Source organism: Ricinus communis, chromosome 7, assembly GCF_019578655.1.
Source record: "Ricinus communis isolate WT05 ecotype wild-type chromosome 7, ASM1957865v1, whole genome shotgun sequence".
Classification (NCBI taxonomy): domain Eukaryota; kingdom Viridiplantae; phylum Streptophyta; class Magnoliopsida; order Malpighiales; family Euphorbiaceae; genus Ricinus; species Ricinus communis.
The window spans coordinates 26,973,413-27,076,071 of record NC_063262.1 but is presented as its reverse complement, the minus strand read 5'-3'; the positions used below and the strand labels follow the sequence as shown (position 1 = coordinate 27,076,071).

Here is a 102,659-nt window from a genome sequence, read left to right as displayed (position 1 = left end):
TATATATTTAATAAATGAGTTTTTATTTAGATTAATTTAACTTTATTTTTATTTGGTTTAATTTGAAATGATTTAATAGAAATTTTAATATTAGTCAATTAAATGAATTATTTTTCTATACCCAATTAGTTTGAAATTTTAAGAATTAATTAAGTAAATTATTTGAAGGGTAGAATATATTTTTTGTTATTCTAATTTTTACCCAATGTATATGTATATGTATAAATAAAATTATATATATTGAAAAATTTTGCAAGAAATTGTAAAGGATGTTTTTATAAAAGAATTTTGGGGAAATTGGTATTTTAATTAACTAGTGGTATTAAAATTTAAGTTGAAAAATAATTAGTAAATTGATTATTTAATTTAATTCTGTGTTAGGACTAAATTGGAAATTTATTTTGGAATAAGGATTAGAAGTATAATTTTATTTTTATGGGGTTCTAATGGAAATTTGTGAGTTTGGTATTTTCGTAAATAAATATGTCAGTCAGGGGTATATGTGTAATTGTGTATTTTCAATAATTCTAATTTGGCCCAAATTAATTAGTTAGGGGTTTAATTGAAAGGCTAAAAGAAAGTTTATGGGTTAAATTGAAATTCTGCAGGATGAAATTGTAAGTAATTAAGGAAGTTGAGGGAGCAAATTGTAATAAGAAAAAGTTCAGGGGTCAAATGTCGATATTGAAGGGAAAGAAAAATCAAGAAGGAAAAGAAGAGAGAGAGAGAGAGAGAGAGAGAAAGAGAGAGAGAGAGAGAAAAGGGAAGGCGGCGTCTCGGGTTGGTCAGTCAAGGCGGGCGCGGCCGCGAGAACGGCGTCTGGCAATGGAATCGCGCGGAGGCGGCCCGGAGGCTCCTACCGCTTCCGGCCCTGGCAAGCGGCTCTTCGGCGGCGACGCCTCGGGTGGTCGGAGTTGCAAGATCCGACAAAGTGAAATTTAGAGTGGCGGCGTTTTTCGACTTTTCCGGCGAGCTCCGGCCGGAGGATGGACGACCGGGAGGACGTATCCCGACTCTCCTAAGCTCAAGCTTCGCATTGGCACCGGTTTCGTGGCGATCGGGCTCCGTTTGCAAATCGACGGCCGAGATCGTCCGCAAATCTCTCCGGACGATCGGTGTCGATCGAAATCGGGCGAGATCGCCATCGCCGTTGTGAGTCCGATGGTAGAGTCGGCCGGCGATCGAGCGTCTCGGTAATTTTCTCTGGCCCGTTGATCTTGGAAATCCTTTGATTTTAAATTTGTGTCTATTGGTTTATGTTGAGTATTGGATGATATTTGTGAGTCAAAAATAATTGTATGTCAGTTTGTCTGCCTTGTGTTTTGTGCTGTGTGGCGGAGTCGGGAAATAATGAAGTTTGGGGACCCGTCGCCCGTTGTTTGGATTGTTGAATATTTGTAGTATTTTTCTGGCAGGTCCTGGACCCGTTTTTACGGGGGATAATGTTCGTGTTGTAGGGGAGGTTCTGCCGGATTTTTGGTAGAATTCTCCCGAGTCGAGATTCTTAGACAGTCAGTCCTAGGAGTCTAAACCTAGGATTAATGATCAATTGTTTCAGCGTTTTGATAAATTGTTTTCCGTGACTAGATTATCCGTTTGTTCGACTCGCTCCAACCGAGGCACCGGAGCAGAGCTAGGAGGTCGCCCAAAACCTGTGAGTTAAAGTCATTTAATCATTGCACTATTGCTAAGTCTGGTTTTAATATGCTATTTTAAAATTTATGCTTAATATAATTATTAGTATCGTAAAATAAATAATTTCACTTGATTATTAATTATTAAAAATAATATAAATATTATTATTAGTAACGTATATTATTTTTTCGATACGAATTGCACGTTGCCTTATCCTAAATTTTTAATTTTTATTTCGATATGTGTTGAATGATTTCATTAGACAATGATATTTATTAAATGTGATGATTGCGTTTTGGGAAATGTGGCTTTCGTAGAACATGCCACCGGTGGGTTACATCAGGTAATGATCATAGATATAAGATTATTATGGATTTGTTTGCCCTGATCGAGCATTGCTCTCTAGGCTGAGTTCAGTTGATTGCCAGAGTTAAGGTCCCTGATCGAGCAATGCTCTCTGGGCGCCGGCTTATTTGGAATTCAAGTGTTCAGGCTGGAGGTAAGGACCCTGATCGAGCTTGCTCTCTGGGCACCAGACCTGTTGGATTAAGAGAGTCGAAAGGCTATTAGAATTTGGGGTTAGGGTTCTACTGAGCCACTCGTCCTGTAAAAGTAAAAATATATTTTATTTATTTATTTATTTATTTATTTATTATGGTATGATTATAATATGAGTTGTATTTACGTACATGGTTTGATATATTGATTTGAATAATTAATATTTTCTGTGAAGAAAGCAATAGTCTCTAGATTATTTGATTTTAATTCACTCTCGAGACTGACAATCTCAATTTACTGTTTTTCAGATTTGTGACTGTTAGTCTTCCCGCGACTCTTACTCAGTAACCCGACATCTTCATCATCAGGTGGTGTTTGATTGGTATGTCAAATTGTAAAACTCTTAGATTCTCTGCAGTAGTAATAGTAGGGATATCAGTGGTAATTTTCTGTAGTTTCGGGTCTCGCTCAATTCTTCGGGCAGACCGATTTAATTGTGTAAAATTTAATGTACTGTAAATTGTGATATTAATAATAATAAAATTTGAGTTGAGATTTGATTGAGTTAGTGAGTGTCAGGTCATGGGCCTGGGTGGGGTATGTGACAAAACTATACATCATTTTTATTTTATTCATAACAAATTCATTATTCTTTTTCAAATCTCACTCACACCAATTAGTCTTTGTGCAACCTTTGTCCCGGTATGTAAATCTCCAAAATCTCTCATTAATTCTTCTTACTTCCTGTATTTGTTCATATGATTTTAATTATCACATGACTTTTTTGGAATAGTATATCTTGAATGTTGTGATTAGCAAACTAATAATTAACTTCTCTTCATAAATTTAAGATTTTAACAAATAATAGTATATTACATGTCCTAACGTTAATGATTTTGATTATCAACAAATAAAAGCCAGTATGTGGGATAGAATAATTCATAATTTACTATATTAATCATTGTTGTTATTTGTTTATTCTTTGATATGTTAGATATATATATTTGCTTTCCCTGCCATTTTTATGAATTAAATAGACATGTTTGCAACATAGCATCAATCATTCTTATAAATGAAGCAAATGGTTTTAGATTTTTGGTAATAATTAATTATTTATTGATAAATAATTTATGAATCACAATTTATATTTTAATTATTTTTTTATATCTTTTTATATAAGATAAAATATATTATAATTTAGATAAAAGTTATATTTAAAGTGGTCATTTTATAAACTAATAATAACAAAATATAAATATTTATATCAATCAGTTATTACCCAGTGATCGCGGGATTGCTAATTATCCTACAATCACTTTACATTGTCATGGATAGTTTAAGTATTAACACAAGAAAACAGCTAAAGTTCTGCTGGTTTCTTTAACTCATACCGAACCCCAAAACAGAAAACCGCAGTCTTTTTTTTATTTATATATGTTTTTTTCTTTTGACTTCTACTAAACGCTCGTGACAAAGAGATCAAACTGCTAACGCAACTATTGTTTCTTCTCTCTTACAGATCCAATATCTAATACCCTATTCGGTCCCACCCACGTATGTAAATGGAAACATCTTAAACTTCAACATGTCTTTTCTCCATATTTCGTGCTTCTTTTCTCTTTCTTTTGTGTTTTCTTGGTATGCAAACGAAGCCCCCTTAATTCCTTTCACTGCATAAACCGCGTCACAGTCAACCCTTTTAAATGATCGATCATATCCAGTATCCACAATCTTGCAATTTGCAACACCATTTTGTCTTTTGTTCTGTTTGGTTTCAAGAAAACAGAGAGAAAAAATGCATCCTTTTTCTGGTTTTGTGACCTTTCTTGTTTCTTGTTTATGTTTCTTGGTAAAATTTTCTGTTTCTGATCCAAGAGCTACCCAGGCAGCTTTAATATGCACAAACAGGACAGCCATAACGCAAGAAAGACAAACTTTTATAACAAATTTCTTAGCTACACTGGATGCAGTAACTCCATTGGTTGCTAGACAACAGTATGGAGCTGTAATTAATGGTACAGGTAACACCACTGTGTACACTTATGGTGAGTGTATGAAAGATCTTGATCAAACAGATTGCAATCTTTGTTTTGCTCAATGCAAGACTCAGATTTTAAGATGTCTTCCTTTCCAATTAGCTACTCGTGGAGGCAGACTTTTCTATGATGGATGTTATTTAAGGTATGATGATTATTATTTTTTTAATGAATCATTGGATTCACAGGATAGGACTGTATGTGCTAGTGAAGATTTTAATGGTGGGAATAAGACTCTTTATAGTGATAATGCAATGGAATTGATGAGGAATTTGAGTGTTCTAACTCCAAAGAATGATGGGTTCTTTGTTGGGTCAGTGAATAAAGGGAATATTTCTGTTTATGGATTGGCTCAGTGTTGGGAATTGGTGAATACAAGTGCTTGTGAAACTTGTCTAGCAGATGCTGTATCAAAAATTACTAATTGTACTCCAAAGGAAGAAGGAAGGGTTTTGAATTCTGGTTGTTACTTGAGATACTCTACTCAGAAATTCTACAATAATTCTGGACCTGCAAATGCAGATAATGGAGGTCAGTTTAGTATTCTTGAATCTTGATACTCATTGTTGGTTTCTCAAGTAATAGTAGCCTGTGAATATTTAGTTGTATCAATTTTTTTTGCGTGTACCTATAAATTGAAAATCTTTGATTTGGTGATTCAATTTCAAATCTTTGAGCCTGAAAATTGGATAGGCTAGTCTATTATTTCAATTCAATAGAGTTTAGTTGAAATCAGTTTTTGCAGAGAAAAGGATCCTTGTTTATACCACTTTAAGCAAGTTTGTTCATCCATTTTGACATGATATTTGACTTAATAGTTGTGGCTAGCAGGAAGCAGCCACTTGGCAGTTATTCTGGCTGCGGCATCTTCCTCTGTGGCTGTTGTATTGCTTGTTGCAACAGCTGTGTTCTTTATGAAGAAGAGAGTTGCAGAAAAGAGGAGACGTAAGTATATATGGTTAATTAGAAACTTTCAGTTTTTTTTTTTCTTTCAATTTCAGGACTCAATATAAGCTTTGATGTGCTAATACGATCTGGAATTTACTTCAGAAAGAAAGGAACTTGGTGCTTTATTAATCGCTGTGAATAATTCCAAGCTCAATTTCACATATGAATCTCTTGAAAAGGCGACAAATTACTTTCACCTTTCCAATAAACTGGGTCAAGGAGGATCTGGTTCAGTTTACAAGGTAATCTCTGTTATGAATATTTGTCTGCTTTTCGAAGGAACCATGTAATTAGTCAGGAAATATTGTTTGATCAGGGAATATTGCCAGATGGGAAAGCTGTTGCTATAAAGAGACTTTTGTTTAATACAAGACAATGGGTAGATCATTTTTTTAATGAAGTCAACTTGATTAGTAACATACAACACAAGAATCTTGTGAAGTTGCTAGGATGCAGCATCACAGGACCAGAAAGCCTTCTTGTTTATGAATATGTACCAAATCAAAGCCTTCATGATTATCTTTTTGGTAATTACCTGTATCTCTGAATCTCTAATCATATGTTTCTGATGTTTAATCATATGTTCTGCCATTGATGAATTTCTATTAATTTCATTCAGTTGCAAAGAATGTTCAGCCACTAACATGGGAGATGAGGTATAAGATCATATTAGGCACAGCTGAGGGCTTGGCCTATCTTCATGAGGAAACTGAGTTAAGAATAATTCACAGAGACGTTAAATTAAGCAATGTTCTACTCGATGAGGACTTTTTGCCAAAGATTGCTGATTTCGGACTTGCAAGACTATTTCCTGAAGATAAGACTCACATCAGCACTGCCATTGCTGGCACATTGTAAGTTCAAGCTGACGCTTGATCATGTTTGTTATTCTTCTTTTATATCTATTGATTTTTCTAATTGTTTTCACTTTGGCTGAACAATTTATTGGTATGTTTCCCCTTATCTATTCACTTAATTTGCTTCTGTAGAGGTTACATGGCTCCAGAATATATTGTTCGTGGCAAACTGACAGAGAAGGCAGATGTTTACAGTTTTGGAGTTCTTCTGATCGAAGTTGTTAGTGGAAAGAGGAACAATTCCTTTGTTCAAGATTCAGGTTCTATCCTGCAAATGGTATTTCCTTTTTGCCTTAAATTGTGAGTAGCATTCACTTCTTTATTCAGAGAATTACTCTGTCTTTACTGTTCTGTTTATGTTCTTGGAGAAAAGGTATGGAACCTGTATGGAACTGGTAGGCTGTGGGAAGCTGTTGATCCAGTCTTAGCTGGTAATTTTCAAGAAGAGGAAGCATCTCGCCTGCTTCAAGTAGGCCTGCTTTGTGTGCAAGCTTCTGCTGAACTGCGTCCGGCAATGTCAGTTGCTGTCAAAATGCTTTCTGGAATTCATGAACTTTCTCAGCCAACACAACCGCCATTTCTCAATCCTAGTACTAGTTCAGAAATCAGCCCGTTTATGCGACCGGCTACTTCCAGTTCACAGCCTGATTCTCGCACCCAGTCTTCAGGAAATAGCATGACACAGAGCTGGATTGAACCTAGATAAACTCATTGCACTGACTTGGGCTACTTTCACTTGCTAGAATCTTGTTTCTAGCTTGAGACTTGTTGAGATGAAGAGCCTTTCTATCACTTGAGAGACTGGATTACGCAATGAGCTATTTCAGATTTTGATCGACTGGATTAGCTGTTTATAATGACCCTTTCCCTTTGTTGATACTACAATGATACAAAAGAGCATAACAATTTCATCTGCTGCTGATATATAGTCTTGATTCTTGTAATATAACAGAACAGAGCTCATGTTTCTTGTAACCTGAATGTAAATATGCTTCATATTGTTTACAGAATGTAGTTATATCCAACACCTCAGCTCTTGCAATACAATAGGAAAACTCAATTCAAGATATCAAGATTTTTGTGAATCTGATTATTTTAACCAATAACTTGAAAGCTTTCTTAATGATAGTTTCTTGAACTGGGCAAGACCTGTCAGTCCTTCACTAATTCAATGGTATTAGAATTCCCAAAATTCTACTCATTGTTTTATTTTATTGTTTTGAAGATCATTGGATTTGTTAGCAACCTAGGAAAATGCCTTTGCTTTTAATGAAAGAGTGTTTTCTAGTGGGGATTACACGTTATTGTACACATCATTAGAAAGAAAAAAGACCCAAGAATTGTGGTCAACAGAAATGTTCAATATACTTGCATGATTGAGATCTGAGATAGAAATTGTTGGGCTCAAGTCAGAGCAGGTACAAAAGGAACATTTTCATATATCTTAATTTGAAGTTTGCACGTCAAACACTTATACTATATTTGGTATGATCTAATAAAATATGTAATAGAACAACTATTATATTATATATCTTATTATTGTTTGGTTATTATTATTTTTTTTAATATAATGTTACGACAAAAACATCATATAATCAATTATTTTTAATTTAATATAATACTCAATTTACACAAAATTTATATAATTATAATTAATTACAACATATTATTTTTATTTTATTTTTTATTTATTTTATCAATATAATTTAAACACTTTCAACTACCACCGTAACTTTTTCCTTTTGTGGCATCAATTTCAGCTGATATTGGACACTTGATTCAATGGAAAACCTCTCGCTGGAAATTGGGAGGATGTTACAGTCGAGCACATGAAGAGGTCGTCCTAACAAAATATGATTAGAAAAAAATAAAATAAAAGCTCATTTGTCCCGTATGAGAGCCTAGACAAGAAGAGTCTCTTGAAAAACAAAATTTTGGGTATTGTTGTGGGATTATTGTTGGGACATTTGTAAGTTTTGACTTGTTTAGAAAAGACGATATAATTATAATAATTTAATTTAGGTTTCATATGAGTTTTGATAAAGCTGTAGTTTTCTGTTATTAGTTGTAACGTTAGTATTTAAATGAAAATAATACAAAATCTTTTTTGTATTTTGTTCTTATAAATTTTCTATCCTGATAATCACATAACATATGATTTTGCTTTATGTCCAATAATTTATCACTCAAGACCAGACTCTGTAATATTCTTCAAAACGGTGGTGTCTTATTACTACAAAATCATATAAACATTTATGTTTTTCTGAGGTCAACAGTGGTTAGGTACGTATGTTCTAAAAAGAAAAACAGAAAACAGATTCTAAAATGCATGTGATTATCAGGATAACACAGTGATAGTAGGTAATAGTTATGCCCTCAAATTGTCATCATTCTTTGCAATTGATCAAGTTCACTTCTACTTAATTATTTTAAATTCATTCAAAGAAAACAAAGGTATTCAATTTATAATGGTTAATTTACATACTTTATTTTATGTGATTTTTAATCCATAAAAGATTTAGTAAATCGAGAATATCCAATAGCATGAGGCAATAATTCACTGGTATGAATACGAGAATCTTATTTTTCATATTAAATTGTTATTACTGCTTGATTTAGATTTCTGTTAAATCTAAAAGAAAAGAATTAAGATCTTTTGCTTATTTTATTTTCATGAATGCTCATAGTCATCCCATTTAATATTTTTTTAAATAGTTTTAGGTGCAATTTAACTAAAAAAAGACAAGAAAAAAGAAAATATGGCAACTATTTAACTAAACTGTCTTATTTAATATATTTATTTATTTATTTCACTCACCAACCTTTGCGACTTTAGTTAATGTGGAAACATCATATTATACAATTGCTGATACAAATTACTTTTGAGCCTGTGAACTCTGATCTAACCTTTTCTTGATTCTGCAAGTTTCAGCTTTGTAACCGCGTTTTCCCATTTGGTTTTATTATAATGGATTTTGAAAGTGTTTTGGTCTTTGCCGTTCAATTCTTGTAATTTCAATATCCATTTTTTTCCAATTCCATCCTCACTTTTGACTTCTCCACCTTCTTTCCTTTCCACCCTTTGCTGTGAATCTTCAAAACCCTTTTCCTGACCTCTCTTCTGTATCCAACTCACTATCATAAATTAAACACTTCAACAATTTCTTCTTGCAGCTTCGTTATTGCCCTCTTCCCAAATGCACATAAAGGTACGGATTTTCAACTCTGATCTTGATTCTGCAAGTTTCGTTTTCTTGTTCTTGATTTTATAACAATTTCATTGAGTTTTCTTTCCTTTCTCATCTTTAATCTTCTTGGACTCTGTATTTGATCATCTGAATATTGTTTCTAAAAGATTCAGTACTCTCTTAGTTCCAAGAATTTAAGGTGATAACAAAAAATTTAGCAGTTCCAGGATTCCTTTACTTCTGTAATTCATTATTTCCTTACGTTTAAAAAACATAGGAAATTTCACAACAATCAAATAAGCTCTATAGGCTTTTCTAAGTTGGAAGTGCTGGAGTGTGGAGTCATACTCGAGCATGTAGGTTTCAGATGGAGTTCATTTACAAAATAACATACCTGTTCATGCCTGGGTACTTGCTCGGCCAATCCGAGTAGTCCGCTTGAAAATATTTGGTTGGCTTTGAATATAGATAATCAAATCAAGAACGAAGTAAATTTAGTCCCGTCCGTTTTTTTTTTCTTTAATAATTTGTACAGTAAAAATTGTACCGAACACGAGTAGGGAGCTTTCCAAATCAGGCCTGATTAGCCTGTCTGAACTCAGTTTGGCCCGCTTTCAACAGGTTTATGAAAATGATGTACAAAATTATGCATTGAATAGGGTCTTCCATACTATTCTATTCTTACAAGTACGTGGGCTCACATCTATCAAACAATTAATAATTCGTTAGTGCGCACAGATGGAGTAATTTTGAGATGGGTGGTCAGTGGTGGCTAGCGTGGGTCAGCGTGGCCTCCGCTGGTGCTGGTGCTGGTAGCCGCGGCGGGCCCCATATGAGTTTGGATAATAAAAGGAGGAGTGGGTTGTGGTGTGGTGGCGGACTTCTTGTGGTATGAGAGTGAGAGGAGGCTTTCCTTTTTCCATAACTTCACGAGTACCGACATCTCATTTCTAGAAATTCTTTGAAACGGCCCACTGAAAACATGGTGTTGTTGTTGTCTCTCTGTTGGACATTTTAATTCAATAGTTTTCGAAATGTCAATTTTTTGGGCTGCTTAGCTTTCCCATTTATTTTTCCAATTTCAAATACTGCTGGGCAGCATTCGCTGACAGAGTTTTCTTCTCAAAATCTTTTATCTAGCTGGCAACTTAGCTTGAGGCATATGAACAGAAATGCTGTTCTCGTTGGTGAGGAAACTGGTGTTTGTTTTAGCCTTTGTCTACACCAATGTCAGCTCAGTGTGAAAACGAAGAAACTCCTTTTTACTGTCATTGCAAGCCAAGTTTTGTCTTTTTGACTTGAGATTTGGAATATTAGCTAACTGCAATGATGGTTGCCAAAAGTTCAAAACTTGTACTCTCAATTTGAATATTGTTTTTCTTTTTCATTAAACAATAGTGTTTTGCTTGAATTTTTCATCTCATGTTCGTTAGTTGGTTAAAGACTTGGCACGAATGGCCGCTCAGCAATGGGCTGGAGAATACCCTTCTTTTCCATGAAACCGAGAAACCTTTCTTGCTTGCCAAGTAGTTGCAGAATGTTAATCAGTTAGCCCTCCCTATTGTTTCACTTTCAAATTATGTCTTTTTTATGTTATTATCTTTAGATTTCATGATTAATTACTTGTTTTTAACTAAATGAACAGGAAGCCTCTTACTAAAACAGCATATACTTGAGAAAATACAAGTCCACCAGAAATGAGGAAAGAAATCTCTATATTCTATTCATGCCTTTTCTTTTGCACTCTTGGATTTCTTTTAATGTGTGAAAGAGTGACGGGGGATCCCAGAGCACAAGAAGTGAATGTTACATGTGGACGCCAACTTGAGCATAATTCAACAATCTATGTACCAAATTTTGTTGCTACAATGGAGAACATCAGTGAGCAGATGCGCACTTCAGGATTTGGAGTAGCCGTCACAGGTTCAGGAGTTGATACTAACTATGGCCTTGCTCAATGTTATGGAGACCTCTCCTTGCTCGATTGTGTACTATGTTATGCTGAGGCACGTACAGTTCTACCACAATGCTACCCTTACAATGGGGGTCGCATTTTTCTTGATGGTTGCTTCATGAGAGCTGAAAACTATAGTTTCTTTGAGGAGTATAAAGGACCTGGAGATCATGCTGTGTGTGGAAATGCAACGAGGAAAAGTTCAATATTTGAGGAATCGGCTAAGCAAGCTCTATCAATTGTGCTTTCAAGTGCACCAAACAATAAAGGCTATGCACGGGGGAAAGTGGCAGTTCCAGGGACAAACGAATCAGCGTATGTGTTAGCAAATTGCTGGAGGACATTGAACGCAAGCTCTTGCAGATTGTGCTTGGAGAATGCTACTGCATCCATAGAGGGATGCTTGCCTTGGTCAGAGGGGAGGGCATTGAATACAGGGTGTTTCATGAGGTATTCAGATAGGGATTTTCTGAATGCAGAGCCAGGAAATGGGCGATCAAGAGGTAATGAATCGTACTTCCTCGTAATCAAGTATGGTCTAATATTGGGTACTTGAATTAACGTGAATCATTTGTTAGAGGGAGAAATACTTTATATCGATAAAAAACTGCCAAATTAGTTTATGTTGGTAGAAAAATTGGCCTGATTTAGAATAATGAAATGCAGGGAGCATTATAGTGATAGTGGTTTCAGGTGTTAGCTCTCTGGTGGTTTTAGCAGTTGGAGTAACTACAGGAGCTTATATCTGGAAGCACAGATATATACAGAAGAAAAGAAGAGGTACCAAATCTTGCGTTATTTGATCTGCCACTTTTAAACCTCCAGCATTGCTGACACTAAATGTACCACCGTGCAAGATAAAAGCTCTTACACATTTAAGTAGGATCACTTACGAGTTCTTCTTATGACCTGGAATGCTATTGTCTTGGTTATCCAGGTTCAAATGATGCACACAAGTTGGTCAAAACCCTTAACGACAGTAGCTTGAATTTCAAGTATTCTACACTTGAAAAGGCGACAGGATCTTTTGATGACGCCAACAAGCTTGGACAAGGAGGGTTTGGATCAGTATATAAGGTAGATTTTCCCCCTTTTGTGTTTTTTATTTCACCTTCTACTAGTTCGTGAATGATCAAACTTTACTTGCACTTTTTAGTCTGATGTATTGGATGTTCTCATTACAGGGTGTTTTGCCAGATGGAAGAGAGATTGCTGTAAAGAGGCTCTTTTTCAATAATAGACACAGAGCAGCAGATTTTTACAATGAAGTCAACATGATAAGTAGCGTGGAACACAGAAATCTGGTCAGGTTGTTGGGGTGCAGTTGTTCAGGACCTGAAAGCCTCCTCGTCTATGAATTCCTGCCTAACAAGAGTCTTGATCGTTTCCTCTTCGGTATAATACTAGATTTTTCACATTTTAAGCTTATCTGAGAATGCAAAACTTTTGCAAGACCATCACCCACTGTTTCATTACTGGGTCAACCTAAATTTCATGATGGTATGCACAATATCTAAATTTGACAGATCAAAACAAAGGCAAAGCATTGACTTGGGAGAAGAGATATGACATCATAATTGGCACGGCTGAAGGTTTGGTCTACTTGCATGAGAACTCCAACATCAGGATCATTCACAGGGACATCAAGGCCAGCAACATTTTATTGGATTCCAGATTTCGTGCTAAAATTGCTGATTTTGGCTTGGCCAGGTCTTTCCAAGAAGATAAGAGTCATATCAGCACAGCCATTGCAGGAACTCTGTGAGTATATGTTCTTCTTTTATCATGTATGAAATGATCAGGCGTCGAATATTTATCTTGCAGTATTGTACCCGAAATCCATGTATGAAACATGATAGCATCTGCATATAATCAAGCAATTAATGATTTCAATTTGTAAATCTGCAGCGGATATATGGCTCCGGAGTACCTTGCTCATGGACAATTAACTGAAAAGGCAGATGTTTACAGCTTTGGTGTACTTTTGTTGGAGATTGTCACAGGCAGGCAAAATAACAGGAGCAAAAGCTCAGAATACTCAGACAGCCTAGTCGCACTTGTAAGTTCCATGAAAGACAAATCTAACATAACCTAAACATCTTCTTTTTTTCTTTTTGGTTCTATTATTTTCAGGTTTAATCATCTTAAGAAAGCATCTAAGAATAGCTAGTTACTTCTATTTTCTTCTCTAAAAAACAGACATGGAAGAAATTTCAGGCAGGGATCGTGGAGGAGCTTTATGACCCAAATCTAATGTTGCACAGCCACCACAACAGCAATGTCAAGAATGATGTTTTCAGAATAGTGAATATAGGACTTCTGTGTACACAAGAAATACCATCACTTAGACCAACAATGGCAAAGGCGCTACAGATGATAACAACAGAGGAGCACCTCCCTGCACCAACTAATCCCCCTTTCATAGATGAAAAAACCATGGAACTTAATGATACATGTGAAGACCCTTGGTATCCCCTTAATGCTGGCCTTTCAGCATCAATAGCAACTGTACAACATAGTTCTTTCCATCCAAGATGACCGAAAGAGGGAGAGTTTTGATATCTAGTTCAAACCTCAAACAGATAAAGATCTCCAGTTTGCACCTAAAAATGAAGAAAACATTGCGGCATCTTCAGGAGACTGATGGGGGCGTTTGACCAGCCAGCAGTGAAATGCATATCAGCATCGGATGACGTGAGATATGAAATTGAGAATAGTCATGCCAATCTTTAATTTGTGTATCGTGAAATCACATGTAATGTTGATTTATCAAAGACAAGTTAATGAAACTCAGCTCTTCTCTTCCACTCATAGGAAAGAATGAAGAAAGATGATGGATGAGGCTAAAGAACTAAGTCGAAGAGTGCACAAGGGAACCCTGATTGGAATCAATTTATTATTCATGCAGCTAAAATTGTTTTATAACTGCAAAGCTGAAGAATATATAAATATGCATATGAAAATTTTTGGGGCCACAGTCAACATTCTAAATCTCAAGTTAAAACCCGTAATAGGTCCTTCGTCGCTAGAAAACTAAGAATGCATCCTGCAAATCTCAGCACTAGTCTTACCTAGCGTGTGGCTACAAGGTTCCCCATTAAGCCTCCACTGATCTCATAATGTCTGGCAGTAGAAAATCCTGCTTCTAAAGCAAGTTCCTCTAACTCTTTCCCTGTAAACACCAGCATTACCCATTCAATAAAAACAAGCTGCAAGAGTTGATAAACAATATAAACTTGATATAAATGTTTGAACATTGTGCAAGTTCACAAACAATACAAACTGGATATAAAGGTTTGGAAGACCACACTTAAACTTGACTCCTTTATGTATGACATAACAGACAAAAACAATTGCACTACATGCTCTGGCTATTGTTATCAAACAATCAGATAATGAGAATTCCTGGCAAATATTGCTTAAAGAAATGCCCTTGTGACGATAGGTACTTGATAGAGATGAGCAATTGAATGTACATTTTCCACAGGAAGGAGGTTTTATTAGTAATTTAGATTGTATTATTTTCCAATTATAACACCAGTCAAATGGAAAATAATAACACGAAAGAAACTATAGCAGCAGAGGAAAACCTGTTAAAAATTCTCTGATTGAGCTCTTCAAGTATTCGTAGTCTTTTGCAAGGCCATAACCAGATGCCACAGGAACGACAACATTGTCGATCATCCATTCCTTGTAACAAGAAATAGACTAAAGATTTAAATTGTCATGTTTTCAACCTGATACTTATTATTGAACTTTAAAGTTAAGCCTGCTGATGACAAAATCAGCTGACATTAAAATATGGTAATTTCAATAATATATTGGATAAATCCCATAAACTGAGGTTCACCAATAATCAATTTTAGAACATCATTCAAGCAAAAGAAAAAAGAAATTTTAAAAATCAGTGATAAGGCCAATTTTCATTTATTAGAGTAGAACTAAACACGTGATATGCGTAGAGTTTACATGTAAATAACGCAACAAAGAAACGTTTTTCAGTTTGTGACTGAATACCTGAAAGGACGCAACAAATGGCTGATTACTCTTGTTGAAGTCAAGAACAGATGCTTTGGCACCTGTATATCAAAGCAAGAATAAGAAAATTTGACCAAGCTATCACTTTCTTGGATTATTTCAAAGCTGAGGAAGTGAAATTCAGACCTGGTTTTAGGACACGAAACATCTCCTGCATGGCCTTACGCTTATCTATTACATTCCGTAGCCCGTAACCCATGGTAATAGCATCAAAGTGACAATCAAAAAATGGCAAGTCAGTTGCATCACCCTCAATCCACCTGTGATCAGTAACAAACTGATCAGGTTACCACACCATTCTCATTATTTGAAGCATAATATCAAATCTTTTTACACGGATTTTGTTTGTATTCTTTTGGCCCCAGCCCTTTCATCCTCCTAAAGCACTAAACAATGGAAGTCTACTCATTCACCAAATTGATATATACCAATGCTCACTCTATGTTCTTGTAGCAGTCCCTTGAAAGCAACTGTTGCCGAGATGAAGCAATCAATAGCTGCTCCTTTGAGAAATCAACACCAGTCACCTACAAATTATGGTAACAAGATTGAGACAAAGCTAGACTACATAAAAATATCACACATTCTTTCTACAATGCATGAAACAATTGAATAATGGCTAGAATTCAAAACCTACAAGTTCACATTGAATTTCATCACTTTGAGAGTAGCCTCCCTACTCATCATTAGAGTATGATTTCATGCCTTTTCAACTACAGTTATCATTACTGAACAAGAAAATGAAATACACAATTATTCATTTCGGAAGCTTTAGAAGAACCGGAATTATAACTTCCTTCTTAAAAAGAAATACTCCATGAAACAATTATTGCCCAAGAAACTAGTAACATATAAAAGTTCCAGTAAAGAAAAGACCTTTTACCTTGCCAATGGAGCCAACTTTCTCAGACAAAATAAATGCTAAATCCCCACTTCCACAACACAAATCCAACACGCTATCTCCCATTTTTGCCCTGTTATTCCAATTCTTTCAAATTGAATTACTTTTTAAAGAGAAATATTAGCATAAACATTGCCGAAAAAGAAAAATTATACTCAGTCCATGATACAGCCATTCTTTTCCAAATCCGATGCTGACCCAAACTCAACAAATCATTCAACTGTTTGTTTTATGTTTACCCGACCAAAAATTACAAAAAAAAATATATAAACAATTAGATGAATTTTATAAGAAATTAACAGGAAACAAAATATATAAGGACCCATAACAAGAAGATTACACACACATTATCATAAACAGGAGCAATGCGATTAAACAATGCCTGGCGTTCGTTACTGCATCGAACTGGTCTATATCTGAACCCAAACATCGATCTATAAGAGCAAAAGCTGAGCTGAAGTGAAGCCATGTCAATATTATTTATCCAAAAAAAAGTTTCCGGATATTGTGATGTCAAAAACAGAAAGGCGATATCCATACAATAACTAAAATTTTATGGATATGGGCTTCGTTAAGCCCAAATCAATTCTGTCAGACCCAGATTTTTAATGCTTGTAAAAAGTTAAAATCTATTTTGCTCGAACACTTCGTTTTATATTCTTTTTCTTTTTTAAGCTATAAAGATTCACAATTAACATAGATAGAGATAGAATACAAGTAAAACTTATTTAACTTAGATGTGGGATCTCGGCTAGTCAAAAAGACCGAATTTTTATTGACAAATTTTTTCTAAAATCATTTAGTTTAAAGGTCGGATCTCGGCTAGCTTAAAAGGTCGAACCTATGTCTCGTAAGTTCTCCTTTAATAATAATTTATATATCAATTATACTTCAAGAATAATCTATATGTTAAGTCTCCTTCAATAATAACCTATACGTTAGGTCTCCATTAAGGGTGATTTTTATATAAGGAGGTCTCCTTATACCTCAGAAGGTCTCTTTGTCTTCTTCAAAAATGACCTCTATTTCAGGAGGTCTACATTAAGGATTATCTTTATATCAAGAGTTCTCACTATTAAATGTAAGACCTTTACTTAAAAGTCCAAGCCTAATATTCTAAAATGATAATATTATAATTTCAATGAGAGGATATAAAATCCTAAAATATAAAATATATAGAGTATGTTTACTTGTAGATAATTTCTTTTCTATTTCCATTTTCTAATTTTGAAGGAAAGAAAATTTGTAAAACCTGTTTACTTTGTAAAAAAAGCTTTTTATTTTTTATTTAGGTAATATTTTAAGTATAAAGGGTAAACTTGAAATAAATATAAATAATGTGATAACTCCTCATTTTCATTTGAATGTGACTTTTTTATATAAAGGAAAATATAGAAAATATGTTAAATTTTATTTCAAATTTTTTTAAAAAAATTTAGTTATAATTTTGAAAATATAAAAATCTATTTTCTATTCTTATTTTAGAAAAAAATAGCACAAATAACCATAAAATTCTATTTTATGTTTTCATTTAAAATTATTTATAGAAAACTGATATAGTTTTCTACAAAAAAAACAGGTTCATAGTTTCTTCATCGTTCTCTATCGATCAAATTTAAGCATTGAAGTTAAATTATAGAAATTCGGTATATTCACTATTTTTTTCTTTATTTTACAAATTCTATAAATTAAGAGTCATAGAGCCCTCTCTCTCGTATTCTCCCGAAATTTATTGGATCCATTATTTGCATTGTCTGCCACTGCCACGATAAGTGACTTTTACTTATATTATATCATATAGTTTGGTAGATATAATTTCAATATAAATTTCCATTTGAGGTGTTTGATATGTGCAAAATAAAGATCATTGAAATTTTTATATTTTAATTTTATGTAATGATATTGATTATATTTGAGTTAAATTTTACTTAAGTTAATAAAAAATTTATAAATGAATATTAAAATAACAAATTTTATAGTTGGTGTTAAAATTTTAAATAAATTTATATATTCTTATCAAATAATGTTAAAAATATGAAAATTTATTTTCGAATTAAATGAATTTATTTATTTATTTCAAACATAATATAGAATAGTTATAGGTATATGTAAGAAGAAAAAGAGAAGTTGTGAATTGTTATAAGAAATTGAGTTTAAATACAAAAAAAAAAACACTCTTTTTAATTAAGCCTAATTTGATTTAATATTTTAATATTATTTATTGCTTTAAATACAAAGAGAAAATAACCCAACCTATAAGGAAGCTTTCAATTCAAAACCCAACTAGTATTTTCTTGCAATGTAAACCACAGAATCCCCAATAAGGAAAAAAAGAAAAAGAAAAAAGCATTGAAAAAGAGTAGAGTTAATTGCTCTCATATGATTTTTAAGAATAATAAATATTATTTATAAATTTATTAACAATTTTATATTGCTTTTTCATATTTTTTTTCCAAAGGAAGAATAATTGCTTATTCATAATATATTTGTAATCTATTGATCTAAAATTCTGAGTATGCTACTGAAAACATAAATTCTAAGACACATTAACGAAAGAGGAAAAAGAAATTACCATAAATACAATTATCTTTGAGATCTTCAGTGATGCAGCACAAATCACGATACCCACTTTAAAAATAAAGATTATATACTGAATAATATTTCTAACTTTATGGTTAGTTCAAATTAATCTTTTTTTATTTTTACGATTAATTAAAATTTTAAATTTTTTAAATAGGTATAGATTTGTTTTTTTTTAGCGACGGAATGCACTATAATAACAACATATAACAAAAAGTGTTAAATAGAGTAGAAGGATAAATTGAGAAGACAAATCGAATCTGAACAATAAATAAAAGAGTCAAATTAAAATTTATTATATTTCTAAATTAAAAAATAAAAATAATAAGTACCATTTCATAAAACCACCAAAAGCAACTCATAAAATCACCACTAATACTTTCCAACCCTTCAAAAATATAATCTCTTCATTGGCCTCCATATTATTATTTCCATCCATCGATTAAAAGAAAATAATATATGCATAATTACCATTGACCCTTCAAAAATACCTCAATCTATCGCTATGAAGGGAATGAATTAAATCTAAGAAAGTAAGGTTATTCCTAGTATCAACATCACACTCCCATCACATCACTATCAATATTTTTATTTGCAACTAATTAAGAATATGAGATATGTAAAAAAAAAAAAAAAAAAACTTTATATATATACAATCAACTAAATAACTAATTAAATTATTTTTAAAATAATCAAATTGAACCCACGCAAAAAAAAAAAAGACATATTGAGTGGCCAAATTAAAAAATAGTTAAATTAATTTGATAGAAACATCTAGAGATTAAAACGACAAAAAAAAGAAGTCAAATTAAGCATACATACAAAATTTGAGAATTAAATTGAATCTTATTTTCAATAAATTAAATAGTATACGATGATCGAGTAAGTAAAAAAAATAAATAGGAATGTTGTTCGGTTCATCAAAATTAATTAATTTTAATAGAGGATTTTTAACTCCACTTAGAAACTTTTTGTCTGCCAGAATGCCTTAAAAGTATTACTTTCTCTCCTCAGATTGCCTATAAAAGAAAACAGAATATTTTTCTATCTTTTGACCACAAACAAAAACACTATATTTTCTGGCTTTTCTTCTTGTGTTTCTAGCTGTCAATATTTTACCAATATATATAACGTACGGTTAACTCGACTTTTCTTTTTCTTAATAACAAAAATTAACACTACATTGATTTCGGGTTACATTTCTTCACATTTTATGATTTCAATCTCTCTTTTGCCTCCATTTATTTCAGCAACATTATTCGTTTTAATACATCTAGAAGAATTAGATCACATGAAAATATTTTTCTAATAGAAAAAAATGATGCCGTTCTTCAAAAATATAAAAATAGAAAAATGATGTTATTTTTAAGAAAATTTAACTTCTGGAAAGACATTTTCAGGACTATATATTATATGAAATTAATTTTATTTATTTAAAAATAATTAAATACAACTTATAAATATATTGACCTACATACTTTCTCTGATCTTCAACTACTATCGTTCACTTTTGTTTAGGATTAGTTACTAACCTTTCACTGAAAAAGATTTTAAATTGATATTATGCATGCTATATTCTGTATTTAACTATATAGATTTTACAAATCTTAAATATTTTAATAGTATATTCATTATAAAATAAAAATAAATGGAAGAATGTATGAAATTTGATTTTATCTTAATTTTAATAATTTATTAACATAATTAAAATAAAATTAATCAAGATCAATTAAATATATTATTTTTATTTATTAAATTTCTATTTATTTTTAAAATTTAAACAATAATACTTGACAATTATAATATTAATTTATATAATTTTATCTTATATAAATAATTAAAAATTATATACAAATTTATTAATAATCTGAATTAGCAAAATAACATATAAATCTATTAGGTTATTTAGAATAACATAGATTGATTCATAGTTAAAAAATAAATTTATAATGATAGAGTGCTACAATGATATTTTGGTAAAATCTAAAAGGATGATTTTTTAAAAAAAAAAACTGTTTCATATATTAATATTATATTTCAAATGATTTTTGTATGTAACCAAATAATAAGAGGGAAAAAAATAATTCTTCTACAGAATATACAAAGAAACAGAGCTGGTGAAAGTTTATGAGCTCAAGAAAAAATAAAATCAGTGTTTCATGTAATACTACTAATAATAATAATAATAATAATAATAATAATAATAAATTATTCGGATATATACATAACTATATAATTTATAAAAATTAATATTATTTTAATATTAATAGTTAATAATATAATTAAATACTAAATTAAAATATATATACATATTCAAATCGTTAAAGTGCAAAGTACAAGTCAAGTCAAAAAGTGCAAGTTCCATTCCTTCTTTGCTCGTGTTGCATTTATATAAAGTACCGATCTCATTTAAGAAAAACAAATTAATAACTATTAAACATTTTGGAACGAATTAATTACTAAGAAAATGACAATTTAAGGAGAACACATAGAATAGAATATTAAATAGTTTCGTGATTTGAATTCATTGGCCGATTTGGCTTTTATTTTCCTTCTTGAAATATACTTTTATCATATTTTTTTGTGAAAAAATAAAAGATATATACAAGTGTAAATCGATGATTTATGATCCACGAATAATAGGGAAAAAAATCTGGCGGCTTATTGGAGTGAACATGCATGTAAATAGCATAATATAATTATTTAACAATTAAGAAAGATAAAGTCGGACCAAAAATATATTTCAATTGGTATTGTAATTTTTCTCTAATATTTTTTCAGGCCAAAAGAAATTATTAATAAATTTGAGCAAAGAAAGATGAAGCATCTAATGATAGCGATTGTTATTGTTTTCAATTAATTTGTTTGCTGGCCAGCACATTAAATTATGTTAATCTAGTTGTTTAACATTCTAATTCAACACATTACGGCTATTATTATCTCTTTGAAACTTAACATTATTATTCTTTCATAAGGCATAACCTACGTATACTACATTTGGAAATAAAGAACATTTGGCCCATTAGACCTACAAAATACTACAATGCTAAATTTATCAAAATCTTATGCATTAATTATTTTGTATTACTTTTCAAAAATAAGAACCAGAAAGAGATTTTACAAGGTTTTTGCCATTTTCTTCTGAAAGATTTTAGAAGAGTGGGATTTGCTTCTTCAAGGAGGCTCTTATTATAAAAGTTGGCAATTACCCATTTTTTCACTTTTGATTCTTATGCACTTACTGAGACTATTAAAAAGTTAATATCAATTAAGAGTATGCACATTTTTATTTTTATTTTCTGTTCTTATTTTTCTTTATTAACTTAAGGGTAAGTAGTTTCAAGAATTGATTGAATCATGTGTAAAACTAAGCAAACTAAAGTATACTTCATGTGTTAAATCCTTCTTCTCATGCATTAGAAAATAGACACTTGACTATGCACTTATTAACCCAGATAAATGAATGTTGAAAATTAAAATAGATCTATGATATTTTAATCTAATAGTAAGATAAAATTATTTTAAAAATAAACATTAGAGTTCAAATCTCATCAATATTTTAAAAAAATAAAAATAATACTCATAGCTAATGAAATAAAAGAGAAAAAATAACAAATTTATATGTAAAATAATTGGTTATTAAATTAAAAAATTCAAATAAAAGATACTAATCTAAAGACTAAAACTTTCCAGACAATTACTATCATAAAAATTCAATCATTGTGCTAGAAAATAAAGTGAAGAGCAAAGGTCCTACAAACACTCAAAAAGTGAAATCTAACACTTTGATTCCTTTGACTACTCTTTAGATCAGAGGTCAACCTATTTCCTCCAATCAATCTCTGCCTCAACACCAAGAACATATGATCACATTTTGGACTGACTTAAAATAACTAAGAATACCATAAAGCTAAAAGACATGAATGCAATTATCGTCTTCTTATTGCTATGCTTTAATTAGACAAAGTTGTAAAGGAAGCCGAAAGCCTAAAAGACTAACTTTATTTAATTTAATTTAATTTAATTTCAAAATCAAGCAAATGGCTGTGCCTTAATTTGCATGTTGTCTGGATGATTATAGGACTTAACAAGCCAATTAGAGCTAAACATGTGAAATTATGGACCCAGAACATGCCTCAAAACATAAACATTTTGTCGGGTGAAAGCATCTTTAAATCTTGATGGATAGGTTAATTAATAATAAATTACAGTTACTTGGATGTTTCTGTAGTGTTAAAACGTGGCTTAAGGTTCATCGTGGTATGTGCTTAAGAAAGTCAATTAGTAAAAAAATTTATCTTAGCAAATAATAATCATAGGCTTCAAATGGGGTATCTCCTAATATGTGATTATGACATTTGGTCTTTTACTTTATAAATATTTCAAAACGTGAATATGTACCATGTATTATTGACTTACAATTGTTCTAAATGATAACAACTATAATTTTGCATCATTAATGTAAGGTTGTGGTCTGACGTCAACTTTTAAATTTATACTAATTAGATCTTAGAAAAAAGAAAATGCCTTTGCTTTGACTACTGAATAGTATAAAGATGATCACTAATTTTACTATATAATGATAATGATGGTTCATGTGCTTCCAATAATTAGGTGTTTCTACTCGACACATGTCGGCAATTCATTTACAAACCCATCGTCACTTGTGTTAATCACTTTATCTGGTGAGGTTCTTGTGTCTTCCTTGGAATAGGATGCATGAAAATTCAACTTACACGTGAAATTCTAATTTATATAATGTGTATATATATTACAAGGGTCATATGTATATTTTATATTTTAATATTAAATTATTAACATATATATTTAATTTTAAAATTAATAAATAATATTAATTTAATATATAAATAAGAATATTTATTTAGAATAGATAAAAGATTTCCTTATATTTTAGTAGTCGGATGTAAATATAGTTTAAAGAATTACGACTGCTAAGCCACATTGGAAGCAATTCTTTTTATGAAGATTATGAGGCAAATATCAGGACCCTTTTGCTGTGGGGTTGAATCCTGATTGTAGTGAAGCAGAAAGAAAGAACCATAATTTTTTGGGGGGGAATTTTTATTACACAAGACAGTCAGAGTCTCGATTCAGGACCACATTCTTCTTTGACGAGCAAGTATGAAATCCAATTACAACAGTTTATGAAAATTCTAAGGAAGACCAGTTGGGACATTACCACACGTGCATTCTTGATAAGAGAGGATAAATTTATTGAAAGAGGAAAAAAAAAAAAAGAATCCATCTCCTTCTTCAAAAGTGTTAAGTGAGTCATCACTCTATCAGTCTTTTGCTCTGATAATAAGAATAAATATAAATATACAATAGGGTCATAAGATCCTTGCTATTTTAATTCTTTTTGTTTTGATATACTGTTCTACAGTTTTTTATACTTGTATTAATTTGGTGATAGAAATAATAAATTAAGGTGTGGATATTGGCACTCCTAACAAAGTTTTTGTCATTTAAATTAATTTGATTTATCTATTAATTAATTACTCGAGTCTAGTTTAAATTGTAAGGCTATTTCATTCACAGAATGATAAACTTAAAAGTTCAAGTTTTCCTTCTTCAAACTAAATCTAAATGTATTATTATTTTATAATAAATGTGAAGAGATAATTATTTTTTATTATATAATCTGTCAATATTAGAGCATTTGTGATTTGTTTTTTTTTAGAAAATTATCTATCGATTTATTCTGAGAAAATATAGAGATTTTTAAAATACCACAAGTACCTTTTCATTGACTTGTGCAAGGAAAAGAATTTTGACAAAAGGAAATAAACTTTGACAATACTGTTGAACATGGATGCCTAATCCAGAGAGAACAGGCGAGGAGAAATTAAATAGAAAACTGAAGAATTTGAACCTAAGAAATGCCTAAGGAACTAAAGAAAAGCTTTGAGACCAATAATGGTATGTTGTCTATAATTAGCCCACCATAGGCAAATCCTCGACCTCAACATAAGAAGTGACCAATAAGACAGATGGAAGATCAACAGTGCCTTGCATTCCTACTACAATTCCAATACATCATTTTATTTTTTTCAGTATCTTTATGTGTTCACGCTAGTTATTATTACCGTATTCATCTGGAATACTTTAACAATAGCTTGTTTATATAATATTTTTGAGATTTATCTGCTTAATAAGAAAAGCAAAATTTGATTTGAATTGAATTGAAATCTAATGGTTTATATTTCTCTCAAGCAATAAGTTATTTGCCCCTTTTTCAAAAAAAAAAAAAAGCCATTTTTGAAGCCCTAAGAGTTCTATATGAATGTTTGAGTAGAACTAGAAACTCTTTTTTTTAATTCTCAATATCATAGTATTCATCTATAATTGTCAAAACTCATATCCTATAAATTAGGTTTGTGTATCTTAACATAGTTTCTTGCTCAGTATAAATTTTAAAATAAATTAAAAAAAAAAAACAATATTCTCATGAAATCTAAGTCTTTTTTTTAAATATTATTCTCAAATTCTACAAGTAAGAACTGAAAACAAAGAAACACAGATATTAGAAAGTAAAAGAGACGAAGCCTAAGCATCCCAGAGCATTGATTCCTAACGATAACATAATTAATGAATCAGTGCTCTATCAAGATTGGTTTTTCTTGTTTATTTCTATCTTGTTCGTTTTTGTTTCTAATCGAGTAAAAGCTTAAAAAGTCTACTAATGAAGGGAAACATTTCTCTAGTGAAAGGTATTCTGTGGGGATGGAAAGAGCTTTCTCTGATGGCAAAAAAGGAAAAAAAAAAACACTATATAAAGGGATACACACCATACCTTCAGAATTGCACCATGACTAAAGAATCCAAAAGGCTTTACGCAATTACTCTCTATCTCTCCTTCCTTAATTCTTTCCTTTCCTGTAGTCACCAAAATTGTTCCTACTTCTAAGCATAAACAAACTAAAAATACCCTACTTTTTGTTTTTGCTTATAAAAAAAATAATAAAAAAGAAAACAGAGATAGTATTAGTAGTTAATATATGAGATTAGATTCTTAATTAGAAGTGCTGATGAGGAAATATGAACATGAACAACCTGAACCTGTGTCATTCCAGACAGGGCTGATATTGATAGCCTGAAATTGTATCTTCTGGTTCTATATTTATAATCATGGGGCTCCTACTCATTATCAGCAACCTCAGCTTCATTGCCTATTGTCTCTCAGATTGACTCCTTAATTAAATACCAAATCTTCAGGTTAGTTCTTTACTTGTCTTGTCTTTCCATTTTTCTTAAGTTCTTTTGCTCCCTATTTGAGTCATGTTTATGCAATTTGCTCATTTAGAATGTATCCAACATATTAAGATTCTCTTCCATTAGGTAGATTTTTTTTTTTAATTAAAAATGAGTTACTATAAAATATCAGAAAATATAGCTACTTCTTTAGTTTTACAAGAAAGAGGGTCAGATGTTATATAAAAATATTTAAAAACAGTCTTATGTAATGATTGTTTTGAGGATTTTTAATAAAATATTTTTATTAAATTTACGAAATTCATCAAATTTTATTATTTAATTAAAAATAAAATTTATACTTTTTAATATAAAATTATAAAATAAAAAAAATATATTCTTTAGATGTTAAAAATAACTAGTATTATATGGGAAAATATAAAAAAAATAAATAGTAATTATCCTTCCAATGAATAAATAATTATTTCAGCTTAGTACTCATTTCACAAACAATTTTTATAATCTATTAATTTAACATACATACTAAATAAGAATATGAAAAATCTTATAAATTATAAAATTATAAAAATCTAAAATTTTATGACTTCAAAAATCTCATTTCAACTGTCAAAAAAACCTCATTTCAACCAAGACCTTAACCTTTTGGGTTGAATATTTCATTATTAATAGGGACCGTAGGATGGGTCTTGAAAAGCGTGCATCTATGAGATCCGGGAGAATCAAAAGGGCAGTGTTTGTCTTTTTGTTTTTTCTTTTTTAATATATTTTAATAGAAACTAGGGCGAGTGAAGCACAAGATTGGAAAAATTGCTGTAGTATTTAAAAATGACAGGAAGGCACATACCAGAGTTACTTTAGTTTGTCAGTTATTTGCCCGCCAAAATGACCCAAATTTTGATGTCAATCAATCAATCAATCATTTCTTGACATCAACCCAACAGTTGCTTCCTCCCTTTACTTGTTATTCCCCTATTGGTCAAGTAATTTCCTTTTTAGCAATGATTATTTCATTCCTTTTCATTTATAATTATATCAATTTATATTTATATTAACTGAAGTGTTTTTAAATGCTTCATTAAATTTAGTTATAGGTAAAAATTACACCTTCAATTAAGTCTGACTTTAAATTTAAACTTTGAATTTTAGAGTTAAGTCAAAATTGAGTTTAATAGTACTTTAACTGGACTCTGTTATATCATATGTTGATGTACTATACTTTAGTTTTTGGTTGATAAGCTATATACTTTTACATTTTAGTCCTTAAATTTTAAATTGAATGATTCATTTTAAAAATTATAACACTTTTTTCTTATAATGGATGATAGTACAATAATCAGAATCTTAAATTATAAAATAACATATATTAAATAAATTTCATCAAATAAAGTCGAGAGTTGTTCATTTCTATAATTTTCATACTGTAAGCTTGAGGCGGGATAAATCCTCAAATTAAGACAAAAAAAAGCCACTTTCTTAGCCATGGGTGTCCTTTATGCTAATTTTTTATTTAAAATTAAAAATAATTTTAGAAAAATATAAATTTAGTAGAAATAATATCATAACATAAAGATATTGTATTAATTTGTTATTCTTTGAAAGTTTTCACCTGAAGAATTAAAATTCTTAAAGATGATAAATTTCAGAGAATGAAAGATTTTTAAACTTTATGATTTATAGATAAATAAAAATTAGATTTAATATTGTGATTGATTGAAATTTAAAAAATTTATGTATTCATTTGTAAATCTAAACGTTACTTGCTTTAGATGAAATAAAAATTAATTTTAATTTAAAATTTTACATATTCAAATTTGTACAGAATTGATTATAATTAAAATAAATTCTGATAAAATAAATAGAATTTCCAAATGAATTCTTCATGAGTTTGTTAATACATTTCATAATATTAAAATATTTACTTAAATTTTATTATTTTGATTTTATTTGCTCTCTTACATATTTCTCTAAAATGAAATAAATTTTTAAGAAATTTCAATTAAACATAGGATAAACCTATAAACTTTATGAAATCATTTTATTTAAATCTCTAAATTAAATCCTCTTTTAATTTTCCTATTCAAATTGATGAACTCCTGGGTTAATTTATGTTGTACTTTAAAATTGAATAATTTTTATATATTTTTATATCTTTTCAATAAATATGCAAATTATAATAAAAAAGGTGAATTATTTAATAAGCAACTTTAAAATAATGAATTGTATTAAATGAAAATTGAGATTTTCCAAACCCCCCCGTAACAGCAAGGGACATATAAAATCCACTTGGCCATACAAGAAAGTGCAGCCCTCCTCCTATTATTTTTGGCATCTTACTAACAAGCGTACATCGATGGACCCATACTAGTCCCACACGTGATTTTGTCCTCCAATGCCTGTTTTGCCTTTGAGGTGGCGTCCCACACTAAAATAAATCACCACCCTCCGCACGATTCAATGATGGACGGATATGCATTTACCACGTGGTTGGGAACTGGCCTAATGGCTTGGTAGCAAGATAAATTGAATAGGTCGTCGGGCATCGTAACATTGCCTTCCATGTTAGTTAGCGATTCTGTTATTTATGAGGCGCGGAAACACCTATTCGGCGATTCAGATTAATTAAGTTTAGACAGTCGAATTTTAAGCAAGGTCCTCAAAGTTTATTAATTTGCATTTTGAGGTCGATCATATATATATACCATCTTAAAAGATAAAAGAATAATTACGGTTTAGTTCGAGTCAACTCTATATATAAAAAAACAAGTGATAGGTTTGGTCATGTTTAATATAGGATTTTTAAGTTAATGCCATTAATTTTATCACTAGTTTTTATAAAAAAATATAATTTTTAAATTATAAAAGTATAACAATTAGTTAATATGTGATAATATCTATATTAATCATTAAATGATGTATTTAATAATTACTTGTTAAATTAGGAAATATCCAATTTAATTAACAAAATAGTGGGTTGAATAAGAACATCAAATTGGGCTGTAATATTGTTTAGGCGTCCACAGAACAAAGTTAACTGCGGTAATAAAATTTTCAAGTTTATTTATATATTTTGTTTGTTTGGATGAAGAATAATAAAATCCGAGATGGTTTAGTAAACCGAAAGGGATTGAGTTGAGTGGAACAATGTCCGATGCTTACCATTTTTAGGTAAGACTTTTCCTTGACAAGTTGTGGTTCCCTTTCCTCATTTTTCAACAAAATCATACATATTTGCATATTCTCCTGTTGCAGTATATTATTATTTGTTTAAATTGTCTTTTCTTCTGCTTTATTTTTTTAGTGCCTTTATAGTTTTCTTTCCTCACATATTCTGTTTCTCTTTTTTTTTTTCTTTTTTCTTTTTTTTTTTTTAAATTAAGTAACTATTATTGGGCCTATTTTAGAAACCGACACATAAAAAGCAAACTTTTAAAAGATATACTAAAACTAACAAAATAATATCATTTTTTATTAGATAATAAAATCTTATGGTGTAGTCATTTTTTAATTTTTCATTATTTTTAGTTTTTTCAGTTATATTCTTTTATTACTTTTACATAAAAAGCTGAATAAAAATCAACTAAAATTATAAATTAAAAAAAATTAAAACCGTTCTTCATGATATTTTATAGTAAAAACTAAAAAAAGAAAAATATTGGAGGATGTAAAAATTATTACACATTGGATATATAAAAGAATATATGAAAAAAATTATAATATAAAAAGACAAATTCATTAATTTCATCTAAGTCATACTGATGGTCAGACCCAAAATAAAAATGATTTGTTCTTAACTCATTCATACAAAACTTGATCCAGTTTTTCTTTTTAAATTAAAATCATTTCCAACGTATTATTTTTAAGATAAAATTAAATAGTACTAAAATAGTTAAGTTTTAAAATCAAACTGTCAATTTTTAATTGTCCATAATCGTAATAAGTCTAATCATTATTAATCAGACTCGTAATCCTTATAATTTTGTCCCTTTTCCTTTAGCTCGTCGATACTATTAAATCCAAGCTCATATGATAATTACATATGTTATTTTACTTATTTTTATTCATTAAATATGTTTAGTAAGATTTTAAAAATAATATTATATTTTTAATACATACGTATATAAGATTATGTTGATTTTATTAAATAAATAATTATAGATTTCAGTTTATTTTATACTTAAATAATTAAAAAAAATTAAATATTTAATTCTATACTTATTAGTTATACTTGAAGCAAAGTTAAAATGACAAGAGTGTTTGTTCTTGAAATCTGAATCTTCTCGCTGAATTAGATGATAATTTTTCTATATTTATAATGTATATATAAAAAAATAACTATTTTTATTATACAGAATAAACTGTTTTTAATGGTAAATAAAAAGAAATATTTTAAAATATATAAATTGTCTGATAAAATATTAAAAAAATAAGGCTGTTAGACATTGCTTCTTACCTATTTTTCTACTTGCAAGTTGCAACTTTGGCTTCTAAATATATAATAGCATAATCTGTCATAATCATAATAAAGTTAAGGACATGATCATCCAATTTAATTCATCAAAAGTAGAGAATATGATTGTCCAATTTTAACTCCTTGAAGGGAATCAATCAACTTCATTTATTAGCCTTTTTTTTTTTAGTAGCTCCTTTTTTTTCTTTTCAAAGAATTTCATCGACAGTGAAAGAATCTCAATCTAACTCAAGAACAAATGAATTAAAAAATAAAAAATCTTAAATTTAAATTTTAAATATATAATTATATTAAAAATTTTAAAATAATATTTATTATCCATAAATATTTTTCTATTATATTTTAGATTAATCGAATGAGCTATTAATTCTAGATTAAAAAAATCACAATCTAGCTAGAAAGATAAAAAAAGATATTAGAATTTACAATAGAGTACAGTGAAAAATATTACAAGTTCTTCCTTTCTTTTCTTTAAGGGGCTGTTCTTTTATGGAAATTTAAATTTTTCAGAATTTGAAATTTTAAGAATCATAATTCTCAGATTTTATAATTTCTAAGAATTTAAAATTTAATTTTCTTAATAATTGAATTTAAAATTCTGTTTTTTATATTTAAAATTTCATTTTTTATTACATAAAAAATTTATAACAAATTAAATTAGTTTATATATTTAATATTATCAGACGTAAAAATATGATCTTAATCTTTAATTATTAATTTTTTTTAAAATAAATTAAAAAACTTAATACAGAAAAATAAGGAAATAGTTTTTAAAAATATAAAGATTTTATTACAAGGAAAAAATTAATTAAACTATGAATAGTAATTTAAGCATATACCACTTTAAATTTTATAATTTTAATTTAAAATAATATTTTAAAAGTTGAAAGCTAAGAAGTTTCTAGAATTTATCTATTTTACATAATTTAATTAACAATTTTTTACAACCTTGAATTTTATCTTTATATTCCCACTGAAAGTACAGATTTAAAAAAAAAAAAAAAACAGCTCTAACACATTGGAACGAGGTGAGAGAAACTGTGGGGCTATTTGTTTTTTCTTATAATACAATTCTTATTTATCTTAAAGTATATTTTCCTATATAATGGTAACTAAATATATTTATCTACGGAAAGAAATAAATATAATAAAATATAATAAAAATAGTATTTAGCGATAAAAATATAGATGCTTATTAAGATGGTAATATAAATATTTAATGTTAAATACGAGGGAATAAATAACATGTTTATATAAATTTATTGATTTTAAATAAAAATAATAATTACATAAGATGGAAGTATATGACCAAGCATTTAAATTTCTTTGTAATTGCATTCTGAACATGAACTCAGCACAGGTATCCATTTGCCCTTTTTTTTTTTCTTTTAAATAAGAAAAAAGCATATAACTTTGCTTAATGATAACTTCCAATATTACTTTTTATTTAATTATTTATTACAATTTTCTTATTCTTTTTTTCTGCTTACAATCTAGGCTTAATGTTGGATTGGGAATTATTAGATAATGCCACTAGACGTGAGGTCACAATTCAACCACCAAAACCCATTGACAAAAATAATTTCCAAAATTATACATGGAATAGTAAATTTCTTTTTAAAAGAATTTCCTAACCTAGTCGTCATTTTGAAGCCCAGATTAGTTTGTCATGTAAATACTATGAATTATTTTTCTTTTTATTTACATTTTGATAAAAAATTAATATGATAAGTTAACAAATTTAATTCATTGTGGGTAATAATCCCTATAATCGAATACAAAATGAACTTAAAATGACATGAAGAATGTGTACTAAATATTTAATGGGCAATGCAACTTAGTTATATGGCTATAACAATATTGAGTCTTGATTATTTTGGTTAAGTATTAGAATGCCTTCGAGGATAATCATATTATATATTTGTATGGTTGCTGAAATAAAATGTTAATTTTAGTTACATACTGTCTTTGAATTTTATGCTATAAAATATTTTAATCCTTTAAAATAATATACTTTTCTGAAGGAAATCATACATTTCTTTTTCAGAAATAATTATCTTAGAAAAAATTATAGACGAATTAATCTCGAAATCGAAAATATTAAAATGTATATATATTAATATTTTTAATTGGGTAAAGTATATTTTAAGTTTTAAAACGAAAATATAAAAAGAAAAAAAAAAGACGTGCAAATTTCAAAAGGATTGATTCTTTTATTTATTTATTTAAAATATTCTCCTTCAGGATTATAGAAAATTAAAACAAATGAAATACTCGTTGGCTATTTACTCCAAAATTCACAGGGCAGTAGAATGGCAGCTTTACTAGGCCAAGCCATGCTTCTTTCTTCGTTTTAAAAAAGTGCATATTCCAAGTTGACCTTTGTCATCATAATAATCATTTTGAGATAAAATCCTTCACCCAGAAAACCCAATTCATATTTGCAATGAAATCCCAAATTACCTTTGGAGAATATATCATAATTTTATTTTTATTAAAAATCATATAATCATTCTATTAGACAATTTACTTGAGAAAATATTTTGATTCAATAAAACTGCTACTTAAATATTGCTAAAAGATATAATACTTTTTATATATCTCTAATTATTAGACAACTAAGATCCCAAATTACCTTACCTTTTTATATATCTCTAATTACTAATTTTTTCAGTTTATTTTTTTAAAAATTTAACACTCCGAAACTCACAAATAAAAAAAACAATCAGGTAATTAATTTTAAAAGAGTTTAACTCAAAGCTTAAAGTATAAAACTAAATTAACTCAAGTACTTAAAATAAAATAAAAAATAAAATACGGGATGAAACTATATAAGATAAATAATAATAATTATATGATTGAAAAGACATGCATCTAACTTAAATAACTTGCGAACCAAACATTTTGAAAGGCAACAATAGAAAAAAGGAAAAGGTTTCCTCTTTAAGGAATAAGTTAGGTCAAAATTGCAATTCCTAGTAACAGGTTGTGTGCCAGTATTTATCCATGTCTGGTATCAGGTTCCTGTACAGTCAGTATTCATATTTTTTGGGGAGCAAAATTCCGAAAAATTCCATAAATCCAACCCAACCGATTTTGTTTGGTATAATTTCTTTTCCTTTTCATATATTAATTCAGTTTAAGTTTGGTAAACATTCAATTTACATTTGTTCGGTTTTATGCAAAAAAATTCAGTTCAATCCAATAAGTCGAAATAACATTTTTTTTGAATTATTTAGTAAATTTTTTATTCTAAAGTTTAATTTTTAAAATAATCTTAGATTCCATTTGTTTATTATAGTTTGCTATCTTATTCGATTCAGTCCGTTTATAATCACATATAATTTAATTATATATTTTGTTCTCACATACTTGCGTTATATAATAAAAAAACTATAAAATATACTAAAATCCTTTTATATTATTTTAGTTCATATAAGTTCTCTCTGTAATCAACTCTTATTTTTATTTTTGAAAAAAAATAATACTGATTATAATTTCAATTAATTCTATAGAAATTCATAACTCATTTTAAATAGTATATTAAGTTATTCTCTTTTAGAAAAAGGCAAATTAATAGTCAATATATTTTTAATTATAAATAAAAAAAATTTAAATTTAAAACCTTAATCAAATTGATATATAGACTTACTACTAGGATAAGCCTATAAGTGTACTGTAAATATATTATAACAATTTCTATTTTATTATTAACTTTTGTACTAATTTTTATTTCATAATATAAAATATTTATTATTAAATTCATTTGACTTGTGTGATTGTTATTTTATACTAAAAATAGTTTAGTTAGAAATATAAAATAAGAGCCTAAATTAAAAAGAAATGGCTATTTAATGATTTAGTTAATGCATGTCGTTTATAAGATAAGAAACAATAAATTCCCTCTTTAACAATAAAATTTATTGACAATATTTAAAATCCAAAATTAAATTATTTTATGTCCTTAAAAGTTGCATATTTTCACTAGTCAAGGATCAACTAATTAAACTATATATACATTAACTTGTAATCCACTGCTCATTGAACCTGAATGAGAAAAAAAATAGTATAATCGTAAAATTATAGTTTTCTTTTACAAAATAACACATACACACAAGACTAAAAATAGTGAAGGAGGAAAAGAAAATACTACACTAAGAATCTAAATTGTAAAATTAAATAAAAATTAAAAGAAATAGAGGGAGTTTCTCACTCCTCCTCAAAGCATAAACATCTGTGCTTTGCTTGTTTGCCAAAAGATCACACACCATAATGCCTCTTCTACTTCCTCTCTGCTACTCCAATTCCAGCACTTCTCACCACTAACTAGTCTTTCTTCTTCTTCTTCTTCTTCTTTTTTTTTTTTTTTTCTGAAAAGAAACAATTGATTTAACCTCTTTACTTCCAGTAAATAATTAAATACATATCATCGAGTCACTGGTTACTTTGTTTTGATAATTGTAGAAAAAAGAAGAAGAAAAGCAGTGACCTGTATAATATTATGGATGGAATGTACGGTCTACACTCGTCAACAACAACGGATTACTCAGACAAAACGGCAGCGTTGATGATGTCACCGGAGAATCTGATGTTTCCTTCTGACTATCATCATCATCAGATGATGAGTAGTTTCATAACTTCCGATGCTTTCCAAAATCGGATTAATCCACTTCTCGTATCGGACGACTTACTCTCTGCTGCTGCTTCTGCAATTTCGGAAACCACTGCTTCAATAGCTCCTCCTGAAATCCCGCGCGGACTGGATGAAGACAGTATGTCTACTTTGATCAAAGCTAAAATCGCTTCTCATCCTTCTTATCCTCGCTTGCTTCACGCTTACATCGATTGCCAGAAGGTGAATATAATAATTACATATAACTCAAAAACCACAATTATAATGCTTCAGTTTCTATTTTAGCAGGTATTTCCTGTTTCTTTTCTTTCTTTTCAATTATGGTGTTTTTGTGTGTCAGTACTAACTAGTACATGGAAGCTACAAGAGGAAAATTTTGCATCACTTTTTAGTTTTCTCTTAAATCTAACCTAAATAGAGAGATATGTAGAGAGGGACTACAGTTATATAGGCTCTTTACTCTTAAGCTTTTAAAGCCGCCGATTTTCTTTTTTTTCTCATCGGTTGTTACTTGATTTCGAAAATCGGATTCCATGAAAAACTGTTTTCCAAGTTTCTGAAATCAATTTTCTCGCATTAGGAACTCACCTTGTTTTGAAGAGTAATTTCTTCTTTCTTTTTGCTTGATGAAAAGTATAGTTTGCTTATTAAGGCCGTGTGTGTGACTTTTAGGTAGGAGCGCCACCGGAGATAGCGGGATTATTAGATGAAATCCGGAGAGAGAATGATATGTACAAAGGAGACGGTGGTGCTGCCTCTACGTGCGTTGGAGCTGATCCCGAGCTCGATGAGTTCATGGTGTTCCTTTCTCTCATAATCGATTTTTAGGCTTTTTTAGATTTTCTTTATGGTTCTTGGTATAGAAGCTGAACAGTCTTTTGTCTTTCGGTGAAGGAAACTTACTGTGATGTGTTGCTCAAGTATAAATCTGATCTTGAAAAGCCTTTTGACGAAGCAACGACTTTCTTGAACAAGATTGAAATGCAACTTCGAAATCTTTGCACTGGTGCTTCCGTTTCAACTCTCTCTGGTTAGTCTCTCATCTGTCTCTGTCGTAGAATTTTTGGATTTATTATTTTTTTTTTTAATATTTTCTTTGCTGGGATTCATTGATTTTTGTGATATACATTTTATATTTTCTTTCTTCTGCATCATCTGTGCCACTTACGCATATAAAGTAGTTAGGAAACATAAATATCCTTTAAGCCTTCCATTACAATCGCTGATACTGGCTCCAAAATGTTGTAGATTTTAATCATATGGTGCGATACGCACAAAACCCACATGAATAATGAAGCTAGAGCGACAGCAATTTCTTTCCTAGTAGTCCTAGACTACTACTACTAGTCCCTACTTTTGTTTCTTTTTCCTTGCAAGAATCCGCTTATTGACGAGAACACCAACCAATAATGTTTAAAGAACAATCCACAGCTCTTGGGTATAAGGCAATAATAACACATACAAACAACAAAAACCCTAGACACGGAAAAAGACTCTTGTGTCTTGTGTGTAAGAATGGCTACTGTAGGAGTAATACATAAATGGAAATGCTTTGTGAAGACACTATAGGGTCTGTGATCTTATGTTTAATTTCTCTTCATTCTTTAGTAAAACAAAGAGAGCTTGTTCAAAAGGTCAAGATTTCTGCTGTGATGGGACTTTGTAACAGTTGTTTCAACCTTTTCTTTTTCAGTTCAATGTATTCAATCTCCTTGCATTTCCCGCTTAACTTTTCCTTGCTTCGTATTCTTGTTTTTCCCTTTTTTTTTTTTGGGTTACATGTATTCTTCTTTTTAATTCCTCTTTTATCTCTTCTTTTCTTTCTTTTTCCGTTTAAGAAACAAAATTCCCTTTTGATTGTGTCAGATAAAAATGAGACTTGAAAGAAAGACTTTTGTTTTAGTCTGATTCCTAATTTGACGTCTCAGAGTTCAGTTAACCGATGCAATAAATAGTGGTTTGATAGATTTAGTACAGTGATATCTGATAGTGTATTACCAAAAAGTGGATTGATTACCCGGCTAATGCTGCTTTCTATTGCAAATTTACAATGAGTTCAAGTTCTAGCCTCTTCCTTATTTCAGAAGCCAATTCTTATTATTCCAGGTGTTTGTTAAACCTTCTGATGTAATTATAGAGAGGAAATAACATTACATAAAATCAGTTAAAGTCATGACTAACAACACTCGCATTTTGAAACCAATTCGTTTACAGATGCAAACTAAATTAGAAGCGGGTTTAAATTGGACTTGCTTTCCTTATCCATTACGCACGAGTAGAGAAGAAAAGAAACAACGACCTTATTTATATGTTTGCTAATTGCGATATTGAACTATGATTTGCAAATAGATGAAAAATGGGAAATGATTTTAAAGTTTTACCTGGTAGGATAAATACTATCCTCAAATTACAGTCTTAAACTTGAAGAAACTTCGTTCGCATTCTTAACCAGTAAACTACACAAATGATAGCTAATTTTGTTGTGGTTGCATTAGTGTAATTTGTTGTAATTCGGTTACTAAACTACAACTTTTATGCACATGCATAATCTCACTTACTCCAGCATAATTTGAATACATATAACCCACACCCTTAACACTATATTTAGGAGGATTTCAGGAGAGCATAATTTCTTCAATAGGTTAATTAGAGTGAGTATGAAATCACAAAATGGAGCAGTGTAGAATGGAATAAATCTAGATGTCGGTAATTCACCTTACATATGGCCAATTTAGTGTTCTCTTGTTTGTGATTAGAATTATTACCAAGTTGAACTCTCACTTCTTATATTATAATCCGATTGATTTTGTAACCCATGAATAAAAGAAGACTGTTGTGAGGCAACATGTTATTCGTGAATTTCTTTTTGTTTTTCCAAAAATCTTGAATACAAAGTTTTGCTCCAATCTTATTCTAAAGAGCAAGAAAGAGAACTTGAAGCTTTTTATTAAGCATCCATGGCTTGTTTTAAAGATTTATATAATTATTTAGCTCATTTCTCAGCGATTAGGCTTACACACACATACACATATATATAAAACAATAAATATGATCAAAGAGAAGGGTAGTTTTTTTTATATAAAATGAGAAATTAACCACCATATTTTGAAAAACAAAATTCTCAAACTCGAAACTTTATATAACTAGCTTGAAATTCTTTTAATTTGATCATATATATTGTATACCTTTTATTGGTATTCAAGTCTAAAAGACCAGATAGTGATTGATGCAAGGCACCGTGGTGCATCTTTTAACCTACTTGTAAAATAAACGGGTTTGACTAATATCAGTGGGATGGTAATGGCTTGCAATGATGCATGGTTGGTTTCTTTAAATAGCTTCAAGTTCCAATAGAGCATGAATAAATCATATGGATACTTTAGAATTTGCATGTAAGGGCCGACTGACTCCTGCCTCTGAAGTGCTGCGGCCTCTCATGGTTATATCTTCTTGGAAGTTGTATTACTTTTTAAGAATATAGATATAACACTCTATTAGAGCTCAAACAAATTGTATTTTATGTAATTGGTTTTACCTTATCTATCTTCTTCCTCGTCAACATTACACATGCGAATCTTACAAATCACGTGGGCATGGGTCGCAAAGACTTAAAAAGGACTTGTGTTCAGCTTGTCAGCTTGATGATGAGCAATCCCCATGCTTTGCTTATCTGATATGCAGTTAACTTTATAGCTACTTTAAATCTCATAAATCCCTTTCAAGGCTGTCTAGTTATTAACCAATTTAGATAATCGTTGCAAAGTAGATGCAGACCTAGAACAAAATCTCCTTTGTTGATTACTTTAGTAGTTCCATTATTAATCTGAATGATAAATCTACAATTGTTGCACGGATTAATCCTTTTTTAAGCATCTATCACCAAGAAAAGCTGCTATTGTTTCCATTCGCATAGGAGTGGAGTATGTGGAGATCGTGCAATTGGCATGTTATTGCAGCCTTAAGAGTTAAAAAGACGGTTATCAAACAAGATATGGTTTAAATTCTTTTTTATAGAATTCAGCTAATGATGGTGTCTATAGATACATCTGATCTGGTTTTTATTGGTTGGCAATTGGCATTGTTTTTCTTTGAAAGTACAAATTACTTTTTGAGCAATAATCTTATCATATATTATTTAGTTCTCTGTGTACTTTATTTTCTCGTTTACCAGTTGTGGATTTTCCTCAATCTTCCTCTGTTAAACTAAGATTCTTTTAACTTACTAGAAAAAGAAATGAGTAAAGTGATTCTCCATAAATGCCACCATAGTAGATGCCCACTCGATCATTTTAATATATAAGCATACAATACATTCACGTGGCTTGGATTGCGTTATGGTATATGCCAGCTGCCATTCTAATTAGACAGTTTATCTCTTTCCCTTTGTTTTTGGGGCCTAATTAGGCCAGTTAATACTATTGGCCTTAGACTTATCTTTTGATTGTTTCATTCTGGACTATTTCTATATTTGATGTTAATTGGCTTGTGTTTAACGCTTTCTACATAGTTTTGCAAAAAGAATCCTTCTAAATTATGCTTTAGAAAATCAATCATCCTAGGAGGTATTTTCTAATTAGGAGCAGAGGGAGAAGCTCTTTTCTTGCTTATTTATCAGCCTGGCATGAATTGGTTGCTTTTGGCTAGATGAAGTCTTGAATGTATTATACAATTCCAATAGGAATTTTTTAGAGTTTTCAATTGTTCTACCTTATAGAGTATTCTGCAGTTAACTTGAAACTACTTATTTCTTGCCGTTAGGAAGTTAATATTCTCAAATGGAGTAGGAGACGTGCTCATCTCATGCAAATTTGATGCCTTGTATGTGTGTTTGGAGAGCCACTGCTATTCTATTTTTGTTCAATTTAGACGCAAGCCTTCTTCATCCATTTATTATATAGATTCTTTTTTCCATCACAATTCTGATCTTTCAATCACCATGGCCATGAGAATTTATGTTCACGTCACAAGTGGATGATGGCCATTTTTTTTTCCCGGGACCAGTCTATACCACCTTGATGATCTTTTGCGTAATATACCACCTTGATGATCTTTTGCGTAATATAAGTGCATGCGAATAGGGTTGTTAAACAAGAAGTAGAGAGAGGGAGGAGTTGTTTATATGTGTTTAGGAGGGAGACAGTATCAGATACAAATGTAGGTTTTAGGATGATGAATAAATAATGAATCATTTTGCCCGGGTAGAGCGGGTGGCCGGAGTTCACATGGGACTCCCGTAGATTTCGCTGTGAACCCACCAGCCTTTTACCTATGTAGATTTGAGAGAGAGAGAGAACTGATGAATGGTTAATTTATGCCATCTCTTTCTAGTCTTTCTTCCACGCACTACTGAGCTCACCTGCTACTGCTCCAGCTAGTGTTAGTGTTAGTTTTAGTGGTTGTCATTTCCATCGGCATTAACTTGTTGCCTTGTGACTTTTGTGGGTCTTTGTGCTTTTTGATAGGCACCACACGTGTATGAGTTTTGCATTGGCTCGGAACTTGGAGTTTTCTAGCGGGTCCCAAAAACAGTGCCATTGGCATTCTTTTATTAATTTTTTGTTTGGCCTTTTGGGTGGGTTAGCTACTTGGCTTATTCTAGAGATTTATTTCGTTCCATCACTCCACTTAATATTTAAGGGCTCAGCTTTCTTGCCAGCGAATTATCTGCATTCTACGCGAGACAGTCGCTGTCATCTATTCGGTGCCAAAGAGATATACTGGGAAGTAATGTTATTTATTAAAATTTTCCAATTAACAAGCTGGGTAATTATGGCGATAGTGGACTTGGAAACTATGAAATACAGCAATATGAACAACATATTCACTCATATGAGTTTTGGTCAGTGCTATTGCGGTTATTATAGAATCATCTTTAGTACTGCAAAATCTCTAGTCGTGCTTCAATGAATTAATAAAAAAATTCTGAATCTTGGTCATTGGCTGAAGGATTTTTCCATGTTTCAAGATAGTGTTTATGTTGTTTTTATTTCTCCTTTCAAGAGGTAAAATCTAATGGTATTCTGAGGTAGGAATATGGTTAAAGAGATAGTTTTGTCATCTACATAGGTTTGATTATCACTTGTTTTACATATTGGTCCAAAAGGGCCGGACTTGCATTATGGACTTGCAATCTAGAAAAGGCGTTCTTTCTCCTCTCTGGAAGCTCCGTTTGATATGGTTGGTTGTGGATCGTGGTCGGCGTGCTACATTATCTACATTTTTAAATAATACAATAATTAAAATTTTCTGTTTCTGCTCTTTAAAGTTTGATTTGATGGCCGTACCATCTTTTCTACTGTGAGACTCGAGTGTCTCTGACAAACGACATAACTAGACATGACCGGTTCGCAGACTGCCTACGGGGACTGCATAAATAGAGAGAGAGCGCAAACCGTCTTCCTCTTTTACCTTTGGTCAAAGCAAATATCCCCGTCCCTGGTCGTCAAAAGGGTCCATGTGGGTCCCTTTCCTTAACATGCACAAAAAAAGCCCTAGTCTTCAACATCTCTTTCTTGGGTTAACGATTACACTAGTGCATGCTGTGGGAAACTACATTACATGAATTCTCGATTTTTCAACTCGGACGTTGCATTTCTTGTCTAAAATGTGTTTCTGATTGTCTCCACCAATTATTTGCTGCGTTCATGTACAAATACAATTCAGTAATGTATTGAGATTTGCTCGTGTGCTTACCCTTTTGGTGCAGATGAAGGTGCACCATCATCAGACGAGGAATTAAGTGGAGGTGAATTAGAAGCACAGGAAGCTCAGCCAAGCAGTAAAGACAGAGATCTTAAAGACAGACTTTTTCGCAGGTTTGGAAGTCATATTAGTACGTTGAAGCTGGAATTTTCAAAGAAAAAAAAGAAAGGGAAGCTACCAAAAGAAGCAAGGCAAACCCTACTTGAGTGGTGGAATGTTCATTATAAATGGCCTTATCCAACTGTACGTATCCCCCACTCTTGACTGTTTATGCACCATGCATGTTGTTGAATACATTGCCAACAGTCTTGCCATTCCATTAGGATGAGCTATTTTTTTTAAAGAAAAATCTTACTTTGATGTTTTAATATAGAAAAGAAAACGCGGAACTGTTTTTGAATAACACAAATACGAAACTGTACATGCTCCCACAACCCTAGCTTCACAGGGCATGTCTAATTTAAATTTGACAAACACCTTGTTTGGAAACTCTTTTTAAAGGACTTATATTCAATTAAATTTTATTTACATTGCTATTGATTGAAGCAAAATTTATTTATAAATTGAAATGAAATTTTATTTATTTGAAGTTCATTTAAAATCTGTCTAATTTAAGTTTAGAGAATTATTTATAACTAGGTAAGCAAATAGATCAAATGCATATTTATTCACTTGAATTTTTTCTATTTGGTCTCTTTTAACGCCTATAACCTAATAGATATCTCAAATTGTTTTTGTTATATTTAAACATTTTTTGACAAATTTCATTCAATTCGTCTATGTGGACCAGTCATAAGTGTTTAACTGATATCAAAAAATAAAGTTTAGATTACTGATAAGTTAAATTGAAATTGGAAGATTTTTAAGAGGTTATAAAAATAGAATTCGGATATTTATTAGGTTAAATTAAAAGTTAAAATATTAGAGTGAAGAATGACTAGAGTTCAAGTGTTTAAATATGTACTTTGCCTAAATAAATATATCAGAAAATCTAATGTGATTTTATCTTTTTCTTGTTTAATTCTCACTCGTTTTTCTTTTTACGTTCTCTTTATAAACTTTATTATTATTATAACTTATTCTAAGTACAATATTTATTTCTTTTTGATTGAGTTCTATAATTACTATTTAATATACGAACCATAAAATATAAGTGAATTAAACTTCTTAATAGATTTCAATTAAAAAAATGTTAGTAAATTCTCAGTTGCTAGAATTTAATTTTATCCAACTTAAAAATAAAAAGCCAATTTGGAAGGAATTAAATCATATTGAGATTGGCTTAGTTTTCTAGAATACAACTAAATCTATGTCTTGCGAATAGTTTATTCATAAGGAGACATTTCAGTTTGTGAAGTGGTGGTGCTTGTAAAACGAATCATAAAATTTCATGGTGGTTTATTTTGAACTGTCCAGGAAGCTGATAAGATAGCACTCGCAGACTCAACCGGACTAGATCAGAAGCAAATTAACAATTGGTTCATAAATCAAAGAAAGCGTCACTGGAAACCCTCAGAAAACATGCAATTTGCTGTTGTGGATAATATTTCTGGACAGTTCTATACTGATGACTGAGTTTGGTATGCATCCTGATAACCTGTGTTAGCTTCTTCATGTGTTTTTAACAATGCAAACTTTACTGGCATTGAAATGCTTATTTTTAGTTCCCTGAAAAAAGAAGTAAAAAGGGGAAAGATTAATTGTATTTCGCATTGTGTATATTCCCATTATCTGACGAGACTGACATTGAAAATGAAATGCTTGGGATGAATAATTTACTTGTCCCCGGTGGTGTTTCATTATTCTTGTGTATAAATGAAGAATAATGAATGCAGATATTCTAATGTAAGATGAATTTTACAAGTATAAATTACCGGCTTATCCTGTACTTTGATGCAATAATTTGTATTTGCTGTAGTTAGACTGAATCTACATAATTGAAAAGAAAAATACCATTGCCAATAGCTAACAATCGTCACAAGTATAATTTGATATTTACATGCGTATGCTGAATCATGAATTCCAAGCGAGTCAAACGACTCGGTCGGATCAACATTTTTTTACCCACGTCAAGCACTCTGGAAATTTAGGAAAGCACGCCTACCTCCGCTCCAACAAGGCATCATCACTTCTCCAAGAAACGTCTGGACTGTGAATTGAATTCGGATGTGTCATCAGTCGTGTGTTTTACACAAACCCATTTTGAATTGATTACGCCTTTAGTTTCTTCTCAAATAATTATGAATTTCAAACGCTTTTAAACTATAATTTATTTAATAATTTATAAAATCACTGCAAATTATAAAATTAAAATAATATTGTTTTCTTGCATCATAAAGTTAATTGTTCAGTTTGTGAATTGGTTGTCTCCTTGTTTGTATCCGTTCCATCGCCGCATAACATACCTGCAGAGTAATAAATCGCTTGAAGTAGGCCAGCATCAATCCCTGTGAGTATGCTTCTTTTGCAAGTGCACGAGCCAAAACTGGACTGCGCTAATCCTTGTGAGTATGAGCACCGTACTTCCTTGCAACTTGCAAGTGCATGAGCCTAAACTTTATTGACTACTGCGGAAAGAGCTTCAAATGGCTTAATCCATTTGAATCTCCCTCTTTGATGGTGCTCATTCATTAATTAACTGCCAAACTACCTGAATAAGAATAAAATTATTTTAATTTAATTCACTAATTAATAAATATTTATGGGCCGGACTCATAATTTTGGACTGGACTTACTATTGTTCGGCCTTTTATTGGGCTAAAAAATACAGTGCAAATAGGTCTATAAATAGGGATACACACCTTCGTTGCTGATAATGCATTACATACTTTCAAATAATCTAAATATTTACTGACTCGAGCGGTCTTGAAACTCAGTGGATTATCCATTTTTAATTTCTCTTGTTTTTTACTTATTTAGCGCTGACTGAGTTCATTCGGTCAATATCAAATATGTTTCTTTTCATTTAGCATTTAAAAATATACGAGCAATAAAAGAATTAATCCCTTTACTGATATAAACATTATTGTATATTAATAGTCTTTAAAAATAAAAACTAAAAATTAAGATGTTTTGTACGAATACAGGGAAATACTTTTCAGAATATATTATTTATTTTATTAATCCAATTTATGTATATAAAAATTATCTTTATTTATTTATTAAATACTCTTATTTAAAATGAAAGGTATAGTTTACATTAAATTAAAATTATTTTCATATGCACTCAGTACAATATTGAAAGGTGATGAAGGATATGCAGTGAAATAAATCCCAAAACAGTGTCAGAAAAAGTTTACATTTTTATAATTCATTAAAATCTAAAAATTTAATATTATTTTATTTCTTTTAAAGTTTAAATTGAGTATATTTATTCAAAAAATTTAGGTTAAGTATATTTCACCATTACACATAAATTTAAAACAAATCAATACTTTCTTTGAAAATAAATAAAGACATTTGTACATGTCTCTTTATTTTTATGCTAGTCTTTTAAGGAAGGAATCGAAAGTCCACTCGATAGCTCACCTCCCATTGTACTTTTAACGCCACCGTATGATTAAAAATTTAAACTTTTAAAATAAAATTTAATAAATTTTTTATATTTAATGTATATTTATTATATTTCAAAAATAATAAGAAAATAGATATTGTAATCTTCTTTTTTAATCTTTTAACATTTTAGAATTTTATTAATATACTAATATAAAATTATTTCTTACAAATTGATCTGACATTAGTAGAAGCGATTAAAATAATAAAATAAAATTTGATCCTTTTAACCTACAGTGTAAGACAATAACATTTAGTAATGGATTCTATAATTTAAATTAACAAAGAAAATAAAATAATTATAAATTCTTAAGATTTGTGTTATTTTGTATTTTTGTCTCTCACTTTTTAAGGAATATGTAATCTTTATTCCTAACTCAAATTATCATTAATATGACATTTATCTATTTGTAACTTTTGTTGTTTAGGTTTATATAGCAAAAATTTGTAGGAAATAGAACACTTTAGTTCCTAATAGAAATGATTTGAGTAATGAATTGACAGGTAAACCCACATTAATGAATAATCATTGAAAATCTCTTTTTTTTTTCCTTTTTTTTATTCTTTATCAAATTTCCTTTTTTAATTTACCGTCAATATCGAAAATAGTTATTTAATTTTTATATTAATTTGTTTTAATAAATAAATATTAGTATTTTTTGAGAAGTTTTATAGTTCTCTATTATGAAAGTATTAAACTCTCTTTCTATGTAAAAGTTTTATGATCTTCCATTACAGGAGTATTAAATTTTTCTTTTACAGTGTGGTAAAAAGAAAGAAGAGATTCAATACAATATTTAAACAATCATATTCATCAAAAGATACATAAAATTGATATATGACGAACTATCTCCGAATGAAGCGTTTTTTTTGTAGAATTACAATCTCTGTCGATACGATTCAAGATTGTCAAGAATAAATTTTTTTATATGTATTTTTGATATTTGATATTTATTTTTATCTTTTATATTAAGATGTATTTGTTAATTTTTTTAATAAATTATTTAAATTATTTAAAATATATATTTCAATATATTAACTAATTTTATATCGTTTAATCTAGCATAAATATATATAAAATGAAAGACAAAAGTGCATATCTTTAAGGTTAAAAAAAAAAAAAAAAGTGCAAAGTAAAGTAAGCTTAAGGGTATATGTAAGTATCCCTCAAAGAAAATGAAATAATATTTATTAAAATTAAATATTAAACAAAACTTTTCTTTCTATTGTTTTGGTGATAATAGGTTATTGGAAATGGGGTTTGTAAATGCTAATGATATATAGTGAACGTTGTTATATAATAAAGTGAAAAGTGGGATAGGTTGATCTTTTATTCTTCTGCGTTTTGTTGCAATTCTTCTTTATACAATAACAAAAATACATTAAGAAATCCATTATTTGCTGTTAGACGAAGAAGAAGAATTTTAAGTTGGTCCAAACACTTTGATTCACACTTTTTTTTAACCATAGATATAGTTAGAAAGTTAGTTGTTAGGTTAGAGATGTAGTTAGCATGTTTGCGAGAATTGAAATTTTTTTTTATAAAATATATTTTGAAAAAGTAATTGATTAGATATCATATGATACCAGTGTCATGTATATTTGAAACCATTAAATTTATTATATTTAATCATAACTGTTGGATGAAAAACTCATAGGATAATAAATTATTTTTTTTATTTATTACATGCAATATAAATATAAAATTCAATGATATTTATATTTTATTTTATCAATTATATAATTTTTTTTAAAAAAGTAGTAATTTTAATTTTATTAAAAATAAATATTTTATAACATTAGTATCACGTGACATTAAATAATAACCCTTTGAATAATAACCCTTTGAAAAATAGAGATCTCTGAACTTGAAATCTCAATCTCCCCGTACTAAATATCTGGCAACCATACTAAAGGCCTGTGGTTACTTTGATTCACACTTGATACCCAATCCAAAGCAGCACTTAATTATCAGAATTTTTTTTTTGTTTTGAGCAACCGAAAATGGTGGAGGATGATAATGATGATTACGTTAATGGCAACTACAAGGACTATGAGTATGATTCTTCTAATATTGAACAATTGGTATTACTAATATGTCTTTCTCCAAAACTAATTAATTAAGCTCATTAACCAAATTAATCTAAATCTATATTATAGTGGTCTCTATAGACATCTCATTTGAGGTAATTGTGGATTTCTCTATTATCCCAACCTCTTTCCTCAACTTACCCAAAGGAGTTGATTGATTCCCTCCAAATATTAAGCTATACATTATTATCATCCAAAGGACACATCTTATATACAAACAACATCAATTATCACATAGATTTTAATGAGATTCTCTAAACAAACATTAAAGTTGTACTAATTTGTTTTCTTGCATTAAAGAAAAAAAGCCAAAAAATTTAAAAAGGGTGCTAAGTGGGTAGTCCAACTGTTATATGTTATTGGGTGCATTTCTGATGGGGAGATCACTGCCTTTTGACATATAAAAACCCATTTTAAGTACAAAATACTTAAGGAAAATAACACTTGGAAACAAAAAGAGGGAAAAAGAAGTAATAAAAGAAGAGAAGGGACACCCTATTGTAAGTTCACAGCCATGGACCCATGAGTTGCACTTTTCCACTTCAGGACACGTAACCATACAAGAGACAGCACCATTCATTTTTTTTGTCGATAATGGGAAGAGTGTGGAAATCCCCTTAAGATTGTAAAAGAAACAGTGATGGACAATAGATAATAATTAATAAAATTAATCAACTCCTATTAAAATATGAACTCAAAAGATCTTACTATAATTTTATCTTAAAAATTATAAATCGAGATAGCAATCCACCAATCCAAAATAAAATTATTTAAAATTGAACAAGCTACTCACGACAAGAATTGAGATGAAATTTGGTTATAGAATTATATTATATTCAGTTGAAATTTATAAAATTTATATAAATATAAAATTTATGTATTTTGAATGAAATTAAAATTAATTTAAAGTTTTATATATTTAAATTTATGTGGAATTGATTATAGCTAAATTAAATTCTAACAAAATATATAAAATTTTTAAATAAATTTCATATTAATTTATCAATTTATTTTATAATATCAAAATATCTTTTTTAATTTTCTTATTTTTATTTCACTTTATTCTTATATTTTTTTTAAATAAAATATATTTTTTAGTAGATTTAATCTAATCGTAGCATTTGACTCCCACATTATTAGTCTAGATAAATAACTTGAGGCTTGGACAATTTTACTTGCTCCAGTTTTCACCGTTTTAATTACAATCGCATCATCATTGCTATAACAGTGTGAGCATGCTCACCTTCGCATCATATTATATTATGCGACATATACTAGTCATCTTAATATCAAAGTTTACATTAAGAATTTATAAAGATAAGAAACTTGTTTTCTAACAACAAAGAAATTCTAATTCCACAGAAGATGCAGAAGCGTCACACTATAAAATTTGCTCTCAGTTAAGATGCAGGATAAATAGTTCAATTTTACACTAAATAGATCCATCCCTTGATTATATGGAATCTAAAGCTATGAGAAAGTGTCATTTGCCCTTCCATGAATATCAGTCATGATATCATCAACATACTAGCTGGTATTCTTAGAATGAGAGACCAAATCCCAGGTAAAAGATGATTCTTTTAGTGTCACTCTTATCATATAATTTAGGCTAACATGCTCACCTGCTCAGTGTAAAAGAAGGGTAGTTTGATTGGTTTGATTTGTGAGTCAACTAGCTAGCAGTGGCTCATATAAGCACAGCTGGCTTGGTCTCTAGAAAAGAATATGGGAATAGTGGCAATTAGCAGGATTTGAGGAAGAAAAAGATAACAAAGTTAAGATGAGCATGAGTTAGTGGATACACTGCTGCAATGGAAAAAAAGAAGAAAGAAAAAAGAAAACAGGAAGACTCCAATAATCCGAAGTCTTACACCAAAGAAAAGTAGTATCTTTTGCAATACTGACATTATTGTCCTTGCTCAATTAATAAAAGCCTTTGAAAACATTCTTAATAATGGGAAGTATCATGAATCATCATTAACAATGATTTACACTGATCTTAGCCCTTAATTAAGATTGTAACACGGATTTGTTGGAACCAAGATATATCTTGAGGACCCTAGTTCAGAAGGCACTTCTTTTTCTTTTTCTTTTTACTAACTAAGGTCCAAACGAGAATCAAGATTCACTAATGAAAGTTGAGGTATAAATACAAGAAATAAGTTGGTGAAGGGTAGAATTGTCATCAATTGGAGACATTTAGAAAATTACACGTAAACTTTCCAGTGCACAGCAACTTTTAATGGTGAACTACGATAGGAAAAGTAGGGCGATTTTTTTGGAATAATAATGAATAAAAAGATTTATAACCAATCTCTTACTTTATATCACCACTTCTCATAATCTCAACTATTTAAGGCTTATAGCAATGAAGTAAACTCCCCACTAGCTTTGATAAGAACCCATTGGATAGTTCTGAGCCAAACTATCAGCTGCTTCTGATAGGTATGCTAGTCTTTTGTCAACAAGCCATCCATGGCTCTTGAAAAGCATAGGGGGCTTGGAGTGAGGGATTAAGTCCCTTTGATCTCTCACTCCAAAATTTCGAACAGTTTGCCTGTGCTTATAGCCATTGGCTATGCTAATCATCGAAGCTGCCCTGATAAAGAGAAGCATCGTTTGAAGACAAAGCATAGTGTTTTGGTTAATGCCTGCAGGTAGACCGGCAAGTCACAGAACGGCACCAGACTCGGTTATGAGTCTTCCACTGGCTTAATTAATTAGTTTTGCTGTTTTTCTTCGGTTGATGCTGTAGTTTGCATAAGAATATATATAAATAATAATAATAATAATAATATAAAGTTGCTTCGTAGCAGAACCTCAGATATATTATCTTGTGTTGGGTCCTCTTGTAAGCTGGTCAGTTTCTTCAATCTAGTAGTTGAATAATTTAAATCATCTATCTTTGTTTCTTTCTTGGTTTCCATGTGTGTGGGAAACAAGACGTATGACTATGCTTGTACGACTATCAGCTTATATGTACATCAAGCATACATATATGTATCAAGTGCTAATACTTGCACTGTTGATGTTTAGTGGGAAAGAGATTTTCGACTCTTTTCCAGTTCATGGAGCCGGTTATGGAAGGAGAGATTGAAAATGGTGATTTTTCTTCTATTAATTGACGACCACTGGGGTAGGAACAGAATGTTGAACAACTTTAACAAATTTCTATCATCTTGCTTCTGTAAGGAGTGTGACGATTCGTCCAATATATATTGAAGTCATCAATAGCCATCAGGGTAGTAACAACTAACTCATATTCCCAGCATGATTTAAATTTGAAGAAAGAATTCAGTTTTTAGAGAAGCAGATGCTGGCAAATTTAGCTTAGCTTTCTCTGTAGAAGAACCCTACAAAATAGATTCACTGTTTCACCTTACATCACTTCAGAAGCGCATCTCACTTCTGACATCAGCATCCATCTGGCCTTTGTTCTCTTAATTCAAAGTGCATTATTCAACTTGTCACATTGCAATTCTGTCAATGCTTAATAATGGAATTTTAGACAATTCTATGCCAAGTTGACAGCATAGAAGCTGTTTAGAATCTGGTAACTTTTTTTTTGCATAGGATCTCTGCTGTCTGATAGCTCATAAATCATTTGGCTAAAGAGATTGATTTGCAATCACTAAATCTATAGTCCTCATAAACACTCCAGCTAAATAAACAATATGTTCATTGCTTGATAGGTAAACAGTACATGAGGTCACATGAATCTATATTGCCTGTTTTATCACTTGCATGTGCTAGCTTTGCCAACACAATTGTATATGCCTGAATGGAAAAAGCTAGAACTCCGTGTTTACATTTCTCATCCGTCTCATGCTATCAACATAACATTAATCTAGAACAATTTGAATAGTGCAGAAGCTAGGTGGAAAAAGACACAGAGAGAGAGAACCTAAAGAATAATATCATCTATGATACACACGGTTTCTACACTTTATATTTTCCAAGATCCCCTCCCAGCCTTCAAGAGGGAAGCATATAATAATTCATTCCAAGTATCTGGCACTCCAGGTAAGCACCAATGACTGCAATCTTGAGATCGCTCAGCAGCATTTCGTTCTTCTGCTGTCTTGTATTGCATTCTGAAAATAGAAGGGTGGCCATCTTTTCTGTAATCTGTCAGCCTACTTATGTTTAGATATATAACTGGACTTTTCATTTCCTTAAGTACATGCTCGAAAACTCTCATTTTAGAAGGGTACTTCCTTATGTGTGTTGCGTTGGATATTGGCTCTGTTTCTTTATGACACTGCCCTCCCGAGTTCCATTGGCCTCCTCTGCAACCACATCAAAACAATTAGAAGCCATTTCGCTGCAGCAAATCACATATGAGCATGATTCCTACTATTGCATGAATAAATCACAACCAGAGAGTGATTTACCAAAACGGTTTGAGAAAGAAATAAGTTTGGCAAAAAAACCTAAAACTGCTAAACTCCATATCCATACACAACTAGGAAAACCACTTCCATCTGAAACTATGAGTGTATAATATTTTGCAGTCACCTCTGTTAGGTCGGTGAATACTTGTGAAATGGCAACCTTTTACTTTGATCATTCCGTATATAATGAATCTAGGCACTATTTCAACAATCAACTACACTTCAGATAAAAATTTAATTGGTGGAGGAGGTGAACTGTTTCATGAACAGAGGAGGACAAGGCCAAGGACACAAGTATTTTATCTAAAGGCAAAGGTAGAGGGATAAATCGAAAATTATGAAAAATGAGAATCCTAGGCAAAAATAAGAAACGAGGTTTTTAGCCACAATGGGAAGCAAAGCTGAGTGTGAAAACAGTCTCGCACCTGAAATGGGTAACTGAATATCCTCTAAAGAAAATCTGTGTTCGATTCCCATCTATGTTCTTGTCAACCCATCTGGCCCAAGTAAGAAGTGCTCTCTTGTATGCTTCCATGACCTTTAGTCTTGGGTGTACATAGTCGCCTTCTTGATAATAGTCTTCTCTAAAAATCATAAAATGCAAAAAGAACAAACAGAGAGGTTAACTTATGAAGGGGAATATATGAGACAGGATAATTTCTTTAAGATAATTGCAGTACTAATTCATATGCTTCAAGAAACCTAATTTACATATACATTAAGGTATAGACTTTAAATTAAACAAAACAAATGGCACTCACCCTCTGGAAGTTTTCTCATGAGTCCACCAGTGACCTGTATTAAAAACTATGATATCAGCATCTTGGTACATCTTAGTTGTTAGGTCCATCAAATCCAACCTTAAGGTCTCAAGTTTTCCATTTTTACTACTGAAGGATGATTCTCTAACAAGAAATGGAGAGCCAACAAAATCAACACTACAGTTATAATCCTGCAAATACCGCAAAATATGGCCTATTAGAATAAAGCACATTGAACAAACATCTTCTCAGAAGAAGAGAAAATAAAAGGGAACCTGGTAACTTGCCTCAAATCTAAATGCATAGAAACCCTTCTTTTTAAATTCCGTCCTTCCGGAGATCTCATAGACTCTTTTTTTATCTCTAATACTGTGGCGAAGGATGCATACGAGAGACTCCCACATGTTCCGATTCAATGAATCCCCAACAAAAACCAGAGTTTGTCCTCTTAACCTCTCCAAAAAATCAGTTGCATTCAAACTGGATGAAACCCATAGTCAGAATGAACAGAATAAAAACCTTGATCATATTTTCTCTAGAAGTTAAGAAACATCAATGTTCCATGTTAAGCTTCACACATCAGAAAAAGGCTGAATTTCAAAAAGCTGACTACAATGCTCCTACTCCACAATCTTTAAACTGACAACTGGATCTTTTTAAATCAAGTGAGAGAAGTCTGCAAGTATATTTGTATATTTCCTATTTGATTGCATTATACTTGCACTCATAGCAAACCAATTTATAGCCCAACAGAATAAAAAAAGAAAAAAGAAAAAAAAACAGAACTTTTATTTTGAAGCTTGGAAGACCAAGTGAGTGCTATCCATCGGGTCCATTAAATCTTCCCAATAGACATGTATATGAACAATAGGTTCACGGTTTTAGTAAGATATTCCACCAACTCCAGATCTTTGCTATCATCCATCACGTAAGACTTTCAAGTTTTAAACAACTTTAGAAAGATATAAAACTAGGCGCGTGATGATATCATGATAATTAGTCCAAATGCATTAGTCAAATAGAAATGATTAATATTAAGGTAGAAGTACAAACCTTGGGATGCTGCATCTATTTGGCTGCCATTTCCATTTAACAAATCCATCATCAGGCCTTCCATTGAGGTGGCACTCAAAATCCCTATCAATATGAGGACATGAACCTGCAGGATAATACGGTTTTGAATCATCTCTCACCCACTGGCCATCAAATATATCACATGTCTCAGAACTTGCATTTCGGTTTTCTTCTTCTCCACCCCGAAATCTACCAAGCTCTTCATTATATATCAAATTGTCCTTGTCCTTATCATCTAGCACTGTATTATTCACGTCATTAAAATTCTCTAGAGATTTCCCCTCAATGCTTCTGTTTGCATCCAAATATCCATCGATACTGACACTAAAATTCCCAATAAAAATTTCATCTTCGCCATGCAAGCTTCCATTTTTTAACATATCAGAAAAATTACCCAAATTGGTATTCTCAATAACACTTCCGTTTCCATGCCCACCACTAGAATCTAAAAAGTTTCCACCTTTTGAGTTCTCGGTTTTCTCTTGAACTGTTGCTTTATCAACAGAAATGCTTCCATTTTCAATATCATCAGTTGAATTCCCCAAATGGGTTTTCTCTAATATCACTTCTAATGTATCATTATTAGCAACAGAAGATGGTAAATAAGAACTTGGAAATGAAAAAGGCCAAGAAACTAAAGAAGAAGAATTAACACTATTAACACTATTGAACCCTTGAAATAAGGGTGTTATGACTACACGACCCTTTAAAGAATTACTAAGCAAAAGCACGGATAGTATAATAAGAGAAGCACCGACCCATAAAACAAACCCAGAAAGCACCTTTCGTTTTGGTGATAAAACCTGGTCTGGCAATGCAAGTTTCTTATTAGAATCCATTTACACTTAACAAGCAAATCATTCCCTGTAGATAAATCAATCACACTTTTGTCAAATCTGAAGAGTTTGTTTAAAAGAGATTTGAGATTTGTATGTACTGAGATTACAAAGAATGAGATCAGTGTTTGTGTTTGTTTGTTTAGATGAGTATGTAAAGAGAGATAATAGCAAAGTAGTGAAAATGTCTGAAAAGATTTCTACTCTACTGTTACGCTTCAAAATGATGGGAGAGAAAAACAAGAGACGGGACAGGCCAGGGACAATAGTAATGTATAATTACTACAAAGCCCCTACTCTCTTAAAGATAGTAATGAAAATCAGATACTAATATCAGTATTATTACTCCCTAAGAAAAATCAGTATTGCGAATAAATAATTTTTTTCAAAAAATAAATAAACTAAATTTATTGTAGTTTGTTATCAATATACTTTTAAAAAAATGATTTATCAATATATACACAGTTTTTAAAATTTATTTGTTAATGTAAAATTTATACACTTTAAATCTAATAAAATTAATCTAGTATTTTGTATTAATTAAAATTAAATTAATGTGAAATTATTATATAATTAAATTAAATTTTAATAAAATAAATAAAATTTTTAAATAAATTTTACATTAATAATTTATACATATATAATATTAAAATATTTTTAATTTTATTATATTTTAATTTTGTTTTTTGTATTTTCAAAAAGTTTGTGTTATAAATTTAACTAAATATAACAGTAGTAGCAATGATTTTATTGGTTAAAATAGAGCTAATGCACTTTGGTCATTTAGGTGAATGCCATGTTGCAAAATTGCAGAGAGTTTTACGTATTTAATAAAATATATATACGTTCACTTCTAGATTTTACTAATATATTTTTTTATATTTTTAGTTATTATTTTAATTTATAATTTCTCTCAACTTTTTTATTTTTTATCCTTTTTATATTCTATTTTCTATCACTTCTTTATATGTTTTATATTTTCATCCATTTATACTATAAAACATTACATGAAAATATATGTTTGAAAACAAAGAATAATAAAATTAAAACCTAAAAGTATTATAAATTAGAAAATATGAAAAATTAAATTGATAAAGTCTTCCATCGTTAAAGGACAGCCAACATCAACCGTAGATCGGCATACAAACCCAAGAACGACACGTGGCGAGTCCGCACCGACACAAGAAGATAAAAAAAGCCTGACGCAACGGTGGGACTTGGAAGCGCACGCGAGCACGTGCATCTATTTCTTACAGAAAGCACTACTGCTTCCACCGAGAATCTGGTCCATTCATCAATCGACACGTAATTTAATCTAGGGCCAGGATTGCTTTTACAGTCACCTGTTGTATTTTATGTGAGAGGCCAACGATGTGGTCGCAACACGTGAACTTTGCTCTCGTCTTACAGGCAGGCAGCTAGAGTGAGTTTTACAATGTAAATGAAAATCAAAAACTAATTATTATGATATTTTTTACGAGATTCCTGCAAAAATTTGATGATATTCATTAAATTTGGTGATGATCACCAAATCTATAATTTGAATAAGTTGAATGAATATCATCCTAACTGAATTTAGTTGACCATCTTAATCATCAAGTTAATGAAAACAATTCCCTCTTTTCTTTTTATAAATGATAATCTTTTAAATTTAGAAATCCGGCGTGGTTTATACAAATCTAAATTGATATTAAAAAAAATTATTTTTAAATAATTTAAAAATCAAAATAATCCAAATCTAAAATGATTCCAATTGAAATACTTTGAATAATTAGCAATGATGAATCATGTAATGACTAAAGTAATTCAAACTAATAAAGATTTAATTTCAAGCGTCAAATCTATACTATATATAAATGATAAAAAAAATAGTTCAAACTCTATAATAGCTTAAAATACAATTCTTTATTAAGATAACATTAAATTTTATACTTTCTTTTTTACTTTCATGAGTTTTTAATTAAAATCTTAAGGAAATTTTTCTCAAGTCTCCAACCTCTTAAATATATTTATAAGACAATTATTAAATACATAATTATCAAATGAAAATTAATTTTAAAATAAAATATTAATTTTAAAATATAGATTCTTATAAAGATTTGGTTAATTATAAGAGCTATGATAATATTTACCATGTTTTTTTTCTGAAAACAATATTTACCATGTTATTTGGTCAATAATAAATAATATAATTTTATAAATTTAAAAGAAGTCACGTATTTATGTCTACCACTTGGACCTTCATAATAATAGTTTGATAGTTACCCCCTGAATAAAATTTATATAGAAAATATAAGAGAAAGTCAAGTGACAGCAATTGAAGTCAATTGCCAGATTAATCATAATTAAGGCTAAGAGGTTCAATTGACTGCAATTTAAGGAAAGGGGTCAGGGGCTAATTTAGCCCTAGCCCTAAACTTCAGAGGCAGAATTGGTCCCTTGGCCTTTTTCTTTTTCCCCCTTTTTTTTAACGGTTATAACTGCCATTACCATCAGCACATACATCGGCACAGCTAGCATTTACTATTGCCACCACAGAACCAGCTTCCATCACTGTTGCACCACACCAACCACCATAAGGGACCACTTAGGATACAAGTGAGTTTTACATAGCATTCACCAATGAGGCAGCTCCAATGCTTGTTTTAATATGTAAAGCTATGATCACGACCCATCAATGGAAGAGTTGCAATGTCTTTGCCATCAAGACAAGCTGACAGAAGAAGAGATACAGTAAAATACATACAACTCTCTATCATATTCTAAAACATTGTCAAAATTTGTGAGAGCAATCAACTCGACTGATTTTTCCAACAAATTAAGAACAAGATGCGTGCTTATACATGACTTTCTCTCTCTTTTTGTTCTTTTCTTCTTCTTTTTTAATTTCCCCTTTTTTACAGATGAATACAAATGCATTCAAAATCTATCGACATTCCAACATCAGTGGCATAGCTTTGCTTTGGAGCTGTATGAGTAAGTTTGTAAAAGGTTGTGTCACCGAGGGCCAGAAAGCTCCATTGCTTCCACCACAAGTGAAGATTCTTCTATAAAATCTGAATATCTTTGAGGATGGCTTTCGCATGATCTGAACCTTGGTGTCTCAATCTTTTGTGAAGCTTCCCATTTTTCAGCTAAACCGTCACCTTCTAACATCTTCAATACTTCAGACATCTTTGGTCGGTGTGAAGGATTGAACTGAGTACATAAGAGAGCAACTTGAACCATTTCTTCCAATTCCACTCTGTCAAAATTTCCCTTAAGATCCTTATCCACTAGGAGATTCAGTTTTCCTTCTTGATGGAGTTTCTTCACCTGGAAATGATATTTACAAACAATCATAAGAGAAAATTTAATCATCAAAATGAGGAAGAATCTTTTACAATATATATTTTATCAGCTCACCCCAAGCAGTAATAATAATGACTGATAATTTCACAATTTTTGAATTCCCTCCCCCATCCACAAGTCAAGTTGATAGTGTATTTTTTGAAGTTGTTGAACACATTCATCTATTATTTATTGAGAGAGAGAGAGAGAGAGAGAGAGAGAGGGTACCCAATCAAGCATGACCCCTTTCTGGTTAGCTGCCCTTCCAAAATCCAAGGCTTTCTGACCTGTGATGAGCTCAAGAAGCAATATCCCAAACCCAAACACATCCGTCTTTTCTGAAGACTGACCAGTGGACAAGTACTCTGGAGCAATGTGGCCAACGGTGCCACGCACTGCTGTGGTCACATGTGAATCTCTGTGATCCAAAAGCTTTGCCAACCCAAAATCACCAACAACTGCCTCAAAGTCTTCATCCAACAAAATGTTGGCTGCTTTGACATCACGATGGATAATCTTTGGGTCACACTGCTCATGCAAATAAAGTAAACCCCTAGCTGTACCTAAAGCTATCTTCTTTCGCCTTGCCCAGTCCAATGCTGGCCGGCCATGAATGTGATCTGTTAATAGAACCACAGCAGATGAAATTAGTGGCAGGTAGATGGTAGGTCGCAATGAAAAAAAAAAATTCCTATTAAGGGCTGAAAGTAAAACAGGATATGTAGATTGATGATGTACTTCCAAGCAATAGAAGTACTGTAGCTCGTGATGCCGATTTGCTAAAGCAATTGTGTGAGATAATGTGCCAAGTATCAGTTGGTAGCAAAATCCAGTACTCTTAGAAACAATTAGCTTAAACTCTTTATTAGGTAATGAATAGAAGTAAGAATTACAAGTCAGACTCTTGACAAATTCGTTTAAGAGGGAAGCTTTTGAAAAGTTGTACTTTTATTGATCAATGGGGGAAGGGGAACTTTAACATCGGTGAGACTGAAACTTTAATCCTAATGCCCACTCCTAAAGTGGCCTCACAGGCCTCATGTTACTACCAGGGAAAGGCTGTATGGAAGCATGGAGTTGAAATGGAGCAATATTGGACGAAATTAAATTTGAATCTCACCATGCAAACTGACATGCTCTGTTGGGGTTGGGGAGAGGATGTGCAATGTCGAGGAGTGAGATGTGGTTCAGTCAGAAAATCATTCTCTATGGCATGTTGACTATGATTATTGAGGCTAACAATTGGAGATTAGGGACCAGAAGATGAGCACGACTTGTGGCAGTGACCCACACATTTGCTTGTGCTGGTTTTGCTGGTCCTGCCAGTCGTAAACTATGGTATCATGCATTTTATGGTGGTCCTGCAGTATTTTCACTGCTTAAGTGGGCGAATGTTCAGTGTTGGGAGCATTATATTTCAGGTAATAATGTGGCAGTAGAAAACAGTCCCCACAAGACTTGGATGAAGGGGTTAGAAGTTAGATTGAATTAAATACAAAATGATTGCTGACCTCTTAATCGGGATGCTACACTTCCATTTGGCATATAAGGATAAACAAGCAGCCTTTCATTCTCAGTGGTGCAGAACCCAGAGAGCCTGAGCAGATTTTTGTGAACAGCTAAACTTATTGTCTCTACTTCTGTCTGGAATTGGATTTCACCGCCAGCAGCATTATAATCCTTCAGCCTTTTAACAGCTACCACAGTCCCATCGGTCAAGCATCCCCTGTACACTATTCCAAATCCACCTCTCCCGAGAATGTTTTTTGAATTGAAATGATCAGTTGCAGCCCTGAGCTCCTTAAAAGTGTACCTTCTCAAATGGCCCAAGCATACATCTCGGTCATATTGTTCTGGCAGGTCAACATAGTAGTTGAGAATCTAGGCATAATAGAGACAGCAACAAGCACAGCACAATTTGCAAATTGAATGTGTGGCACAAGGAATAATTAAAATGATTTCATAAGGACTTCAAAATGCAGCAAATAATATTATGATTATAAATGCTACAATGCTGGCTAATCTAACTTGGTGGGTTGAAGGTAGTCTTTCTAGATGACAAATGATTTTCCATCACTTCATTGCAAGGCAGTCAGCTTATCTTTCTTCCTTCTTCAGGAAGAATATCTGGGCAGCAAAACCTTTTGCTAGGTAATGGTTTTACCCAATTACTTCCATAAGAACTTGGGAAGCAAGACCACTTAGCATTCCTACTTAAACTTCTGGTCTCTTTTCACAGCTTACAAATTATGAGAAATGCAAGATTTCATAATATGATTCATTTTAAGATTTGCATGCAGAAAACAGGATAGGGCATGACACTATCATTATGAGAAATTTCCTGTATCTAATAAACTATATATGTGGAACAGGAAACTAATGTCAGCATCTTTAGCTTGAATAAAGAGCACAACCATAAGAAAGCTGTAAAGTACAGGACACAATACAAGATGATGAAAGGCAACATATGAAAACTAACCATTAACATCAAAGAAAATCTGCTGATTGCGTCTATATCGCCACCAAACAAGCAGCCCAATCATAATTATTACGGAAAAGGCAGCACCAAAGCTGGCACCAAAAGCAATAGCTATGCGATGGCCACTGTGTCCAGAGTCTGACTGACCTAAGAAACCAAAGAGCAGTCACAAAGACACATCAGATATGGTTGTGAAGAAAAGAAAGAAAAAAAGACCTGACTGTGATTAAATGGCAGGAACCTTTCAGACCATCTGGTGGAAGAGATAGAGGCTCTGGCAAGACAGCAGAACAGTTGTTATTGGCTTTTGGTCCACATATTAAGGGATTCCCTACAACTCTGAATACGGAGAGAAGAGCACAGTGAATGTGAGTTAGCAATAAATTGGAAATGAGAAATGTGTTAAGCATTAGAACAAGAAAACTAATTGCTCACTTGAACGTCCTTGCTGATATTTTAGGCAAAGAACCACTCAGATTATTAAATGAAAGGTCCCTGAAAGTAAGAATTACTTTAACAACTTTAGCAAATATATACTCATAAAAATAACAGCAGTGCTATTATGACAGAAATGTTAACATAATTGCAGCAAATGCAAAACTGTAAGGTGCATTGGGTCGAGGACATACACAAGCGTAAGGCCTTCAATGTTGGACAGAGACTCAGGGCAGGATCCAGTGAGGCTGTTATTATTTAGCCGCCTGAATTGCTCATCAACAACATGGGAAGTGTAAGAATTTGAATGAGTCCTAACCATAGGTAAGCCAAGAAGGTAGTGTTTGCTAGGAAGCAAATTCACTAGGAGAGTGCAATTTCTGAAACTCACAAGTAATTCAGGTTCTTAAGGTCCCCCAAAGAAGCAGGTATGTCTCCACTGAATGAATTGTTGGAGAGATCAAGTGTCTGAAGCTTCTCTAACCTCCCAATTGCAAAAGGTATAGGGCCTGAAATAGCATTATTCTGCAGCAACCTGCACATATATGCCGCTATTAAAGCTAATCTCATTTAGGTAGTAAATCAATTGCCAAAAGAAAACTTATCAAGCATTCATTTCTCAGAAAAATCAGAGGCAAACTTACACTGACTGCAAGTTAGTAAGGTTCCCAATCCCAGAAGATAAGGTCCCAGACAAGCTCTGACTGGGAAGTCCCCTGTTTAGAAAAACTAATTTTTATTTTCTGATAAAAGAAGGGGGATACAGAAATTCATAGACAAAAAACATAAAAGAGACTAAAGCAACTTACAAAGCAGTAACATATCCATCTGGAGAGCATGTAACCATCCTCCAGCTACAGGGATCAACAGAATTAGCATCCCAACTTTCCAGAACATTATATGGGTCATGTAAAGCAGACTTTATATTAGCCAAAGCTACCACTGCTCAACAATCAAAATAAGAAGTATCAATACCGTGAACATCTCCGTAGTTTGAGTATCCTCTTGCGAAAGGGGAGAAAAAGGAAAAGGATGCAGCAAAATAAGCTCAAATGAAGATCTTGGGGCTAAATTTCTGATATATCCTTGTAGATAAAATATAGTTATAAAGTACAACCGCGGTTTTTATGAGGGTAGTTCAGATTACCCTGTAGGCCATCAAAAGCATTTAGTACTACAAGATAACTGAATTCAGATGTGAAATACATTACAATTAAATATTCTAGTTGCAGAACCAATTAACAAATGAAGTTATCTTATATTGAACAGAAAACAATATGAGAGAGATGGGGACAGGAAAGCAAAGATCTTGAACAAAATAAACTAACCTTCATAGTTAATACCAGTTGGCGAGAGAGTAGCAGAAGAAATCTCCACTAATGTCAACACCAAAAGCCCCACTCTCCACAGCCAAAAACTCATTTTCCGTACTCTTCTACTTTCAGTTCACCGACTTTACTCTCTTTGAATGGCAACAACAACTATCCTCTGATCAAAACCACCATATCCAGCAGTCCCACAATCCATATTCTCGATGACATGAACTTTTATTTAAATTGCCTTATCCAAATAAAAAAAAAAAAAAAACTTCCTTTAGAATCAGAACCACATAATGCAAGAACCCACCATTTCCATAGCAAGAACACGACCACCAGTGTACCCTTCTAGCCCTCTTTAACTTTTGTTAAAAACGAAGTAATAAAATATAAACCTTCAAATGAGACACCAAAATCCACTATCTCACATAATACCCAGCTGGAGCACACAGAATCTGAGAATCAAAATATTGAGCTGAGACAAGCATAAGCAAGAAAAGAAGACAACTTTCTTGAGAAAAAAGCAAAAACCATTCAAAAACTGGACATTTAGTAAGATCCTAGAGATCTGGGAATGGTTTTGATTTCTTAATATTTTGGTTGATCCCCACAAATTCCAAGTGGGTTTTGTTGTTGGTTTTTAGCCTCACTCTCACCCTTTTGCTGCTATCTTCTCTTCTTCTTTGATTCCACCGCTACTACTACCACTACTACCATTATCCTCTTTTAACACATAAAGTTACGACCCTTACTCAAATTTACACTCTAAGAAAGAGAAAAAAGAGAAAAAAGCGAAATAAGCATAGGCCAAAACAAAATGCCAAGGAAACACGAATACAGATGCAGACCCAAACCCAGTAAAAAGAAAAGAAAAAGGAGAGAAAAAAAATGTTCTTTCCCTTTCTTTTTTTTCTTAAAGGAGAGAATAATAATTCAGTTTTTGTGCTGTTTTTTTTTTTCTTTCTAAAGAATATAATCTTATATATTGTAATTCTTTTAAAATTCAGTGATTGGACTAAAGGTATGTGTGGGAGTAATCAGAGGAACAACAGGATGGGATGTCTAATGACAAAAAGACTAAAGAAATTTAAAAAAATAATATTGTTAATAAATAATATAGTTTCTTTAAAAAATTGCAGGTAAGTATTTGGCAGGTCACGTGCTTGGATTGTCATGGTTTTTGTTGGCTTCTGCCTTCAAATTCATTTGCAAAAGTAATTTAATAATCACATTCTGTTAAAAGTTTCTCTACCTTATGGCCCACTTTGCTAAAATGCGCTGGATATATATATATATATATATAGTTAGTTTCCATAGCTGAAGTTCCTTGTGTACTAAAATGATACATGTGTTGTATTATTATTATTGTATATAGAAATGAAATTCTATTTACTTTTTAATTATTTAGATAGTGGTTTGAGTTGGTTGATGTAGTTACATTTTATTGTTGTTGTTGCTTAATATAATAAGTTTTTAGTGATACCAACTATGACTAAGACTACTTTTTGTCTTGGATTGAGCTTTATCACTCTTTCTATCAAAATTATGAATAATACCGTTATCTTTTCTAAAAATAAAAAAAAGCAAACAAGTGTTACACGAGAATATTTAGTTTTTTTATTATACATTAGAGTTTAATAAATGATAAATTATAAATAGGGATAGTAAATTTTATATTTTTTTTGAATTATAAATGAAAAAAATCAAATTTAAAATAATTAAAATTGAAAATTATAAGATTTCATTTTCCATTACAAACATAAGATTTTTATATTTGGAAAGAAGAGATATAAATATAATTCGTAAATTTATAAAAAGAAGTAAATTTATATTTTTTTAATTTTATGAGACGGTTTCATTTTTTTTTTAATTTTTGACTATAAAAATAATAAATTATTATCGATATTAAAAATAATTAAAATAATAAAACTTAAACCTCCCAAATCTCTTACAAATAATATCAATTAATTCACCAAACTCTTGATTGGCATGAATTATTAGTTTAATATAAAGATATTACAACTTTTTGGCCTTTTAACACTTGGGTAGCTAAAGAAAAGGGAAAAGCAAAAGCTTTTGCTCTAAGGAAAGAGTAGTGAGTTTAAAGCAGCAACAGAAATCAATAACTAAGCATTGACTACTAATTACAAACGAAAGAAGAAAAAAAGTGCTTGATAAAAATTAAAATAAACCATTTCATACTTAAAACAAAATATCATTGACATTTAATTATATGCGAAAAGGGTAAAGATAATGTGAATAGAGAATAAAGTTAAGAACATATAAATACTTAGGGAGGTCGAAGGTTAGATAATACTTGTGTTAGTGTGGTGATTAGGTTAGGTAGTTAAAGCACGAATGATGTTAAGTGTTTAGTTTTGCTAAGATGCACCAGCAGCAGCAAGCAGGAGACACACACATTATTATTACATACATGGATGGACCCACCATATATTTGCTTTCCCACTTCTTTTCTTTTTCTTTTTCTTTTCTTTTTTCCCGCTTCACGATGCATAAATCAATCCCATCAGTGGTGGTGATTGATCTAATAGGCCACTACAGTGCATCTTACCATCTTGCCCATGTGCTCACAGTATGTGCGGATATCCCTATTCGTCCCCTTTTTTATATATAGAATATATATATTTTTTTTAATTTTAATACGAAAAGACTAAAATACGCCGAGTGGTGATCGTGGTGCGTGCATGGCATTAGCTTTTTGGTAGCCTACCTAAGTAACTTACAACAACTGATAATTAAAAAAAAAAAAAGTATTAATAAATAATAATATTAATATGCATTGAATGCCGGGAAAGAATCTCTAAAATGCCTTCGCCGGACCATCGCCGCTTGCGTGGGCATTTTAGGTAAAACATGTTCTTACATATGTTTATTATGTCTATATGTAGAGTGCATAAAAAATGTTTTTAAATATTATTAAAGATAAAATTTAAATAAATATTAAATTAAGTAAAAATTAGAACTATTGGAAAAATTAGAAAAAAAAAGAAGTAAATATCTGTCAGATTAAATTAAACCGGAAAAATAAAAACTAAGAAGAAGAAGAAAAAATTATATTGAGAGGCCATAAATAATATGGTGCTGGAATAGTTATCATCTAAATTATTGCTGGAGTTAATATAATGATAAGTTTACAATTTGATCTCACATTAACAAGATGGAGTAACAATAGGGTAAAATTGTAGATAAAAAGAAAATGAAGAGAGGAGGGGCCTCTTTTAAAAAAATAAAAAGGCGAAAATGCCTAGAAGTGCTGTAATTTGTGGAACCCAAAGCCCAAGAGCATTTTTGTCGCATTGGGAAAACTGAATATTCTCTAATCAACAATTAATAAATGCAATTATGGAACTAAGCAAATACTAATACGTGGCGGTGGCAGAGAATTTTAGAGCTCCATGTAAATTTTCTACCAAAAAAACCTCTCCTAACTCCTAAAACCCCATATTCTGTCCTAGGGTATTTTGGTCGCTTCTGGGAGATTGCAACTCCACCTTCTTTTATTAATTCTCTTCATTTTATCTTTGCTAATTGCACCTTTCCTTTTCTATTTTAATCCTACTCCAAGACTTTTAATTATCATACCATTTAGTCCTTATATTTATGTTGCATTCACTTTTAAAGAAGGACACCAACTTTAGGATTAACATGCTGAAAATTGAGAGTGTTTATAGTTAACATATTTAAAATTGACAATCTTTAATTATGATTTCTTTTTTTCCGAATCTTTAACTATGGTCGAGTGTAAAGTTTTAAACTAAAAGAAATTGGAGTGTTTTTTGTTTTTTAAATTATGTAAGAAATTAGAATATTTTGTCATTGTGTAAATATAGGAACTAAAGTTTATATTTTTCTTTTAAATATTAATGATACAATAGATCAACTAACTAAAATGTCTAATAATCGAAAAAGTCAGAGAATATGAATAGCACTTTAAAAAAAGAAGAAGAAAATAACCCAAAAAATCTTAAGAACCATGAAATAATTTTGTTTTCTTATTCTCATTAGAAGGCTATATATGTCGTGTTAGTTATATAAATTTTCACGATGGCGCACTGTCGTTGTGTTATCTATGGAATCTACACTAGTTTAAAAAATATATATTTGTTTTAACTATTTTGAAAATTAATACAAATTTAATTTTGGTTGTTAAAAAATTAACATTAAAATAGATAAAAGTATAATGACCAAATGTAGAATTATAAATAAATAATTAAGTCAGGGTCGATTCGATTTATTATTTAAAAATTTTAAGTATTAGTTATTTTTAATTGTATCTAATCGATCAGTTTACTATTAATTTTTTATTCTTTTATATGAGAGGACTTATACAATAAAAAATAATAATTTTTTTATATTCGTTATAAAAGTATAATTCACCTAATACAAATTGAATTTAAAATCTCTCACTTCTAAAAGTAAATTCTCTTGACACATGAGCTATATTTTAAATATACGCTATATTAATCATGAATGTTTTACAACCAGTGATTAATATTAATATTAAACGATTCTCAAAAAAAAAAAGTTAATATTTTTAAAAGATTAAATCTGTGTGATTGAGTACTTATATTTTTCCCGGTTTTCATACATCCAAAAGATATGACGGAATCAATTAAATTAAATTGCATATAAAAAGAAAAAAAGAAAAAAGAAAAATCGGCAGCGTGCTTAGTGATATGATTAAAGGCAAGAGACAGGGGCTAACAGCGTTGCACCCCCAACAGGTTTCCTGCCCAGTTACAGTGGAACTCCTATGCCTCTTCATGGGCCACATTGTTTTAAAGATAGTCATCTTGTATAATAAAGGGCACTTTCTAATCATATAATTATTTTGATTTCTAAGCGTCCTTACTCCATTCTATACTAATGGTGGTAGTTTAGTAGTTGATTTAAATTAAAAAAATATATCTAATAGACTTAATTATAAAAAATTAATTAAATTAGATTAAATTATCTTTTTTATAGATACTGTAAAATTTATAATACCTATTTCAACATAAAGATAAAATAAAAAAAATAAAAGTAATAAATAATCAAAAAAAATTTAAAAAGAAATACTTTCTATTCCATACTAATTGTCCCTTTTTAGTAGTTCAATTAGATTAAGAAAATATTTAAGAAGATAATTACAAGCAAGAATTAATTAAACTATACTAAATTACCCTTATTGATATTGTGAATTTTATTTTATATATATTCCAACACAAGAATAAAAAAAATAATAAAAAAAAAGAATGTTGTATTGAATATATAAAAGTGATATATAATTGAAAATTATTTTATTATAAAAAAGAGACAGTTAATTTGAAATGGAGACATCGTTTAATATAAAATAGAAAAAAAGTGATATTTAAAATGGATTAACAGAAAAAAAAAAGATAATAGAGAATTCCTAAAATAAAAATGCTAAAGTCTACCACTTTAAATATAAATTATACCTATTTTTCTCACAAACATATGAAAAATTAGAATATAACCTTTAAAAGATATTTGAAGATATATTAAGAGCTAACGATCAAACTAAAACAGATAATGTAAAGTTGTATGAAGGGTAATGAAATCTACTCTGCTAAAAACATGAACATCTAATAAATTAGTGTTTCAAGTATAAAAGTTACCATTTTAAATGAATTTTGATTTAATTAAAGCTTTTAAATTGAATATATATATATATATATATATATATATATATATATATATATATAATTAAATCTTCCATTATTAACTTATTTTGAACATACTTATGAATTTTTAATTTTAAGTAAAAATGTTGAATTATTCAAGAGAGGTAATTTGAGTGAAGGGACATTGACAGTAGCATAGTAAGCTAGAGGGTTGATCTTATGGGTTAAGTTAAGATTAAGACAATCATTAGATCAGCTGTTTTACCTATCCATCAATATCCCAGTACAAGAATAAGATCTTTGATCAGCCTGACCACAAAAAAGTTGATTGGATATTTTTATTTTTGACCCTTGTCCTAATAGTCAATTAACTAAGGTCTTATCTACTCCTTCGAGTGATTAATGCGCATGGTTTGGTGGTTTTCTGATTAGCTTAGTTGATAATTAGATTTACTTGTTTTTCTTCTTTTTGCTATGCTCCATCAAAAGATTATTTGAATCTTAAATAATCATTGGCTCCATTACTCTTGGTCTCTTTTTATTCTTATTATAAGTAACAACAGACATTTGTGAGAATTAATTATCTTATTTATATATAAAATGGCGTTTTCTATAATCATATATATCAATCATTTTATATTTAATATCTAATAAATTAATAATTTTAATATTTATGATTTATTGATTCATAAAATTATCAATATAAAAAGAATCGAACATATATTATCGAATATATATAGAAAAATGAGAAAAATGTTTAAAAATTAGTTCGAGTGGTAAGAACATTTATTTTTTGAATGGTAAAATTTTGAGTTTAAATACTTCTTTTTATACTAGATAAATTTTTATTTATATAATGAGTGTAAAAAAATGACTAGTCCACGGTTCATTTGAACGAAGGATGAATTATTTGTTTTTGAGAAAAAAAGAGAAAGAAGAAATTAGTAAGTAGGAAGTGAAAGTGTTAGTTGAAAATTAAAAATCGAAAAGTGGTGTTTATTCTTATTAAAATTAATTTAATTGGGGTTGGGGGGTGATAATGTTAGGTAGAGAAAAGAAACAGTAGAAAAATAGGATTGTAGATTTAAGGGTACCGGAGATCATGTCGAAGGGGACCCATGATTGATGACAATAGCTATATTCTGTTGTTGTTGGGCCAAAGTGGGCCCAATTTCCAAGTCATCATGATTCCAATGGTGGACCAACTGTCCAGACCTACTATTCCTTTATTCTATTATTTCCATTTCAATTCAAAATTTGATTTTCTTTCTTCAGTCTCTATGCTGCCTGCTTCTCACTTTTTATTTTCTTTTGACCTGTCATGCCTCTAACTAATCCCAGGATATTCATCCTTGACAGCGATTGTTACTCATGGTTTTTCTTCTTTTACTTATTATTACTATTATTGGTTTTAAAAAGAAAATATTCATTTTCTACTAAATATTTAAAATAACTAAATTAAATTTTTGATATAATATTATATAATATAAAGATAAGCAGCAAAAATCATTAGCTAAGATAATCATTGAAATTAAGTAAATATTAGAGCTTCCTGTTTATCAAAATTATCATATAATAAAATTTGTAGCCTTTATATAACATCAACGAATTCCTATTAGTTTGAGAAGTAAATTACAAAGTAAATAGTATTATTGCCACGAATTACGAATGTGTAAATAGAAAAATAAATTCGTTCATGTTAAAAAATATATTTTTTAAATTAATTTTATATTCGATTAAAATAATTTTTTAAAAATATTCTAAGATCGATAAAAAATATTATTTTTATTGTGTAAATTTTATTTTTCAGAAATATTATTTTTTAATTTTTTTTTCAAAATGATGGTGTAATTGTTTTGTAGTTTTTTTTTTATTGTTTTACTAAAAAATAATAAAAGATTAAAAATATTATATATTAGATAAAAAAAATAAAAAAATATAGATAGTTTATAAATTTTCCTTCAATTAATGTATCTCTTGTTTAAAAAGAAAAGAAATTGTTGTAAGAATGGAGATTATTTATCATTAATTACAATATCAAGGTCATAGTTATATTCGAGGGAAGAGGGAGGCTGTTGGTAGATCAGAACAACAACAAAAATAAATATTAATTCTGAGAATGGGCTTTTGATCTCTGAAATGGGCTTTTGCATTTGTACACGAATTGCAGTGGGTACGGCTGATATGCCTTTGAACATGGGCTGTAAAACAGATACAATATTTCTTTTGATAAAAGTTAAGATATTGCAGGACACATAAAAAAAAAAAAATGTTAATTTAAGTTTTTATATATATAAATATTTTCGAAAATAAATTAGAAAATATATTAGTATTTGATTAATTGACTATTTTAATTTAAAGTAATTGTATATTTTATGTTTTATTGATAATAAAAATATAAGTTTCTTAATTAATGTACCCCTCATGTATCTTATAATAATAATAATAATAATAATAATAATCTTATTTTGTTTCTTTTAATTTACATATAATGATTGGTTCATTGAAATATTACAAACTCATTAGAGGTGAATGGACCATGAAAAATCGAAATGCGAGTTGTATGAGTAATAATAATCCACAGGAATATACAAAAGAAATTAGATACTGATGATGTGCATGAGACCAAAATAATTATTGCCAACTGCCTTAGAATATCTTGAACCAGTAGGGTTAACGTATATATATATATACATTCGACATGGATTCATTCATGGGATTAATTGGAGAGAGCATAAATTTGGTCCACAATATTTCAAGACCACCAGTTAATTTGTAGGGAAGCTTTGTTTATTAGAGATATTTAAATCCTTTATCCAATGTGTAAGGAGGACATTAATTTGGGAGTGCTTACGGCTATATGTTTACTTCAAATTTAATTATCTAACAGATCCTCTCCTCATCCTCTACCCATGGACCACTATTTTGGACAAGGAAATAGACCTTCTGCAAAATAAGGGTGCACACAGGTAGGATTCTATGGTACACATGATAAGATGCACTAAATATTTTAATATTTTAAATACTGTTCAAATGGAAATGCAAATCATATAGTTTTGGATTAAAAATCTATGTCATAGACCGAGTATTTTGAGGAATATATGTTATATTAAAATACTTTTTGGAAAACTTTAAAAGTAATTTTTTTAATTAATTTGAAAGCTTGCAAGAATCAATATAAAATGGATTTTTTTTTGTTTAGTCGAGCTGCGTGTCCTTACTTATACATCATATTAATAAATAATTGATACAGTTATTAATTTTAAATAATTAAATATTTTTCAATTATTAAATTTAAAATATTTCATACACATATTATTTTTTTATTTGTCAAAATATTCACTAAATTAATAAGAATAAAAATACATATATAATTAATATTCTATCATGGTGATTAATTATATAATAAATAAAAGAAAAGACAAATTTTTAAAGTTGGTATTGCAATCTGAAGATGGATTAGAATAATATATCTTTTTTTTTTTCTCAATGCAGCTTTCAACAACCCAACAACTACTTCTACTTAAAAATGCAACTGGAATGAGAGCAAGAAGATGATATTAGAGACGTTCCTTCACTTCTCTTTGAAAGTTGCGTGGAGGTAAAACTTCCATTTTTTCTTTATTCATGAAGAATATGTACATAAATATATATATATAGATTATAGGTAAGATAGTTTGGTTGAATTGGTTTCTTTTTAGTTGTGATGATAGTGACAAAAAGAAATCTTTTCATATTCTTTTAAGGAAAAAAAGACTCAAAACAAATTAAGAATGAATTTGGGGGAGTTTGTCTTTTCCATTTTGGTTTGGTATGGTATGGTATGTTACCAATCCGATCCACTTCTAACTTTGGTGGGGTAAAATCAATTTGACATCTTCTTAAGTAGCCTTTGAAGTCACACAAACTGCAACCATTCTTTTCCCACCAATAATATTAGAAGCCAAATTAAAAGTCATTCTATGTTGGTAATACTAGTTTGAAACCTAACTCAAGTTAAGATGTACAACTATGATTAGACTAATTCAAAATATTGCTATCAATATTAGCTTTCATAACAAGTGTAATAGTATCTAAAGATGGAGATATGTAGACCACTTGAACCTAATAATTTAAGTGCTAAGAATATTTGGACCCCTAAACATACACAGATCATTAGCTGATAGTTCAGTTTCCTATCAATTATATGCAACCAGTACTGATGATAATCTTTTTTAAGTTCTGCAAAGAGTAGTTAAGTTGAAACTGGACTGCTAATTGAATCATACATTAAATGATACCAACTATACAGCTTATGCATATCCTGCATCCATATCAGTGGTAAATTGGATTACAAGAGATATGCTTATGCTTAAATTTGAGTTTATTAGAGTATTGGGTACCTACATACACATTTCTATTAAATTCATCAAGGCCACAAATGAATAATTAAATAATAAAACTCAATCATTCAATGCTTAACTATAGGAATAGAACACTCGTATTACTCACTCTCCCATGCTTTCTACAATACTGAATCGCCTGCCATTAGCTGCTGTCGCTCTATGCAAATCGACCAAGCCCACGTTAGCACATGTGAACACCAATCTTTGGCTCAACCGACACTTATCGTTCACCACCGCATTTCGTACACTGCTCCAACTATTACACGCGCCGCCTAGCTCGCATAGGAGCACCTCGTCAAGAGCCGAAGTACTGATTACAAACACAAAATCACCCATCACATTCACAACTGTACTCAAAATCTCACCTCTCAGCTTCTCTACTAAAAGACTGGGCATCTCGCCCATTTCTTTGCATAGCTCCATTGACTCGCTGTTTAGCTCCCATAATCTCACGCTACTAACTGTACCCTCATTGTCCCCAGTCAGACCAGTAAGAATCAGACGGCCATTAGCGAATCCAATGCAACAACAGCTCACATTTGTGTCAGGACACAGACTATAAGGTCCAGACCAAGACTTAGCTTCTGGGTCAAACCAGTAAGCGACGCCAGTGCTTTTCACTACAACGTACATTTTATTACCTTGTACAGCTGTTGAAAGCCACATTGAGGAAGCTGAGTCTTTGAAGAAAGCTGGCATGGACTCACATGTGTCCCACGAGCGTGTCTTCATGTCGTAAATCTCCACAGCTAAAGGATCGTCCTCGAAATCACATGTACCGCCGGCTACAACGACACGGTGCCCAACAACAGCAACAACAGGGTCCGTTCTCCAAACAAGTGGGGCGTCCACGTTGTGCCACATCAAATGCATAGGGTCGAAAGAGAATGAAAAGTTAGAAGGAGATAACATGTAGAGGAGTGTGGAGTGAGAGGATCGGAGGGCTGAGATGTAACTGATTGGAGGCTGCTGAACTTGAACCCAGACGTCCGAGCGAGGATCGTAGGCGTGTGCGGCTGTGGAGTAAGGAGACCGTGTGGCTTGCGTATGGAGGATAAGCCATGGTTTGATTCTGTTGAAACGATGAAGAGAAGTTAAAACAGCGCGGTTCCAAGATATGGAGACTTGGAATGTAGAGAGAAGGTCGATGAGAGGAACACGAGTGACTATGGATTCTAGGATGTCTCCATGGATTGTGGATTGTTCTTGTTCTTGCTCTCCGTTTTCTGCTTTACTAACTTTTGACATTTTCTTGCAAATGAAGAGAAAAAGAAAAAAGAAAGTGACGAGAAGAGAAGGTTCGGATATAGGTGATTGTTATAAATTAATGGATGAATGTGAATATAATTTGATTGTCTTATATAACGATGACTTGCTGATACAGTCATGCTTCAGCAATCGTGTGACTCTGTGTATATAAATATTCGTGTCCACATATACACTATGAATAATAAATTGTGACAGGTGCATGGCAGATGCAATATAATTACTAAAGAATAAATATAATATTTCTCCATATCTTCTGTATTTCTAATGAGGAGAAATTGACATATACAATAATCACTTGTATATATTTCATTCAAGGAATACCACAAATAGTAAGTTCCATGTTCCATTTACTATGTCAAAATGTATGATATTAGAGGTTAATTTATTATTATTATTATGATTGATTTTTTATTAAAATTAGTTTTTATTATAATTTAGAATTTTACTATAGAACTATTATAGCACCTTAATATTATAAGTCTATTTTTAATTATAGACTATTAATTAATATTATTTTAAATAACTTATTTATTTTATATATTTTTCTACTAATATAGATTATCAATAAATTTATATATAATTTTTATAAATTAATTTTTTAGTTAAATTGATAATAACTAAGTATTGTATATAATTGACTAATCTAGTATTTAATTATGCCAATAAATTATTAAAATTAAAATTTTATCAATATTTATAAACTTATATGATACGCATAAACCTATAACTATTGATAGTATTTTAATTTTAATAATTTTTTAATATAATTATATACTAGATTAGTGAATTATATATAGGACTTAATTATTGATTAATCAAATATTTTATTTTATTTATTTTTAGAATTTAATTAGTGGTATTTGACAACTGTAAGATTCAACTATAAAATTTTGACTTGTTTAAATAATTATAAATTAGATATAAATTTATTAACTAAAACACATATAAAACAAATAAATTATTTAAAATAATATTAATTAATAATCTATAATTAAAAATAGACTAATAATTATATGGTGGCACAATGGTACTTTAGCAAAATTCAATACTTAATCTCGTAGATAAAATGCTATAAACCGAAGATAAAATATGTTAATATCTTATCATATTATATAAATAAGATTTGATGAAATAAAATAATACTACGATAAAATAGAACATAACATAACATATATTTTTTTAAATTAACTATACAAATATTACAATATAGAAACATATTTTCTTAATATGGAACTTCAATAATTTATAATTTATTATAATAGAGAATTTATTTCTATTTATAACTGGTTTAAATTGAGACCGTAATTTTTATTATTATATAGAAATTATTCCTATATAAACTATCACTATAAAAAATTTTACACAAAGACCAGAGACATAAATGGGTCTATAAATAAATGGATCCATCTTCATATCTCTTATTTTACTATGAAACCCTACCAAGCTAATATTTCTTTCTAAAAATTTCTATTCAAGTATTTTATATATCATAATAAAAAATATATATATATATATATATTTAAATTTTAATATTAAATAATTAATATATACATTATTTAAAATTAATAAATATTTATTTATCATTTATTAATTTTACTTTATTTTAACAATGGCAAAGGCAATCAAAATTATGGTTGAGAGAGCTAGGAAAGAACAAGATTTGAAATTATTTGCATGCTAAGAACGTGGCTATTGATTGGGAATTATGAAGAAGAGAACAAGCCTACGATTATATAATATGACCCATGACTCATGCAACTGCTTACCTGACAACTATCCCTTCAACTCAACAACCCACTGCATGTCTACAAAAAGATAATAAGCACAATCTTTTTTACTTGATCGGAATTCAAAGTTGTTCTGTTCATCTGCCTGTTTGAAACCCCTAAAAAAGTTTGCAATTTAAAGATGTTCATTAATTCAAACCTATCTCATATCCCTACACACAAACTCTTTATATTTAATTTAATTAAGTTGTTCAGTTCATCTGCCTGTCTGAGACCCCTAAAAGATACTTGACTATTCCAAGTGGGTTGCCTCTGCAGTTAAAGATTAAAGAAACGAGATTTTCTATTTTTGTAATAGCTGCAAATAGGTTTAATGGCATGAGCTTCGGGGATGGAATGAATGTAAAGTTGTTGTAGTTGGGTTAAGTTAATTGAATTGATTAGCAAATGATATACATTTATTTGGCCGTCCAAATGCAACACCAATAGAGGTTTCAACTGGGGAAGACTCTTCTTCACATATCCTTGGCTCTGTGATCATATTGTATCACTCAACGCACAAGCAAATTTTTAGCTTTAGAAACCAAATATTCTTCCTCCACTCAATAAGAAATAACTTTACATAAAGGTTCAAGAACTACTAGAACATCATTTATTTTTGAAGCATTATTGCTCTAAAAATTTCTTAGATAGACTTAGTAGTCTCCCACGCCATGTAACTATATTTATTAATTGTTGTATTTTTATTGGTTGTCATTACTGTATCCTTCAGAATACCCCCAGGTCTTTCTGACATTACACCTACCAAAACTTCAACTACTTATTTTATTTTATTTTATTTCCTTTAAATAGTAATACTGTGACATAGAGCAGTAATCTTAAGCAGGAACTGAGATGGCCGGCAAGATTTTCATAATAAGATGTTCATAATTGGATTCGGGAATAATTAAGAAAGAAGTCTCACCTTCAGTCGATGTAGTTGCAACAGCAGAACAACCTTCAGGAATACTTTGTGGAACTTCTCCAAAGACACAATCTTTTTACTTATTTTCTTTGTTGGTAATCGGATAAAACCTGGTTAATGAAACAGACCCATCTTCCATTGTTGTGTTTGAATTGAAGCATCCAAAAAGATTGAAGCTCAAATGGATTGGCCAAGCTCAAATGGGTTGGCCTAGCTCAACGACTATATTTTAGTCGGCTTAGAAAGTTGCATTGAGGTAAAGCAGGAGAGATTGTAAATACAAAGTAAGCAGCTCTTAATTATTCGAACACTAATTAACATTTCTTTGTTGGATGTCCTAGTACAAACAAAGATGTAAAGAACACTTAATAAATTTCCCACGATAAAAGAAAGAAAAGAACAACACAGATTAATCTAAGGAGGCGAAACTTATGCAGCCGCAGTGATGCAGTCGATTGCCTGCTTGCATATACCAGTCATTGTTGCTTCAGGGCCATAAACCTATACCACAAAGGCATTAAAACGGTTATAGTTTAGAACATTTCTTGAGGTGAAGCAGGGCTATTTTCTTTTTCCCTTTTATTTCTTCAGAATGACAATTTACAAGTAGTTATACACAAAAGATTTCACAATTATCAGTACCTCAATGGGAATGCCGATTTCTTCTCCAAGTATCCTCATTTTTGCAAGACCTCTCTGGTAATTAGGACCTCCTCTCCTCACGAATATTTGCATCCTTGCTGCCTTAAGCTTAGATTCCTGAAAAATCATATATCAATATCCCAATTAACACTAGCGAAACATAGCAAAACATTTGTTGTTTCTCCATAATGACGAGTTTAAAGTAAGACATTATATTGTATTCAAGGGAAAATGTTTGAAATTTTAAAGTAAAAGAAATGGGGTTTAACAGTTAACACTTGGCACTAAGCAGTGAGGTTTTTGGATTTTAGTTATACTAAAAAAATTTATGCTGCAAATTATGAGAAGATTTTCAGTGGAAATGCAATTGACTTCATACTGCATTACCCAGCTTGAATAATTACATTAAAAGAACAAAAGTCTTATCGGTTTATGCAAACTTACCTTCTCCCTCAAGGCTCGAATAATGCCATTAAATGTAGCAGCAACATCAGTGAAGTTAGCAATTCCTCCTCCAATTACAAGGGCTCTCTTACGGCCATCAGGATTAGAAGTTGCATACTGTCGATAATAGAAATGATACATCAGTTTCATGTACTAACATTCAAACTGTGACACAACACTATTATGGAAAGTTGATTTCTCACATCAATTACAACTCTAGCATACTGCAATACTTCCTCTTCATTGGGGGCTCCACTGTATTCAGCATAGTTCCCTAACTCGGAAGCATAACCAAGATCTCCGACCTGATGAGGACAACTGAGAAACATGAGACACCTGATATTGGGAAAAATAAAAAAGGAAAGGGAAGGATCCATTTCCATCGAAATCCTGTATCCGAACAAACAGAACCATACAGTATCAGCATAGATGACACTTGCGCCTCCTCCAGCCACCATAGTCCAAATTCGCCCCTTTGGATTCAGAACTGTGAATTTCAGAGATGCACTTGTCTGCAAGAAAATTAAGATAAAAATAAATTTAACAAAGTTTGCAGGATTCCCATTGGAGAAAACAAGTTAATAAATTGTAGTGTGTGTGTGTGTTTACTCCATGGGAATCGATTCGGAGACATTTGGAGATGTAGAAAAAGGTCAGGCATGCCTATAAATATCTGAACACATCTACAAATTGTCTAATTTACCTTTTCATCTAGCCCATGAATGAAGCTCTCAGTGGGGCTCATAACTCTTCCAAATGGCATTGGGAATTCAATGTCTCCCCATCTACAGAAACCAAAATAATTTAAGGTATACTAAAAATGGAAAGGTTAACACTTTTAACACTTCATAATTCAGATGCATTGAATAGTTAGGATTACAAGGCAGTTAAAATAGCAAGTGAAGGAGAAAAATCATGGAAGAAAATGAAATGTACTTCTTGAAGTTCTTGAAGGTAGCAGTATCATCCAGCTCACCCCTCATATCCAAGGGATAAGGCTTTCCATCAACCAAAGTGAAAGGATTCATCTCTAAGAAAGTGAAGTCAAGATCTGACATGCACAAAATTCATAGGTTAGCAGAACAGTCAAATTCAGAACTTCATCAATATATGGAGTGCTGAAAACCATAAATTGTACCTTGAAATAGAGCAAAAACAACTTTAATAAACTGCTCGAGTTCTCCTTTTATCTGCAGAAGATTTAATTTAAAAAAGAAAGAAAAAAGAAAATCGAAATAATGAATTATATGCTTGGCTATTTGACAAGTACTCTTCCCAAAATTCCAATTGTCAAACAAGTAATACTCTCTCTCTCTCTCTCTCCCTCGCTGATATTTGAAAATTAAACTTAATGCTAAAGTGAGGCTGACCATTAACAACAGTGAAGCCACAACACACATAAAGTCAACCAGAGAATTGATATCACAGAGATTACCTCCAATGGGAGGGTTGCAACAAGTGGAGCACATACTTCAGAAGTAAACGATGCTCCAGTTGGAACAAATATAGTCTTGACCTGGATAAAGATATCTTCATATAAATATCATTGAGATGGGTAAACAGAAGCTTGAACAGAAAAACTTTTGTAATCTTTCACATCTAAAAGCACCTTATCCCAATTCTCTTCAATTTCAATTCCACCACATTCTGAAAAGCTTATGCTGCAACCAAGTCGCTCAGAAACCATATTAAGATAAAATTCTTCATTGTGGGGGATGAAGGGTTCAACGATGAATGTTGTTATTGGTCCTTTACATCCACCCATCTCCACCTATTAACCAAGAGACATAAATTTAATCCAAAAATTAAAATCTGCATGGTTGTTGGTTAACAAAGTTTTCCATTTAGCCACAGCAAGAGATACTGCTGGGTAAATTAGTGTACCTCTTTGCCAAGGCGTTCTTTCACAAAAATAGCAACTTCAGCCAGATCAAGATTTAAAGCAACCAGACCACTCTTGCCCCGTTTCCCAAATAACATGTCGGGCTTCACAACCAGTTTCCCAGAAGAAAGCCAAGGTTCCTTCTCTGCTAGCTCATTGAAATCAGTTGATTCCGTAACCTGAACGGATTGCACAAATGAATTCACATACAGAATGGAGTTACAGAGCTAGGATAATAATATGGGATTTTAATTTAAGAGAGTTAGATTTCTGCTGACGCAAACAATACAGAACTTTATAACAGAATAAGGACATGTCATTGATAAAGGTTTCAACATTCAGGATACTTGATCATGCAATACTAATTGAGTTTTAACACATTAGTCCCAATCCCTTCAAACGGCTTAACTAGTTGTCCACTGAAACCATCTATTAAAACCCATAATCACCCAATGCTCAATTTCCAGTAAGGAATCAACTAATGATTTAGAACTCAGCATTAGCATGATCTCGATTCTTGTATTTCAATGAATAAAATTGGAGCTAAACAAAGGCCGGCCAGAACAACTGCAATTAATCAAACGAAGATCTAGGAACTTGAAACTAACTCGGTCAATAAAATTCACTCACTTGTGCAGATTTGATAGGCAATTCATAGCCAGAAAGCCTCTTGAAATGCTCCTTCAACAATCTCTTAGAATCATACTCTCTGATCTTCTTGCGTGCCATTTGTAAACCTGATTCCCACCAAATCAAAGTATCCACAAACAATAAAATTATAATGCAATACAGATCTAACATTACCAGATCACAAACTAAAACAAAACAAACCCACGATCACTCATTTCCCAATTCCAACAATCTAATCAAAATATAAACAAACATTCAATAAAAGCCCATAAATAACAACCAAAAAGCTCAGCTTTTTCAATCAGTTAAACATGGCTAATAGCTTTTTCCCTTCATTTTTTTTAACAAAGATATGAGCCTGTGGTTCCATAAAGCATAGAAAGCACAAGAAGATCGATTGGGAAACTTTGAAAAACAAATAAAAAAACTAAAACTGAAGGAATTACCGTTGGAATAGAAGGAAACGGGAGAAAACTGAATGGTTTAGGTAGTTAAGAGAGCTACAGCAAGAACAAGAAACACAAAAAAGACTTGAACTTCTCTGTCTCTGGTTTTAGCGTATTTATAGTGGGAAGTTCAGCTTATTTTATTGGAAAAGGAAAAGAAAAACTGAATATAAGAAAAAAAAAAATGGTTCCTTGTGTTAAAGAATTTATACTCAGTATTCGTTAGCGGGAACCTTTATTATGGGTATAGACCACATGCGGCACCTACTGCCTTCCTTAACCAACGTCCCAACCATATTTCTCTTTTATTATTTCATTTAGGATAATTACAACAGGGCCCTTAAAGCTTTACCTTAAAGATGCTTTAATCTAACTGTTTTAAAATTGATAAATTTAATTTATCTAAATTATCTATGGATAATATACGATTTAGTAGAGTAATTTATCTTATCTTACAAAATAATAGTTTAAAGACTAAAATATAACTAGATTTTCTAATTTCAAATTTGAAAGTGTAGACTATAATGTATTATAGGTTCAATCTTTCTTTTATGATTGAAGAACTAAATTTCAAAGTGGTTTTAATAAATAATGGAAATTAAAAATATAGATTTTTTAGGCAAATAAATCTTATGTCTTCAATTTATTTTCAAATTTAGCACGTAGTTTTTAGGTTTTTAATATATTATGACATTAATTTCTACTCTAATTTCTAGCGAAATTATCAGCAAAATTTATTAACATGGCTACAGTTTCAGGAATGGTAATAAAAAATAGATTGAGTTAGCATTAAATTTGTTAATTTATTACATAATAAAAAATAACGTCAGTTTAAGTGAATAAACAAATGATCTAAGGACAATATTCTTCTCTCATATTTTACTTATTTTTATTAAGTTTCAAGAGAAAATATAACAATCTAACATTTTATTTATTTCTTTTTATTTCTTTTATCATTTATTGCAGTAATAAAAAGTATTACAAATTTCAATTTTAAGACTTTAAATAGAAATGATGAAAAGTTATTTATCTGAAGTGTCTAAAATTAGCTAATAACTCTATTACTGATTCAATTTCTTTATTTTTATGACTGAAATTGTAACCACATCATAAACTAAAATTGTAATCAATATCAAAGTGCATTGCTAATATTGAAAAAATAAGAACTATATGCTAGAGTTTTTTCTTTTAAGAGAAACTACATGCTAAATTTAAAAATAAATACAAACTAAGTTTTATTTGGACATCAAGAATTTTGAATGTTTGAATAAGTTTAGGGAGCTCTTTGTAATTTTCTAATTTTTTTTTTTTTTATAACCTTTAGGAGGAAAATGATTTTGTACGTGGCAGTACTTGGACAATGTTTTCTAATATGATTCCCATCACCGTTTGATTCATTTATCTTATACGAGTATACCAGTAGCAATATTATTCGAGATTCAATAACTCCATGCCTCAGATTTCAGTCCAAAACAAAAATAGGAATATAAGTTACATTCTTCTTTACAACTTCTGAATCAGTATTTTTTTTTTAATTTGTTTATCTAAATCTTGAATTTTAAAGTTTTTTTTTTCTTTCTATTTTTTCCAATTCTATTTTTCTCCTTCGACTCTTATTAAATTTTTACAGCAAGTGATTAATGACATAAGATCTAAAGTAACGCAATACTAAGCTGACAGTAATACTTACTGAAATGCATGTGATGTTTTCAAAGAAATTATGTTACAAAATAAGGGTGAAAAAATATTTAAAATTGAGATTAATTTAAAAAAATATTTAGAATTGGCTCGATACTAATTGAGCCCAGTTTATAACTCGAGCTATTTAGATAGTTCGATAAATATATAAATTTAATTAATTTTTTTATTTTTTATATTTATCAAATTAAATTAAATCGAGTCGAATTTAAATATATAATTAATCAAGCTTGATTATGCTCTTTAATATTTTTCATAATGATATGGAGCTAAATTTAATATTAGAGAGTAGACAACTAGAATTGTGAAAAATTCAGCTCATTTTCTGTTTTTCATAGGTGCAAACGTGAGTACATGACATGTTTCTTTGGACAAATTCAAGATTATGCACATTAAAAATGTTGTTCTTGACTTATTTATGGCATTTATACGTACTGATACTTGCCAAATACCACATATATGATTTGGTTCTTCTGTTGTTTCTACAGATCATAAGATTTTTGACCTTTCAGCACATTTGCGTATCATTGAGATTTTGAAGAATTTTAATTTTGATCGTCTCAACATTGACATATAAACATATTATTAAATAAATAAATAAAATCGTTCCATGTGCATGGCCTTATTGAGTACTTAAATCCTTAATTTATAAGATTAAGGAATACATGTTATGTAGTAATGATAGATTATTCTTTGAATGATAAACACGTAGGCATGATATCATAATTCCTGCATGAAGTATTATATGAATTCCCGAATTTATCATCCAAATTCTATATGTTCCTGCAGAATAATAAATATGGGAATTACACAGTTTACTCTTAAGTGGTTAGGAGAAAGGATGATCAAATTGCCAGGATTACAAATAAAGAAAATTATTTATAAAAAAAATATATTTTAAACCAAACTAATTTTAGAGAACCCGCAACGCAATTTCTTTTTTCAAGATAAAAATATTAACTTTTATTATGCCATAAAAATATTTATTATAAAGATAAATACCCGTTATAATAATTATAACACCCGGTTATAATAATTCTTGCTTATTTGTTAGTATTTAGAATAATTTTAAGGAAATTTTTTAAAAATATTTTAAATTAATAAAAAAATTCATGTCCATTGTATACTTTTTTTTTAAAATACGGTGTAATTGTTTTTTAGTTAAAACAACCAAAGAAAAATTAAAAAACAACCAATACCTTATATTTTTACACAAGAAGATTAATACCATATTTTCAATAAATATTTTAAAAATATAGATGTTTTTATTATTTTTCCTAATTTTAATGCAACTGTCCTAAAAGGCATTTTGAATATTTCATGTAGAGACTTTTAGGCAGGGTCGTTACTTTTTTTTTTTTTTAATGATTAGATAGTAATAAAAATGTCATTAAATATTAAATTAATAATTCAATAGTTATCGTATAAATATAAAAAGTAATAATCAAACATCTCGTGAAAGCATAAAAGATTTAAATTTGTACACCTTTCGCTTAGAAATCTTTCCTCGCGCTTCTACAAAGATTTCCAAAGGATTCTTGCCAGCAGATCAAACCTGCGTTCCAACTTCACCAAATTCCGGAGATGGTGGGAGAGCCAACACTAAATCGGGTCATTATTGGATCTAACGCGAGACCATGTCATAATAATTTTGTTTTTAATAAAAAATAAAATTAATATTTTAAGAAAAAATTTATAATAATTATTAAATTTTTTATTTATATTGCTTGTAATAGGTAAAAGTGCAATTTATTATCATATTAGTAATTTCATTTATCTAAAAGTTGCCATTAAATTTAATAATTTTAATAGCTTAAAATTTATATGTAAACATAAATTTTGAATCCTTGATTAATAATATATGGAACTCATTGATCCTGGTTTCTGCCAGAAAACATAACTTTATTGTTAATAGACTTGGGCTGTTCAACACCCACTTCTTTTTTTAATTCTCAGATCAAATCGCATTCAACTATATAGTTATTGCATTACTACCAGATCATTTAGCCTTGACTAAGAATAATTTTTACTGTTTTTGCAGTTAATATATGACTTTCATTGTCTATTAATATAAATTTTATGTGAAACTTGTATAAATATTTCACAACATTGACCATAAATATGATGGCATTAAGTGAATTGTTCGAAATTTTCTCAACTAGGGAATAAACTAGTTAGCATTTTCACTTATAAAAAAGAAATTCTCAGATTTTATTTATTTACTATTTAATATTATATATATATGATTTCTATAATAGGGCACGCAATCGGGAGTGAGTGGTGGTAGAGGGTTATTTTCTCTGCTAATTTTAGTCAAAGCATGTTTGGTAATATATCAAAGTCAACTCAAACATTAATTAATGGTATTGCCCAATAAGTAATTTGACTATTTCTGTAATTTAATGACAAAATAACTTTCATACCTTACCTTTATGACTTTGCCTAGTTAAAAGGAAAACTAAACAATTAAAAAAGGAGATGATTTCATTTTTATTTTTTATTTTTTATTTTTTGACTTCTATAACTTAATAATATGTCAATCAAATATAACTGTCGCTAATCACTTCCGAAAGGCTCCGTAAAATAAGAATGTTTGTGAAGATGCATAACTATTCGCACCTGTAAAAAGCTTTGCACTTTTTTGAAATTGGCTTTAGCCATTTCCTGCGAAGTTTTAAGTGAAAGGCGAAGAAAGTCCTTTCTAGTAGCACGTGGCATGCGTGAGTCACCGACCAATTGAAAATTCTTTCGCTATTTTGGTGTCATTTGTTTATCAAACACAAAGAAAAGATATTATTGAGTTTTAAATATTATTTACAACACACTAATTGCTAAACACTAAAAGTATTATAATTTTCTATATACAACCAATTAATATAGAAAAGTCCTAATTACTAATTAGATTTCGAAGTTTAATTTTTTAATAATTTTATTTAATTATTTTAAAAATTTAAAATAAATATTTATATTTTTAATTTATTTTTAAAAATATTTTTCAGTAATAATTTTTAAAATATTAGAATAAATAAAAATAACACGATAAATCAATTATATTTACTAATATAAAAATTAATAAATTAATAAAAAAACTGTTGCATTTATATCTAAAATATGTGAAATAATACATATATATTAAATTTTTGATAGTCATATTTTTAAGTGAATAAATTATTTTTATTAGTTTATAATTATTATTATTTTAATAAATATAATCGATTTCCTACGTCATTTTTTTTTATGGTGAAACTTTAAAAATTACCATCGAAGAATATTTTTAAAAATAAATTAAAAAAATAAATATTTTATTTTAAAATCTTAAAATAATCAGATAAAATTATTAAAAAATTAAAATTAAGGTTTAATTTATAATTAGGCATGTGGGAAAAAAGTTATTTCCTTGATAAATTCATTTATCAAAATATAAATTTCAAAAATAGTTATTTTCGGCAAATCAACGAGCCTAAAAGATTCATATGTTAGTCTGATCAAGGTTTAGGGTTTAGGTTTTAACATGTTTAGAAAGTTGGACGATTTTAATTAATAACATGGATATTGGACCTGTAAAGTACACAATGATAGCCCATTTAATCGTTGCCACTTAACTGAATTGGGCCAGACCAATAGCCAGAGTTTGAGTTAGGTTGAATTGAATTTGCTCTAGCTTTACCTCCCAATCTATTTTTCCAGTGATCGGAATACTAAGAAATAAATCGTAGTAATTCAAAAAAGAGATCCGTTTTAGTTGTATCGAGCTCTCGAATTCTACCTCTTTCGGGCGTTTGATTCAAACCTTCTTCAGTTATTCTACTTCTCAAGCCTTTGGTTCTGTAATTAAGCTTTCTTGTTAAACAACATAATCCTTTTTCATTTATGGAAATTGTTTTTCTTTTTAGCAGAATCTTGAAAATGGAAGGCGTCGAGCAATGGAAGAACGAGGCAAAGCAATGGCTACAGCAGGGAATTGAGTTTGCTAATCAGATACCACCTGCCCAGCTCTATGCTGCTGCTGCTGTCTTGCTTATCACTACCCTTTTTCTCTTAATAAGTAATTCCTTAATTATGTAATTTGAATTCTTTATTTCTTTTGTTGTTTTCTTGATAATTTCGGAATTTAGCTCCTTTAGAGTAAGTTTTAATTTATTATTTTATGAGAATTATTGATATGGGTAGGTTTTGTAGGGGTTAAAGGTGGCATCTTTGAAATGATTATAAGTGTTTCTTTTAGTATATGCATCCCTCGTGGGTGTTGAATTACTGGCTTAACATTGAATTTGAAAACAATATGGGCTGTGACTGAGGGGTAAAGCGTTTTGGTGTCATCTTTTCCATGTTGTTGCAAGATGTTATATTGCAACTTAAGAATGTGTTTCTGGGATGAATATATTCATTATATGTTCCAGAATTGAAGTTCAATTCTGGAAATTGAGGAATGTAATGTGATGCAAAATCTGGGAAGATTGGTCTTGCTTTCTTACAGTTAAGAGAATAAATGGTGTTGTTGATTCGTCAAATGTCCTTCGTGATGCATGATGTCTCTGTAACAATGACTGTTTCCATTACACTGCATATCTAGCATACATTTAGAGGAAGCTGCCAAAAAAACAAAAGATAAGTAACCTAATTTGAAATCATGTGTTTTTTTGTTCTCAACTCTTATTCTTTTTTTTGCAGTTCGCTTCTTCAGACGCACTAAATCTAATACCATTGTGCTCACTGGACTTAGTGGGAGTGGGAAAACTGTGCTTTTCTATCAAGTAAGCCCTTATATTGTCAATTTGGTTCCTTGGAAGTCTTAGAGCTATCGGTAGTGACGTGTGTATTTTTCATGTTGTAGAGTCATACAGTATATTGCTTAGAAGTACTTAATTTGCCTAGACCATATTTTCTGATTGTCAAGTCTCTTCTTTGATGATTGCAACAGCAATTAAGGGCATGTTTGTGATGGCTGGGTATTAAAGAAGTAGGTTTAGAACTTGTCTGATTTAATAAATTCTATTTTTTATAAACTGCTTCCGAAAAAAGCATCAAATTCTTTTTTTACTTGCTTTTCTTCAAAAACAATTTCCAAAACTTAAGAAAAAAATAATATTTGTTTTGGAAAGTGCTTTTGGCCACAATAATGGTTATGTCTGAATTATTCTAATTGTGCAATATAGATTCTTTTTTAATTTATTAACTAATCTCTTGATGCCTATCCCAGCTTCGAGATGGTTCTTCACATCAGGGCACTGTTACCTCAATGGAACAAAATGAGGGCACTTTCATTCTTCATTCTGAAAACTCTAAGGTGTTTATCTTAACTTGGCATGCATAGAATTGGTTGGTTCTTTATCTTCACATGAGTTGAGAACATATGGCAAATTCTGCCTGGCGATTCATGTGACTGATAGGATCTTTTTTCTTTTAGCTTTTGTTATAAAATATTCAATATGTTGATTAGTACTCAATTAAGTTTATGCCCTTTTCCCCTTTTAATGCTTTCTTGGTGCTTTGATAGAAAGGCAAGTTAAAGCCTGTTCATTTTGTTGATGTTCCGGGCCATTCTCGTCTTCGATCCAAGTTAGACGAGTTCTTGCCTCAAGCTGCTGGCATAGTTTTTGTTGTTGATGCTTTGGAATTTTTACCCAACTTGCGTGGAGTTTCAGAGTAATTACAAGCCTTAAAATAGTTTTTGGTTAGCTCTGCATCCACGTATTCAGATGTAGATATGCTGGTATTCTAATATTTGATATCTTTAACATGATAGATATCTGTATGATATTTTGACCAAGGCAAGTGTCGTCAAAAGGAAAATTCCAGTTCTCATCTGTTGCAACAAAACAGACAAAGTGACAGCACATACCAAAGAGTTCATCAGAAAACAATTGGAGAAAGAAATGTATAACCTCATCTTTTTTATTTATTTATTTTCTGATAATTACTAGTCTGTTCTATGGATTGGGCAGTGGTGGAATCATATGCCCAGTTAGGCTTTTGATTTCCATTTCAAAGCTTGTATCTCAGTTAATATTATAGCAAGTAGTAACGGTGCATCTAATGCTCGTTCAACCCATTTATTCTCTATCTTCTTGCAGTGACAAATTACGGGCATCGAGAAGTGGAATATCAGAAGCTGATATTGCAAATGACTTTACTCTTGGTATCCCGGGGGAGCCATTTTCGTTTTCTCATTGCAGTAACAAAGTTACTGTTGCAGAGTGTTCTGGTTTGACTGGCGAAACATCTCAGGTGGAACAATTCATTAGAGAGCATGTAAAGCCCTAGGCTTGCGATCTATTTGATACTGTGTATTGTTAATGTGTCTGCTTTGGGAGCTGGTTATTATTGTCTCCTGGTCATCAGAAAAACTCAAGTAAGCCTCAAGTAGCAACCTGAATTTGCCGGAGGAAGCGGAGGAAAGTGAAATGAAAGAGTTAAAGATAGAGTTATGCATTTTGATTAGTGGTGTGATCACTTTATTTTGAAACAATGACTCAGACAAATCTTTATTTTATCTTTTTCCAGAGTTCTATTGATAATGACTTTTCTTTTTAATCTCTTCGAGCTGCATGCCCCTCTTCCCTTTCTTTCTCTGAACGGGGGATTCCCATTCAAGGGATAATCTTTTACTGCATCTACTCTATTTAAAGGAGGCTTGCTTATTTTCTTGCACTTCAGTCTTTTGGTGCTAGTTCTCGTTGTTCTTTTCAAGGTTGGGTTCGTTGAAATATAATTGCTCTTGTTCGACTGGTCATATTAAAATTAGCAATGATGATAAATGTGGTGACAATTGATGAAACAAATCCGCCTTTATATCAGCATGACAGCATCTTCTGGTGTCACTATTTGAACTGCTATACCGAACCTTGATAATGGAAGTCGCTAGGTATCAAGTAACATCACCAATGTATGAAACTAGTTGACTAATCCAATGGTGGAAGTCACTCTGGAGAACCATGCCTTTTCTTTTACTTTAGTTCGATTGCCATTGAATGACTTTATCAACATTGCCTCAAGAACATAGCATTTCAAATCGAATCCAATAAACACAATGATTGATTCTAACATTCGAGCTGCAGTTGCTGATTACCATGCATCAGAAGAAAATATGCTTCGCCAAGGAAAAGAAAAGAACAAAGGCAACAAGGCTAAAGTTGTAATATAATTAGGAAAGAAAAGAAGCTAGATGCAAATAATAACCATTAGGCAAGCTGCCCTGTCAATTCCATGTTTAATCATGCAAGCACAATTTATATTGTTTGGTAAAAATCAATCTTTGGAGGAGATCCAAGAAAAATTGCTACATACATCACAAATCTTCACACTTTGATTTCTGAGTCTCCATGCTTACTTGATCTTCTTGCAGAAGGAAAATAATCTTATATGCGTTGCTCTTTCATCAAAAACTCTGTACTCGAATAAATGATGAGTATATTCTCCTACTCCACAGCTGCTCCCTCTGAAAAGTAATGATCTTGCTCAGCAACCAATGGCACTAGTGTATTAAGGAGCTCAATACTGTCCCAAAAAGAACAGTCGGGTGCTATGGGCTAATTTGGTTAACTTGTGGCTGAGTGGCATCAACTGCAATTCCCTTTTTCACCTAAAACCCTGATAGGACTCTGGAAATGATCTTGACAACCAAAAATGTTTCAGCCTAATTATCAGAACAAACACCCCGTAACACAGGATATGCATCAACCCCACTCCTAAATACCTGTAAAGTCAATAGTAGAAACACAGACGGGTTAGTTTATATGCAGCAATATCATATACTGCTGATAGTGAAACTGATTTTATTGGTTGGAATAGACAGCAGTTGCTACACAAGTTAAAGAAACCATTATAGCTAATAAAAAATGGCTTTTTAAGTCGGATGCATGAACTCAACAACACACTAATAGTGAACATACAAAGACAGCCTCAGTACATACCACAGGGGAGCATACGGAGATGATAAGTCCAGAAATGGATATGGCCACCTACAAAAGAAAAGAAGAAGAAATAAGCATAAGAATGATGTCCACAAAGGCACAAACTAACAACGAAACAAATAATATGAAAGATGGGAATATAACTTTACCACATTGAAACACAAGCATGGATGATCCATTGAAAGATCACAAATAAGCTTGTCCAAAAAACAAAATACGCAATTCGAAATACGGGGAACCGCTGGAAGGAGAAGATTGCAAATCTATATTAGCCATCAAGGAGTTAGAAATGAAAAGCCACCAGTAACATCGAGAATTTAGGATTACCAAACAATTTAACATTGTGTCCCCAAGGAGTAAAATGGCATTGACCGAGTGCATACAGGCATTCAGCTGCAGTTGCAAGAGAAACATAATTGGAAACAAATTTCATTTTTTCAATACAAAGCCTCCTGCAATGTAATATAATTTTCATGCATTCATATAATGTCAATAGCATTTTTTATTTATGGCATGGCTTGCTAAATGTGGAGCTGAGACTCCAAAGTTTACAAGGAGGTATCACATAACTTATGTTACATAAGTTCATTAACATGAGAAGCCAAGTCCAGAACTAACATGGAGTAAAGACGATAAATTTATGGAATGGCTGTGCATAAACACCTATATTTCAATTATCACAAACACAGACCAAGGCTAAGGTAAAATGCTATCAAAACTTGAAACCACAACCATGAGACTGCACTATGTTCCAGTTGAAGATTATTTCTGCAGTATAGTGCAGATGATCACCATTAGTAATCAATTTAACAGTCCCAAAGCTACAGTGTAATTACAAAAAATGTCGACTTGTTTCTTATATGGCTCCTGCCCCCAATCCCGTACTTTGGTTCTCTATGTACCATGTAACTGATAGAAGTAAACAAGCAGTGGAATGATAGCGCTAATACTTACAAAATCAAGACTGTAATCTTTGGCCATTAGAAATGGATAAAGAATGAACCAGAATACAATATCAGTGAGCACCACAGCACCTGCAGATGTCTGTCCATACATGGAAAAGAAAAATTTAATGAGTGAAAAATTCAACTGCTAGTTGATACATATTATTATTGGATTAGATTGTTATGCAAGAAGGCACCTACTACAGGTGGAAAGGAAAGAAAAAAATGGCATAACGAAGAACTGAAAACCAACACTTGATCTTCACATAAATGCTAAGGCAAATAATTTTAAATGGAAACTCACCTGAAAAATAATTTGAAAGATATAGCCCCATGCACCTGCAGTTTGGCGACCATGAGGTTCTCCATTTATATTTAGCCTTTTGGGCAAGTCGGATATATCTGAAGTTTCCTCAAGTGAGGGAGCTCTATAGCTACCTCGCTCTGCATCTAAATTCTCAAGATAAGACTGATCAGCATTGAATCCATTGCGATGTTTGCAACAACCATAAATGGAGAATGAAGATCCAAGCTACAGATTAAAGTTGAGAATATAAACAACTTAAGCAAAAGAAGAACAATTTCTTATATATGGAGCCACCCTGCTACCAAAATCTAATAAAGATTTTGAAACATTGACAAATTGATGATGCTTTAGATTTCTCAACTTAGGAAGTAAACACAATTCATTCCCTCAACAACCTCGGATCAATGTATAAACATATCTGTATAAGAAACATACCGCAAAATAGACTGTAACCAAAGTAAAAGTCCACCTGTGGAGCAAAAAGCAGAAGTGTGAAAAAATTGGAAATGCAATGAGCAAACATAACAGTATTGCTTCTCTCTGTGTCTCTTCCCTCTGTCACTCTATCTATAATCTATATATCTATCTTCATCCCCTCTTTTTAACTCTTGGTTTATACATATCAACATGAGAATGGATTTTAGAGGTAACACCAAATTGTTATAAACAACCAGATGATCTCCTCTTCCCACCACCCTCACCCGGCAGTATATACATATTATGTACATACCATCACTGTCTGGGGAGGCTTTCAATCTCCAATATGCTAGAATATTAACACAAGCAGAGAGACAAAGTAGCATGTCTTATGCTCTCAATCTTTGGTCACTACAATATACTGATATGGAGTCCTGTCTACTGTGGTTACCACTTTAACCCTTACAAAGTTTAGTTTATATATCTTCATGTATAAGAAAATTCTATAAGGGTTGATGACTTACTGTGTATAGAAGTAAAATATGCCAACTCCATCAACAACAGCATTTGCTGTGATCAATGACAACATGATGATGAAAGAAACGATCCTGAAGAAAAGCAACCAAGCAGGATGAATTCCTTTTAAACATGTCTTCCAAGGTTCACCCTCGTATAAAAGTCCCACTCTTTCTTTTCGATTTTCTCTCCTCTCAGATTTTAATTTCCTGGATCCTTCATATTTCCATATTAGAAGTGCCGCAAATACCATAGCAAGTAAGAGAAATAATGCGCATAGGAAGAACCTCCAGTTCAACCAATAACTTAGAGCAGTTGTATCGGCAGTCATGACAGGCTGCCAAGTACGTTTTGATGATCCTGTTAAGAAACTCAGTAAATTATTTAAACTTGATACATCGATCACCATATTTTCTGGATTAATGCTTAAATGCTCTATTTTTGAATAAGAAACGAGAGTCCACACTTAAAGTGACTATGAATTCAGTTCAAACAGTTAAAACACTTTCATTGCTTAAAGCAGATAAGAAGATACTGTAAACAGCTGAAAAGAATTTTATACAGCCTAGTGTTCAACTCAAATAGTTCAACCGATAATTTCTTTTGTTTTAAAGAGTAAAAATAAAAAAGATTACATTTATAGTAGGAAGAGTTTTCAATACATAAAACAGCTCCAAAAAATAAAACAATGTAAAATGAATGGATAAACAAAACTATGCCATTAACTTTTTCCAGAGGCATGAGTTCAAGAAACAAATTTTCGGAAAAGCAAGAAAACTAAAATTGGCAGAACAAAAACCCAGAAATTGTTCAACGTAGATAAGTGAGTATCAAGCGAACACGAATGCCAATATTCCATCACGAGCATCATGCAAGTAATCAGAATTCAACCCTCAATCCTCACTGAGACACTGTTAACTTTCTATCTTTTTCTCTTTTTTACACTTGCTTGAATGAAACACTGAGGCATTAATACCAGAAGTGACAAGCAATATAAGCAAACACATCAAGACAAAATAGAGATTCTTTACTTTCAATGCGATTTATCCATAAAGGTAAAACTCATGCAGATAAACAATTGGGTAATAGTCGACTTCCATTCCTAAAAGAGGCAAGGGAAAAGGGAAAAAACAAAGGCTTGGTACTTACTGCTTCCAAATTGAAATGCTGATCAAGAAAAAGAAGATACTTTGCTTCTCTTTAATCCTCTGCAATAGAAGAAAAAAAAGAAGAAGAGCAAATTAACTACTTTTTCTTGAAGGAATTCATTTATTGGCCTCCCTCTTAAAAAGGATAAATAATAAAAAGGAAAAAGATCAAAACTTGATTCTCAAAAACCTCAAAGACTAGAGAGAGAAAGATATTCAGCAGAGAAGATGAGAATTCCAAAGTTGCAATTTTTAACTTCTGGGTATTATTATTTGATTGAAAATAACAAAAGGGTTGAATTGGTTGCTGCTATAATGTGCTGGGACGCTGGGATTGGAAGATAGAGAGAGAGAGGTGACTTTCTAGAAAAATAAACAATAAAAGAATTACAAACGCTGACCACTGAGGACGAATAAAATAAGTATAAATCAGCTGTAGGACCTGAAAGAGGGCCAATTTGACACGGTTTTCAACAAAAACCAATCTAAATTGAACAAAAAGTAGAAATTTCTTTTTTGTTTTTCTGATTAATGTGTGGGCTCTAACTGATTTAATGATAACATAATACCTTCCATTCCATTCCTACTCTCCTTTTTGTCATGTGGTTGTAAATTTTCCCTGTGCATGAATTATTTTCTCATGTTTTATATTTTTTTATTTCATGATTCTGCAGCTCTCAACTCTTGTAGAGGTCTTTCTAAGTCTACCCATTTTATATTTCATGCACGTAATATGCCAACATAATAGAAACAGAGTAAGAGTGTTATTATTAAGGGTTGAATTCAAAATTTTAATTATGATTTTATAATAATAATAATAAATTTAATCAATAATATCCATATTCATATTTTTGATATACTTGTAATTTTAATCTTTTTTTTGGAGTTATACTCATTAATTTTGATTCTGAAATTATCTAAATCATTGTCAAAGATACAGTGTTGATTTTGTCATACGATCCAATATCCTAACTTAATTATATCCTAAAAATTTTGGGTTTTATATTTAAATTGATAAGATTTAAATATATATGAATTATTTGACAAAATGTAGACATGCTTATTTCTTTCAATAACAACGCACCTTTTTAATATACAACTATTTTCGAGTATTACTTTGTAAATATATCATCTATACTATTTATTAGAATAAATTGTAGGTATGAATAGAGATTAATTTTATGAAAAATTAGTGAAATTATCACATATTAATAAAATCGGTTAGTCACCTGTCAAAGTTTACATAGGCTTTAGCTGAATACTGCTTAGTTCTTTTTTTTTTTTTTTTTTTAATTTTTCTTTTCAATTTTTATTTTTATACATATAGATAGTATAGATACAGAGAGTAGCACTTTTATTTAAGAGAGGTTATGTAATTATCAAGAGTCTCCGAATCTGAAGGAGGCCAATTTAACAGTAATATATATTCATTAGTATCTTGAAGTTTTTATTAACCAATTAGAACAGCTTAAATTCTTCTATTTTCATTCATATTTTTAAGGCAGCAATTTCACATTCATGTTTAAGATGGCCTTGGTGTGAACCTGGGATGTTGACAGTATATTTGAGCAGGCTTGCCGACCCATAAAATCATGATTTTCAGGAGAGAAATGATTATCATCTTCCGTAGATGAAACTTTTTCACATGATACAGTCAATTACTTTCATGGACATTCCCCCTTCCCCCTACATACTTTACAAATGTACACCTTAGGAGCTGAAAGAGTGAAAGGTATAAATTTTACATCCAGATCTTTCCCCAACTATTACTGATCTTTACAGCGTACCATTCCGTTAGATTTTCATACAATTTTATTAGGGCATTGGACAGAATCATCTTTGGTATCATTCTTGATGGAGCCTCTCTGCTAGTCGATCAACAGGTAATGATCCTAAAGGGACTGCAGTGTCTACCTCTTCAAAAGAGTCACTATCATAATATTCATCATCTTCATATTCATCATCAGTATATGTATCATCTTCTTCGGTGAAACTTCCACTGAGCGAATCATCTCCAAATGCTGCCACTGTATTATTGGCACCATCCTCGCTCGACAAAATTACAGCTGGATAGGAGTGTTCAGTGGCCTGTGAAATGCACTCGAATTCCTCTACTTTCCTCAAAAGATCATCAGGACCAAGATCAATCTGATCTAGTAAAATTGCCTTGCTTGATTCAATTGCGCATTCCCACAGAGACATCATTTTAGGGCTCGACCTCACTACATTAGCATCTCGGTTACTGGGATCATCTTCAAACTTGCCTGAAAACATCATGGAAACAGCTCTAAGAAATCAAGGCTATGAGATTATGGAGTTGCTTATTTCATGTTCAGATATTATCAATTAGTGGCATGGAAGGAATTGACAAGTTAGCTGGAATTTAAAAACAAAACACAGTGTTGGTGATTTGTGTTCTCAATTGGTGTTTGACTTCTTTTTTATCTGTTGTTATTGTTATTCTTCACCATCTAAGTTCAGTGTTGGTATTGAAATAAGAAAATAGTTAAAAAGCATAGTGGAACTGCACAAAGTAAGCTTGCCCTTTTCAAACAGACACCATAGCTTGCCCTTTTCAAACAGTCAACATATCTTTCAAGAGTGCAACTTCTAGGAAACTACTTTGTTGCGATATCTGATGGAGGCTTTTCAACCTTTTAAGAATAACTGACAAATTAACCCAGCAGACCATATTCTAGCAGCCAAGTGAAGCTTCCTCATATTTTTCTTCAACGCACTTCACAGTATCCCATTGATCATGAGATAACTATTTAAGATGCTGAGCCAGTCGGGTATATGCTTAGAATATATCCCACTTCCTCAATTCTCTAAAAAGCTAACACAACTATTTTCCTATCCAGCAACCACAGGCAACTAATTAAATGGGGATTGCGTTACGTGCTTTCTTGTTCGAATTTAAAAACATACTTCAAAGTACATTTTTCGTTTGAAAAAAGGTGTGGTTGAGAGACATGGTTTAGCACCTAAAAGACCTTGATCACTATAGTCTGCAATAACCTTGTGTTTTTTTATTATAAGCTATGAAACGCATTATAGTTAATCCCACCCCCCTTTCTAAAACATACCTGAATCATCTGAACCACTTGTAAAATCAGCTGCATCAGGAGTTGAAACTGAAGGAACTTCAGGGTACATTGGTTTCCAGTTTTGTCCCCTCCACATCAATATGTGCTCATCGTCAAAAGACAATAGCACACAAGGAACCAACTCCTGCTAACAAATGGGCAAGGAAATGCTTAGAAAAATTATAGCCATGTTTTCTTGAGTAGTTCAGGCCAAACAGTACATAAAAGAAATTGAACAACACTAAGAAATACTCAATATTCATCACATTATTCTACAGGTATGCAAGTAACTGCAAATTCATTTGCTGTTTTACCATCATAATACATCTTCAAAAGGTTCTATATGTAGGTATGTCTTCTTTGGCACACAGAAACTGATATGGAATACTACGTTAACTAAACTGCAGGAGCTGTTATATTCCCCCTGAATTTTTTTGGTATAAGACAACTGATAGAAACAAGATTATAGTGTCCCTGTTCTCTTAATTGCATAAATGAATTATAGTGGGTGCAGATAAGCTCCTATGTGATGAGCAAGCCCTTGCAATGGGGATGCTCGTCAGCAAGCCTGATCCAATGGAAGGCGCATTCAACCCAGTTGAAACTGGAACTATGGCTAGATATTTAAAATATCAAAGCCTTGGGCTTTTTTATGGGACTGCCCCCCTTTCCTCTGCATACGCTTGAAATTAGCATCTCATGCAAAGTTGGATGAGCTATTTGGCCAACAGCCATTTTTAAAAAGCTGTGAAGCCTAATCCACTGAAAAAAAAAGATATTCGAACCTTTCTTTGATTCAGATAAAAATATTAGTATTGGTATGCTTGATAAATCTCCTTCACTCATTTCCTTTGAGATCCAAGTGGAGCAAAAGAGGATCAAAAGAAAAAGAAATGTTACATATTCTAAGTTACATGAGAATTACGAACCATACCACTATAATCAGGTTCAGGAGCAATTACAGGTCCTCATTATGAAATGTTGCAGATATCTCACAAACTTAGTTTCATTTTGCAAGCGAGTATCCCTAAACCTCACAAACTTCCAACCAAAATAAGATAACTTAAAGATTAATGCTTGATACCAGCAAGTTCATTATCTCTTATCGGTCGAAGATATATACACCCAATATCTATATGCTTGGGTCATATACCTAGGGTCTAGAAAAAACTAAGAAAATTGTATTTCCACATTAAATAGAAGAGTGCAAATGACACATCAACATCTTAAAGCATAACTTTAAAATCTTGACATCTAATCACAATTTCATAGCAAACCTACTATTTTAATTCATAGCTCGAAACCTTGGCACCTTAAGATATTGCCAAATTATCATTTTTATTCTCTGTATCCATGATATTATTTTCATCAAGTTTCAAAATACCTATATCATAGTCTCCTTATCCATGATATATTTTCATCAAGTTTCAAAGTAACTACATCGTAGTCTCCTTATCTATGTTCTATTCTCATCAAGTTTCAAAGTAATTATAATCATAGACGTTCATGCATATTGGCATAAAAACAGGCTAATTTACACACAGGATTAAGGAGTTAAAGTGATGGAACTTATAGACCTTAAGTTTAGCACCCAACTTCTTGTAGTCACTTGGATTCATCCCTTTGCAATCAATCTTCACCAATGGACTTCCTTCAAAAGCATTCCTAACATCTCTTACCAAAGTTATATAAACTCCATTCTTGGCTGCAATTTAATGAAGAAATAAGCTCTTTGAACCAATCGCTCACTGAGAGAGAGAGAGACATTAACCTTGTTCTCAAAGGTGTGTGTAAATTTGTGTACTTATCAGGTCATGTAAGACCAAAATCTACTGTTTATAAACTATATGCAAATATTAATTATTATAAATGAATCAACTGACTCAGAAGAGAAAGTAGAAGACAAAAGACTACATCAAGCAGATAAACAGTTACTTCATAATTTTAGTCCAATCATTCTTTTACATCCAAAACTGAGATACTTGGAACATTAGCAATAAAGAAACTGAGTTAATTCTTATATGAATAAATGGTTGACAAGTTACCTAATTTACATATTGGCAAAAGATTCTTTCCTTTTTCCCGAAATTCATCAGCTTCAGCTTTAGTCAGTCCTTCAGGAGCATCTTGTATAAGTTTTGGGTAAACTGGAGCAGCAGGTTTCCAGAGCATTACTGGGTACCGCACACGACTACGATAGTCATAGTTTCTTCCACAAAAAAGATAAACTACACCACCAATTCTATATATAATCTTTCCTCCAGTTCTTTCCTATCAATTAATAAATCACACAAGAAAAAGAAAATCTTATCACATAAAACTCTTTAGCCACCTTAAACATTAAAATAAAAGAAAAACAAAACAAAATAAAATTGTTTTTTTATAAGCAATGCAAGTACAAATACCTCTAAATGGCGGCAAATATTATTCATATCCACAGTAGGAATGCCCTTACAACGAACTTTACAAACAGGACTCCTCCTCCAATGCGAATGTATCAATTCCAACATATTATGCGTCAATCCATCTCTCCCTATACATTAATTACGTACACATTTCCACTTTGAGTTCTTGCACTTTTCATAAGACTAATAAAGGCCTTGTTTTGGTTCAAATCATATTGATTCTTGCAAAATCATGTGATTTTTCATGATTTCATTTCTTTCTAAAGAAATTGATTAAATTTGTAAACTTTAAAATAAAAATAAAAAGCAATAAACTTTGAACTGACCAAGATTAACCTGGCGATTATCAGATAAAAGAGGCTTAACCAGTTGCTTAATCTCCCATCTCGTTAACGGCTTCCCTAATATCTCCCGTCTCGATTTAACTTCTTCAGGAAACTTCCCGAACTGTAAATCCCCAGGCATTTCAAAATACTTGACTCCTTCTTTTGCATCATTCGGTATCGAATTACTGAATAAAGGAATCTTTTTCTTTTTCGATTTCTTTAACGGAGCTTTACCGGTCCAAGGACGTGGCATTGTAGGAGGACCAAACGGCAAAAAAGCCGGTTCACGGATTGCTAACGGTTTAACCTTAGGAGTTTCGGAGTAACTGAATTGGAATTCGAACGGTGCGCCAGGAAGTTTATAGGAAACACCGTTTTCTCCGACGACAACGGAGCGGTCTCCGTCTGAGGAAATGACGCCGTCTTGTTTGATTGGTTTGTAGTATTTGGTTCGACGGTGTGGGAGTTTGAAGGCTGGGCTAGAAGAGGCAGTTTGGGGATTTTTTGATTTTTTGAGTGGAGGAGGGTATTTAGGGATGGGGATTGGTGGTTGAGGAGGTGGAGAGTGGTTGTTTTGTGGTGGGTTTGTTGGAAGTGAAGAGAAAATGTTCATACCTGGTAGAGAAGCTATAATTGCCATTGATGTAGCTTCAGCTTAGTTCTCTACCACAGGCATTGAGATTTTAATTTATTTTCTTTATTCTTCTTTATTTTCTTTTCTGGGATTTCTGTTGCAGGAATGAAGAAGAAGAAAGAGTGATAAAAAGATAATATGATATTTTTCGAGTCTAATAAATGACGTCGTTTTACATCCGCAGCATTGCAGGACACTACTGACATTTATCTTTTACAATTAGATACCATTGTTTCACAAAATTAGCACTTAAGTATATGATTTTGAAGAATTAAACAAATTATATTGATTCAAACATTAATGGAATATTTTTTATTTTTCACAAGTTATAAATGCTATATCTTTTTTTTTATCATTAACACATAAAAACTATATCATATAAAATTGAAAAATATTTAATATATATACACTTTATTATACATAAATACTTGAATTGAAATCTTACAAAAATGAAATAGTTACATAAATTTAAATTTATTTCAGAAATATTTAATTCATATATAATTATCATATTATGTTATTATTCTATTTTCACAAATTAATTTTTTTTGAAACTTACAGATTAAACTTAATCAAAATATTTTATGACATAAGAATTATTGATTACAATACAATTGTATTAAAATTAATAAGCTAAGGATTGAAGTTAGTTATTTTTTAAATATCAAAGCATAAAGTATGATGGAGATTGTAACAAATTTTAGAAATTCTATTTGCTAATTTTGAAATAGTAAGAAACATATATTAAAATAAACTTTAGGGGTGCTTCCGGTAAGAAGAAGAAAAAAAAAAAATTCAAGTTTGATAAACGACGTCACTTGACCTTTCTACTAAACGACGACGCATAAAATCTCACCATCCACGTGTCATTTTATTCTTAACCTGCGAAACGCCAAATAGAACTCTCCCCCTCTCTCTCCAAAAACCCTAATCAGCCACATATATAAATATCCTTCTATAGCCTAATTTCGCATCTCTTAGTCTGCATAACAAAAGGAAGGAAAAAATATGCAGATCTTTGTGAAAACCCTAACGGGGAAAACAATAACCCTAGAGGTAGAGTCATCAGACACAATCGACAATGTGAAGGCCAAAATCCAAGACAAGGAAGGTATACCCCCGGACCAACAACGTTTAATCTTCGCCGGAAAGCAGCTTGAGGACGGCCGCACGCTCGCCGACTACAACATCCAAAAGGAATCAACCCTCCACCTTGTGCTCCGCTTGCGTGGCGGCGCTAAAAAGAGAAAGAAGAAGACATACACAAAGCCTAAAAAGATTAAGCACAAGAAGAAGAAGGTGAAGCTAGCAGTGCTTCAGTTTTACAAAGTGGATGATTCAGGGAAAGTGCAGAGATTGAGGAAGGAGTGTCCTAATGCTGAGTGTGGGGCTGGTACTTTTATGGCTAATCATTTTGATAGGCATTATTGTGGTAAGTGTGGGTTGACATATGTCTACAATAAGGCTGGTGCTGATTGATTAGGGTCTTTTTAAAGAGTTTAGTGATTTAAAAAATTTGCTACTTTCTTTTTCTTTTTAATGTTGGGTTTTGTTCTTGATGGATCTTATTATTAGAATCTGGATTTTGCTGGTTTAATATAATTGTCTGGATATTTTATTAATATATGTTTTTCTACCTGAGTGTTTTGATTGTTTTATTTATGCTATTCAGGTTTAGCTATGGTATTCTAGCCTTTATATGAGTTATATTGTCATTTATTTTCTACAATTGCCAAATTAATTTTTTTGCTTCTGTGAGTTGTTTGAGATATGGACTGTTTGTTGTGCATCGGTTATAGCAAAATAGCCTTCTCATTCAATAAGAAACCAGTTGGCAATCTTCAAATTTCACCTCAAACTGGGGTCAGCTACTTGGCCATATTGGTTATTGCTTTAAGACAATAGGTTTTGTGTAATATGTTTTTACATGGAAGAAAACCTTGAAATTCTAGTTAATGAGATACTGATATTTTACCACAACCACTGCCATCTGTTGTTTTGGATTGAGACAACTGATTTTGTAGCGAGAAGAAATATATCAATTGGAAGTGAAATAGAGACATTGTCATTCTTGAAGCTTTTTGGTGCTCTCTTATTTAATTAAGAGCTTTGGAAATTTTTGAAGAAATCATGAGAAGTCCCCAGTGCCTAACAAACAATTCCTGTTTTCAAACCACAATAGTATTGATCTCATTAGCAAGTAATGTCTGTGAAAACTACCATGGGGGATTTGATGGCCTCTTCCCATAATTTAGAATGGTATATGTTTGTGTAGTCTTTGTTTTTGTTATATTTTACTTGAGGGTGATTAGGTGTTTTCAGCTTCTTTTGCACAGATTATTCCTCAAGGAGGTCTAAAACCGGGAGTTGCCATGGTAGAAATATAGTTAAAACTCTTGAATAATCATTAGTACTAACTTGGCTACTTGCCTTTTACTTTCCATGGTGCGAATGACTGAAGGTTGACAATGAGCTGGCCTTTCCTCTGTCGTATATTTAGCCAACACATATAATATTTGAGTAATGGTTTAATATTCCATGTCAATGGCATCACTAATTTGATGCATATGCATTTGAATTGTATTATCTTCATCTTGGGCGGCCTCTGCCTCTTAAGAGTTGGCAGTTATCCAGTTGCTTAGTGCTTGAATTAACTAGGCAAATGGTTGGTGTTGGTGTCCTCAAGAGTTTTTACTGCTCAAGCTAGTCTCTCAAAGAAACGCCCAAGCCATTATAAGCGGTTGTTACCTTTTTAATTGTTTAAAGTCTGCCTTGGAAGTACTTGGCTGGCGCATTATGCTTGAACCTTGTCAATTCCTGTCTGTTTAAAACAGGTAGAAATTTCTCATCAACCATGGTTCTCCATTTCTGCAGAGCTCTTATCAATAGAAGAGATACGGTTAACCTGTATATATAGAGCTGGCCAAGCCAGTTCACGGTCCATTGGGAGGTTGAACCATGAACTTGTCTGCGTATACAACTTATTTCTTTAAATATATAGATTTTTTATTTTAAATTTTTATATATTTAGCTCAAGCTAATTATATTTTGAAAAAAAATGAGATTTTTTTTTTTGAAAATAAAAAATAATTAATTTTTTTATAATTTAGCTATTATAATTATCTCTTTCATAGTTGAGAAAAAACAGTGCAAATATATTTAATTTTTATTGTATATTATTTAAATATTAATATATATATATATATATATATATATTAATTTAAATAATTTAATTTAATATAAAAAATTAATGTTTTCTTATTTTTATTGTATCCACTTTCTATAATTATTT

General features: G+C 31.0%; 12 protein-coding genes across 21 annotated transcripts; 5 read left to right on the top strand and 7 right to left on the bottom strand.

Annotated features, from left to right (window-relative positions):
• The first annotated feature begins 3,619 nt into the window (after positions 1-3,619).
• On the top strand, positions 3,620-6,999 carry LOC8273473 (cysteine-rich receptor-like protein kinase 3). Its single transcript, XM_002527851.4, has 7 exons — positions 3,620-4,700; positions 5,001-5,114; positions 5,220-5,359; positions 5,434-5,644; positions 5,737-5,971; positions 6,107-6,251; positions 6,348-6,999. The coding sequence occupies exons 1-7, from the start codon at positions 3,929-3,931 to the stop codon at positions 6,678-6,680; spliced, it is 1,950 nt and encodes a 649-aa protein (XP_002527897.1). The 5' UTR covers positions 3,620-3,928; the 3' UTR covers positions 6,681-6,999.
• A 1,848-nt stretch (positions 7,000-8,847) lies between these two features.
• LOC8273475 (cysteine-rich receptor-like protein kinase 2) lies at positions 8,848-13,923 on the top strand. Of its 3 annotated transcripts, XM_048376816.1 has the most exons (9): positions 8,848-9,183; positions 9,901-10,051; positions 10,808-11,619; positions 11,783-11,896; positions 12,054-12,193; positions 12,301-12,511; positions 12,643-12,877; positions 13,025-13,175; positions 13,316-13,923. In XM_048376816.1, the coding sequence occupies exons 3-9, from the start codon at positions 10,860-10,862 to the stop codon at positions 13,652-13,654; spliced, it is 1,950 nt and encodes a 649-aa protein (XP_048232773.1). In that variant the 5' UTR covers positions 8,848-9,183; positions 9,901-10,051; positions 10,808-10,859; the 3' UTR covers positions 13,655-13,923. The 3 variants fall into 3 exon arrangements, with proteins under 3 accessions (XP_048232773.1, XP_048232771.1, XP_048232772.1); XM_048376814.1 differs by lacking the exon at positions 9,901-10,051; XM_048376815.1 differs by lacking the exons at positions 8,848-9,183; positions 9,901-10,051 and adding an exon at positions 10,065-10,709.
• LOC8273511 (2-phytyl-1,4-beta-naphthoquinone methyltransferase, chloroplastic) lies at positions 12,842-16,571 on the bottom strand. 3 transcript variants are annotated; one of them, XM_048376817.1, is made up of 9 exons: positions 16,402-16,571; positions 16,211-16,275; positions 16,038-16,128; positions 15,593-15,681; positions 15,281-15,414; positions 15,134-15,195; positions 14,707-14,806; positions 14,188-14,288; positions 12,842-12,978 (listed from the first exon to the last, which is right to left on the bottom strand). In XM_048376817.1, the coding sequence occupies exons 1-8, from the start codon at positions 16,522-16,524 to the stop codon at positions 14,188-14,190; spliced, it is 765 nt and encodes a 254-aa protein (XP_048232774.1). In that variant the 5' UTR covers positions 16,525-16,571; the 3' UTR covers positions 12,842-12,978. The 3 variants fall into 3 exon arrangements, with proteins under 3 accessions (XP_048232774.1, XP_048232775.1, XP_048232776.1); XM_048376818.1 differs by lacking the exon at positions 12,842-12,978 and adding an exon at positions 13,396-13,719; XM_048376819.1 differs by lacking the exons at positions 12,842-12,978; positions 16,211-16,275 and having other exon boundaries at positions 13,981-14,288; positions 16,402-16,569.
• A 17,961-nt stretch (positions 16,572-34,532) lies between these two features.
• Positions 34,533-43,541, top strand: LOC8276483 (homeobox protein knotted-1-like 6). The gene is made up of 5 exons (XM_002525357.4): positions 34,533-35,191; positions 35,642-35,767; positions 35,864-35,999; positions 41,676-41,914; positions 43,088-43,541. Exons 1-5 carry the CDS (start codon positions 34,838-34,840, stop codon positions 43,244-43,246), a joined length of 1,014 nt encoding a protein of 337 aa, XP_002525403.2. The 5' UTR covers positions 34,533-34,837; the 3' UTR covers positions 43,247-43,541.
• Positions 43,542-50,976: 7,435 nt separating this feature from the next.
• Positions 50,977-54,589, bottom strand: LOC8276481 (protein trichome birefringence-like 2). The gene is made up of 5 exons (XM_002525355.4): positions 53,523-54,589; positions 52,757-52,949; positions 52,470-52,660; positions 52,134-52,292; positions 50,977-51,603 (listed from the first exon to the last, which is right to left on the bottom strand). The coding sequence occupies exons 1-5, from the start codon at positions 54,380-54,382 to the stop codon at positions 51,261-51,263; spliced, it is 1,746 nt and encodes a 581-aa protein (XP_002525401.1). The 5' UTR covers positions 54,383-54,589; the 3' UTR covers positions 50,977-51,260.
• Positions 54,590-57,053: 2,464 nt separating this feature from the next.
• LOC8276480 (protein NSP-INTERACTING KINASE 3) lies at positions 57,054-62,872 on the bottom strand. Of its 2 annotated transcripts, none has more exons than XM_048377038.1 (11): positions 61,952-62,872; positions 61,433-61,565; positions 61,268-61,339; positions 61,015-61,158; positions 60,818-60,889; positions 60,624-60,683; positions 60,439-60,527; positions 60,189-60,335; positions 59,221-59,562; positions 57,938-58,329; positions 57,054-57,694 (listed from the first exon to the last, which is right to left on the bottom strand). In XM_048377038.1, the coding sequence occupies exons 1-11, from the start codon at positions 62,043-62,045 to the stop codon at positions 57,377-57,379; spliced, it is 1,863 nt and encodes a 620-aa protein (XP_048232995.1). In that variant the 5' UTR covers positions 62,046-62,872; the 3' UTR covers positions 57,054-57,376. The 2 variants fall into 2 exon arrangements, with proteins under 2 accessions (XP_048232995.1, XP_048232994.1); XM_048377037.1 differs by having other exon boundaries at positions 60,430-60,527; positions 61,952-62,870.
• An 8,946-nt stretch (positions 62,873-71,818) lies between these two features.
• Positions 71,819-73,307, bottom strand: LOC8276479 (F-box/kelch-repeat protein At1g23390). The gene has a single exon (XM_002525353.4). It carries the CDS (start codon positions 73,215-73,217, stop codon positions 72,072-72,074), a length of 1,146 nt encoding a protein of 381 aa, XP_002525399.2. The 5' UTR covers positions 73,218-73,307; the 3' UTR covers positions 71,819-72,071.
• Positions 73,308-76,111: 2,804 nt separating this feature from the next.
• LOC8276478 (ATP-citrate synthase alpha chain protein 1) lies at positions 76,112-80,163 on the bottom strand. Of its 2 annotated transcripts, XM_002525352.4 has the most exons (13): positions 79,974-80,163; positions 79,528-79,634; positions 78,900-79,076; positions 78,625-78,786; positions 78,451-78,531; positions 78,154-78,205; positions 77,952-78,066; positions 77,719-77,800; positions 77,432-77,527; positions 77,219-77,320; positions 77,016-77,132; positions 76,572-76,688; positions 76,112-76,430 (listed from the first exon to the last, which is right to left on the bottom strand). In XM_002525352.4, exons 2-13 carry the CDS (start codon positions 79,624-79,626, stop codon positions 76,359-76,361), a joined length of 1,272 nt encoding a protein of 423 aa, XP_002525398.1. In that variant the 5' UTR covers positions 79,627-79,634; positions 79,974-80,163; the 3' UTR covers positions 76,112-76,358. The 2 variants fall into 2 exon arrangements, with proteins under 2 accessions (XP_002525398.1, XP_048233328.1); XM_048377371.1 differs by having other exon boundaries at positions 77,219-77,527.
• A 5,116-nt stretch (positions 80,164-85,279) lies between these two features.
• On the top strand, positions 85,280-88,205 carry LOC8276477 (signal recognition particle receptor subunit beta). 2 transcript variants are annotated; one of them, XM_002525351.4, is made up of 7 exons: positions 85,280-85,469; positions 85,568-85,716; positions 86,343-86,425; positions 86,872-86,958; positions 87,169-87,317; positions 87,418-87,549; positions 87,746-88,205. In XM_002525351.4, the coding sequence occupies exons 2-7, from the start codon at positions 85,578-85,580 to the stop codon at positions 87,933-87,935; spliced, it is 780 nt and encodes a 259-aa protein (XP_002525397.1). In that variant the 5' UTR covers positions 85,280-85,469; positions 85,568-85,577; the 3' UTR covers positions 87,936-88,205. The 2 variants fall into 2 exon arrangements, with proteins under 2 accessions (XP_002525397.1, XP_025014245.1); XM_025158477.2 differs by having other exon boundaries at positions 85,565-85,716.
• Positions 88,206-88,795: 590 nt separating this feature from the next.
• Positions 88,796-93,452, bottom strand: LOC8276476. 3 transcript variants are annotated; one of them, XM_015723110.3, is made up of 10 exons: positions 93,107-93,452; positions 92,918-92,976; positions 91,777-92,128; positions 91,271-91,304; positions 90,833-91,060; positions 90,539-90,628; positions 89,912-89,977; positions 89,734-89,825; positions 89,564-89,632; positions 88,796-89,367 (listed from the first exon to the last, which is right to left on the bottom strand). In XM_015723110.3, the coding sequence occupies exons 3-10, from the start codon at positions 92,097-92,099 to the stop codon at positions 89,250-89,252; spliced, it is 1,020 nt and encodes a 339-aa protein (XP_015578596.1). In that variant the 5' UTR covers positions 92,100-92,128; positions 92,918-92,976; positions 93,107-93,452; the 3' UTR covers positions 88,796-89,249. The 3 variants fall into 3 exon arrangements, with proteins under 3 accessions (XP_015578596.1, XP_015578595.1, XP_002525396.2); XM_015723109.3 differs by lacking the exons at positions 92,918-92,976; positions 93,107-93,452 and having other exon boundaries at positions 91,777-92,887; XM_002525350.4 differs by lacking the exons at positions 92,918-92,976; positions 93,107-93,452 and having other exon boundaries at positions 89,585-89,632; positions 91,777-92,881.
• A 1,060-nt stretch (positions 93,453-94,512) lies between these two features.
• On the bottom strand, positions 94,513-99,491 carry LOC8276475 (CRS2-associated factor 2, chloroplastic). The gene is made up of 6 exons (XM_002525349.3): positions 98,734-99,491; positions 98,408-98,535; positions 98,048-98,273; positions 97,580-97,707; positions 96,003-96,147; positions 94,513-95,180 (listed from the first exon to the last, which is right to left on the bottom strand). Exons 1-6 carry the CDS (start codon positions 99,371-99,373, stop codon positions 94,762-94,764), a joined length of 1,686 nt encoding a protein of 561 aa, XP_002525395.1. The 5' UTR covers positions 99,374-99,491; the 3' UTR covers positions 94,513-94,761.
• An 821-nt stretch (positions 99,492-100,312) lies between these two features.
• On the top strand, positions 100,313-101,003 carry LOC8276474 (ubiquitin-40S ribosomal protein S27a). Its single transcript, XM_002525348.4, has one exon. It carries the CDS (start codon positions 100,376-100,378, stop codon positions 100,844-100,846), a length of 471 nt encoding a protein of 156 aa, XP_002525394.1. The 5' UTR covers positions 100,313-100,375; the 3' UTR covers positions 100,847-101,003.
• The last annotated feature ends 1,656 nt before the right edge of the window (positions 101,004-102,659 follow it).

What these genes read in the sequence shown, in the direction of transcription:
- LOC8276479 (XM_002525353.4), bottom strand. Translation starts at nt 73,217, where the DNA reads ATGTCAAAAGTTAGTAAAGCAGAAAACGGAGAGCAAGAACAAGAACAA.
- LOC8276481 (XM_002525355.4), bottom strand. Translation starts at nt 54,382, where the DNA reads ATGGATTCTAATAAGAAACTTGCATTGCCAGACCAGGTTTTATCACCA. An exon ending in TCTATGCATTTAGATTTGAG is followed by an intron (nt 52,661 to 52,756) that starts GCAAGTTACCAG and finishes CGGTATTTGCAG; the next exon opens with GATTATAACTGTAGTGTTGA. An exon ending in TATTCAGTTACCCATTTCAG is followed by an intron (nt 51,604 to 52,133) that starts GTGCGAGACTGT and finishes ATGTGGTTGCAG; the next exon opens with AGGAGGCCAATGGAACTCGG.
- LOC8276483 (XM_002525357.4), top strand. Translation starts at nt 34,838, where the DNA reads ATGGATGGAATGTACGGTCTACACTCGTCAACAACAACGGATTACTCA. An exon ending in CCGAGCTCGATGAGTTCATG is followed by an intron (nt 35,768 to 35,863) that starts GTGTTCCTTTCT and finishes CTTTCGGTGAAG; the next exon opens with GAAACTTACTGTGATGTGTT. An exon ending in ATAAATGGCCTTATCCAACT is followed by an intron (nt 41,915 to 43,087) that starts GTACGTATCCCC and finishes TGAACTGTCCAG; the next exon opens with GAAGCTGATAAGATAGCACT.
- LOC8276476 (XM_015723109.3), bottom strand. Translation starts at nt 92,177, where the DNA reads ATGGTGATCGATGTATCAAGTTTAAATAATTTACTGAGTTTCTTAACA. An exon ending in TCTTTCAAATTATTTTTCAG is followed by an intron (nt 90,629 to 90,832) that starts GTGAGTTTCCAT and finishes ATGTATGGACAG; the next exon opens with ACATCTGCAGGTGCTGTGGT. An exon ending in ACACAATGTTAAATTGTTTG is followed by an intron (nt 89,826 to 89,911) that starts GTAATCCTAAAT and finishes TTCTCCTTCCAG; the next exon opens with CGGTTCCCCGTATTTCGAAT.
- LOC8276478 (XM_048377371.1), bottom strand. Translation starts at nt 79,626, where the DNA reads ATGGCACGCAAGAAGATCAGAGAGTATGATTCTAAGAGATTGTTGAAG. An exon ending in TTCATGGGCTAGATGAAAAG is followed by an intron (nt 77,528 to 77,718) that starts GTAAATTAGACA and finishes ATTTTCTTGCAG; the next exon opens with ACAAGTGCATCTCTGAAATT. An exon ending in TTCGAGCCTTGAGGGAGAAG is followed by an intron (nt 76,689 to 77,015) that starts GTAAGTTTGCAT and finishes ATGATTTTTCAG; the next exon opens with GAATCTAAGCTTAAGGCAGC.
- LOC8273475 (XM_048376814.1), top strand. Translation starts at nt 10,860, where the DNA reads ATGAGGAAAGAAATCTCTATATTCTATTCATGCCTTTTCTTTTGCACT. An exon ending in GGTTTGGATCAGTATATAAG is followed by an intron (nt 12,194 to 12,300) that starts GTAGATTTTCCC and finishes TTCTCATTACAG; the next exon opens with GGTGTTTTGCCAGATGGAAG. An exon ending in TCTTGATCGTTTCCTCTTCG is followed by an intron (nt 12,512 to 12,642) that starts GTATAATACTAG and finishes TAAATTTGACAG; the next exon opens with ATCAAAACAAAGGCAAAGCA.
- LOC8276477 (XM_002525351.4), top strand. Translation starts at nt 85,578, where the DNA reads ATGGAAGGCGTCGAGCAATGGAAGAACGAGGCAAAGCAATGGCTACAG. An exon ending in TTCATTCTGAAAACTCTAAG is followed by an intron (nt 86,959 to 87,168) that starts GTGTTTATCTTA and finishes GTGCTTTGATAG; the next exon opens with AAAGGCAAGTTAAAGCCTGT. An exon ending in AAACAATTGGAGAAAGAAAT is followed by an intron (nt 87,550 to 87,745) that starts GTATAACCTCAT and finishes ATCTTCTTGCAG; the next exon opens with TGACAAATTACGGGCATCGA.
- LOC8276474 (XM_002525348.4), top strand. Translation starts at nt 100,376, where the DNA reads ATGCAGATCTTTGTGAAAACCCTAACGGGGAAAACAATAACCCTAGAG.
- LOC8276475 (XM_002525349.3), bottom strand. Translation starts at nt 99,373, where the DNA reads ATGGCAATTATAGCTTCTCTACCAGGTATGAACATTTTCTCTTCACTT. An exon ending in TTTGCCAATATGTAAATTAG is followed by an intron (nt 97,708 to 98,047) that starts GTAACTTGTCAA and finishes ATTAAATTGCAG; the next exon opens with CCAAGAATGGAGTTTATATA. An exon ending in AAGTGGTTCAGATGATTCAG is followed by an intron (nt 95,181 to 96,002) that starts GTATGTTTTAGA and finishes TGATGTTTTCAG; the next exon opens with GCAAGTTTGAAGATGATCCC.
- LOC8276480 (XM_048377037.1), bottom strand. Translation starts at nt 62,045, where the DNA reads ATGAGTTTTTGGCTGTGGAGAGTGGGGCTTTTGGTGTTGACATTAGTG. An exon ending in AACTGGTATTAACTATGAAG is followed by an intron (nt 61,566 to 61,951) that starts GTTAGTTTATTT and finishes ATTGTTGAGCAG; the next exon opens with TGGTAGCTTTGGCTAATATA. An exon ending in TCCACCAGATGGTCTGAAAG is followed by an intron (nt 60,336 to 60,429) that starts GTTCCTGCCATT and finishes TTGGTTTCTTAG; the next exon opens with GTCAGTCAGACTCTGGACAC.
- LOC8273511 (XM_048376817.1), bottom strand. Translation starts at nt 16,524, where the DNA reads ATGGCTTCACTTCAGCTCAGCTTTTGCTCTTATAGATCGATGTTTGGG. An exon ending in GTTTCGTGTCCTAAAACCAG is followed by an intron (nt 15,196 to 15,280) that starts GTCTGAATTTCA and finishes TTTGATATACAG; the next exon opens with GTGCCAAAGCATCTGTTCTT. An exon ending in CATTTGTTGCGTCCTTTCAG is followed by an intron (nt 14,807 to 15,133) that starts GTATTCAGTCAC and finishes TCTTGTTACAAG; the next exon opens with GAATGGATGATCGACAATGT.
- LOC8273473 (XM_002527851.4), top strand. Translation starts at nt 3,929, where the DNA reads ATGCATCCTTTTTCTGGTTTTGTGACCTTTCTTGTTTCTTGTTTATGT. An exon ending in TGCAAATGCAGATAATGGAG is followed by an intron (nt 4,701 to 5,000) that starts GTCAGTTTAGTA and finishes TGTGGCTAGCAG; the next exon opens with GAAGCAGCCACTTGGCAGTT. An exon ending in ACTGCCATTGCTGGCACATT is followed by an intron (nt 5,972 to 6,106) that starts GTAAGTTCAAGC and finishes TTGCTTCTGTAG; the next exon opens with AGGTTACATGGCTCCAGAAT.